This window comes from Trichosurus vulpecula, chromosome 2 (assembly GCF_011100635.1).
Source record: "Trichosurus vulpecula isolate mTriVul1 chromosome 2, mTriVul1.pri, whole genome shotgun sequence".
NCBI classification, from domain to species: Eukaryota; Metazoa; Chordata; class Mammalia; order Diprotodontia; family Phalangeridae; genus Trichosurus; species Trichosurus vulpecula.
Window position 1 is genome coordinate 44,499,442 of NC_050574.1, and position 141,038 is coordinate 44,640,479.

Sequence of the window (141,038 nt, forward strand, 5' to 3'; positions counted from 1 at the left end):
AAGCCATTTCTCATTCATCATATAAAAAAGACTTGGGGAGGTGGAGTAACAAAGGGATTTAAGTAGCCTGCTATGTGCATGGAGGGAGAAGAAAAAAATGGGAGTCAGGATAGGCAAGCAGAAGGGGAAAAACTGGCTTTGACTGAGCTGAGGCTTCATTCAGACTGTGGAGAAAAGGGCAGCAGAGTGGAGGAGGAAAAAGGCTAAGAGGAGGCAGAAAAGGAAGAGAAAGGGAAGAGAAAGGAGAAGAAAGAAAGGAGGAAAAATAATAGGAAAGATAGAGTGCAGAAGGGAAAGGAAGAGAGAGGAGGAGGGAAATATAAGACAAGGAGGAGGTAGGAGGATGCTAGACTAGTTTGTGGATTCTCTCGCTCTCCTGGATCTTGGGAAGAAGGTAGGGTTGGCCCTCTAACTCCAGGAAGGGAAGCGCCAAGCGGGAACCCCAAGGAGAGCGATGAGTCCGGACTCCATCTGTCCTGCTAGCCCAAGCAGAGCTTGAGAGTGGACTGGGCCCATTCATGGGCTCCTGGGCTTTGCGAGTTTTCTCGTTATCTGAAGAGGGAGATGAGCAGGGGCGAGTGAGGGCGGGAGCAGACAGAGTCGGGAGGGGCGGGGGACCTACTGTGCTCTCTTAGATTCTGAAGCTCCCTCAGCCGCGGACTCCAGAGATTGTGAAGGTACTCCAAGTCAGCACCTGAGCGCCAGATCCGGCCTCTCACTTACCCTGCGCAGAGATCACAACCACCGTCCTGGTCCTGCCACCCCGTCGGTTTCTGACAGCTCTGCAACGAGCCCAGCTTGGTTCTTGGGGACCAGGATGAGGATCCGAGCTCAGGAGCCACTCCTGCTCCCCTGCCAGTCAGGGTCATAGGGTCCGGTCAAGCTCGGCTGCCGGATCAGAAGCTACTGCTACTCACAAAACCTTTCCTGTCGCCTGTCTCCGTCTACAAGCCCCGGGAGGCAAAGACTCTGGGGTTTGGGGTTGCAGCCCCTTTGCAGTCAAGAAAATTAGGCTCAGCTGGAGAAGGAAGAGAGACCCTGGCTTGCAAGGAAATAGCAAAGCCCAGCTTCCACCCCAACATCCTGATCCCGAAGGATCTGGAATGCACTGTCCTGAGAGCGGGACTCTGGAGGTGGAGGGGGGGGGAGGGGGCGGAATGGTAGTGTGCTACGGGATGTCCATGGCAACTAGGGAGGGGGGTGGTGGAGCTTGAGTGAAGAAACTCTCCAAAGTTACCCTGGCGAAGCAGGGTCATGGAGAGCCTGGACTGGTTGTTGGACCGCTTGGATCGGAATGTAGACAGCCCTAGATGGCCAATGGGTTTACTGGGGCGAGTTGGAGGGATTGGGGAAAGAAGGCGTCGGCCTTGTCCATGGTGCTGAACACCAACCAAACTCAGCCAGGTGCAGCTAGCTAATCTGGCTCAGGGCTCCTTAACTGCTCTAGGACTCAGTTTCCTCTTCTGTAAAATGAAGCTGCTAAGCTGGCTTCTATGTATCTTTCTAGCTCTTCCATTTTATCCCAAATTCTCTTCCCGATATACTTTTCCATTCTGTAAGGTCTCTCCCAGCTCTGAGTTCCGAAGCTCTTCTAGTTAATAATCTATGTCCTAAAGGTTCTTGCTCTAAAAATTCTCTATTCTATTAAAAGCCTTTTTAATTGTGACATTTTTGAGCCACCGCACCTAACTTGTCCTGGGCAAGTAAATGGAGAAGTGGATAGAGCACAGGCCTGGAGTCAGGAAGAGCTGAGTTCAAATGTAGCCTCAGACACTTACCAGTTGTGTGACCCTGGCAAGTCACTTAACCCTGTTTGCCTCAGTTTCCTCATCTCTAAAATGAGAAGGAGAAGGAAAAGGCAAACAATTCCAGTATCTATTCCAAAAAACACCCTAAATGGGGTTACTATGAGTCAGATATGTCTGCAAATATTGAACAACAACAAAAAAAACAAACCCTAACTTGTTCTAGGAGATGGACTCCCTTTCCCTGACTCTCTTTGTTCTATCACTGAATGATTAGGGTCTTCGATGCTAGCTCAAAGGCAGATTCCCCAGCTGGATCAGAGCCTGCTCTTCCCTACATAGAGCCCAATCCTGTCATTTTACAAAAGAAGGAACCAAGACTCAGAGAGAGAGAATTACTTGTTCTAGGTTACACAATGAATTACTGGCTAAACTGGAACTAGAAATCAGGATTAGGAAAGTCTAAATCCCCTTCTCAGAATGTAAATAGAACACTGGGAAGAGGAGAAATGCATCCTGGAGGATTTAATGAATCAGAGTGGTTATTAAACACATATTATAGACCAGCACTGTGCTAAGAGCTGGGGATAGATACAAAGAAAGGTAAAAACAATTCCTGCCCTCAAGGAGCTCACAATCTAATGCAGGAGACATGTTAATATCCAGGTACACACTTAATTATCAATGGCAGTTTCCATTCCTAGCTTTCTGAGCACTGTCCTCTCCACCCCCCAGGAAGCATTTCTATTCCTCTTCAGACCATAGAGGATTCCAATTATTTAATTCAGCAAGTAGTAAATGCCTGTTTAAATGTCTTTGTTCCTCTCCAGCTACAGGCTTGCCATCTCTCCAGGACTTTCTCTAGCATGCCATAGAATCCTATTAGTACCCAAAGCTCACTCTGCCTCTGGACTACTTTTCCCATTTGGAAAGACCCTCTGCCCCTGAAGCCTCTCCCTCCCATTGGCTGGTTCCCTAGACTTTAATTTAAGAAGGAGGCCCAGGCCAACCATGTCTTCATGGTTTTTATTTCTTCTGATCTGAATCATGGCAATAGCATCTTCATTGGTGTCTCTGCATCCAAACTCTTCTCTCTCCATTCTCCACACTTTCAAGCTGACATTTCTAAAGCCACCTCTGACCTTGCCACCATACTGCTCAGGAACCATTTATGACTCCCTATTGACTGTAGGATAAAATGCAGATTTCTCTGTTTTTCTTATTTTTCCAGACTGCACTCCTGACTCTCTGCATTTTTTTGCCACCATGGCTGGGTACCTTCATTTCCACCTTCCCTCTTTTCATCTCCCTTTTATGTGTTGTCTTCTCCCATGAGAATGTAAGCTCAAGGACAGGGAGTCTTTCTTCCTGCTTGTATTTACCATGCTAGCATTTAGCAGAGCGCCTGGAACATAGTAGGTGCTTAAAAATGCTTTACTTTGCACTATGCACTGTGTGAAGCAATGGGTATATTAAGAGAAAAATGAAATACTCCCTCCCCTCAAGGAGCTTACATCCTACTGAGGGTGGGGAACAGCATGTGAACAGACAAGTGGATGGCAAATGTATATAAAGAAATATCATGGAACGCTAACACATGAGGAAATCAGGAAAGGCTTCTTTTAGAGAGTGGCCCTTGAGCTGAGTCTTTCCTGAAGAGAACTAGAAATTCCAAGAGGCAGAGGGGTGGAGGGAAGATAGCATTTTAGGCTTGGGAGAAACCTGTGTCAAGGCACAGAAATTAAAGGTAGGCCACTTTGGCTCTAGAGTTAGTGAAAGGGAGTAATATGTAATCATATACTAGCTATATGACTCTGGGCAAGTAATTTTACTCCTCCTAGACTCAGTTCCCTCATCTGTAAAAATGAGGATAATAATAGCTCTTACTTCACAGGATTATTATGAGGATTAAATAGGATAGATGGGCAGCTAGGTGGTGCCATAGCACATAGAGCACTAGTCCTAGAGTCAAGAAGACTCTTCTCCCTGAGTTAAAATCTGACCTCAGACACTTACTAGATGTGTGATGCTGGGCAAGTTACTTAACCCTGTTTGCCTCAGTTTCCTTATCTGTAAAAATGGGTATAATAATAGCATTTATCTCACAGGACTGTTATGAGGATCAAATGAGATAACATGTAGAGGAGGAGGAGGAGGAGGAGGAGGAGGAAGAGAAGAATTGGAATAATAAGCAGTGTTTTACAGTGGAAAAGCACCAGTTCTGAAGTCAAAGGAACCAGGATTCAAACCCTGCCTTTGATGTGTACTACCTGTGTGACCTTGGACAAATCACTTAAGTTGGGCCTCAATTTCCTCATTTGTAAGATGAAGGAACTGAACTAAGTAGCCTCTTAGGTCCCTTCTAGCACTAGACTGATGATTCTATATGACATTCAACTGGAATAATTAAAATCCCTACCAATTCAAACAAGTCATTTATAAAGAAAAATGATTGATGAATCACAGTAGGAAGACATCAACACCTATCATAATAATTTCAGACTAAAGTTTAACCAATACAAATTGGTTGCCATTAAAAGGAGACCAAAGGATAAAAAACATGTTAGTCAGCAATCATTTCATTTAGTTATCTATAGGAAAGAGATGGTAGCCAAAGGCAACTCCAATTCAAAACATAAACTTATTTGTAAAAACTTAAGAAAAAATGATAGAAGATTATAACTGATATTACCTTATAGATCCGAGAGGAGGCTAAAGACAATTTGAGGAAAACTTGATGAATAATCATAATTCTCATAAAAGAACCCAACTAAGCAAAGTTATCCAGAAGATATTTAAGGACAAAAGTGGAATAACAACAACAAACAAAAAAAAATAAAAATGGAAAAGATCTGCATGGATTTCTCCCCCTAAAGAGAACAGAGCCACCACATCTGGACCTTAATATCACATCTTTGTATATACTTGTAGAGGAGGTAAAAAAGCCATTAAACAGAAAAAAGATGGGAGAAACAATCAGGTAAGAACAAGTATACATAGAAGAGGGACAGCTAGATGGCAAAGTAGATAGAACACTCCAATATCTCTACCAAGAAAACCCCAAATGGGGTCACGAAGTCAGATAGGACTGAAACAAATGAAAAACAACATATAGAAGAGATCTATCTTGGAGGTGACACAATTGTGAGGGCAGTGAGGGATTAACATTAAGGTGCTTTAAAAAGGAGAAGACTCAAAGTTATGAAAAAAATCTTAGCCCTTTTTAATTTTTTAAAGTGACTGAGAGAATATAAAAAACTACTGACCTATTTGCCTATTTTCCCATCTATACAAAATTTTTATGAAAACCACTACGCTTCCATCAAGGACATCCTCAGTGAGGGCATTATTAGGGAACAGGCAGGTTTTCCCCCAAAAAATTTCACAGTAGGCCACATCTCTCTACTATCATATAGTTGACTGAAATTTATAGAGAATATAAGAACCCACTGGGCTTATTGTTAATTGATTATAAAATAACAAACATTTGATTCAGTAGAGCAAAATGTTGCCTTAAAGGCTCTCTTCCAAAAAAAGGTTTTGTTATCCATCTATTAAAAGCATCCAAGATTCCTTGAAAGATACAACGATGTTCAATAACCTTATTAAATGACTTCTGATTGAATAGCAAAAGGCTTTAATAAAACTAGCGATAATGTGTAGCTCGGAGAAAATACAGCAACAGGAGAGAAATGGCGATTGTCTTTAATTATTTGAAGGCATGTAATCCAGAGCAGAGATTAGCTTTTTACTACTCGACCCTAGTGGTTGAAACAACAAGCAAATGGCGGAAGTTTCCAAGAAGTAAAATGAGACTTGATACAAGGAAAATTTCTTAATTGTCAGAGATAATCAAAAGTGAAAATGGGCTACTTTGTCAGTTAGTAGGTTCCCTTCAATGGATGTCTTCAAGAAACAGCTCAATAATCACTTGTCAGGTGTATTGTAGAGGGTATGTTTGTTCCCTTTTGGGTAGGATTAATGACATCTGAGATTCCCTCCAATCCTAACAATGTATGATTCTTTCTATGTGATAATTAATAATTATTATAAAACTAGGAATAATTTTAATAAAACAAAAATACAATAATAAAAAATGACTTCTGATCATAAATATCAGCTATGGCATAAAACAAGATGTATGCTGACCAGAGGCGTTCACCACTGTGATGGAGGAGATTCGAGGCAGAGTCTAAGTTAAAGAGAGATTTTCTATGGATGGTGAGGCACACCTGATGCTGCAGTTTGCAGATGATATCATGCTGGTTGCAACAGATCCTCAGACCCTGAAGAGCCTTGTGGAAGAAATCCATCCAAGTGTTTGGTCTGATCATCCACACAGAGAAGACTAAGTGGCTGAAGAATGTCTGTTGTTCAGATCTGGACATGCAGCTACTGGGACATATGACCATGTCCAATCTCTATGTGTATCTAGAACAGATGCTACAAACGGACAAGTGTATCCAGAATTAAAAGGGGAGAAAAGCAGGTAAGATTGCCTTTGGAGATCACAAAGCTGCTATAATGACTCCAAACTTCTCCCAAAAATCTATGACAATTTTTTTAGCTGGAGCATACTACTGATGATAATGTGGGCAAGAAATTTTGACAAAGATATCTCTAATCAGAAAAAAGGTTGGGTCTATTGTATAGTGAGAACAGAGTGGTCTACATCTCATCTTTTGCCAGTGTCTTTGTTCCCTCTTCCCGCCATGCCCTGCCTTCTCATCTCTCCCTCATGGGGTTGTTGGCCCCTTCTAAGGCTCATCTCCAATGCCACTTCCTATATAAAGCTTTTCATGATCTCTACAGTTGCTAGGGGCCTTCCTTTACCCCCCAAAATACTTATTCATTACTTTGCATTGACTTGGCTTGGAAAGGCCGTTTGCTACTGCTATGAGTCTCTAAATCTTAAAAGCTGAAGAAAAGATGAATCTGAATCCTTGTCAGATCATTTCAGTCTCTAGTTGGAAGATTATTCAAAAGGTCAAGTTTGCTTTTCCATGTAATGGGCACATTTTTAACATTGAATATGATTCTCCTAACGTGTAGTAGTAGCTTTTGTCAACTGAGATAATGTAGGTAATAATATCATATCATAATATAATTATGTAATATACAATACAATTATAATATAACAAGAGATAATATAAGTAAAGCACTTTGAAAACCTTTATGTGTCCAGTTGTCATTGTCGTCTATATGTTGCACCCTCTCCCCTAGAATACAAATCCCTTGAGGGAGAAGCTGTTTGATTTTTCCTCCTCCTATCCCCAAAGATGCAGTCTGATTTAGGGGACTGAGAGGGCACCTAGAGCCAAGAAGGCCTGGGTTCGGGTCCTGCCTTCTGACACACACTGGATATGTGACCCTGGACTAGTCACTGCTTAACCTCTCTAGGCCCCAGGCATGTCCCTATGCTTCAGAACAAGTTGGGGGTGTTCTTTCTTTCTGAGGAGCTCTCAATGGAAAGAAGTCCAGATGAAAATACAAAATTTTAATAAAAATTAAAATCCAAGATGCCTTGCAGAGTAAGTAGCACATGAAATGAAATGAAATACAGCAAACAAATGGGGAATATCCAAAAACCCAGACTGGGAAGGCTGCTTCCAGCTTTAGATGCAATTTGGAGGCTTTATGGAGAGTCCCAGGGTGAGGGGGAAGATCCAACAGCACTTTGAGATTTCTGGGCTTCCCCGAGGCTTGGAGGCCCAGATTGCTGCTGCCTGTTCCTCCAGCCCTGAAGCAGCAGCCTCTAGCCCCAAAGCAGCAGCAGCAGAAGCAGAAGCAGCAGCAGCTGCTTTCAGCCCGGGTGTTGGCTTGTCAGGTGCCCTGCCCTAGAGGCAACAGCTGGTGGAGACACCTGGGCCACATAGCACAGATGTTAGTCACTGCCTAGGCGAGGCTCGTGTTTTATGGCTCTCGGCTCATGTCCAGCCTGGGCACCTTTGCCCAGAGGTAATTTGTGTGGAATTTTATAAATCAGTAGAGGAGAAAACCAGGGAGGAGGAGATGATGAGGAGCCTTCTCTGGGCTTCAGTATTCTCATTTATGAAGTGAGGAGTTGGATTAAATGATTTCTAAGCCCCCTTCCACTTTTGCATGCTAATGGGATTCTATGAATAAAAAGATAAAGAGGGAAGAGAAACAGGAAGAGGAGGAGGAAGAGGAAAAACATGACCATTCTTAATAGCAACATTCTCCCAGTGTTGTTATATGGCTGTGAGAAATAGCATTCAGTTAGGAAACAAACGTTTACTACTGCTTACTAAGTACCAGGCACTATGCTAAATGCTGGGGGTGCAAAGAGAGGCGAAAACAGTCCCAGACCTCAAGGAGCTGACATTGTAATGGGAGAAATAATGTGCAAACAACTTTATACATTAAAGATCTATACAGAAAAGAGGTAAGGTAATCTCAGAAGGAAGATCCTAGTGGGAGGGGAGGCCGCGCTGGGGAGGGGATCCAGAAAGGCCTCTTGCAGAAGATCGGCTGTAAGCTGAACCTTCAAGGAAGCTAGAGATACCAGGAGGTGGATAGGATATAAGAGAAGATTGTAGGCATTGGGGACAGACAGCTAAAAGGTTCAAAAACAAGAGATAGAGTAACATGTGTAAGGAATAGTAAGAAGGCCAGTGTCATGAGGTCATAGGGTAGATATATAAAAGGGAGTAACAAACAAGAAGGGCAGCTAGGTGGCGCCATAGCACATAGAGTGCCAGGTCTGGAGTCAGAAAGACTCATGCATGTGTGATCAAATCTGGCCTCAGACACTTACTAGCTGTGTGACCCTGGGCAAGTCACTTTACCCTGTTTGCCTCAGTTTCTTCACCTGTAAAATGAGCTGGAGAAGGAAATGGCAAACCGCTCCAGTATCTTTGCCAAGAAAATTCCAAATTGGGTCACAAAGAGTCCAACAGAACTGAAATGAAGACTAAGAGGACTAGAAGAGTAGAAACCAGCCAGGATGCAAAGAGACAAAACATAAATAGCTAGGTACATATACAAAGGACTGATCATAGAGGTGATAGGGAGCCATTGGAGATTGTTGAGCTGGGGTGGCATCGCCAGAACTGTCCTTTAGGACAGTTGAGTGGGGAGATTGGAGTGGGGAGATCAACCAGAAGGTTATTTCCATAATCCAAGTGCAGGTTGCTGAGAGCCTGTACCAGGTGGTGGTTATACAAGAGATGCTGCAAAGGTAGAAATAACACGATTTGTCAATGGATCAGATATGTGAGGGAAATTCAAGAAAGGGGTTGATGATGACATGTAGAATGTGTGCCTGGGTGAATGGAAAGAGGGCAGGACCCTCAGCAATTATAGGGAAGTTTGGAAAAGAGGAAGAATTTTTTGGATAAAATAATGATCTCTATTTTGAAAATATTTGAGATGCCTATGGGATATACAGTACAAGATGTCCAAAAGGTAGGAACACAACAGTCTCCAAAAACTCAAAATTAATATTATACACAGAGCAGTGGCAAAGATATGGTAGGTAGGAACAGGTTACAACAGATGACAGATAAGGAATAGAGGATATCATCATGGAAATATACAATCAAAAAAGAGGCTGGGCTGGATACTCAGTAAAAGGGAGATACGCAGCCCAAGTTCTCCATGGGCATCAGGAGATAATGAAGAAGGCCTCTGTCAGTGGGCGGTTCTTGGAATGGATTCATGGGAGGATGTTGTCAAAAATGAGCAGAGCAGGCAGCCATGGATGGGTTGGAATCAGAATCATTGGAGGGAATGTCCAACTAGATGCCATCCCAGATCCATTTGAGTATTGGAGTTTGTATTGCATATATTTAATATTAATTATCTGGATATATTGTGTTGTTTCTCCCCAGTAGAATGTAAGCTCCTTGAGAGACTGTTTTTATCATTGTATCTCCAGTGCCTAGCACAGGGTCGATGTTCTGTAAAATGCGACACAGAGAACTTTACATTCTCTGATTTTCCCAACAACCCAGTGAGGCAGGTCTTACAAGTATCATTAGCATAATTTTACAGATAAGAATCCAAAGCTCAATGAGATAAAGCTATAGCCCTGGTGAAAGTGGGTAACCTGGAACCTCTTGGAGGAACAGAGTACAAAGGAAGGTCCCAGCTTGGGAGTGGGTGGGGCAGAGCAGAGAGGCATTCTGACAATGAAGGGTAGGACAAACCGTATTCCAATCCAGTCCTATCTGGGAATCTAGTAAGTGCCAGGAACTGTTACAGGTGCTGGACATAGAAAAATAAAACCAAAAAGTCCAGTCAGAAAGGCCTAAGTTCAAATCTAGCTTCAGGTGCTTACTAGCAGTGTGACCCTGGGCAAGTCACTTAACTTCTGTTTGCCTTAGTTTCCTCAACTTTAAAATAGGAATAATAACATTACTTACTTTGTAGGGTTGTTATAAGGAAAAAATGAGATAATATTTGTAAAGCATTTAACACAGTGGCTGGCACATAGTAGGTCCTAGCTATCGTCATCATTATTATTGATAAATACACAGGGTGTTCCTAAGGTCTGGACAAATAGGCAAAATATATTTTCAAGAAATGAAATGATTAAAATTTTCAACAACTTTTTATTTAATTGGAATATTAACCAATAACATCTTCAACTTCAAATAACATCACATGATTTCATTTTCATATTCTAAGAGTGAATGTGCTAAAAGTAACGGCAATGTGGAGTTACTGAGTTATTGCATCAAGTTCACGTGAATCTTGCAAAGTGCAGCAACCTTTGCATCACAAATGATGGAAATCATATTGAAGATGTTATTGGTTAATATTCCAATTAAATAAAATGCTGTTGAAAATTTCATTTCTTGAAAATATGCATTTCTGCCTATGCGTCCAGGCTTTAGGAATGCCCTGTAGTATGTATTTTTTCTGACTATCCATTTAAATAGTCTCTGCCTTCATTCATTTTTAAAATTATCCTATTTTTTATTTATGCCATTTGTTTTTACATCACATTTATTTACAAATATATATCTCCTTGTGTTATTAAAGTTGCCCTTCCTTCACAGCTGAAGGTCATTTTTTGGCCTACTTGATCAATTTGTTGTTTGTCACAGACGTTAAATGTAACCACTTCATGTCAGAGTTTGAAGTGTGGAGTTTTCTTCTGGTGGCGATCCGGGAATTCTCTCGGCTGATGTTTTGTCGTCTATAGCCTAAAGTTCTGGACAGGTTTTGGTTTGTTTGTTTGTTTGGGAGGTTTTTTTGTGTGTTTTTACGGCATTCAGGCTTTTTGGTTTGTCAGGTTCTTCTGTGAGATTTGTGATCCATACTTTAATTCTGAATGTCTTGCATTCACAGTTAGCACTCAGGTTTATATAAAATTAATACGTTCCTTTAACGTTTTACCTCTTGCTTCTCTTCTGCCTTGCATTCACAGTTAGCACTCAGGTTTATATAGAATTGATATGTTCCTTTAACATTTTACCTCTTGCTTCTCTTCTGCCACATGTTTCTCCACTTCCATATTTTTGAGTTCCAAATCTGTTGTTCTCCCTCACATGGCTTCTAACCTTGTCGAAGAAAGTCTCCGTTGCATATTCATTGTTTTCTACTCTGCTAATTTTTTTAAAGTTCTGCAGTAAAAGCTCCAATTTCTGCATTGAGTTCCAATTTCTGACCTAAATTCATTTCCCACTTCTTCTTTTATGAATTTTACATTTTTTTCCTTAACCATTCTGTAATTTCTTACTGCTGTTACATGATCTCTCTTAGAATAGGATTTTTTTCTCTTCTCACAATACAAAATGTTTCTATTGTGAAAGAAAAATATCAGTCCCCTGCCTTTGGGACTCAAGCCTGTGCTAAAGTATGTTAAGGGTCGCCTGAATTTGTCTTTTTAAGTTGCTATATTTTCCAGAAACACTGGACTCAAGAGTATGCAGGAGGCCCTGAATGTGTGAAAGAGGAAGCCCTAAGGTCAATTGTATTAATTAAATTATTCTAGCTTATCTAAAGGGCAGTTAGGTGGGCCTAGACCTGGAATCAGGAAGACCTGAGCTCAAATCTAGCCTCAGATACTCACTAGCCATGTGAAACTGGACAAGTCACTTAACCCTATTTGCCTCAGCTTGCTCATCTACGAAATGAGCTGAGAAGGACATGGCAAACCTACTCCGGCATCTTTGCCAAGAAAACTCCAAATGGGGTCACAGGGAGCTAGACACAATTGAAATGACTTAACAACAACAAAGCTTATCTAAGCATCTCTGCTTAGAAAGAAAAAATCCAAAATGACAAAAACCCATCCTACCTTGGACAATCTTTCTCTGACACAAGCCATTGGCACTCACAATCTATAGTGTTTCCAAGAAAGACAAAATTCCATGATAAGATAAATCATAGTTATGGAGTTCAGGTGAAAGTTCAGTTAACGGTTTTGTTTCATCAAACAGAGCAAAAGTCACTTAAATTTTTGACACAATTGGAGAATCATTTTCCTAAAGTCATTCAATTCTTTTTTGACCACTCTAAGGATTCTCCTTTCCATTTGGTCAAAGGTGATCTTGAGAGATACTTCTATTAACTGAATTAACAAAAAACTTCCTACTTCTCTTAGTTTTATCATTATTACCTTAATTATTTCAGGCCTCTCTATTTACAAACTGATAGTTAAAGTTGGACAGATAAGGGTTTCTCATTCAGATCAGACCAAGGACTAACTCTGTTTCAATGTGCACCCACACACACTCACACACACTAAAATACTGCGCTAATATTATTGTGTAATAAGTAGCCTAAATACAGAAGGGAGGAGGGTGCAGTTAAGTAAGCTTCCACACTTTCAACATGTAATATTGGTTCACTTTTTTCCTATTATTTGTTTAAAGTGTTTGGGATTCTTTTGGGGGGTTTATTTATTTGTCCTTAAGATCTCCTCTTTTGGTTTTTTTCTTACATGCTAGGCTTTTGTTGAAGCTTTGCTCTTGCTGGTTTTGGTGTGTTTGGGCCTTTTTCTTATATCCCTCCTTCACTCATTCTTTGTCTTGTTTCCCTTCCATTTGGTCTTATTTTCCTTCCCTGGTGCATAGACTGTCTGGGCTGGGTTCCTGGGCACCTTCAGTGTCTTCACATTTGGAGATATGAAGGTCACTAGGTTAGATACCTGCCTTGAGTAATTTCTAAGAGGAAAGGACTTGTCCCATGATACTGGTCACCTCTAGCCCAGCCACATTCAACATAATGTTTTCAGTCTGTCTCAGTCCTCTTTTCCTTCGTGGGTCTGGTCAGAAGCAGCATCTGCTACTTATGTACAGCTACAGGGGGCTCTATGACTGGACACCCAGCCACGAACCCAAGACTGAGTGTGTGTGTGTGTGTGTGTGTGCGTGTGTGTGTGTGTGTGTGTGTGTGCTCACTGAAACAGAGAATCAACTGGGGAAGGAGTATTGAGTTAGAGGTAGACAAGAGACAAAGAGAAAGAAAATGAGGAAGAGACAGAGAGAGGTGCAGAGAGACTGAATGCAACAAAGAGAGTGAGAGACAGAGACAGAGAGACAGAAAATGAGAAATAAACAGAGAGATGCAGAGAGACAGAGATATATGGAGAGAAACAGAAACGGAGAAGGGAGGAGAGACAGAGACAGAGAAAGAGGTTTTACAACTATAATGTAAAAATTCATTAGAAAAAGTCCTAGCTGGAACTGAACAACAGAGAGCTACTGACTCATATTTTGTAACTTCCCAGTACGGTTTGTTTTTTTAATGGACTCAGATCACTTCTAGGCAAACAAGTTTAGCAATCTGGGGGGACCTAGGTGAGTTGGAGCTGTTATTGAAGTGGTGCCTTGGACACGTCCCCTTCCCATCGTTTTCTTCCTTCACCGGTTTGAAAGGAAAACCAAGTCCAGCCCAAGGGGTGGAGCTGAGGGAATTGACTAGAAACAAAATCACACCTGAGGGAAGGGCTTAGGAAAGACAGTGGTACCGCTACTGATGGGGTGCCAGAGTCAGGGGAGATAACTAGCTCTCTCTTCTCCTCCCCAACACCAGAGCATCCGATGTGCACAACTGCTCTACAGGAAATTTCAAATGAGGCAATTTAGGAGCAGGCAACTTGGGACTCTGAGGGCTTGTCATGAGGCTCTTGGAGGCACCACAGAATCAGGTAAAAATCTAGGGAGATTAGCCCCTTTAGCAGCAAACACCGAAGTCGAAGTCCTAGCCATACACATCACTGGGAGTCCTCTCGTCTTCTCTCCCCCAGCACCTGTTTTAGATCCTGACTGTAGGACCCTATTAGCATGAGGCCCTCTGGGGACAGCTAGGTGGTGGTGAGTAGAGCACTGGCCCTGGAGTCAGGAGGGCCTGAGTTCAAATGTGGCCTCAGACACTTGATACATATACTAGCTGTGTGACCTTGGGCAAGTCACATAACCCCAATTGCCCTGCCAAACCACGCCCCCTCCCCACCGCAAATGAGGTCCTCTGGACCTTCTCTCTATTTGGACTTTTTCTACACAGAATGCCCTGCTTAGTGTATAAATTTCATAAGAGATCCCATCCTGTTTACTATATTTATACATATCTAAAAATAGACTCTTTTCTCCAAAAACCATAGGATAGCATAGCCCTTGAGAAACTCAATATTTTTAAAGGATGTGGACAAGCAGACTATAGGACATGCCCGTGGGTATATGTAACCTGCCACTAACAATGTGGCACTCAGCTAATTGATTAACTTTTCCTACCTCAGTTTCCATATCTGTAAAATAATAGTTTTCATTGATCTCACTTATGCAAAAGCTTTTTAACCTTACATAGTCTCCTACTGTACAAATAAAATCAATGAAGACAGAATCAGAAGAGAAATCGTAGGGGGGGAGTTTTTCTTTATGGGTTTCATGTGGTTTTAGTGACAGGACCCTCTCTCACTGCTCAGTCATTGCTTTCTCATTTCAGTAGAAACTGAATGAGTAAGAGAAAGAAATTAATTACTCAGTCATTTTAGTTTCTGCATCTATTTACACCAATTTAAAACAAGAAAGTCAATTTGGTTGGGTCCAACTCAAGACAGCCCACCTGATGACAGCTATTCTAAAATCCCTACCTTCCTGACCCCCACTTTCTGGTTGCAAACTGAAAATTGCTGGCTTTTTTGCATGGCCCACACTAGAAAATGGAGCTAAAAATCCAAGTGAGTATATTTCCATCAAAGTTTTCTAAGCAGAGACACGTTACACAGACTGGTAATTGCCATTATGATCACTTCCAGATTTGGGGCCTCAGGAAAACAGGTCCGAAAGGCAGTGATTACATCAGCCGGTATCAAGCTAGCACTCCCTGGGGCTTAGGAAATTCCTTTCCCCACCTCTAGGTTTTTATTCTCTCTTGCACTTGTACAACTGCTCTTCCTCGGCTTTTTGCTGTTCTGTCTTTCGACAAAGTGAGGGCTGTTGACTGGTGAGGCAGGTCTAATGCTCCAGGACTATATGAGAACTCCCAGTGGCTGCAAAGGCATTCCATCAACCTATCTCTCATATGGATACCATCAAGAATTTATTAAGCACTTCTCTTCCAAGCATTGGGCTACCTGCTTAGGTATACAAAGACAAAAATGGAACCATCCCTGCCTCAAAGAGTTTACATTCTTTTGGGGGAGACAAATGTACACATGCATACATATATGGACATATAAAATACACAAAATAGGAAGGAAGAAAGAAAGGCACCAAGTAGCTGAGGAAAACAGGAAGGTCTTCCATAGAAAATGGCACTTGAGCGGAGCATTGAAGGAAGTAAGGGATTCTACAGCAGTCATTTTTAATTCTTTTTCTCATAGTAACTTTTTTCTCATAGGTCATTGATTAGAATCAATAGGTATTCCTAAAGACAGGCTCTTCTTTGTCAGGTCTTGTGATGTGACTGAATCACAGATACTTCAGGATAACAGTTTCTAGGAGGGATCTTTACTTTCCATCCATAGTTAAAAGTTGCTAAGTAAAAATTTGGAAGTAAATGAATGACAGTATCATTAAAAATCTGATATCCAAAAATATACAGATAATGTATTATAAAAGGAAGAACCATTCTTTAATGGCTAACCATAGGAGATAGCCCTAAGTAGAAGGGGCTGCCTTGCCTTGGGAGATGGAAGTCTCCTCATCATTGGAGGTCTTCATGAAAAGGCTAGATGATCACATGTCCAGTATTTTATGGAGGAGACTCCTGGATTAGATGCTGGCTGGGTTGGAATGGATGACCACCAAGGTCTCTTCTGAGATTCTGTGATTCTGATTTTTTTTTTACTTCCCCAAGGTTATAAAGCAGGAGACCTGGGACTAGGCCCCAGGTCTCCTGCTCTTCCCACAATGTTCATCCTCTGAATAGCCTCATGAGGTAGAATCCAGGCCTTCAGGGCAGGGCTAAATCATTCTGCTAAACCAAACAGGTAAACAGACTCCAAACAGGCAAAGAAGAGAAATTCAACTTATCGAAACATAGACTCGGACCTCAAAATTAGAGTAGTGAACATAAAAACAGGTCAGAGTCATTATTATCTCCATTTGGCAGATAAGTAAACTGAGGCAACAAGAGATTAAAAGACTTTCACAAGTTCTATGTCCCTTTCTAGCATTACACATCTAAAAGTTTCTCCCAGATCTAAAATCCTATCTTCTTTCATTAAGTATTTTCCCAAGGCCCCTCTCAGATCTAGCATTCTGTGTTCTAACACCTTCTCCCAGCTCTGGCATCCTATGTTCTAATGCTCTTTCCATCTCTGAGAACATTCTATGTTCTAAGGACCATTCCCAGCACTCCGTAAGCCTATGAATTCCTAGATTGCTTCTCCCTCAAGAAGGGGGAAAAAAATCTCTAAATTTCTCAAAAATTAACCTTCAGTTTTGGCTTTTGGGCCCCGTGGTTAGAGTTTAGGGAGTAGTAGAAGCTGCCTGAGTATTACATATTTTCCACAAGTCTCTGCTGCTGCAGAAAACCACCTAACAAAAGCCTCTTTGTTCTGCCTAAACAAGAGAAAACGGGAGAGGAAAAAAGCTCTCTCAGATCTAACTTTTTTTTTCTAAGATTCTATGTTCTAAGGTCACTCCTGCTCTGACATTCTGTGTTGTGAGGGTGATATGTGATACCTGCAGGGTATCAAGAGCTCCATCTGATGCCCTATGATGAGAGTTGAAAGGCACCTCCCAGGTCTTCTCTCCCACTCCCACCCCAAATTTAGATGCTTCAGATTTAGGATTTCACAGCTGTTTCTACACTTCGAGAATTAAAGGTCCCTTAAAGGTCCAAAGTCTAGGATTCTAGGATAGGACTTTCTGATGAGGTCAATGAGAGCTTTGTTTTTCAAGTCTGGCTTGAAGAACACACCTGTCACATTAGATCCAGGATTCATGGCTGACAAGGTGTCAGAAATAAGTGACCTAATTCTTTGGGGAAAGAAAGTTTTTACTTAGAAAATTTCATAGTCTAAGAGCTAGAAGGGACCTTTGATAAAGGATATCAGAGCTGGGAAGGACCTTAGAACATGGAATATCAGAGCTGGAAAGAATGGAACCTTAGAACACAGAACGTCAGCGATGAGGACCTTGGAACACAGAATGTCAGAGTTGAGAATGACCTTTAAACAAAGAATATCAGTTATTAGGCCCCTTAAAACAAGGGATTTTAGAGCTACAAGGGTTGAACAGAGAATACTGAAAGCTAGGAAATGTCTTAATATTAGTACCAGAAAAAGTTAGGGCTAGAAGGAACCTAAGTTAGAGCTGGAAGGGACCCCAGTTGTCGCTGAGTCCAATCTCCTCCTTTGACAGATTTAATTCAATAAATGCTGTCTGTCATTCAACAAACATTTATTAAGAACTTTGGTATCAGTTGTGAGACACGGGAGATGCTGGCACAGGACCCCCCAGCATGGTGTGCCCACATCAAAGAAAGTGCTATGCTCTATGAGCAAAGCAGAACTGAAGTAGCTCAAAGGAAGCACAAGATGTGCAGATTTAGAGAATCCACCCCAAACGTTCATGTGGACTATTTGTGCCCGACCTGCGGTAGAGCCTTCTGAGCTTATATTGGTCTGATTTGCCACAGTCGGACACACTGTACTTTGACTCCAACATAGTGATTCATTTTGGCCCTCCTTGAGACGAAAGGACAACCAACCAATCAACCATTAAGTACATAGATGTCAAGTGCTGTGCTAGATCTGGGGACTATAAAGATAAAAATTAGTCTTTGCCCTCAAGGTGCTGCATTCCATCGGAGGAGACATGTCCATATAAAAGTATATCTAAAATAAATATGTGATTGGGAGGAGGAGGCACTGGTAGCTGGCGGTGGGAGTGAAGGGCAGAATATGCAAGGTACTGGAGATAGGAAGCAAAACAACCCTGCCTTCAAGAAGCTTCAAATTGAGTAGGGGGTTCATGGGGGGGGGTGTAAAAGAAATGCAAAATAATTTAAATGGAAGCATATAACTTATATTCTATATGTGTGTGGGAATACACACACACACACACACACACACACACACACACACACACGTTTATGTATGTATGTCCAGAGTTGCAGGATTTATTCAGGAGGGGACAGAGCACTTCTAACGCAGGCATAGGGGTGGGAGAAGTCATGGAAGGTTTCATGGATGAATTGGCATCTGAGCCATCTTAAAGTTTTCTCAAAGTTATTAAAGGAAAGTAATTCGACAAGCAGAGATGGTGGTAGTTCTAGAAATGGGATAGCACATGGGAACACAGATTTAATGATTGAAAGAAACTTTAGATGTCACCTAATTCAACCCCCTCATTTTATGGATGAGGAAACTCAAGCCTAGAGAACTGAACTGACTTGTTAATAAGTAGCAGAACCAAGCTTCAGATGCAGGCCATTCAGTGCCCATTCTGGCAGTCTTTCCACTGCGTTATGCTTCATGCAGGGGTAGGAAAGCAGAGCAAAAAAGGGGGAATGGCAAGTCCACAGGTTTGACTAGAACCTAATATGAAGGGGGTGTAAGACTGGAATGGAAAAGTTGGACTGAATTATGGAGTCTTAAATACTGGGGCAAATTTGCATTTTCTTCACTAAGCAACTAGATCTACTGACGGTTTTTCCAGAAGGAAAGTAATGTGATCAGAGCTGTGCTTTTGGAAGATTACTCTGACAGATGTGCAGAAGCATGAGTTTGAGAGAAGAGACTAAAAGCAGTTGGGAGGCTCCTGCCCCAGTCCAAGTGAGAGGTGATGATAATTTGAATTAGGACAAAAATAATGAGAATGGAAGCTGGGGACCAGAAAGGGTACATGACTTACACTGCCATCCATTTAAAACTGAGAAGGATTTGCAGATGAGGATATTGAGGCCTGGAGAAGTAAACCAACTTGTCTAAGGCCATAAAAAGAGCAAGCGGTTTTGATACCCCATTTTTCCTCCTTCTGAGGAAGATCCCACAGGGTTATAGTATAGTGACTTAGGGAGGCAGTGTGAAACAGTGGGGAAACCACTGGATGTAGTCAGAGGTCCTAGGCTCAAACCCTTGTCCTGTTTCCCACTACTTGTGTGACGACGGGCAGGCTACTTTATCCCTCTGAGCCTCTGTTCCTCATCTGCCAAACCAGCAAACTGGATTAGATCCAAATATCAAAGGTCCTCTACAGCTCAGATATCTGACCCTATGGAAACTTGGAAATATTCAAGTTTACTGTAATTTTATTCATTCAGCATATATCCAGTGGGAACTCCTGTGCCCAAGACCTGGGAGGATGTAGAAAGGGTTCCTATCCTTGAAAATTTTCCAAACTAGTTGGAGCAACAGAAGGCACAACAAATGACCAAACTAGAGGTCTGGATTTGAACCCTACTTCAGCTGCTTGCGTGTACAAATCACTTAACCAGCCTACATCTGTTTTCTCCTATTAAATGCAGGTGTTACAACCGTATTATCAAAGATCTAGAACTAGAAGGGACCTCAGAGGCCATCTAGTCCTATTCCTCATTTACAGACAGGGAAACTGAGGCACAGGGAGGGTAAATGAGCCATGTGAGATCACACAGGAAATAAGCATCATTGGACAAGACTTTGTTAAACTCTTACTAGGAGCCAGGCACTGTGACTTCAAGACATGCTGGCTCTAAATCAATTTCTAAGCAATCTCCAAATTTCTTACAGTCCAGACCCTCAGTCTCCTCCAAATGAAACCTGTTAAGTCACCTTAAATTAGAAGCCTATCTGGGAATGGAGAAGAAACAGAGAAGAGTGATCATTTCCCAGGGCACTTCAGGTGTGAGGGAAGTGACTCAAATCCCATCTCTGAGGACCTCTGAATTTGGGGTCACTGAAAAGACCCCTGTGCTCTCTAACACACATGCAGAGACAGCCTGTGTGACACAGTGGACAGGTTACTGCAAGGGCAGGCTGGGTTCAAATCCTTCTTCAGAGACTTGCTAGTTGTGACCCTGGACAAATCATGAACCCCTGGGCCTGATTCCTCCACAGTAAAATGGGAATGACACCACGCATCTTATAGGTCGATTGTGTGGACTGAGTGAGATGATGTAGGTAAAGTGCTTTGCAAACATGTATCAAATGTGTGCTTTTATTATCAGAATGATGGTCACTTGAAAAGGACAATGGGTGCTATCTCCTTACCCCCATTCTGACACCAGTAAAATCTCCCTGGGAAGAGAGAATTCAGCTCCACCCAGAAGCCACAGAACTTGTTTGTTTCTGCCAGCTCCAATGACCTGCACCCAGAGCCCCATTCAGCGAGGCTAACCAGCAAACACAAAAAAATCAAAGAGCTCAGCAGGGCTGACCCACCTCAATCAAGTGACCTAACTACGATTAGGAAGGTGCCTGGCCCACTTAGAAAGGAACTGAGACTAGCCTAACCACTTGTTGGAAGATGTCTTTCATAGACTGTACTTCAGAAGACAGGGGCTGTCCACACAAATACATGACACCGTACATATTTGAAAGGTATTTATTTAAAAACAAAACAAAAAAGCTTTGGTATTTGAAAACTCAACAATCATCGGTCACTAGAAAGCCCATTGCTCCCCCCACCCAAGCCCATCCCCAAACAGCCAGAAAATATAAAAACACACAAATCTCTGTAGGCTAAGAAACAGTTAGCACTTCCAAACCTAACCCAATAATGCTACATCTTCTGATTAGGCTGTGTGTGTGCATCCTTCTGCCCTCGTGGGGGGTCCCTCTGACTGAGCCCCTAATGAACCACTCCAGCAACACACAGCCGAGCTCCCCAATGGCCAAACAGCTCCAAAATCATTTCAGTGATCTGCTATCTAAAGTGGAGGCTGAAACCATCCAAAATTCCCCAAGCAAAAATAAATTAAAAATTCATTCAAGGAAGAAATTAAATTAAGAAAGAGGAGTTTTTCTAGTTGAGATTTCCAAAAAGGAGAATGGGGTGGGGGACGAGAAGGACAGGAAGGAGGTCCCTTCCTGGAAGACAGAAAGGGGGAAAGCTAAAGGAGTAAGGTCAATTTCAAGTAATTTCCAAATAGGTTCACTTTATTAAGGTGGAAGTTTACAAAAGATCAACACGGCCTCTCTCCCTCCCTCATTCCCAAAGTGACACTCATTCATTCCAATGTAAAACTCCTGAACAGCCACAAACACTTCCGAGTCACTGGTTTTCCCCAACAAGGCACAATAGGGTTGTTGCTTTCAAAAGGTCCCTTGTTCGCAGCAGCAGGACTTTTCGAGTGCTGGGTGTCTTGTGCAAATGGAGGCTGAAAGCGGTACTGTTAATTCACTCAGACACTGGGATCTTCCTGTTCAATTAATAAAACAAGGTGTTACTGTTCGCCGCCAATTCTTGCTCACAGCTACAGAACTATTTAAGAAAGGCAGGCTACTCATCAGAACTCTGAGCAGCACCCAACCCTGGCTCAGATTCAACCCTGCAAATAGCTACCAGCCTAAGGCAGCAGTGCCAGAGGAATGACAAAATGGAGCATTCCCAGCCACCAGCTGTGAACTGAGGAATGCAGATCAACAGGGTATTTTGGTGGGTTGGAAAATAGTCACCTGAAAGGTTGGGCAAACAGAGGTTAAAAAAAATCAGTAACTCAACCCAGTGACTTAAGGCAGGGACATTCAGCAGGAGCTGAGCCTGGCTTGGCTATTCCTTAGGAAGAATTCAGAGGTGGGGAAAAAAATCAATGGTGAGAGCTTAAGCTTGAGCACGTGCCCCTGGATGTAGATGTGCCCCTAGGAGTGGAGGCAAAGGCCAAGAAGGCTCCCCAACCAGCAGGGAGAGCAGCCCAGGCTGGTTTAGGGAGGGCTGACCCCATGCAATGCACACAGGGCACCTGCCTTGACAACCGGAGGAGGCCATCTGCACATTTCTCTTCAATCTGGTCTCCTACCATGAGACACAGAGACTAGTTTCCAAGTAGCTGGCACCACCTCTTCCATTTTAGTAAAGGAGCTATTTCTTTCTCCGCCCTCATACTGGGGTTGGCCATCAAGCAAGTGGCTTTTTAGAGGCTACAATGACACTTTCCCTTTTTCTAGCACTGTTAATCAAGACCAGCTGAGGCTTTTCTAGGTCCCCTAAGGCTTCCCCTTTATTACTGGAGGAACAAGTAAATATGGAAAAATTTGTATTGCAGCTTCATCCAAAAGAATAGCTAGTTCTGTAGTGTATTCTTCCTTTCCAACAAGAGGGGTCAGACACTCTTCTTCTCTGCCACCAAGGTTGCATGAGGGCAGAACAGAGGAAGCACTTTGTACCTCAGGCCCAACATTCAATCCTCTATACACTATACTCCTCAATACGCTAATCTCTTAGGCCCATCTCAGCCCTTTAGTAGCCCAAGGTAAAATCTGTTTCTTAGAGGCCCTGAAGCTACAGGGTAACACCCCAACACACCCAGGAGAAGGGGACCATTTTATGGGACAGCCGTCAGGGAACAATGGAGCTTAATGCACTGGACAGTCCACACTATGACAGGACCTGATGCTCACAGGTGGTCAAGGACTAACCCTGATAGGCAACAAAGGAAGTGTCACCCTCATTTTGACCATGGGCATCACCGATCTGGGGGCTGGGTGTTTAGGCTGGATATTGATGCTGCCATCAAATAAAAACCAAGAGAAGGTGACATCCAGCTGCTGGGAAGCCAGAAGACTCCAACGTTCACTGCTATCCTAATTAACCGGCACCTAGAAGCTGGACAGCCATATCTTTGCCCTTCCCACTAGCTGTTTAGAGCCCTTTTTGGTCTGCAGCAAGTGAGGAAGCAATCACTGCCATTTCCTTTAGCATTCCCTGTATAGGAAGCACAAGGACTGAAAGACAGCTTGAAGAAATAAAGTACCATCACTCTTCAGGATATGCCCCACCCTCAGAGCTGGGACCATCCTGGGCACAGAACATGAGCCAGGGGACTTGGGTTGCCCAAAGCCAAGATAATAGCTAGAGGTAATAGCTTTATACCTTACTCCTGAAGAGCGACTTGGCTCCAGGCCCACAGTATTCATTGTAGATGAGTTTGAACAGAAAGAGGTGGAACAATGTGATGAGGGAGGCCACACTGAACCAGAAGAGGAAGGGCAGGCCGGGGTACTGTTTGGCCATGTGCTCCTCGTGGGCCAGAATTGCTTTCAGGTGCAGAGTGTGCCTCAGGTCTTGCAAGTGCAATAGATCTGTGGAGATGTAGAGGAGGGGGGTGATGGGCTGGGTCACCATGACAGGGAAAGTGTGACCTTGGGGCTCTGAGGTCAGTTCCACAGGCTCGTTCAGGCACCCAGCCTCACAGGCATAGATCTTGACAGGTGGGCTGTGGGGCTTGACGGACACATGCAAGAAAGGTTTCCCCTCGCCATCCAGAAGGACAGCCAAGTTGATATGATCAGTCTTGTAGTGGATCCCATGTAAGATGTAGCTGTTGTGGAGCACATCAGGATCTGCCTGGAACTGAAGATGGTTTTCCGTGAACTGCAGACCCCCAAAGCTGAGCACCATTCCTTGCATAATCCCAGGGGCCCCCACCTTCACCAGTCCCTTGCACCCTCTTTTCTGGAGTGTTAATTTCCACACATCAGAGAGCTGCAGGATCTGGAGAACGTTGGACAACCTTCCTGGCCAAAGGTTCTCTGCATGCATGGTTGCGTGACCGCTGAAACAGTGGTCTTCATAATTCAGAGTTGCCTCCATCTGGTCTCGTTCCCAGCGGCTCAGGGTAGGACTCAGCAGAGGGGCTGGTGAGCAGGATAGCATGTAGTACAGCGTCAAGTTGACGGTCAGGCTAGATGGTGTGTGAGCATCATTGATCTTCTTCATTTCAACCCCTGTAACAATAAAATGATGAGCTATGAATGGAGGGACAAGCAGGTGTCCACTTGGGGATAGGAATGACACAATCACCAAATCTTAAAAGTTGAAAGAAACCTCAATGGCCACCTAACTGGATCAATAGACAAGAATCTTCTCTATTACATCCATGCTGTCAAGTGGTCATTCAACCTTTATGGCACTGCCTCCCAGTGATGGGGAACTTGCTACATTCAGTCACTTCCAATTCTGAAGAGCTGTCACTGTTAGGAAGTTTTCCTTTACATTGAACCTAAGTCTGCTGCTTCTATCCATTGCTCCTGAATCTGTCCTCTAGGCCCAAGCAGAGAAATCCCTCTCCCACGTGAGAGTTCTTCAAATACCTGAAAATAGTTAGGATTTTGCTAAATCATCTCTTCTCCCCACAAAGCATTCACCGTTCCTTTAACTGATCCTTGTATGACATTCACCCTGGATGCCCTCCACATCTTTTCAATGTTCTTCCTAAAACGCAGAGTCTAGAGCCAAACAAAATACTCCAGATAAGGCCTGACCTGAACAGAGTAGACGTATTACTTCCCATATTCTAAACACTGGTTCTCTTAATGCAGCCTAAAATCATGTTAGCTTTCTGGGCCACCACACCATAGTCCTGACTCCTACTGAACTTTCAATCTATTAAAAGCCCCAGATTTTCTCTCAAGAGCATCAGACATTTAGCCTAATCCACCCAGTAATAGAAGCAACCCTTCTATGTCTCCTCCAAAGCCAGAAGAAGCCTTTTAAAAACTGCTTCAGAGCAGATCCACACTCCTTGCTATCCCGATTACGCACCCCACCCCCCAAAAGACTGAAATTCATTCCAAATATCCCATTTCACAAAAAATCTCAAATGACTGGTCCCCTACACCACCGTAACTCTGTTCCCTTCAATGTTAGGGAGTACCAAGTCTTATCTTAAAGCATCCAAATAAAGCAATTTACAGAGGTGTATAGAATGAAGTAAAAATCCACTCTTTGTCTATGATTTGCAATCATTTTTTGGGACAGTGAAATGGAGAAATCTGTTCCCATGTGGTGGCAGTGATCCAGGCTATCAGAGAGTAACGGTCATAGTCCTTGCACTAGTGAGGGCAAAATCCTGACACTTAATCTAGATATAACTTGGAGACTTCTATACTCAGGGCCAGGGTCAAAAGCGCTGAAGAAGAGACCGCACCAATAATTACAAATAATTACAAAGACCTGGCTCCTGACTTGCTCGCTCCCTTCACCCTGATGCTTTACTCACCTGGCAGACCCCGCCCATTCCTCACTCCACTTCGGGGGATTCACAAGAGGCCACCCTCCCCCACCCCCACGCAATTACCTGAGGCGAAGAGCTGGGCCCAGAGCTGCTGGTGGTCCAGGAGGAGCTCGGCAACGGGTATCTCCATTAGCTCCAAGATCTCCTTCCGGGCCAGGTCCTGCAGGGCCTTCAGTTCCTTCATCTCCTTGGCTCCCTTGGCCTTCAGGGCCCGAAGGTCTACGGGCTCCGATATGTAGACCACCCACAGCACGGCCTCGTCCAGCAGCGACTTGGGGGCCACCTGGAGCAGATCCACCAGCTTCTTGGCGGCCACCACCACCAGGTTGACCTTGCCGTTGGGCAGCGGGGGCGAGTGACCCGAGTGCAGCAGGAACTGGTGGTCGCCGGCCTTCTCCAGGGTGCTGCTGAAGGCCTTGAGGGGCGGCCGGGGAGTGGGACCCACGGTCCAGAGCGCTGCCACGCGTTCCGTGGGGTTGTGGATGTGGATGCGCTGCACGTAGAGGTGGGGCCGCGCGCGGTGCGCCAGGAAGTCCTCCTGCAGCAGCACGCACTGCGCCCCGGCCCCCGCGGACGCCGCCTGCCCCGCGGCCCCCGCCGCCCCTCCAGCCCCGGGCGGCGGCTCGGGCGGCTGCAGGCAGCGCACGCGCCGCACCAGGCCCTGGCGCAGCAGCAGCGCGGCGGCGCCCGCCTCGGCCTGCGCGCTCAGAGGCCGCAGCTGCACGAAGGGCGCCAGCTCCGGGGCCACGGGCGGCTGCCGCTCACCGGGCATCACCCACAGCCGGTTGTGGCTCACGTCCAGGGCCAAGAAGCCGTTGCCCACCAGGGCGGGCGGCGCGGCTGGGGCGGACTCCGGGTCCGCAGCGCCGTCGGGGACCCGGGTGCCCAGCGGCACCGCCTCGCCGCGCTCCTGCAGCACCCGCCACGCGCGGGTGGCCGCCTCCACGCAGGCCTGCGGCTCTGCGGCGCGGGGCTCGCCGGGGCCCGAGCTCCAGGGCAGCAGGTGCAGGCCTGGCCCGGCCCCCGTCCGCCTCGCCCGCCCGCCCACGTACCACAACAGCAGCAGCACGAAACCTAGCAGCCCTAGCACGCGGCGGGCCCAGCTACTGGACAGCAGCCCCGGCAGCCCCTTGAGCCGCTGCTGCAGCCACATCGGGCCGCCGCCGGGCCGCTCCCGGCCACAGCCACAGCCGCCGCAGTCCGCAGCTTCCGCCCGCCTCTCTGCGCAGACGCCGCCGACGCCTTCAGCTTCCGCCTACTGCTCTGCGCAGACGCCGCCGACGCCTTCAGCTTCCGCCTACCGCTCGGCGCAGCCGCAGCCATCCCCTTCAGCTTCCGCCCGACGCTCTGCGCAGACGCCGTCGATGCCTTCAGCTTCCGCTTGACTCTAATGCGCAGGCGCCGGCGCCGCCAGCTGGCCCGCGAAGGCTTCGGTCCGACCAGGCCCGCCTCCGGCCGAAAAGCGCCGCCGGAAGGCGTCCTGAAGCCAAGGGTTTTGCGACGGGTTGGGAAAGCTTGAGGGCAAAGGTGGGAGGGGTCAGGGAAAGTAGATGGATCGGGAAAGCGGGAGGAAGGGGAGGAGCCAGAGAAAAGAAAGAGGAGATGCCCGAGAGGAGCAGAGGAGCCAAACAAGAGAGGGGCGGTAGTCAGAAGATGGAGGGAGGAGCCAGAAAAAAGAAAGGGAGGGACCAGAGTAAGGGGTGCTAAGAGGGAGGAGCTAGAAAGGAGGCAGAGGAGCCGGAGAAGGGAAGGAGGGGCAGAGAGGAGAAAGGGAGGGGCCAGAGAGACAGGAAGAAGGGGCAGAGAGGAGGCGGGGCTAGAGGGGAGGGAGGAGGGGCCAGAGAGGAAGGAAGGCGGGGCCATAAAGGAGGAGAAGGAGCCTTAGAGGAGGAATGGAGGGGCAGAGAGGAAAAAGGGAAGGGACAAAGAGGAGGGAGGCGGGGCCGGAGGGGAGAAAGGGAGGGGCTGAAGAGGGTGCAGCCAGAGAGGAGGGGGCAGAAAGGGCCTTAGGGTTGAGAGAAAAGAGATCAGAAAGGAGGGAAGGGAAGCTTTAGGTAGGATGGAGGAGATAGGTAAAAGTAGCGGGCAAGGAAAAAAAGAGGAAGAACCAGGGAGGAGAGGGATGGGGGGGGGGAGGACTGGAGACCAAGGAGGGGAGGGCTAAGGAAAATGAGGCTTTTGATAAGTGAGTAGAAGAGAAAGAGTCATGAGACATGGAAGAGTAATTCATTTTGCAGTTTGACAGTAGGAAGAAACAGAGAAGACCAAGCACTCCAGCCCCTTTCTGAAGAGAACTCCTCTTACAAATCCAGCCCCTGTTAGAAAACCTCCAGTGTTAGAAAGCTCCCTACCTTACAAGACAGACCAATCCACCTCTGGATATTGTTAGGAATGTTTTCCGCCTTCCCCCACCTGCAACCCCCATTGTTCTAAGATCTGCCCTCTGAGCCCATGCAGATCTTGGCTAATTCCTCTCCGGTCTGACAGCCCTTACAAGACTTTGAAGTCTGCTAGCTAGTTCCTGTTCCTGATCAGTCTTCTCTTCTGCAGGCTAGACAGCCCTAATTCTTTCAATTTTTTTTCTAGTATGTTGTAATGGCAAGCCAAGTGGGACTTTTTGCTGTTTTTTCTTTTAGAGTGCTTCTCAGCACTTAAGACAATTAAGTGCCTTTGATTGAGTCTTGCCTTTGTTTGAATAGAGTCTTTGATGATCTGCTTAAGTCACAAGAAAGTCTAAGTCACATGGTTGTGACACCCTCTGTAGGCTGACCCTGAAGAAATTTATATATACTCAGAGGTTAGCATTTTGCTTTGGGGCTTACTCATTGGAAGAATGTTTGTGGGATTTGGCCAGATGAGACTCTGGATAGTCGTTAAGGAGCCCTCCTTGAAAACCCAAATATTGGTGCTTCTCTCTCTGGTAACTATGTATTGCTATGGACAGACAGAAGCCCTGTCTGCTGATCTATGTTATTTGCTCTGTTTATATAATTTCTGCTTGTGTTTTCTCTGAAGTTCAGGGTGCTGACTTTTTCTTCTGAACTAAGTAAATGTTTAATGAAAGTGAGATTGTAAACTCCTTGAAGTTGCTTTCCTTAAAAAAGCAGATCAAAGAACCCGTGCCAGGAGCCCTCCTGTGTGCTGGTGTTATTGGCCTTACACCTCCACAGCAGCTGCAAGCAACATGGTTGTTACATATGTCTTGGTTTTTAATTCCCTCATTATGGTGGTCATCCTTCTTTTTGTGTCTCCTGTGCTTAGCCCAGACCTTGGCACATAGTAGGCACTTAATAAATGTTGACTGATTGGCCCTTCTTTGAATAATCGCCAGCTTGTCAATGGGCTCCCTAGAATGTTGTTCCCAATACTGAACACAGTGTTCTGGATGTGGTCGAAGAGGACTGTCATCTCTACTACACTCCCCACTCTACCCCACAATTGCTGTCACCCTAGGACAGGCCTTCTTGTCAGGATTGTAGTAATCTCTCAACTGGTCTTTCTGTCTCTATCTAATGTATCACTCTTCAGTACTTTCCTCAAAGAGCAAGAAATGTCATAGAATCCCCGGTTGGAAGGGATCTGTGTGATCATCTAATCTAGGTGGCATAGTGCATAGAACTGTAGACATGGAATCAGGAAGACCTGAGTTCAAATCCTACCTCAAACATTTACTAGCTGTATGACCACTCTATTCCTGAGTCGTCATCCAACTCCTTCAGGAAGGAAGAAGGTAAAGATGAGAAAACTAAAGAGGAAGAAGAAATGGAAGGAGATAATAGGGTTTCAAACAATCTACCAGCTCCTTCAAATACGCTCAGATGTTTCTGTTAACCTTCAAATCAAACGACATCCCCTCCCACAAAGGGGCTTTTGCTTTGGACTCTGGGGTTCAGTCCCAGAGGACTCTAATCCCAAAGAGAAGAAATGAGATACTTCTCAAACTCTGGTTCATTATGTCCCTATTTAGGAATTCACAGGAAAATGTCTACAGCAGAGCTTAACTATGGCTCATGTCTTCGGTCTGTGTTAAAAAGAGTCCCTTCTAGAAAAGATACTCGATGTACAACATATATAATAGGTATAGGACAGCTATTACTCAATTGGAAAAGAAGTACTTAAAATACAAGACTCATAATTGTTCATTAACAAATAACTGAAAATAATAATAACCCATTAGAATACTTTGGAGGATAGCTTTGTGCTAAACAGCACACCTTGTATCTGTACAGTATGAGCAAAATCCAGATCTAGCTAGCCAGAAGTGATGGGTTCTCTTAGTCTTTTTAGCCCCAGCATCCTCTTGGAGTGGTCATCTCCTCTAGGAAGTGGTATAGTTTCAAGTAATACCAGTTATGAGGCAACTACAACCAACCTGGGAACACTCAGACTCATGAAATGGCCACTAAGCCTGGAAACATCCATCTCTTACGATGTCACTGTTCAATGACTGAGGCTCATGGATAGAAACACAAAGCAGATCAGGCTGTCAGAGACTTGAGGTCCAGGCTTAGGCTAGCCAAAGTTAGCACATGTTCTCAAAGGAAATCCTTCCTTCTCCCCTTCCCCCTTGGAAATCCAAAGGAGAGGTTACCTCAATCCCAAGAAACGTGCTCAAAATAGGAAGACAACTTAGGTACCAGTCATCTTCAACACAGCACCCTAGTCATGGAGACCAAGGGCTCAACCAGGAGCTTCTGGTCAGGAAGGACCTTTAGCAAGGCACCCAAGCACATTTCCCACCAAAAGGACCAGAGCAAACACCCAAATCCTTGGGAAGGGCTTCAGTATACCCCTCCTACTACATCTTTTTTCTTTTCAAATAGTATTTTATTTTTTCCAATTATATGTAAAGACAATTTTTAATATTCGTTTAAAAAAATTTGAGTTCCAAATTTTCTCCCTCTGTCCTTCACCTCCTCCCTGCTTAAGATAGTAAGCAATTTAAATGGATAATTTTGATTATGCTGAAGTGAAAAGTTTTTGTATAAACAAAGCCAATGCAACAAAGATTAGGAGAGAAGAAGAAAATTGGGAGAAAATATTTACAACCAATGTCTCTGATAAAGGCCTTATATCTAAAATATACAGGGAACCGAGCCAAATTTATGGGAATAAAAGTCATTCCCCAATTGAGAAATGGTCAAAGGATATGAACAGACAGTTTTCAGAGGAAGAAATTAAAGATATCTATAGGCATATGAAAAAATGCTTTAAAGCACTATTGATTAGAGAAATGCAAATCAAAACAACTCTTAGGTACCATATATCTCCTGTCAGATTGGCTAACATGACAGAACAGGAAAATGGGGGGCACAGAGCTAAGATAGTGGCTGGAAAGAAGGGACTTGCATGAGCTCCCTGCCAGATCCCTCCAAAAACCTATAAAAAGTGGCTCTGAACAAATTCTAGAACTGCAGAACCCACAAAATAGCAGAGGGAAGCAGGGATCCAGCCCAGAACAGCCTGGATGGTCTATCTCACAAGGAGCTGGGAGCGGAGGGGAGTGGAACCCAGCGTGGGTGGCGGCAGGACCAACCAGACCAGGAGCTGGGCGGAACAGGCACTAGCGCCCTGAATCAGTGAGCTGTGGCAACTACCAGACTTCTCAACCCACAAACACCAAAGACAACAGAGAAGATTAGTGGGAAAAGCTGCGGGGGACAGAATGGAAGGAGTTCACAGTTCGGCCACCACCCCAGGGACAGTGGGGGTGGTGCAGCTACAGAACTACAGCTACAGTTGCTTCCAGCCCCAGGCCCACTTGGTGGGGAGAATTAAGTGGCTGATCAGAGCAGGAGTGCACAGCCTGCTTAAGATCTGAGTCAGGTCCTGGTTGGTGGTTCTTGGGGAAGGAGGAGTGCTGCTGTGGCAGAGCTGGCTGTATAGAAATAGCTCTGAAAACAATAGTGCATCCCCTCAAGCTTGGAACAAAGTACTCTTTACTCTACAAGCAGTCATACCCTGACAAAAAACTCAAGGGTCAAGTAAGTTGGCTGGGAACACGGCCAGGCAGCAAAAATGCACTCAGATTCAGTCTCAGACTTTGGAATCTTTCTTTGGTGACAAAGAAGACCAAAATATAGAGCCAGAAAGAAGTCAACAAAGTCAAAGAGCCTACATCAAAAGCCTCTAAGAAAAACATCAACTGGTCTCAGGCCATGGAAGAGCTCAAAAAGGATTTGGAAAAGCAAGTTAGAGAAGTAGAGGAAAAATTGGGAAGAGAAATGAGAATGATGCGAGAAAACCATGAAAAACAAGTCAATGACTTGCTAAAGGAGAACCAAAAAAATACTGAAAAAAATACTGAAGAAAACGCCTTAAAAAATAGAATAACTCAAATGGCAAAAGAGCTCCAAAAAGCCAATGAGGAGAAGAATTCCTTGAAAGGCAGAATTGCCCGAATGGAAAAGGAGGTCCAAAAGACCACTGAAGAAAATACTACCTTAAAAATTAGATTGGAGCAAGTGGAAGCTAGTGACTTTATGAGAAATCAAGATATTATAAAACAGAAACAAAGGAAGGAAAAACTGGAAGACAATGTGAAATATCTCATTGGAAAAACCACTGACCTGGAAAATAGATCCAGGAGAGATAATTTAAAAATTATTGGACTACCCAAAAGCCATAATCAAAAAAAACAGCCTAGATATCATCTTTCAAGAAATTATCAAGGAGAACTGCCCTGATATTCTAGAGCCACAGGGCAAAATAGAAATTGAAAGAATCCACAGATCACATCCTCAAAAAGATCCCAAAAAGAAAACTCCTAGGAATATTGTTGCCAAATTCCAGAGCTCCCAGATCAAGGAGAAAATAGTGCAAGCAGCCAGAAAGAAACAATTTGAGTATTGTGAAAACACAATCAGAATAACACAAGATCTAGCAGCTTCTACATTAAGAGATCGAAGGGCTTGGAATACGATATTCCAGGGGTCAATAGAGCTAGGATTAAAACCAAGAATCACCTACCCAGCAAAACTGAGTATCATGCTCCAAGGCAAAATATGTATTTTCAATAAAATAGAGGACTTTCAAGCTTTCTCAGTGAAAAGACCAGAGCTAAATAGAAAATTTGACTTTCAAACACAAGAATCAAGAGAAGGATGAAAAGGTAAACAAGAAAGAGAAATCACAAGGGACTTACTAAAGTTGAACTGTTTTGTTTACATTCCTACTTGGAAAGATGATGTGTATGATTCATGAGACCTCAGTATTAGGGTAGCTGAAGAGAATATGCGTGTGTGTGTGTGTGTGTGTGTGTGTGTGTGTGTGTGTGTGTGTGTGTGTATATACAGACAGAGGGCACAGGGTGAGTTAAATATGAAGGGATGATATCTAAAAAAATAAAATCAAATTAAGGGATGAGAGAGGAATATATTGAGAGAGGGAGAAAGGGAGAGATAGAATGGGGTAAATTATCTTGCATAAAAGTGGCAAGAAAAAGCAGTTCTGTAGGAAGGGAAGAGGGGGCACATGAGGGGGAATGAGCAAATCTTGCTCTCTTCGGATTTGACCTGAGGAAGGAATACCATACACACTCAATTGGATATCTTACCCCACAGGAAAGAAGGAGGAAGAAGATAAAAAAGGAGGGATGATAGAAGGGAGGGCAGATAAGGGGAGGAGGTAATCAAAAACAAACCCTTTTGAAAAGGGACAGGGTCAAGGGAGAAATTTCAATAAAGGGAAATAGGTTAGGAAGGAGCAAAATATAGTTAATCTTTCACAACATGAGTATTGTGGAAGGGTTTTACATAATTATACACATGTGGCCTATGTTGAATTGCTTGCCTTCTTAGGGAGGGTGGGTGGAGAGGGAAGAGGGGAGAGAATTTGGAACTCAAAGTTTTAAAAACAGATGTTCAAAAACAACAAAAAAAAAGTTTTTGTATGTAACTAGGAAACAAGATACACAGGCAATGGGGCATAGAAATTTATCTCGCCCTACAAGAAAGGAAGGGAAAAGGGGATGGGAGGGGAGTGTGGTGACAGAAGGGAGGGCTGACTGGAGAACGGGGCAACCAGAATATACGCCATCGTGTAGTGGGCAGGAGGGTAGAAATGGGGAGAAAATTCGTAATTCAAACTCTTGTGAAAATCAATGCTGAAAACTAAATATATTAAATAAATTAAAGAAAAAAGAAAACAAACGGGAAAATGATAATTGCTGGAGAGGATGTGGCAAAATTGGAACATTACTACATTGTTGGTAGAGTTGTGAACAGATCCAGCCATTTTGAAGAGCAATTTGGAGCTACGCCCAAAGGGCTATAAAAATGGGCATACCGTTTGACCCAGCAATACCACTCCTAGGGCTATATCCCAAAGAGATCACACAAGTGGGAAAGGGACCTGTATGTACAAAAATATTTATAGTTGTTCTTTTTGTGGTGGCAAAGAACTGGAAATCAAGGGGATGCCCATCAATTGGGGAATGGCTGAACAAGTTGTGGTATATGAATGTAATGGAATACTATTGTGCTATGAGAAATGGGGAAGATTCAGACTTCATAATAACCCTGAAAGACCTACGTGATCTGATGCTGAGTGAGAGGAGCAGAACCAGGGGAACTTTATACACAACCACAGACATTGATTCTGTGATGACTAACTTTGATAGACTTGGCTCTCCTCAGCAATGCAGGGCTCAAAGACAGCTCCAAAGGACTACATCCATAGAAAGAACTGTGCAGTCTGAATGCAGATTGATGCAAACTATCTGTTCTCTCTCTCTCTCTCTTTTTTTTTTTGGTTTTGTTTCTTCTCTCTCATGATTCATTCCATTGGTCATAATTCTTCTTTGCAACTTGACTATTGTGTAAATAAGCTTAATGCGAAGGTTTATGTAGAATCTGTATTGGACTGCATGTTGTCTTGGGGGGCAGGGAGGAGGGGAGGGAAGGGAAGAAAATTTGAAACTCAAGAATATATAAAACTAAGCGTTCATAAACTAAAAATAAAAAATGTAATTAAAAAAAACAAAACAAGAAAGAAAATGTATCCAAGTGCTACAAGCTATTTTTGGACTCTTAAAAAAAAGATAGTAAGCAATTTGATATAGGTTATATATGTGCAGTTGTGTAAAACATAATTCAATATTAGTCATGTGAAAGAAGAAATAGATGAAAAGGAAAAAAAACAAAAAAAGAAAGTGAAAATAGTATGCTTTGATCTGCATTCAAACACCATCTTTCTCTGGATGTAGATAGCACTTTTCCATCATGAGTCCTTTGGAATTGTCTTGAATCACTGTATTGCTAAGAAAAGCTAAGTCTATCAAAGTTGGTCATTGCACAATGTTGCTGTTATTGTGTACAATGTTCTCCTGGTTCTGCTCACTTCATTCAGCATCAGTTCATGTAAGTCTTTCCAGGTTTTTCTGAAATCTGCCTGCTCATCTTTACTTGTAGCACAATAGTATTCTATCGCAATCACCTACCACAACTTGTTCAGCCATTCCCCAGTTGATGGGCATCCCCTCAATTTCCAATTCTTTGCCACCACAAAAAGAGCTGCTATAAATATTTTTGCACATGTGGATCCTTTTCCCTTTTTCTGATTTCTTTGGGATACAGACCTTAGTCGTCCCACTACACTTTAAAAACCTTCACTTGAGCCAGCTGTATCCATTATAGCTACCATCCCATAACTCTCCTCCCTTTCAGAGTTAATCTCCTAGAAAAAGTCATGTAAACCCCTTGCCTCTGGATGCTCAATAAACCAACTCATTCTCTCTCTCTCTCTCTCTCTCTCTCTCTCTCTCTCTCTCTCTCTCTCCATCTTTCCATTCAGTGGCAACTTCCCTGTGTCATCTGGTTTTGTTTGTAGCACTGAAGAACTCCATCCGACTTTTAGATAGGATCTCTCACTATTATGAGTCTGACTGTGTCCCTTATGCCTGGAATTCTCTGCCCCATCACCTCAGCCTCTTATGATTCTGCTCAAATTCATCCAGGCACATAGTAAGCACTTAACAAATCCTGGCTGACTGACTTTGGACAATGTTTGACAGATTCCATCTTGGAATTTGCCCTTCCCCAGGTTGCCAGTAAAAAGAGTCAATATAAGGAAAGGAGGAATGCAGGTTTAGCACACTTCAGGATGAGTTCTGTCCATCAAGCCAGCCTCAACCCCCTTTTGAAATCCCAAGAAAGCCAGTGCCTGTGCCTTTAAATTGCTGGCAAGCTTGAGCACAGAAGGAGCACGTGTTGCACGTACTGGTAGTAACATCTGGGTTGGCAGCAGCCGCTTCTTAAAAAGGCAGACCTTGAGTCTGAATGAAGTTTGGGTGAGGTCCAGGCTTCAGGGCTTTGGAGAAGGCAGGAACAGGAAAGCCTGGCCGGGGGGGGGGGGGGGGGGGGAGGGAAGGGGGGAGATGGGAGGGAGAGCTGTAGTGAGGAGAAGCGCCGAGGTCCCTGAAATTGTCCTGGAGACAAACCAACTGGACCGGACCAAAAAACGAAACCAAACAAAAACACCAGCTAGATTCCCAGGATGAATCAATTCTTTGCTGGTCAGTGCCTCAGTGGCTACTATCCCCATAGGGCCACTTTCCTGAGAAGATTTTGTACTATCTTCCCTGGAGTTTCTAAAATTTGATATATCCTGCCCCCTGCATTTCCTCCCTACTAAATCTGGCATCCTGTTCTGGCTCCTTCCTGCTGTGTGAGCTGTATTCAGAATGTCCTGGCCCAGACCTCTTCCTCAAGTATAATTAGGAATAATGCTAATAACTCAGGAGTTTGTAAAGAGAGTTAACTTGGGTTCAAGCTTTACCTCTGACACATACTGGCTTGGTGAACCTATTCTGTCACGGCAGGGATTTGGGGTCAGGAACTAGTTGGGCTGTAGCTGCTGAGGTTGCTTCCAACTTGGAGATTCTGTGATTCCAAAAGAATCAAATGAGACTATGCCATAAGGTCTTGGTGTAGTGGAAAGAACAGTGGTCTGGGAATCAGGAGATCTGGATTCGAGTCCTACTTCATGTTGTGGTCTTGTACAAGTCATTTCTCTGAGCCTCACTTTATAATCACTCCATCTTGGGGCTGTGCTGAGGATTAAACGGTACTTAGAGGTAGGAGGGAAAGAACGTTATTATACTGATCTGGATACCTGCTTGTACCTCCCCCACCAACCCCCAGTTACTTTATATCTGTTTTGTATGTATTCTGTAGATATTTTATGTGTGTGCATGTTGTCTCCCTCATTAGAATGTAAGCCCCTAGAGGGCAGGCACTGTTTCAATATTTTTTTCTTTGTATCTCTAGCACCTAGCCCACTGTCTGGTATATAGTAGGCACATAGTGCTTGGTGCTTGTTTGATTAATTTCAACCCCATCCTTAAAAGATTGTAAATCTCTTGAGGGAGGACCTGGACTTTTTTTGTCTTTGAATCCCTAGGGGCAGCTGCAGTGCATAGAGTGCTGGGTCTGGAATCAGAAAGACTCATCTTCCTGAATTCAAATATGACCTCAGACACTTACTAGCTGTATGACCTTGGGCGAGTCACTTAACCCTGTTTACCTGTTTCTTCATCTGTAAAATGAGCTGGAAAAGGAAATGGCAAACCATTCCAAGGCACACCCCAAATGGGGTCTTGAAGAGTCAGGCAGGACTTAACAACAACAATCCCAAGCCCCTAGCACAATGCTTTGAATGCAGTGAAATCAGAGCCTCTGGTTTCCCTGGTACAGGGAATTCCCTCTGTGAAAAGGACCAGCCCTGTATTGACTATGCCTTTACTGCCTCTCACCTTGATAGAAGATGGGCTTCATGAATGTTTGTTAAGTTGAATGAACTTTAAGACACTGAGAAAGATAGGAAAGATTTCCTGGAGATGGAGGGAGATGTTGGTCAATCCCAGTTAGGCAACAAGGTTCCTTCTTTCCTTCTTGCCTTCCTTTCTTCCTCCCTCCCTCCCTTCCTTCCTTCTCTTCTCTCCTTCCTATCCCTCTGTCCACACAGGGAATCATACCCTTAACTGCGGGTGCTCTGTCCAAAGGAATACAAACTTTGATCGCTGAAACCTAGCAAGATATCTTGGGGATTATGGGCTAGATTTCTTTTTTACGGACCATGCCTTAAACCCAAAGCACTCTGGCTCTAATTGATTGGTCCAGCCCAATGGGTCCAGGCCCAAGCATCACTTGGTTGTTGCTTGGACCCTGTTGGTTCAAAGTGAGTGTAAATAGCAAACGTTTCTGTTTTGGCCAGAAACTTTGAGGATCTTTCCCTCCCAGATTGATTTTATTTATTTTTTGACTAGGTAAAAGAGGCCACTCTTTGCCTCATTTTTTACCTAATTTTAATCACTGAATGGGTGTTGCCTCAGACAAACTGAGACCTGAGAAAGCTCTTAGCTCAAGAGGGCTAAGCCCTCTCACTGCATCAGGGCCATCTGCAGCCATCCTGATCTATATCTGGCCACTGTACCCAGATGGCCTTGGAGGACAGAGTGAGGCTGGTGATTTTGCACAGCCCTCCCTCACTTAAATCCAATTCATTTGCAAGTCATGACAATTCCATACTGATGTCATGGTCCTCTTTGAGAATGAAGACGAAACACAAGTGACTATTCTGTGCAGAAGGAATGAAAAACCATTAATTAAGTTGCTTACTATGAGCCTGGCACTTGGCTAACACAAATGCTGGGGAGGCCAGGGAGAGATGTTTTGGCTAGAGAGGTTCAAGGAATAACAAGTGTCACCCTTAGGACAATGAATTGGCCCTTCCTTTTCCAGAAGGACGGTGTTGATTTTATTCCTGTAGCAGAGACAAGGGTCAGGGATGGGGTCAGATCTCTAGAGTACTCAAAATTAGGGAAATTAGAATACTCAAAATTAGGGAAATGCCTTATTGTGGGAGAACTGCCCACAGCTGATTTCAAGGAAAAAGAACACGATTTAGAGTCAGAGGACGAGAGTTTGACTCTTAGTAGCAGTATGACCTTGGGCAAATCATTTCACCTCCTCTGGAGCCTCAGTTTCCTCATCTGTAAAATGGAAGGGTTTGGCCAGAATGACCACTCAGGTACCTTCCAGCTCTCAATCAGCGGACCTGCCAAAGTGCTAATGTTGTCAGCTGAGTAGGAAAGGGGAAGCGGAGGGGGCGATTGAGGCTCTTTGGCCATCCGGGCCCCTCCTGCAGTACCCCAGTTCCCTCTCCACGCCCCCAGCCCTTCCCCAGGCTCTTTCGGGGCGGGGCGGGGCGGGGCGGAGCGGGCTGGTTCCTTGCGTGGCAGGCCGAGGCTCCCGAAGTTTCCAGTATTCCCTGCAGCTATCCCTCCTAGCTTTGTCCCCGACAGCCAGCGGTTCGGGCTCCCTGGTGAGCGAGCCCCCAAGCAGCCATCCCGGCCGCCTGTCTACCTGAGCTGGGAGCCCTCCGACCGCCAGGATGCGGCCCCTGCTGCTGGGGCCGCTGCTGGCCCCGCTCTGCTGGCTCATCCTGGCCGAAGCCAAGAGCGATCTGAAGCCAGAGGGTAAGGAGGGCTGGGGGTGTATGTCGTGTGCGTGTGATCGAGGGACAGTGGGGCCCGGGCAGCCCCAGCCTTCCCAGCCTGAGGACCGCGCTGGGGCACTGGGGGGATTTGGAGGTGGGGAGCGGAGAACCGGGGCGAGGGAGAGGGGGAAATACCGGCTACCCTAGTGGCCTTAGGGAATGGAGCTGTGGACTCTGGCCCCTACGCCCGTTAGGCAACAGGCCCCGGCATGGCAAGGGTTGCCCGGTGGTGCCCAGCCCTGTGACAGCATGTGGAAACGACCCTGCTCTTCCCATTCTCGGCCCTGCTCACATGCTCAGTCGCTGGGTGAACTTGGGCCAGGCAGTCACTTCCCCTCTCTGGGCCCAGGTCGCCTCATTTCTCAAATGAGGAGTTGGGAGTCTAGGCAGCCTCCGGGAGGCCCCTTGCAGCCCCAGAATTCTCCTGTGTGAATCCCGAGCCTCCGGTAACCCATTTCCACTCCACCTCCTGGGAGAGGCGGAGCTACCTCTGTCCTAGCTTTGAGACACTTTACAAAGTGCCCAAAAACGTACAGCCAGAGGCCAGCTCCGTGGCCGCAAGCTCCAGCAGGTCCCAGCAGGCGGTCCTCCCTCTATCTCTTTGAACCATCCTTGGTATCTGCTTGAGATTACGGCCACCAAGTTGGGGGTTGAGAAAGGAAAAAGAAACATTCCAGCCAGTCCAAATGGCTTTCAAGAAACTAGGGGTTGGAGTTCTTACTCTTCAAATCTGGGCCAGAACTAGCAACCACCCCATCAATTAACAGGCAGGTATTTAGCACATTCTGTGTGTCGGGGTGTTGAAGTGGTGTGCAAAGGGAAAGGAGAGAGAGAAAGAGGAGGAAGGGAGAGAGAAAAAGAGAGGGGGAAGGGGGAGGGGAGAAGAGAAGAGGAAGAGAGAGGGGATAGAAAAGGGGGAAAAGAGAGGGGGGGAAGGCAGAGAGAGAAAAGAAGAGAGAAGAGAAGGGGAGAGGAGAGAAGAGAAAGAGAGGGGATAGAAAAGGGGGGAAGAGAGGGAGGGAGGGGAGAAAGGGGGAGAGAGAAAAGGGGGAGAGGGGAGAAAAGAAGGGGAGAGAAAAGGAAGAGAGAGGAGACAGAAAGGGGGAAGAGAGGGAGGGAGGAGAAAAAGGGGGAGAGAGGAGAAGGGGAGAGAAGAGGAAAGAGGAGATAGAAAGGGGGGAAGAGAGGGAAAGAGGGAGGGGAGAAAGGGGACAGAGCAAAGAGAGGGAGAAACCACTGCAAAGGTACAGATGGGAGGTGGAACAGAATGTAGATGGGGAGAATGTGGGACCTCCAGGCTTTGCACTCACCCCATTGGCACCAATAGGAGCTGCCAGGCTGGCACCCTTCCTTTCTCTCCTGCTTCCAGGTTGCCCAGATCTCTGTAAATTGGGAGGAGCAGGTTAAAACTCACCTACATTCTCCATCTGCTTGGCTTTCTGTAATTTTCTATTGTGGTTCACTGCACCAATGGCTAGATTCAAAGCTGGGGGACCTGAGTTTCAATCCTAGCTGGGTCATCTGAGTGATTTGGGGGAAATTATTTTGCCACTCAAGGCTTCAGTTTCTCTATCTAGAAAATGAGCCAGTTGGTCTAGATGACCCACCAGGCCCCTTCCATCTCTAAGTCAGTGATGCCAGATCTCTTGCTTTTACGTTCCTTCCATTTTCAGGTACTCATCTCAAGCTCAGTTTCTCCCCAAAGACGCCCACCACATCTTTAGCCTGCTCTCCAAGGGCTGGCTGCTCCTGCTCTCTCACCCCGTGCACACAGAGTCAGGAAGTAGGCATTGTCTCTCTTTCCCACCACCACTGGCAGATTCTCTCTTCTATCCCTGCTCCCCACCCCTCTCTACCTTAAACTTCTTTCCATCCTGACCAGATGCCTGCTGCTGTCATCTGCTCACCTGCAGCCCACTCTGTCTTTTCCAGTAAGTTCAGGACAGGGCTCACAATCTTTTCTAGCCCAACCCTGGTTGTCCTGTTCCTTAACCTTCTCAACCCCAATGGCCATTGTCTCCAGTCCACCTCCATTACACAGAGCATCATGGGATGCTAGATTTGCAGCTAGAAGGGACTCCAGAGGTCATCTAGAGCAGCCCCTTCATTTTACAGTTGAGAAAACTGAGTCTTAGAGAGGTTGAGTGACTTGCCCAGGGTCACATGGGGGGCTCAATATTTAAACCTGTTTTCTGACTTCAAATCCAGCTCTCTCGCTAGAGTTCTGTCCTGAGCCTTTACCATCTCCCCAGACAGTCAATCAGCAATCAGTTGTGCACACTCGCACACACACAAGCCTTCACACATACACACCTCTCCTCGAGTGCCAGCATGACAACTTTGCTGAAAATAACTTGCTACGTGACCTTCAACAAGTTATTTTCTCTTTTCTGATGGACTAGACAGGGCCCTCCCACAGCCCTGACATTTTGGGTTCTAAGGGCCCTCCTAGCTCTGACATCCTGGGTTCTAAGGCCCTCCCAGCTCTGACATCCTGGGTTCTAAGGGCCCTCCTAGCTCTGACATCCTGGGTTCTAAGGTCCTCCTAGCTCTGACATCCTGGGTTCTAAGGGCCCTCCTAGCTCTGACATCCTGGGTTCTAAGGGCCCTCCTAGCTCTGACATCCTGGGTTCTAAGGTCCCTCCCAGCTCTGACATCCTGTGTTCTAAGGGCCCTCCTAGCTCTGACATCCTGGGTTCTAAGGTCCCTCTCAAGCTCTTGACATCCTGTGTTCTAAGGGCCCTCCCAGCTCTGATATCCTGGGTTCTAAGAGCCCTCCCAGCTCTGATATCCTGTGTTCTAAGAGCCCTCCTAGCTCTGATATTCTGAGATTCTTCCCATTCACTGTTCTGAGCTCTCCTATTTCTGTATTCTAAAAGCCTTGCTAGGTGTGACATTATATGTTCTCAAGTCTTTGGTAGCTCTGACATTCTCTGTTCTAAGTAAGGCCCCTCCCAGTCCTAATGTTCTCTGCTTGAATTGGTTGTATAGATGGGATCCCTTAGCCTCTGTGCCCAAACCACCCCCTTGGATTAGTAGCTTCCCTGGCTTCTCATTCAGCTCAGATCTCCCCTCTGCAGGAGGCCTTTCCTGATCCCTGTAGTTGTTAGGACTTTGCTCTTTCACATTGTCTTCCATCCACCCTGCATTTATCTTGTCTGTGCCCAGTTATTTACATGTTGTTTCCTCCATTAGAATGTAGGCTTCTGGAGGGCAAGGGCTGCTTCTTTCTTCCTTTATATCCCCCAGTACCGAGCACAACATCTAGCACACTTAACAGCTGCTTCTTGACTGACAGCCGTACTCCACATAGATTTTCATCAAAGACCCTGCGATGGAACAACCATTTCTCACTCATTTGAATCCTAGAGTTGCCTAATGAATAGCTCCTTGTATTTCTTAAGTCATCCAACTTACTTTTAAACTCGCCCCTCACCTCCTCCTACATACCCCTACCCCTCTATTCCCCCACCCCCTACCCCACCCCCAACAACATGGTCTCATTCATCTTCAGACTGTCCTTAGAGACAGGGCGGAAGGAAAGGGAAGGGACAGACATTGACCACCAGTTACTGAGTCACAGAAGAGTTCAGTGACTAATCCCATATTGGAGCCTAAACATTCATCCATCCATCCATCCATCCATCCATGGAATATCACAATGCTAATGAAATCACAGACCCAGACCAGACTAGCTCTATTTTAAAGACGGGCAAACCGAAGCCTAGAAAGGCAGCTTAGCTTATGTTGCCCCAACTCACTCAGCTGGTCGGTGATGGAGCTAGGACTCAAGTCCAGGTCTCCGTCTCTACCACCCTGAAGCCTTGCCCTGAGCTTTCCGGGCCAAGGCCCATTTGCCTGACCAGCTGGGCTCAGAGAGGTCCTTTGTCTGCCTTTGGTAAAAGAAGCTGGATTATCTGGCACCTGGGGCCCATGGTCTATGGGAGAAGCAGGCTTGGTGTCTGCAGTGCTCATCTGGGAATCCACAGCTTCCTTCCTCTGGCTCCACTCCCCTAAGGGTCATTCCAGGATTCTGCTTCTCTCTCATTCCAGAGGTCCCGTCTCCTGATCTTTCCTCCTCTTCAGGAGTCCCCAGCGGGACCGAGGCCAGCTTTGTCTCAGCACTTAGCCGCAGGTCCGCCGCTGATTCCCCTCCCTCCTGCTGGCCCAGACAAGGCCCCTTCAGTGCTACCATGTCTAGCTGGAAATGAGTTTCATGAGGCCGAATGTACAATGTAATGGGCCCACCTCTGACATAGGAGACATAGGCCCTGCCCTCATGGAGGCACCCTGCCCCCACCCCAGCCTGAAGTCTTGGGAGACAGGACAAAAAAGCTGACTTAAGCAAACAGTCCTTCTTTCACATCCGCCCTGTGAGGTAGTTATAGTCAATATTATTGCCCTCATTTTACAAATGAAGAAACTGAGGCCCAGAGAAAGGAAGAGACTTGCCAGGGGTCCCCCAGTAACTGGCAAGACTCAAACCCCGTCTCTTGCCCCCAAGCTGTTGTTTTTTCTGTTACATCACAAGATTCCCTATGGGGTGCCTCGACAGTAACATTAAGTGCCTTCTATGTACACATTAGCATAGTCTGGTTCTTTTAAGGTTCCTCGCATGGAGTCAGATGAAGGGACCACTTGAGGGTGCTAAGGCCACCCAGAGCACAGGCCAAGAGCCACTGGCTCACGACTTTGTTCTGATTGTTACTTCTTTAATTACGGTTGGTATCGTAGATTTAAGACTAGAAAGAAGCCTTCTTTCGGCCGCATGTTTGACACCTCTGATTCTGTCCAAAACCTTCCTTTTACAGACCAGAGGAAGGGAAGGGACTTCCCCAAAGTCACACAGCCAGTGAGGATCAAAGCTGGGATTAGAACCCAGGGCTTCTGATTGGAAATGCTACATTTCGCCCCCTTATGCTAGGCTTTTTCCTACAGCAAAGTGAAGTCTAGATTGGGTGCCAACCAAACATTAGACATCCTGACCTGAGTGAGGCATTTAACTGTGTTAAATGTTGTGGCCAGATATGGGTCGAGGAGACCGCAGGTGGTGCCTTCTCCATGGGGCATAGCAGCTCCCATTGTGAAATGCTGGGCTCTGCCCCCTTCAGAAGGCATCGATTGCCACAGCCAGCTAGGAGAGAGAAGAGAGATTGGATTCGGCCAGACTAGCCTGAGGGTGAGGCCAAGTCTTGGAAGGATAAAGGTGATGAGATGGCTAGAAGGGCCAGGCTGGCTTTGGAAACGGAATTCTCTTCCATGGTTGCAAATGCATTGCACAGACCCAGAAGGCACATTCCTCACCTTGCTGGGATGGGACAGCCCAGAAGGAAGGAGAGAAGATACTCGATTTAGAAAGATTACCGACCTGGTTTAGGCCCAAGGAACGGAGGGGAAGGGCAGTACAGTGGTTAGAGTAGCGACCTGAAATTTAGAAAGTATGTATGCTTGGGAAAAATGCAGGTCTTGAATGTTTGGTATATGCTATGTAAATCTTAACATACTATATAAAGGCTCTTCATGTGCCAGGCAATGTGGGAAGTGCTGTACAAATATTATCTCATTTAATCTTCACAACAACCCTAGGAGGGAGGGTGCTATTATCATCCCCACTTAACACGTGATGAAACTGAGGAAGACAACGGTTAAGTGACTTACCCAGGGTCACACAGCCATTACGTGTCTGAGTCCAGATTTGAACTCGGGTCTTCCTGACTCCTTCCTGGTTCTATCTGTTCTAATACTTAGCCACTTTCATAATAAGGGGAGTGTAATAAATAATGCAGGCGCCAGAAGGAAAGATGAGAAAACTCTCTCTGTGAAGGTTTCCAGGCCAAGGCCCAAAAAAGGGAGCCCTGTCTTTTCGATGCTGGCCTCTCACTGACCAGCCCAAGGAGAATATTTCCCAGACAAATGACACAGGGGCAGGGAGGGAGTGGGGAAGGGGAGGGGCGAGGCAGGGAGTCAGGGGCCTTTTCTTCACAGGTTAAGGTGCTGCTTTGAGAAGAATGGCTGTTTATTCTTTCCATTTAACCAGCGAAGCATGAACCCAGGAGAGGAGCTGTGTGGCTTCCTGGCCCAGCTCTGGACTCTCAAGTTCCCGTGTGCAGACACAAACACCCTCTCTGTGTCCTTTTCCATCTCAGAAACCTGATACTCCTTTCTGCGCTCCCCAGGGTCCCTGTCCCGCCAGAGGGGCCCCAAGCCTGGGGCAGCCTGCAGCAGCCTGCTAGATTCCCTTAGGCTGGGAGAATCTGATCTGTCCCATTCTGTCCAGAGTGTGCCTTCTCTCCACTGATCCCCAAGGAGGAGTACACTGTCTCCCTGCCTAGCCCCCAGGCTCCTGTGGGCACAATGATGCCCAAGCTGTCTTCCCCACCCTCACTCTACTGACTACTCGACTATTCGCCCAGAGCCCCAAGGGCTCGGCCAGAGCTTCCTCTTCCTGTGAAGCATCTGGGTTGGCTTACCGCTCCAACCTCTTCAGATCCAACAGACGGCAGCCATCTGCTAAGTAGCTCCCAGCCAGCTTGGCAGCCCCTGTTCCCTGAGCCCACTCCAGCCCCTATCTCTGGACTTTTCTTTCCACCCCTTTTACCAGCACAGTGACTGTTGTTAACAGAGTTGGGGGTGGGGCGTGGATAGAGCCGTGGATTTGGAGCTAGGAAGAGCCGGCTTCAAGTTCTGCCTTAGACCCTGGCTGTGTGACTCTGGGCAAGTGGCTTAACCCATCTGAGCCTCGATTTCCTCATCTGTAGGGTCGTTGTGAGACTCGGATGAGATCCTGGATATAAAGCGCTAAGGTACCATACCCACAAAACCGGCTATCTGCTATTACTATTACAATATTATATTGTTTTATTAGCTATTATCATAGTTATATTATTATATTGTTTGATTATATTATTAGGTTATTTAATATATATTATTATTGTTAATCTTCTCTTATATTGTTTAATTATATATCATATTATTATTATTATTAAACTTCCTTTATTGTTCAGTCATGTCTGACTCTTCATGACCCCATGTGGGGTTTTCTTGACAGAGATACTGGAGTGATTTGCCATTTCCTTCTCCAGCTCATTTGACAGATGAGGAAACTGAGGCAACTAGGCTTAAGTGACTTACCCAGGGTCACACAGCTAGTAACTGTCCAAGGCCAGATTCGAACTCACGAAGATGAGTCTTCCTGACTTCAGGCCTGGCATTCTGTGCACTATGGTGCCACCTAGCTGCCCCTGTGGGTTACTCCATGGCCAGTTTTTACACAGAGATGGTCCCAGTATTCGGCTTCTATTTCCCTATAGCTCTCATATCCATCCCCTTCATCAGGCCCTCATCATCACTCACCTAGAGGACTGCAGTGACCTCCCTGCCTCCAGGCCCCACACACCTGCCAGAGTGATTTCTAAAATGCAGGTCTGGCCTTGTGACGCCCCAGTGGTTCCTTCTTACCACCCGGATCAAACGCAAACTCTTTTCTTTGGCTTTTAAACCCTCTATAACCTGGCCCCAACCTACCTTTCCAGGTACACTATGCACACACTATGGGCTTTGTTGTTCCTAATACACACATGGTGCTAAGTCTCTGCTTTCCTTGCCTTTGCACAGGCTGTGACCCCTCCCTGGAATGCACTCTCTCTTTCACTTCTGCCTCTTACAATTTGCTTAAACTCCACCCTTCCTGGTCCCGTCATCTGCTGAACCTTTATCCCCAAATCATCCTTTAAGAGAAAGCCATGGGGCGCAGTGCTCGCCTGGAGTCAGAAAGACCTGGGTTCAAATCCTGTCTCTCACACTTACTAACTGTGTGACCCTGGGCAAGTCACTTAACCTCTGCCTGCTTCAGTTTCCTGGGGTAATGGGGGTGTTAAGAGCACCTACCTCCCGGGGTAATGAGGTAACATTTGTGAAGTGCTTAGCAAACCATAACACATTATATACTGCTTGGTGATGATTTTGTCTATGTCAGCGTTATCTCCTCCAGCTAGACCATCAGCTCCACAAGAGAAGGGACTTGTTACTTTTTTGTTTTTGTGTCCCTAGCACTCAGCACAGTGCCTGGCCCATAGTAGGTGCTTCATCAATACACGTCACCTGATTCCAACTCTGGAATTCTGTGATACGGTTACATTATTCTTCACTTGGATGGGATCCCAGATGGCACAGGAAGTGATATGGTTATATTTATCTCTGGATCCTTCCTCTCTCCCCTCCTCTCTCCTTTCCACTTACCCTTCTCACACACACACCCTTCCACCCCTTTCCCACCATTCCCACCCGTCTATCTCCCAGACAATCTATTGGTTCTCACGGTGGCCACCAAGGAGACGGAGGGATTCCGGCGCTTCAAGAGGTCAGCCCAGTTCTTCAACTACAAAGTCCAGGTGAGAGGTCTTCCACCACAGCCAACTAGAATAAGGGGAGTTGAGTGGGCAGGGACAGGAGGAGGGATGAGCTCAGACCTACTTCTCCCTCAAAAATTGGTCCAACCAAGGTGGGTCGGGATGGTGGTGGGCAGTGGGGGAAGGAGGGAATCTTGACTCAGAGAAACCCCAGAACAGAATTAATTGCTGGTGGGAGGAACAGAAAGGGGGCCAAGTGGAAATTCCTGGTTTTGCTCCCTGACCATCTGCCATACCTGGCAGCTGAGGCAATTGTGTAATTAGCATTCCATCATCTCCAAGTTCCAAAAGATTCCTCTCTTTCTCCCTCTTGCCCTGCCCCCCCCCCAGTGTCTACCCAAATGTGTAGAACCAGGCCCTGGGGTATTTACTTTCCCTCTTCATCCACCCCTGCAGAGAAAAGCTGAAGAAACATGTCCAACTGTCTAGTTAGCCAGGAAAATGTATTGCACATTCTATGTGTGCAGAACACTGTACTAGATACTATGGGGGGATGAAAAAGCAATAGGAGTCCCTACCCTTGGCCCCTGAAGAAACTCATTAGGTTTGCAAGGTGATTTATCTGTGATCTCTCCAATTTATCCTGCCTATAGCTTGTTCGTACTGAGAGAAATGATTATTTCTCAATTATTATTGAATCAGGACCAAGGTTCTTCTCCTCTTCTACTTCCTCATCCAGAAACCAACTAGCGTGGGAAGTCTTGCTCAAAGACTTACCCAGGCTAAAATCTAGGTTCTTATTTATTGCTGCTGTTTGTCCTTCTTCTTGAAGAGGACCATGACACCAGGAAGGTGACGCCATGACTTACAAGTGAATTGGATTTATATATCTATATCTCACTGTCAGCAGATGTTTTGTTCTTTTCATAAAATCCTTGGAATGACAAATAGAGGCCTGTCCACTATTGAAGGAGGCATCTGGGGAGCTCAGAGTGCTCATTAGCCCTTGACACAACTAACTCCATCTTGGCCTGCATTCGCTATTTTTTGCTATTTAAGTCTCGGCAGGCTGTCTCCATCTAGGTTTCCTTCCTAATCACTTTATGATTATAAATGTGGCCTCTGGGGTTGAAATAGTTCTAGAAACTTCACTTTTCTTTATCTGATAAAGCACTTAGTAGGTGTTTCACAAATGCCAGTTGACTAACACCTAACTGCCTTTGGTCTACCGTGAGTGGCTATCTTATCAAGGCCACTTTATTTCCTTTGTAACAAGTGACAAGCCTTCACTTTTGTTGTAATAAGGTGTTCTGGGATGTCTAGCGCCTCTGGTATGAAGGCTAGCCTGCCCTGCTCAGCCAGCTTTGGTGTCTACTCGATTCACCCAACCCCCACCTGTGGCTCCTAGAAGCTGTAGCAAGCACAGTGGCCACAACCAAGTAAACCATCTGGGCTAAACCAAGCTGAGGATAACCCAGGGGTCTCAAGCCCATCAGTGAGTTAGGGGGGTGTCCACCCCAAGCATTGAAGACTTTTTCTGTTGGAATGGATGGATGAGAACAATTTATTCCAATGGCCATGAGGGCGATGGAAGCAGGCGCTGTGGAGTGCTTATAGCTTGGTCAGATATCAAAGACGCCAAAGAAGCCAAACAAAGGACTTTGCATTTAATCCTGGAAGTACGAGGGAGCCACTAAGGTTTATTGAGTAGGAGAGTGATATGGTCATTCAGACCTGTGCTTTGAGAAGATTACTTTGGCAGTTGAGTGGAGGATGAATTGAGACAGGGAGAAGTTAGGAGATTATTGTAACAGTCCTGGAATAAGATGATGAAGACCTGGATGGTCCTGGTGGCTGTTTAAGTGGAGAGAATGGGACAGATTTGAGAAATTTTTGTAGAGATAAAAACAGTAAGATTTGACAACTGACTGGCTATGTGGGATGAGTAGAGAGTGAAGCTGAGGGTGACACAGGTCTCACAAACTGAGGATACTGGCATGATTTCTCAATAGAGATAGGTTAGTGAATAACAGGGCGTGGGTGAAAAGATAATGATTCCTCTTTGGACATGTTGAGTTTTCTATGGGATATCTAGTTTCAGATGTCCAAAAGGCAATTGGTGATGTGGGCCTAGTGCTCAGGAGAGAGACCATAGAGATAATAATTGAATCCAAGGGACCCATAGAGGTTACCTAATGATCTTAAGGTATAGAGAGAAAAGAGAAGAGGGACGAAGACAGGGCCTGGGGCGGGGGAACACCCACAGTTAGTGGTGGTAAAATGGTTGGCTGTCTTAGAAAGGAGACTGAGAAGGAGCAGTCTGATGGAGAACTAAGAGAAATCAATATCCAGAAATTTGGAGAAGAGAGACTATCCAGGAGAGAAGGAGAAAGACAGAAAGAGAGAGGGAGGGGGAGAGAGAGACAGAGGGACACAGAGAGAGAGAAGACTGAGAAAAGGCCATTAGACTGAAGAATTTTAATATATTTATTGCTTGCCTTGCCTGCCTCACAGGGTTTTGCTGAGACAAAAACACTTGGTTTATTAATAAAGGGCTATAAAAATCCAGGTTGTGTTTACATGCCCCAGGAATGTTGGTTCTTGCTGAGTTGTCTCCATTCCTTCTGGGAGAAATGGGGACTGCTCCATCTCTGAATTGAAATTCCTTAGCAAATTCTTCTTAGCAAAGAGCATAAGATTTAAAGGTATTGGAAATCATCTGCTTCAACTCCCTCATTTTATGGAGCAGAAAACAGACCTAGAGAGATGAAGTGACCAGAGAGTGCCCTTCTGCACCGCCTTCCCCCTCCCCCAATAGAATGCAGCAGAGAGCCAGGTTCCAGCCCAGAGCCTCTGAGCCCAGATCTCCTGGTCTTCCCACTACGTCACCAATCATCTCTGCACTTGTGGCTTCTCTCCCTAGCTCTAATCAGGGGCTAGATCAGGGATTCTAAACCTGTGAACTTATTTTATTAATATTTCAATAATTATATTCTAATGTAATTGATTTACTCTGTCATCCTCTTAATTTTATTTTATGCATTGAAAAACACAATTCTGGGGAGGAGGCCCTTAGGCTTCCCCAGGCTGTCCAAGGGGTCCAGGACCTAAAAAAGGATCCCTAGAAATAGAGGAGTCAGGTCGGAGGCTGGGCCAATAAACTTCCTTTCTTGTTTTTTAAATTTGTTTTTATCTCCAAGTCTATGCTAAAGGCACCTTTCTTTGGCAGGTACTTGGCCTTGGGGAGGACTGGCAAGGTGGAGAGAAGGAGACAACCTTGGGAGGTGGGCAGAAAGTCCGGCTCCTGAAGGCTGCTTTGGAGAAGTATGCAGACAAGGAGGACCAGGTCATCCTCTTCACAGACAGGTGAGATGGTCCCAGGTGACTTGGCCTGTCATGCAAGAGTTGAAGGCCTCAGCCTTCCCTAGGGGAAAGTGAATGCTCAGGAGCCTTCCAATGGTGCCCAGGTGGGGCTGAGCTGACTATGAAGAGTTTTATTTTTATTTTCTTTGAGATCTTTCATTTTTCTATCATTTCCATTTCCAGAAGTAACCTTTCCCCTTCTCTCAGCCTTGAGTATCCCTTGTAACAAAGAACAAAAGCAAGGAAGGAAGGAAGGAAGGAAGGAAGGAAGGGATGAAGGAAGGAAGGAGGGAAGGAAGGGAGGAAGGAAGGGAGGAAGGAAGGAAAGGAGGGAGGAAGGGAGGGAGGAAGGAAGGAAGGAAGGAAGGAAGGAAGGAAGGAAGGAAGGAAGGGAGGGAGGGAGGGAGGGAGGGAGGAAGGAAGGAAGGAAGGAAGGAAGGAAGGAAGGAAGGGAGGGAGGAAGGAAGGAAGGGAGGAAGGAAAGGAAGGAAGGAAGGGAAGGAGGAAGGAAAGGAAGGAAGGAAGGGAAGGAGGAAGGAAAGGAAGGAAGGAAGGGAGGGAGGAAGGAAAGAAGGGAGGGAGGAAGGAAGGGAGGGTGGAAGGAAGGAAGGAAGGAAGGAAGGAAGGAAGGAAGGAAGGGAGGGAGGGAGGGAGGAATGAAGGAAGGGAGGGAGGGAGGAATGAAGGAAGGGAGGGAGGGAGGGAGGAAGGGAGGAAGGAAGGGAGGGAGGAAGGGAGGGAGAGAGGGAGGGAGGGAGGAAGGAAGGGAGGGAGGGAGGAAGGAAGGAAGGGAGGAAGGAAGGAAGGAAGAAAGGAAGGAAGGAAGAAAGGAAAGAAAGGAGGGAGGGAGGAAGGAAGGGAGGAAGGATGGAAGGAAGGAAGGAAGAAAGGAAAGATGGAAGGAAGAGAGGGAGGAAGGAAGGAAGGGAGGAAGGGAGGGAGGAGGGAAGGAAGAAAGGAAGGAAGAAGGGAGGAAGGAAGGGAGGAAGGAAGGGAGGGAGGAAGGGAGGGAGGAAGGAAGGAAGGAAGGAAGGGAGGAAGGAAGGAAGGAAGGAAGGAAGGAAGGAAGGAAGGAAGGAAGGAAGGAAGGAAGGAAGGAAGGAAGGAAGGAAGGAAAGATGAAAGGAAGGAAGGAAGGGAGGGAAGAAGGAAGGGAGGAAGGGAGGGAGGGAAGGAGGAAGGGAGGGAGAAAGGAAGGAACAAAGATCAGTTCTGTAGAACCAACCAACACATCACAAATATTCCAAATATCCCACCCCTATAGATCCCCACCCCTGCAGAAAAAGGGAGGGTGGTAGATTTTCTTAGTTTTCATCTAGGTTGATAATTATTCAGGGTCATTATAATATCATATCATATTATTTATATTATGTATAAATTATATTATATTGTATTATATTTATATTATACTATGTCGTATCATATTAGTATTATATTATTATTCTTGGCTTGCTTTTGGTTCTGTTTCCGTGGTTATAGTCTTTGTGTCTAGTGTGTTTCTGTTTCTGTTTTCTGAATCATGAATTTACTTTTTCTAGGGAAGGCCCACCCATACCCTGGTTTTGAGTTAAGGGGTATCAGAGAATGGTAGGGTAGGAAGGAAATCTAGGCAAGACCACGTCTAAGCAGATCTGCATTAAGGCACAGTGAATAGAGTGCTGGGCCTGGAGTCAAGAAGATCTGAGTTCAAATCTGACCTCAGACACTCACTAGCTGTGTAACCTTGGGCAAGTCACTTAAGTTCCACTCGCCTTAGTTTCTTCATTTGTAAAATGAGGATAATGATAGCGCCTACCTAACCCATTTGGGGGTCAAATGAGGTAATAATTGCAAAGCACTTGGCACAGTGCCCAGCCCGTAGTAAGCGCTGTGTAACTATCGGCTCTTACTATTAAGTATGGCCCTTATTGGCGAGGACTTCAGGGCCATCCAAGAGACGCCCATGACACGGCTTGGCCCAGGGCGTCTGCATCTTATGCCCGGCTGAGATGGCTGCCAGGTCATCATAGATAGTAAAATACCTCCAGGCACGAAGGTCCTCGAGGTCATGCCGTGAGAACTGACGGAAGGAGTGGGAGATGAGAAGGCTCAGGAGAGGGAACGTGACAAGTATCTTCAAATATCTGAAGAGTTAAGTGGCGCAGTGGGTAGAGAGCCAGGAAGACCACAGTTCAAATTTAGCCTCAGATTCTCCCTAGCTGTATGATCCTGGGTGGGTCACTTAACTGCTGTTCGCCTCAGCTTCCTCAGCTGTGATATGGGGCCATTAATGGCACCTAACACCCAGAGTTATGAGGAGCAAAGGAGGTAATATTTGTAAAGGGTTTAGCATAGTTCCTGGCATGTTGTTGTTATTCAGTCGTGTCCAGTCCTTCATGACCCCGTTTGGGGTTTTCTTGGCAGAGATACTGGAGCGGTTGGCCATTTCCTTCTCCAGCTCATGTTACGGATGAGGAAACTGAGGCAAACAGGGTATAGTGACTTGCCCAGGGTCACACAGCTAGGAAGTGTCTGAGGCTGGATTTGAACTCAGGTCTTCCTTACTCCACCCCCAGTGGTCTATCCACTGATCCACCTGCTGCCTCTAACACATAGTAGATGCTATATAAATGCCAATCCTCTCTTTCCACTTGTTCCATTTGTCCCTAGGAGTCAGGACCAGGGACAGTGGGTGGGGGCTACAGAAGTACAAATTTAGGCATCTTACTGGGAAAACCTTAGGAAGCATTGTAGCTGTCTGTAAATGCCCCGGGCTGCCTCAGAACGAGGTGGGCTATCCCCTGCTCAGCCGCGGTCTTCTAGCACAGGCCGGATGACCACCTGTTAGACTCAGCTGGTTGGCCTAGCTGAAATGAATTAGGAAGAAGTTGTCCAGTCAATTTCCCCCATGGGCCAGTTAGTTCCATATAAAGGAAAACTTGAGCTCCATAGAAAGGAGCATGGTGGCCTTGTGCATAGAGCCTTGGATTTGGATTCAGGCAAGCCTGGGTTGGAATCCCTTCTTTAACGTTATCCTGCGGAGTGGGAAGTTCTAAGCCTCAGTTTCCCTATCTGTGGAATGGGGATAATGATACCTATAATAGTAACCTCTTAGGGTTGTTGTGAAGCTTACAAGGTAGGATGTGGAAAGAAAGCTCTCTGGAAACCTGAAGGCGCCAGATGTTTGGCCATCATCATCATCATTATTATATTGTCATTGTCACTAAAGGTATAGCCCTAACTGGTCAGACCTCCCAGAGGTGTGGGCTCTGGGACAGGGGCCATCATCAGGGAGAGGGTGGACGCCTCGGCATGGCTTCTACTCACTAAAGGCAGAACGAAGGCCCCATCAGTACCATGGAAGCAGCCCTGGCTCTGAAGGTGGAGGCTCTGGGTACAGCTCCTGTCTCCGTCGCTGCATGACCTCAGACAAGCCATTTAGCCTCTGTATGTGGGCCTCAGGTCTCTCATCTGTAACATTGAGGAGGTCTCTTAGGTCCCTTCCGACTCTAGAGCTATCCTATAATACTATAAGACACTTTAACCTTCCTGGGCCTCTATTTCCTCATCTGTATTAATAAGAGCTAGGACTTAGATGGCCCTTTAGGGTTTATAAAGCACTTTACAAATGGTCTCTCATTTGATCCTCACAGTAACCCTTGAATGTAGGTGCTGTTATTATCCCATTCTACAGATGAGAAAACCAAGGCTGAGAGCCATTAAATAAGGACCAGATGGCTTCTGACATCCCTTTCAGCTCCAAATCTATGATCTTATGACCCTCCAGGTCACTTTGCCTCTCTGGGCCTCAGTTTCCCCATCAGGAGGCGGCCAACCTGCTCATGCCCTTGTTGCTTCTTTCCTTCCCCCCACAGCTATGACGTGGTGTTTGCATCTGGCCCCAAAGAGCTCTTGAAGAAGTTCCGGCAAGCCAAGAGCCGGGTGGTCTTCTCAGCTGAGGAGCTCATCTATCCTGACCGCAGGCTGGAGGTCAAGTATCCCCAGGTCCATGATGGGAAGAGGTTCCTAGGCTCTGGAGGTAAGGGACAGTGGAGTCTGCTGAGCACAGAGGAAAGGCTTGTGGAAACCACAAACTGGGCCATGCCCTAACAGCTCATGGCATTGTGGTACACCGGACAGAACCCTGAATTGGGAATCTGGAAGCCCTGCCTCTGATACTATGACCCTAGGCTTTCTGCAGGCCTCAGTTTCCCTATCTGTAAAATGAGAAGTTGGTGTCTTCTAAGACACTTTCTAGGCCTGGATCTAGGATCTTAGGGGGTGGCCCCCACTCAGACTATGTCTAAGGCCATTTTAGGGCACATTAAGAGTGCTCAGAATGCCCAGGACTAGAGCAGTAACAGGCTCACCATGCTGTACTCCAGGCAGATGACATTTTAAGGACATTGATAAGTCTGACTTTCTGCAGGAGAGCCTCTGGGACAGGAATGGGCCTTGAGTCCTTGTCCCATGAGGATCCATCGAAAGAACTAGGAATGTTCAGGTTGGAGAAGAAAGGCTTAGTGTAGATACTGGTGTCCTCAAGTATTAAATAGAAAGGGGATTGCACTTGTCCTGCTTGGCCCCAGGGGTTGGAAGTTGCAAAGGGGCAGATCTAGGTATGTCAAGAAACACTGCCTAACAGAGAATTTTCCCAGAGGGGCACAAGCTGCCCCGAAGAGGTGGTGGGCTCTCCATCACTGGAGGGCTCCAAGCAGAGACTGCAGGACCATTTGTTGGGGATGCTGCAGATGGCACTGGTTGGACTCGATAGCCCCTGAGGTTGCTGCCAACTCTGGGGCTCTCTGAGGGTTTCTGGAACCAAGTGGACTCTTTGGGAAATTTGGAAAGAAGGAATGTTAGTGGACATGTACCATTCCTAGACAAGGACAGCTGGCCAGGGAGGAAAGAGGTTGGATCTCCATGCACACCCTTTCCCCCTTGTCTCCCTCCCAGGCTTCATTGGCTATGCCCCAAACTTAAGCAAGATGGTGGCCAGCTGGCAAGGCCAGGACAGTGACAGCGACCAGCTCTTTTATACCAAGATCTTCTTAGACCCGGAGCAGAGGGTAAGAGAACCTTAGGGAAGGAGCTGTGAACCTGAGGGAGTCCAGTTCTTACTGGATTCTCAGTGGGCAGGCTGCCTTGGGTCAGCACCCTGGATGCCTGGATCTCATTCTGGGACTGCCACCTGGAGCAGCCCCGAATCAGCCACTTCCTCAGTGGGGAGGGCCAGAGGAGAAGGGTGCAGGCACTGGGCCAGAGGGGGAGGGTGGAGGCATTGGGTTAGGGAGAGGGTAGAGGCACCGGGCCAGGGGGAGGGGAGGCCCGGGCTGCTGCCAGCTTGGTTTTGCCTCTTCTGAAGGAGAAGATCAACATTACCCTGGACCATCGCTGCCGAATCTTCCAGAACCTGGATGGAGCCTTAGGTGAGTGGTGGCATCAGTGAGGAGGGTGATCATGCAGGACTCCGGGAGGGAAGGAAATAAGGAGAAAAACCACATATACACCCGGGCCACACAAAGCATCCCTGGGCTCCTGGAAGTCTTCTCAACAGGGAGAAAGACCCAGAGCCAAGGAGACCTGAGTCCACATCTTGGCTTAGATACTGAGTAGCTGAGTGAGTCAGCAGATCGTTTAACCTCTCCGAGCCTCGGTTTCCTCGTCTGTAAAACGGGACAAAAATAACACCTACCTCACAGTGTGGTTGTGAGGGTTCAACGAGGTCCTGGATATAGATCACTTTGTAACCTTAAAGCACTGTGTACATGCCAGCCATTATCATAATTATTATTATCACTGACACTATCATCCTTATTAAGAAGGATAAGAAAGATTAAGAAGGATTAAGAAAGACCCAAGTTGGAGTTCCAGCTGTACTATTTTATTAACTGTGTGACCTTGAGCAAGTCATGTCACTGCTCTGTGCCTCAGTTTCTTCATTTGTTAAAAAAGGGTAATATTAAAGGGTTTTTGTGAGAATCAGGTGAGATTTTATACACACAAGTATATATATGTACATACACACAATTTGCAAGCCTTAATGAACTTAATGAATGTGGCCTTGGTCAAGTCACATCCTGGCTCTGAGACTCAGTTTTCTGTTTATATAAAGTGCATTTCAAACTTGAAAGCATTACATAAACACTAAGGGACTGGACCTCCCTCCACTAAGGCAGATTGGTGGTTTCCCTGTAACTCGTAGTCTTAGAGTTGCCTAGAGCGGTGATTTGCCCAGGGTCACACAGCCAGGGTGGGTCGCAGGCAGGACCGGAACCCAGATCTTCCTGCCTCTGAGGCTGACCCTACATGCACTAAACCCCCCTGCCTTTCCTATAAATGCCAGAAATCATCATCATCATCATCTCCATAAAGTGGAGCTCGGCAGCTTGGCTGGCTGGGTAGGGAGCTGGCATCGTACCAGTTTAATCACAGGTCCATTTCCTATCGCAGTCCTAAAATAGAAGTAGTAATAACTTCAGCTTGTGCAATCCCATGAGGTTTACGAGGGCCTCTCCTCACAACAGCTCAGTGACATAGGGAGCAATAGAGTTATCATCCCCGATTTACAGATGGACAGACTGAGACCCGGGTCAAATGACTGGTGCGTGATCACTTCGTTACCAAGTGTCAGAGGTAGGATTTGAACCCAGGGCTCCCAACTTACGTCAGGCTCTCTTTCTAGTACAAAATGGGGTCCTTAGTAATATTTATTATTGAGAGGAAAATACTTTGTCGCCTTGAAAGTGCTGTTTAAATGTAGGTTATTATTATTATTATTATTATTGTTATTATTATTATTATTATTATAACAGAGAGGTAGGTCCTGGGGCACAGACTAGAATCCTTTGCATGTGTAGAGCATGTTTTGAAAGTGTGTTTACATACTCCAGTTCTCTGAATCTCCACACCAGCCCTTTGAGGTGGCAGTGAAGGTTATATTACTCCCGTTTTATAGATGAGGAAATTGAGACTCAGAAAAGCAACATGATCGCCCAGGGTCGCACAGTGAGTGTCAGGACATGAACTAGGACACAAATATACTGGCTCATATTCACCTATACCAGGGATGAGGAACTTGCGTCCTCGAGGCCACATGTGGCCCTCTAGGTCTTCAAGTGCGGCCCTTTGAATCCAAACTTTACAGAAATCAGATTTGGTCATAGGGCCGCACTTGAGGACCTCGAGGCCACAGGTTTCCCCACCCCTGAGCTGCCCTGTGAACAGAGGACTCTTAGCGGGCTGAGTCAGTATACAATTCCTGCCCTCTGGGAGCTTCCACTCAGACTTCCTGAGAAGATCTGGAAGCCCCCAAGGCTTTCCCCAGAGCCATGAGCAGGCGATAACCTGTTCTGTAATTTCTAGATGAAGTGGTACTCAAGTTTGAGACAGCTCAAGTCCGAGCGAGGAACCTGGAGTACGACACCCTGCCCGTCCTGATTCACGGCAACGGGCCCACCAAGGTAGGATGTCCCCTGGCTCTCGTGGAGGAGGAGGAGGCTGCCTGAGCCTCTTCAGTTCCCAGCCAGCTGGGCCTGGGCCAGACCAAGGTTCTGCCCTTCCACGAACCTTGGGGCTATCTCTCCCATTCATCCTGTGTTTGAAGCTACCTTGCCATGCTTACTCTGGCTTTGCTGTCCTTTGCACGTGTCATCTTCTGTATCTGTGGCCCCCATCCTAGCCTTGGCTTGGAAAATGAACCTTACTGAGGATGGGTAAGTCACATCCCATCTGCACATTAAGGACATCTCAGACACAAAGCAGTTGAGCCCAGGCTCTGGGCTGTTTCTCCAGCATCTGGGATAGCCTGCATGGCACGATTCCCATATACAGTGCTTGGCACACAGTAAGCGCTTAATAAATGCTTGTTGACTTCTTAACTGTATTCTTTCATCCACTGACTTGCACCTGAGACATCCTATATGTGTTGCCTCTATCTGAATTAAAATGTAAACTCCTGGAGGGCAGAGGCCATCTTCCTTTTCTGTTTCCGCTCTCATAAGAGTGCTTTGTGCGTATTAAGTGCTTATTAATCCACCCATCCATCCATCCATCCATCCACCCATCCACCCCTCCATCTATCTACCCACCCATCCATCCACTCACCCATCCACCCATCCATCTGTCCACTCACCCATCCACCCATCCATCTATCCATCCATCCATTCATTCTCTGCCTCCATCAAACAAAGGCATTCTAGGATAAAGAGGCTTGCAGGGGTTTGGCGGTATAGGAGCATCTGGGAAAAAGCAAATCTAAGTGACCCACAGTAGAATGGAGCCCTTCTGAGAGCTGTGTGCAGACTCACCGAGCAGAGATCCCCAGCTGTGGTTCAGCCCATGCCCACTTTGGGGATCTCCATTTATCTCAGAGGGTGGAGTCAGATTTTGCCAGAAACCCCACAAACAGCATTAATTTGAGGGGTAGAAGGACAGAAGGAAAATAACTCCACCATACAATACTAGAGCAATATGACTCCTAGATACGGACTTTTTAAACAAAATTATTTCATTTTCATTGATGTCTTTTTTTATCGAGGGCAGTTGGATGGCACAGTGGATAATGTACTGGGTCTGGAGTCAGGAAGACCTAAGTTCAAATCCAGTCTTCCTGGCTGTGTGACCTTGGGCAAGTCACTTAACCACTATTTGCCTCAGTTTCTTCAACTGTAAAATGAGGATCATAATAGTATGTTCTTTATGTTGCTATGAGGAACAAACAAGATGGTATTTATAAAGCTTTTAGAGAAGTGCTTGACACATAGTAGGTGCTTTATAATGCCTGGTTACACACACACACACACACACATACACACACACACACACACACTTTTAATTTTTTCATTTTTGAATATATCCCTCGCCTTTCCCAGACACAATGAGCCATCCTTTGTAACAAAGAATAAAAAAGAAAAAAAAATAATTGAGCCAAACCAGTGAGTGTATTGGCATGTATTTGTTTATGAAGGCTTTGTGAAGGTGGGGGTGAAGGGAGAGGGAGAGGGCTGGAGGAGGGGGATGAAAAGGTTTATCTCTCCTCTCCTGAGCCCCTTTCCTCTGCTTCGTAGCTCCAGTTGAATTACCTGGGGAACTACATCCCTCGATTTTGGACTTTCGAGACGGGCTGCACCGTGTGTGATGAGGGCCTGAGGAGCCTGAAGGGCATTGGGGTAAGGCCTAGGCACCGGGTGAAGGGGGGAGGCCAAAGCTAGGGGCTCCCTCTGGGTTAGGAGGGCCAGTAAGCAGATCTGGGCCTGAAGCCATAGGAAGTAAGAAGGTATCCTTGGTGCTTAGGGCAACTAAGTATAGGTCAGGCAGGTGTTTAGGACACCAGACAGAGAAGAGAGTCTCTAAAGAGACACCAGTCACCAGGATATTATGAAGCTGAGCATGATTAGAGCGAAGTCCTGGCTTGTGCAGAGGCTTATAGAGCTCAAGCTTGAAGGAACCCCAGAGACTGACTAGTCCATCCCCCCTTCCTTTTACAGACAGAGAAACAAAGGCCCAGGGAGGTGTAAGGATACTCAGTCTAGAACTGAAAGGGAACTCAGAGGCCAACTAGTCTGACCCTCTTATTCTGCAGGTGGGGAAACAGACCCATTTCTATAAAGAAATGACTTACCCAAGGTCTCACAGGGCCTCTGACTCCAAAATCAGAGATTTTTCCACAGTTGGTTGGCCAAAGGCCTCTTAAGTACTTCCGGCCAGCATGGCTGGAGACTTTAAAAGGTAGATTTGGGCTCAGTCTAAAGAATTCCCTGACTCTCAGAGCTGCCCAGCACCCCCGGGTGGTCACAGAGCTGCCGTAGGAGATGGAGGTGGGATCCCTGATGACCACTTTCTGGAGGTCTTAGAGAGGGCATTCTGGGACGGGTCTGGGTTGGGCTACATGGCCACAGGGGCCCCTTTCAAGTGCTAGTGTCTGGCACTGAGCCAGACTTCACTTCACAAAGTGACTTCACTTTCCCCCTCTGTAAAATGGGCAGATTGGACAAGATGCCCCTGAGGTCCTTCTCGGCATCTGATCTATGATCCGTTGTAATCTGTGATCCTTTGTGATCTGTGATCTTTTATGATATGTGATCCTTTATGATCTGTGATCCTAAGTCATCTAGCCTCCCTGGACTTCAGTTTCGTCCTCTGATAAACAAAAGCTTTTGACTAGGTGACCTTTAAAGCTCCTTCCAGATCTAGTATCAAAGATCCATTAACTTCCCTGGGCCTCAGTTTCCCTAGCTGTAAAATAAAAGTGTTTGGCATGGTTTGAGTCAAAGACCTCTTCCAGCTCTCTCTTTGTTGCCTTCTGTGAACAGGCCAGAGGACCGGCGGGTGGTCCCAGTGAATCACTTCTCTGAGTCCCTAGGTACTAGGTACTAGCCTAGGCTTCCCTGTGAGCTGAGGCTCCTGGGTTCTGGCTCTAGCTCCACCCCTGCCCCCTCTGGCCTTTGGGGCTTGGGGCCCCCCACCCCCACTGCATGATGGTCTCCCTCTCCCTGCACAGATCGGAGGACTCTGGAAATGAGGGGAGGGGGATTCCCTGGACCTGCCTCATCCTGGGGCCTGCACCCTCCTCTTCCCCTACAGGATGAGGCTCTGCCCTCGGTCCTCATCGGGATTTTCATAGAACAGCCCACTCCGTTCCTCTCCCTGTTCTTCAAGCGGCTCCTGAGCCTCCGGTACCCCCGGAAACAGCTTCGACTCTTCATACACAATCACGTGAGTAATGGGCTCCAAGTGGTGTCTTCCAGGGAGGGCCTCCAGGCATCACGTGCCCTAAGCTGGACTCCTAGCTGGCCTTGGCATACAATAGCAAAGGATTTATAAATGCACCTCGGTGGCTGGATTTGGAGTCAGGAAGGCGAGTTCAAATCCTGCTCTAGGCCCTTACATAGTCACGTGACTCTAGCAAAACCACTGACCCTCTCAGCCTCAGTTTCTTCATTTATAAAATGGGGATGATGGTAGCAGCAACCTCACAGAGTTATTGTGAGGATTAAATGAGGTTCCGCATAAAGCACTTTGCATACCTTAAAACATTGCATCAATGCTACCTGTTTTGATAAAGGCCGGGGGCATGCGGCAGTAACCCAGGTAATCCAAAGCAGCAGGGCATCCAAAACTCCCTCCCATCTGCCTCTGGTGGGCCTGTGAATGAGATGATGAGAGGCCAGCCCTGTCTGGAGTGGAGGATGCTGAGCTCATGCTGTTTCCTGAGTCAGACTGGAAATCCTGCCTCAGGCTTCATGCCCAGATGCCCAGGGCTGGGCTCACTGAGTGCTCAGTGGGTCTCTTCCCTTCTCATTTGTCACTGTCTTCTACCCTCCAGCCTCCTTCCTTTTGGCCTTGGGGGTGGGGAGATTGAACCCACCTCTCCCCTGCCCCCCTCTCCAATCCCTCCCTCTTCCCTCCCAGGAGGAACACCATGAAGATCAGGTGGAGCAGTTCATAGAAGACCATGGCAGCGAGTACCACACAGTCAGCCTCGTGGGCCCGGAGCAGCGGATGAAGAGTGCCGATGCCAGGAACATGGGCGCGTGAGTCTGGGGCCAAGCAAGTGCAGAAGGGAGGCTGGGTGGGGCGGCAGCGGTGGATAAAGCACCCGATTTGGAGTCAAAGGACCTGGGTTCAAATCCTTGCTTTGCCACTTACTCCTTGTCTGCCTTTTCCCCCTGGGCCTCAGGCTCCCACCTAGAAAATGGGCCTAATAATCCCTGACCTGCTCCCCCACAGGAGTATCATGAGATGACTTGAAAAAGCATAGAATGACTTGTGGATGCCGGAAAGTATTATTCATTAGGAGTTGGTGGCCTTGCTGAGCCCGGCAGATACCTGGGAAGGCCAAGCGGGGGAGAAGGAGTACAAAGTTGTTGGTAAATTTGGCGCAATGAAGGAACCACATGGGCCACCTCAGAGAGGGAGACGCTTTCTTCACTATATTCATGCGTCCGAACGCAGTCAATGTTCATGGTATCACAGGAGGTAGAAGGCACCTCAGAGGCCATCAAGGGAACTCCCTCATTTTACAAATGAGGAAACTGAGGCCCAGCGGGAGAAAGTGACTCACCCAGAATCACCCAGACAGCAAGTGTCTGAAGTGGGATTTGAACCCGGATCTCCCTGATCCAATTGGACAATGGACATAGTGTCAAAAGATGTAGGTCTGTGTGGGAGCTGAAATGTGACTTGTTGACTAATGTCTTGACTGAAGAACAGGTCACAGGAATAACATTGGATGTCTTTAAAGATAATGACACTAGAAATAACTATCTAGCAAAAGCGGTCAAATAGTCGTCATAGCTAAGACAGGGAAGCGAGTTTATATTTCTGACACAAGGAAGAGAAAGACATTCAGAAGAAGAAAGGAAGGAAAGGGAGTAGGGAAGAAGAGAGGGAAGAGATGTGAGAAAAAAGGAATTTAAAATCAGAAGGGACATAGGAGGCTATATAGTCCAATACCCTCATTTTACAGAGGAGGAAACTGAGGCCCAGAGAAGTTGTGACTTACCCAAGGTCAAACAGCTAGTAGGTAGCATAGCAAGGGAGTGTAAGGGAGAAAGTAGAAGAAAGGAAAGGAAAAAGATAAAAGTAGAGAAGACAGAAGAAAGGAAAGAAAAAAGATATGCTAACAGGAGGGCACCCACAGCAGCCCCTCCTGGCCAACAGGGCTGCGTTGGATGAATGGGGTTGGGGCGGGGGGCACTGGGACACCGAGGACGGTGACTCGGTGGCAAGTTGTGGCCTCTCTGGTGAGGGTTGGAAGGGAGGGGGTCTTGGTCTTTCTCTTCTAGGTCTTCCCCTCCCTGACCCTTGCCTTCTCTCTCCCCATAGGGACATGTGTCGCCAGGACCGAGGCTGTACCTATTACTTGAGCATGGATGCTGAGGTGGCCTTGACCAACCCAGATACCCTCCGGCTTCTGATAGAGCAGAACAAGTGAGACACAGCTTCCCACCCCCAGCCCCTGCCCCACACAGGAGCAGAGAGAGAGAGAGCAGAACTATCTGAGCCAGCATCCTCTGGAATGTGGCCCTCCCTCTCTACTCCCCAGGTGCCTACCTCCCAGTCTCCTCTGCCTCCCAAGGTCCTGACCTGTACCAATGAAATCACAGGACCATCTCTAGCCTTTATATTTTAATTTATGTACATGTATTTCCCCCATCAGAATGTAAGCTTCTTGTTTCATTTACATCTTTGCGTCCCCATCACCTAGCCTGGTAGGTGCTTAATAAATGCTTATTGATCATTTGGTAAGCATTTATTAAATACCTACTTTGTGACAGTCATTGTATAAAGTAATCTTCAGAGGGAGCTAACTCACATCTGGGAATATCAGAGAAGCCTTCCTGAAGAAGGTGGCTTTGAAGCTGAGCTTTGTAGATTAGAAAGCAGGTTGAGAGTAGTCTAGGCTAATCGGGTCAGGTGTCCACACTAAATTCGGCATTGTTATGATGAATCCCCCAGGAACAGGGAAGGGGGGAAGGCCACCAGGTCGCCTGAAGAGGGTGAACCAGCTGTGTTAGAAATGGAGCAGATTAAGGTTCTCATGATGATAGGAGTGGCATCAGACCTGTGAATAGCCCCAGCCCTGGGTGAAATATAGACCTAAGCTTTGGAGAAAAAAAATTTGTCTGGAGGCCTGGGAGATTAAGCAACTCTGGAGGGATCGCGTTTCATGTCATATAGCAATATAAAATATTAATGTTCATATGGGAATATAACACTGTAGGGGAGCTGCCTCTCCTATAAATAATACCATGCTACCAGATAAGTGAATAAACCTACGGTCATTAGTATCAGCATTGTATTGTAGAAGAGGGATACATTTGCCAAATGTCTGTATTGATATTTGACACTCCATGGCTCATCTTGACATCACCACCCCATTCAGAGCTCAGCCTGTGACAAAAACATTTCTGCTTCCTGGCCTAAATTATGGCGTGCCCAAAGCATTTTGGTATTATGGTGCTTAGAGATCCCTCAGTGGGAAAGAGCCCAAGGGGTCCCTTGCCATTGGCTCTGCAGGAGCCCTTAGTCATTACAGTGCTGGTGGGTTGAGCCTGGGAGCCCCCTCACCCTTTTCTCTCTTGGAAGGTTGGTTCTGCGTCCCCCGCAGATGGAGTGGGTTACTCTGTGTTGTACATCTGCTGACTTCTTTCCCCTTTCCCCCCTGCCTAGAGCTGTCATCGCCCCCTTGGTGATCCGTGCAGGGAGGCTGTGGTCCAATTTCTGGGGGGCCCTGAGTGCTGATGGTTACTATGCCCGCTCTGAAGACTATGTGGACATCGTCCAAGGGCGACGTGTGTAAGTGTCTGCCTTCTGAGCTGTTCTCTCATTGAGAAAGGGTAGTTTTTTTTTATTTGAGGGGCTAAGAGAGTGTGGCCACTGAACTACCCTAAGTCTCCACAAACCTTGTTGTATTTAGCAATGCTTTGGCAAGAGAGAATTCAGCCTAGTAGTAGAGCAGAAAATGCACTGGGTTTGGAAGCAGAACATCTCTGTGCCCCCAGGCATGTCATTCCCTTGCTCTTAGCCTCAGTTTCTTCATCTGTAAAATAAGGGGGTTGGACTACCATGGAGAGCACTAAACCCAGGAAGAGGCTTCCAAGGCAGGATGTGGCCTTTCCATGTAGGGAGATCCCCAGAAGCAGAATTAGGAGACCATGCGGTATGATAGCATGAGCAGCTAGGTGGAACAGTAGATAGAGTGCTCGGTCTGGAATCAGGAGGACTCCTCCTCCTTAGTTCAAATCTGGCCTCAGACATTTACTAGCTGTGTGACCCTAGGCAAGTCATTTAACCCTGTTTGCCTCGGTTTCCTCATCTGTAAAATGATCTAGAGAGGGAAATGGCAAACCACTCCAGTATCTCTGCCAAGGAAACTCCAAATGGGGTCACAGAGTCTAAAAACAACAGAAAATGACTCAACAACAACGCAGTATGATGGAAATAGCCCTGGCCTCCCAGTCTTGGGTTCAAATTCCACCTCTGAATCTTACTAGGTATGTGAATCTTGGGCAAAGCATTCTGCTCTCTGGACTTCAGCTTCCTCACCTGAAACTGATCCAGTGGGTCTGGATGGCTTGGAGGTCCATTCCGGCTCTAAATCTAGGATGCTCGAACCCAGGCTTGAGTCCCAGGAGTTCATTTACTATCTTGGGACAAGTCACTCAAACTTGGGAAGGAATCTTAGCTCTAACCCTGTCATCTCACAGATGAGGAAAGTGGCCCCCAGAGGGGGAGCTGAGTTGTCCGAGGTCACCTAGACAGCAAGCAGCCAAGCGGCTCCTCCAGCTCCAAACTGAGTGCGCTACCGTATGCCCATCTCTCAGCTGTAGTTTTACAAGCTGTGAAATGGGGCTAAGGACAGCTGGACCATCCTCTACTTACAGGGCTGCTGTGAGGAGCATGTTTTGTAAACCTTGAGATCCTTACATAAACATGGGGTTTTCATCGTTGTCGATCATTGTCACAGCTCTGGAGCTGGAAGGGCCCTCAGAGGCTGTTCAGTCCAGCCCTTTCATTTTACAAATGAGGAAAGTGAAGCCCAGTAATGTGATGTCAGAGATTTAGAGGGAGGTGGGACCTTGGGGACCGTATAGTCCGGTCCCCTCCTTCTACAAATGAGGAAACAGATGCCCAGAAAATGAAGTGAACTGTCCAAGGTCACATAAGGGCATGAATGTCCAAGTGGGATTTGAACCCAAATCCTCTGATTCCATATCCGGCATGCCTGTTGTACCACTCTCTTCCATGCATACTTCAGCTGAACCTTGGAGAAAGAAAAGGATTATGGGAGGTAGAGATGGAGGAAGAAAAAGATTAGGGAAGGCAGAGATGGAGGAAGAAGAGGATTAGGGGAGGCAGAGATGAAGAGACAGCACATCCCGGGCATGGGGGATGGGTTGTGTAAAATGAATTCAGCCAGGACATGGAATGGAGAGTTTGGAGTATACCGCGTAGTACAATGTGGCTGGAATGTAGAGTACATAGTAGTAGTAGTGGTGGTGGTGGTGGTAGTAGTAAGAGTAGTTACTCCTAACAATAGCGAGTATTTATATAGCATTCTCAGGCTTGCAAATGCTTTATATGTGTCATATCATTTGATGCAATGACCCTGTGAAGTATCTTATTCCCATCTTACAGTGAGAAAACTGAGGCTGAGAGATTAAGTCACCAGGGTCACGCCACTAGTTAAAATCTGAGGGAGAATTTGAACTCAGGTCTTCCTGACTCCACGTCCAATCGTCCACCCCCTGTAGGCTAGGAAGGTAGGTTAGAGTCAGATTGTGGAGAGCCTTAAGCTAGGTCTGGAGGTCACTAGATTTTTAGTGGGTTTCAGAGGAGGGGAGTGAAGTAGTCAGAATGGAAACAGGGAACCCCTTGATGGTCTTTGGGGGTCATGGCCCAAGATTGGAAATTGCGGTACGGTGAGTCATTCCCTCCCCCACCTCTGCCTCTCCTGTCCCCAACTTTGACTGGTCTGTTTTGTCTCCTAGTGGTGTCTGGAATGTTCCCTACATTTCCAGCGTCTACCTGATCAAAGGCAGCACCCTGCGGGGCGACCTGCGACAGAAGGACCTGTTTCACAGCAGCAGGCTGGACGCTGATATGGCTTTCTGCTCCAATGTCCGTGAACAGGTCAGTCTCAGGCCTAGGAGGAAGCTAGTGGGAGGCCTGCACAGCCTTGGGTCTAACTCTCTGAGGCCAAGCAGAGTCAGGCATCAACCTGGGCCAGTGTCCAGGCTGGCTGCAAATGTCAGTGCCTTAGAGGATCTGGAAGAGCTTCTGTAGGACTCCCAGGATGACCACAGTCACAGTCATACTCTTCATGTCCATGAACCCTGCTGCTTATCAGAGAAGACTCAGGAGGGGCATGTTTGCATGCAAGTATCTGAAGGGCTGGGACAAGGTAGAGGGATCAGCCTCATTCTCCTTGGCCCCAGGAAGGCAGGACCAGGACTAGTCGGGGGAAGTTACAAGTGGCCAATATCAGCTTGATGGAAGGAAGCTCTTCTGAACCATTAGACTAGTGGGAAGCAAAATGGGCTGCCTTGGGAGGAGGTGGGCTCCCCCTCACCAGAGGGGAGACTCCCAGACCACTGGGCAGGGAGAGTGGAGACCGAATTCTTGTTGGGTTTGAGACCGATCATGCCTGAGGGCTCTTTCTTCCATAGAGGAGATCCTGAGCAGTATCAGCTTGTGCTCTAGTTGGAAGGTTAGCCCAGAAGACCCCTGCACTCCCTTCCAACTGCATCAAGTTAGAAAGAGCCCCAGGGACTTGGAGTCAGGAGCTCTGAGCTATATCCTGGCTCTGCTCAGCTCTTCTGAACCTCAGACTGCTCACTTTTAAAATGGAGACAGGAAAAGTTGTCTGGTCTCGTTCATGGTGTAGTGGATAGAATGCTGGGCTCGGACTTAGAAAAACCTGGATATGGATCCTGTCTCTGACACTTAATAACCGTGTGGCTCCAGCAAGTCTCTCCAAGGCTCAGTTTCCTCATTTGTTAAAAAGGAATAATCATAGCACCTGCCTTACAGGGCTGTTGTGAGGATCCAATTCAATAAACATTTATTAAGTGCCTTCTATGTTCTAGGAACTGCACTAAGCGCTGGGGGGATTAATAAAAAGAAAAGAGAGTCCCTGATCTCCAGGAGCTTACAATCTAAAGGGGGAGATAACAGAAAAAAAGAGGCAGGAAAGCAGAGTGGTGGGGGAGAGGTAGGGAAACCAGAGGTACCCAGCAAGGCGGCAACTTGTCTGTGGAGTTGAAGCCCGGCAGAGCCACAGGTGCAAAGTAGAGTGATCTGACAGTCTAGTTTCTGTCACATATAAAGGAAGGCATTGGGAGGAGTTTGGTACTGAGCCCTCCAAACAGAGAGAAGGGGAGGGGAGAAGAGGTGGAGGTGGGATCAATCAAGGCTTGAGTCAGCTGCTTGGTGGTGATGGGATGAGCCCATCCTGGGAGGGCCATCTTGTTTCTTGGAGCCGAAACCAGGCAGGGCAGCAGATGCAAAGTGAAGAGAGAATCAGATGGGATAATATCGGTAAAGTACTTTGCAAACAAGGAACTTTTCAAATATCCTAGAACTGGCTGTGGGACCCTGGCCAAGTTATTTAGCTAGATTCTCAAACAATAGAGACAGTTGCAGAGAAGGTGCCTTCCTGTATCGACAACGGGAATTTCTTCATTCACAAGTTCTTTATACCAGTCAAATTACAGGTCCCGGCCCCATCCTCATATAAATATAAGTGGTTTTTGTTATTATTATTATTATTAAAGGGCTGTTAGGGTCCAACATATAAACAACATGTAAAGCCCTCCTACAGAAATGTATGTTATAATTGCGACTGTTCGTGAATCTTAGGGTCTAGGATTCTAAAGTCAACCTCGTAACTCACATTTATATGGTGCTTTGAGGTTTGCAAAGTGCTTTTGACAGATTAACCTGTTGGATCCTCACAACAACCCTTTGGAGCAGGTGCTAAGGGATAGATAAAGCGTTTATTAAGTGTTCACTCTATGCCAGGCACTGTGCTAGTGCTGGGGACACAATACAAGTAATCCAGATGGTTTCCACCTTCAGGAAGCTTACATTCCAATAGGGAAGGGGATCCAGGAAGGGAGTGGTATGTGAGTTGTGGGTACAGAAAGTGGCATGGAGGCCTGCTTCCAAGCAAGGTAAGGTGAAAGTCTGCCTGTCAGAAGCTGGGGCTAAGTCTAGTGGCATGGAGGGCTGGGAGGATGAGAACCATGGCTGGAGGATAAGTATCATGAGGAGAAGATGCCTGCCAAGGGCTTTAGAATTCACACCAACTATGGATACCTATGGTGCGGCTAGGGGGCGCCATAGTGCCTAGAGTGCTGGGCCTGGAGTCAGGAAGCCTCATCTTCCTGAGTTCGAATCCAGCCTCAGATCCGTACTGGCTGTGTGGCCCTGGGCAAGTCACTTCACCCTGTTTGCCTCAGTTTCCTCATCTGTAAAATGAGCTGGAGAAGGTAATGGCAAACCACCCCAGGATCTTTGCCAAGAAAAACACAAATGGGGTCACGAAGAGTTAGATGCGACTGAAATGACCGAACAACTACAGGGGACACCTGTGGTCATTTTGGGGGCAAAGAGCCTACTTTGTCCTTTTCTGTCCTGCAGAAAGTCTTCCTGTTTGTGACCAACCGGCGTTCCTTTGGCCGCCTGCTGTCTGTGGACAATTACCAAACAACTCACCTGCACAATGACCTCTGGGAGATCTTCAACAACCCAGAGGTAGGAAAAGGATCAGAGCAGGACCAAAAAGAGGGATGCCATGGATTGGACCCTTGCCCCTTACACACACACACACACACACACACACACACACACACACACACACGCATGCACACATGCTGTCTGTCTCACACACACACACACACACACACACCCCAACTCAATCTCCCCAGGGCCCACTTTCCTCATCTGTAAAAATGAAAGGTTGATCCTGGATAACCTGATTTTCCTTCTAGCTTTCACGAGCCTAGGAGCTATGGGAGGGAAACAGAGGCAGAGAGAAGGAGGTTATCAGCTTGCTGGTTGGGGAGACAGCCTGCTCAGCTTCTGAGGAACAGCCAGTGTTAGAGTCTTACTTTGTTTCTCCTGGGAGGTACCCACCTCTGCCAGTCAGATAGTCAACAAATATTTATTCAGCACATACTCTGTGCCAGGCACTGTGCTAAGTGCTAGGGATACAAAAAGAGGCAAAAGACAGTCCCTGCCCTCAAGGAGCTCACAATCTAATGGTATAGGCAACAAGCAAGCAAATATGTACAAACAAGCTATATACAGGATAATTAGGAAATCATTACAAGCGGAAAGACACTAGAATTAGGAGGGATGGCGAAAGGCTTCCAATAGAAGACGAGATTTTAGTTGGAACTTGCAGGAAGCCAGGGAAACTAGGAGGCAGAGATGTGGAGGGAGGGCGTCCGGAGTGGCGGACAGCCAGAGAAAATGCCTGGGGCCGAGAGATGGAGTGTCTTGTTCATGAAACAGCCACGAGGCCAGTGCACTGGATCAAAGAGCACATGGTAGGGTTAGAGGTTTAAATAGACCAGGAAGGTGGTAGGAGGAGGCTAAGTGATAAAGGGCTTTGAATGTCATGGAGAGGATTTTATATTTGCTCCTGGAGGTGATGGGACCCCACTGGAGTTTATTGGTTAGGGAGGTGACATGGTCAGCCCTACATTTTAGGAAAATCACTTTGGTGACTGAACGGAGGATGGATTGGAGTGGGGAGAGACTTGGGGCAGGCAGACCAAACAGAATTCCAGGTGAGAGGTTCTGAGGGCCCAAACTAAGGGTCACTGAGGAGTGAGAAGGGGAAGGATGGGAGAGATGTTGTGGACTCAGAAATGATAAAGTTTGACAACTGATAAGAAATATGGGGTGAGGGAGAGTGAAGAGTCTAGGATAATGCTTTAACCTTGGTGCCTTTCCATTTGTTGATTATCTCCAGTTCATCCCATGTGTGTCTTGTCCTTTTATGTCTTATATGTATCTTACTGCTTCAAGCCCCAAGGATAAAAATGTGGCACTAAGAACCAAAGCTTTCCAGGGATGAGTTATGCCCCCACTCCTGGGCCTTGACCTAAGAATGAGCCCCGTGGCCCATGATCCCTGGTCCTTAACCCAGACTTTTCAGAAGCTTTTTAAAGTGTCCCAAACAAGGCAGATTGACCTGGCACTTAGGAGCCTTTGGTATTGTCCATACATGGTGGTGCCTTTGGGCTGTGAGTTACTGCTATGGATAGGAACAGAAGCATGCCCATCTGAGGAGGACGGGAAGGCTGCTTTTCCTTGGGGGTAGGATTCTGAGAAAAATCAGTGGCTGCTGAAGTTGGTTTGGGGAAGAGTTTCCTGCCCCATCTACCTTCTGTAGGTGGCAATGTCCCACTGTCTGATCAGTCCCCCTCCCCTGGCCGGGAGGATTCATGGATTTTTATTTTTCGGTATGAAGTCTCTTTAGACATTTGTAGAGATGTATGAAGTGGGACTTGGATTCCCCTTGGCCTGCTTCTAGGATTTTGGGGGCCAGTGTTGTCCACAGATATGCTGCCTATCAGACTAAACAAGAAATCAAGGCATTTTTGCTAATTTGCTGTTAATCATTTATTGTTAATAATTGTATGTGCCATTATTATATATTATGGATTATAGGATAATCTCGAATAAATTATTTTTAGCAGCCAAAACAAAACATAGTTGCTTGTATGTTGGCTCCTCCATTAGCCTGTGAGCTCCTTAAGGGCAGGAACTGTCTTTTTGCCTTTCTTTGTATCCCCAGTTCTTAGCACAGTGCCCGATGCATGGTACGAGCTTAATAATAAGTCAACTGACTGACTGACTAATGCCAAAGTTATAGACTTTGGAAGAAGAATGGACATAAGTTGGGCTAGATCTCCATTAGGTACCTTCCAATCCTGAAATTCTGTGATGCTGGGAAAGTGCTCAGAGATCTTAAAAAATGGGTTCTCTCACCACAGGACTGGAAGGAGAAATACATCCATGAGAACTACACAGAGGCCCTCAAGGGGAAGCTGGTGGAGACGGTAAGAAAGCCCTAGAATGTGGGAGGGAGCAGCTGTGCAGGGGGAGGGGGAAGGGAGCGGTTACTGGGGAGATAGTTTGGACTCTCAGCCTGCACAGATGTGCCTTCCTGTTTTGTCCTGGCTGGGAGCCAACCTCTGGGGATGAGGGAGTTCCTGGGGTCAGAAGAGCAGCAGGATCCTGTCATGAGGGTGGTTGTCACCAGGGATGGCCCAGTCAATGGGGCTGGGATAAAATAGGCCAAGTTTCTGTGTCTGTAGGAATTCAGCCCAGTTCCTCTTTCTACCCCGCTCACTCCCAGCTAGATAGAGTTCACTCCACTCTGGAGGCATGTCCCCATCACAGCACCAGGAGGCTTCCTGGACATGGATTCTGAGCAGAGTCATGGAGGCAGAATGGATGCCGTGGCATGGTTTGGGGAACAAGTGGGAAGAGGGCATTCCAGCCAGGTGTTCATTGGGAAGGAACTGGATGGGCCTCCGAAAAGGGTCACCCTTGCCACAGCATCATGGGAAGCTTGAGGCTTAGTAAAGCTATGTTCTAAGGCAGGGGGAAGGAGAGTGACTGGCAGGCCTGTGCCCAGAGCAGGGGCCCTGGCAGGTTAGACACAGGCAGTGGGGCAGCGGGGATAGGGATGAGCAACAAAGATTGGAAAAATGGAAGAAAGCAAATCTATCAATCTCTGCCTCAGTTATCCCTTTCCTCCTGTTCCTTTCACCCATCCTGATATTCCGCTCCCATAACTTCTTGCTCTCCCTCTCTCTCCCTCCCCTCCTCTGTCCCTGTCTCCTTTTCTGTTTGCCTCCATCACTCTCTGTCTTCCCTCATTCCTGTCTTTCTCTCTTTTTTGCTTCTCCCTCCCTCTGTCCCTCTCTTCTTTTCTCTCTTTCCCTCCATCTCTCTCTCTCTCTCTCTCTCTCTCTCTCTCTCTCTCTCTCTCATCTTCTCTCTTTTTCTCTTCCTCTTCTTCCCTCTCTCTTTCTCTCTCCCTCTGTCCTTCTCTACTTCTCTCTCTTTCCCTCCATATCTATCTCCCTCTCTCCTGTCTTCCCCACTCTTTCTTTTTCTCTTCTTCTACCTCCCTCTTTCTCTCTTCCTCCCTCTATTCCTCTCTACTTCTCTCTTTCCCTCCATATCTATCTCCCTCTCTCCTGTGTTCCCCTCTCTTTCTTTTTCTCTTCTTCTCCCTCTCTTCCCCAGGCCTCAGGCTCTGCCCCTGCTCATAGATCTAGTCATATCACCTCCCTTGCCCAAAATCCTCAGTGGCTCCCTAAATCTTACTGTGTAAAGTTCAGCTTCTTCTGCCTAACATTCAAGGCCTTCTGTGATCTGGCACCACCCTACCTTCTTGTTAATTCACCTCTGATCATGCTCCAACCCAGTCAGTAGATGATCCCCCTGTCTCCTGAACGCATTCTGTATTCTGCCTTCATGCCACAGCTGGGCCAGTCTCCTGTGCCTAGAAAGTCCTTGCTCCTTTCCTTCCCTTATTGCTCTCCTACCTAGGGCTCATGCCAAATGCCCCCCGCCTAATCTAGTAGCCCTTCCCGGACCTTTCTGCCAGGGCCACACACAGCACTCTATTGGTTTCTCTCTGATGCTCTTAGAATAAATGACCTGTGTCTAGCATTGATGTGTATACCCTATCCATTACTGGACCATGAGTTCCCAGAGATCAGGATCAGTATCTGAACTAAACTTTGTACGTCCCCGAGAGCCTAGCACAGTGCTCTGTACACAGCAGGTGCTTGATAAATGTTTATGGTCGCTATTCGGTCCTGTCTCCCCAGCCCTGTCCGGATGTGTACTGGTTTCCCATCTTCACGGAAACGGCCTGCGATGAGCTCGTGGAGGAGATGGAGCACTTTGGCCAGTGGTCAGCTGGTGATAACAAGGTGAGGGGCATCTGTTTTCTCTTTCCAGGGGAACTCTTCTGCCAGTCCAACTCACTAAGTCAGCATAGGTACCAGGAGGGCAGGCATGGGGTCTGAGCAAGGGGCAGATGTCTAGGGATGCTGACAGCAGAGAGAAAGAGGGTTGGGCCTGGCAGGGAGGGAGGGAGGTGGGGCAGGTCTCCAGCATCCTGCCAGCTGCCTTATTGTTTTCACAGCAAATTACACCCACTCCCCCTAGCTCTGGGAGCAGCCTTCTTTAAAAAAACAAAACAAAACAACACAAACCTATTGATACTTTTGCTTTTACATCAGCTTCATTTCCAAATATAAACTTTTCTCTCCATCGAGCCCCCTCCCTCCCAGCCTGCTTTAAATGCAGATGACCGCTATAGGTTTTTAGAAGGACAGTTCCCTCTGTTTGGGGTGGAAGACTCATAATATGCAGGCCTGGATTTCTTTTCCAATCATGCTAGTGACTGACAGAGTTGCTTAAATCTTTTTAAGTGATCACATGTTAGCACATAGTACATAGAATGTTAATACTAGATGGAAATGTGAGTTGTCAGAGCTAAGAGAGTCCACTTGTTATTCAGTCATTTTTCAGTCGTGTCCGACTCTTCTTGACCCTATTTGGGGTTTTCTTGGCAAAGATACTGGAGCGGTTTGCCATTTCCTTCTCCAGCTCATTTTACAGATGGGGAAACTGAGACCAACAGGGTGAAGTGACTTGCCCAAGGTCACACAACTAATAGGTGTCTGAGGCCAGATTCGCATTTAGAAACATGAGTCTTCCTGACCCCAGGCCTGGAACTCTACCACTGTACCACCTACCTGCTCCAGGAGAAAGTCCTCAAAAACAAAAAAATCAGAATTAGAAGGAACGAGCGTAAAATGTTAGATCTCGAAGGAATCTTAAAATATGGACTGTCAGAGCTAGAAGGAAGATTAGAACATGGAATGTCAGAAATGAGGACTTTAGAAAGCAAAATTTGGGACTTTACAATATGGAATGTCAGAGCTAGAAAGGATCTTAAAACATCCAAAATCAGAGTTGGGGATGCACCTTAGACTACAGAGTGTTAGATCTAGGAGGTCCTTTAAAACATGGAATTAGAAGGACCCTTCTAAGAAATAAACCTAACCCTATCATCTTATTTTATTCTTTTCCAAACAAAATTGCTTTATTGAAAAGGTCATGAATCTGATTCAGAGGAACGTGGGTCAGGAGAAGCAGCTAAGCGACGGCAAATGCAATATTCAGGGTTAAGGCCGGGGTTCTTAATCTGGGGTTGGTGAGCTTTCTTTTTTAAAAAATATTTTGATACCTGAATTTCAACAGCTGGTTTCCTTTGTAATGCTATGTATTTCATTCATTTAAAAACATTATTTTGAAAAGGGGTCAGTAGGCTTCACTGGACATTGCCGGAGGGGGCCATGGCACCAAAAAAAAAAAAAGATTCAGATCCCCTGTTTTAGATTTAAACATCCTTAGATTTGGAGTCTGAGAATCCAGGTTCAAGTTCAGACTTTGCCATTTAGTTCCTGTGTGACCTTAGGTAAGTCATTTCACCTCTGTTGGCCTCAATTCCCTTCCAGTTCTTCATCTATGATCCTACTTAAAAATCTGATTGCTTCTGCTCTGAAAGATTTTCAATTGAGTAAACAGATTGGGGTATAATAATTAATAATAATAGCTAGCATTTCTATAGCAATTTAAGGTTTGCAGAGTCCTTTTACTTGCTCTCATTGGCTCCAACCCAGGGAGGTAAGAGCTATTATTATCCCCATTTTACAGATAAAGAAATTGCTCTGAGATATTCGGCTAGTGAGTGTCTGAGGCAGGATTTGAACTCAGGTCTTCCTGGTTCCAGATCCAGGGCTCTATCCACTGCATCACCTAGTTATCTATAGCTAGGTATGATGGAACCTCACCGCAACATAGACACTTAGTCAGAAAAGGCCAAACTGAGCGCTCAGGGCTCTGAGGATAGTTCTTAAAAAAAAAAAAAAACAACTTTTTTATTACTCTTTTTTTAACATCACCATAGTTCAGCCACCCCCGCCCCCAGCATCCCTCCCTCTACTCTCCCCAGAGAGCCATCTTATATAACAAATAGTATATTTTAAGACAAAAAGAAAGAAAAAGACATTTTTATCTTCTCTCTCTTCTTTCAAGCCAGGCTCATTCTTGATAATTTTGCAACATTTACTTTTGGTTATTTTTTTTTGTATGTGGTTCTCTCTGTCTTCATTCTTGCAGTCATTTTATCTGTTATCTTCCTGGCTTTGTACTATGTAACTTTCCATGCTTCTCTGTATTCATCACATACGTTATTTGTTAGAGCACTGGGATTAATACTCCATTACGTTTGTGTGCCACAATTCGTCTGGCCTTTCTCCAATCGGTGGGCCTCTACTTTGTTTCCAGGTTTTTGCTGTCACAAAAAAAGTGCTGCTATAAATATTTTGGTGCAGTATAAGGGGACTTTCTTATCGATGGCCTCCTTGGAGAGGATATGTCATTATGGAAGTCCACAGTATGCCTCATTCTAAGTGACTTTCGTCTCCAAGGAGGGACCACACATGAGGAAATGTATCATAGTGAAGCCTCTCTATCCATGATGATGCAAATGCAACCAATTCCCATCAATTGTAATTCAGTGAAACCAAAAGCTCAAATAGCCAGCCGTGTTTACAGGCAGCTTTTTGGCGTATTGGGTAGAGCATTAGAACTTGGAGTCAGGATAGACGAGTTCAAATCCACCCTAAGAGTCTTCCTAGCCTGGCTTAATTTCTCCAATTTCCTCATCTGTAAAATAGGATGATAATACCACCTATCTCACAGGGTTGTTATGAAGATCGAATGAGATAATATTTGTAAAGCACTTTGTAACCCTTAAAGTGCTATATAAATGGTGGCTATTATGATTTCTGCTCTCTCAGCCTTTAAGAGGAAGAAACACATGACAAGTCAGCAAAGATACTATCAAGAATTATTACAAAACAAATCGGGGGAAAACCCAGTGACTCCCCAAACATCTTGTAGGGTTTATCAGGGTCAGAATTTCTTTTCTTTTTTATAAATTTAAAGACTGAGTCCTCCTATCTTGCCCAGACTAGAAGTTCAGCAGCCACTCATGAAGCCAATTGCTAATCAGCCCTAGAGCTTTGCCTTGCTCCGTTTCCGATATCCATCTTTAGGCAACCTGGTCACCCCCTGCTCCCTGGAGGCTGCCATATTGCTTAGTGTGGACACTTGATTGGCTTAGCTCACCACGGCTCAGAACTTTTGAGTTGAGCTCAAGATATCTGCCATCCATGGCCTTCCCAAGAAGCAGAAATTATAGGCCTGTGCCACAAGGCCTGGTCTTTTTTTTTTCCCCTCCTGACTTCCAAGACAGGACTCTTTCCATTCCTTCCTCCCATTCAAATGCGGAGGAATTATATCAGACATGTAGGTCTCCTGACTATCAAATTTGACCTCTGTATACTACTCTAGTCCATTTTGAGATCATTGAACCTAGCCAAATCTCAATTGCCATTAGTAATTGTTAGATGCTTTTAGATCTGTGGAAAGTCTAGACATGTAGGTATTGGTTTGGTTACTGAGCAAAAAACACAGGTACTGCTCTAAAAGCACAAGGAGTGTTGGGGTCTATTTTAATTGGGCTAACTGGTATCCTCTGGTAACTGAATTCCAGGACAGCCGAATTCAAGGTGGCTATGAAAATGTCCCAACGATTGACATCCACATGAACCAGATCAAGTTTGAGAGAGAATGGCACAAGTTCCTGGTGGAATACATCGCACCCATGACTGAGAAACTCTACCCAGGATACTATACCAGGGTAAGAACACCTGTCAGGCCCTGACCAAGAAGGATGGCCCCACGTGGGGCCTGAGAACCTGCTAAGCTAATGCCCTAGGGAACGCTCAAGGGGATTTGGGGAGAGGGCTGGGTGTCGGCTACCAGGTTGGAATTCCCTCAGTCTCCAACCCAGGCCAGGCAATGAAAAGGGATGTTCCCCCCTTCGAGGAAAGCAAAAGCAAATTGGTTCTTTTCAGTACTCCACTGACTGTCCACACACCCAAGTACTTCGGGGGACGCCTCTAGAGGATAACAAACTTGCCTAAGTTTCCCCTTCTGGATGGGGATGCCCAGCAACTGACTCAGCATTGAGTCTGAGAACAATTTCCTTGGTCTTATCTGCTATTTGAAAAACTTCGCCAATGCCATTGAATTTACCCATCTTTAATGAAAGTGGCTCTAAAATCAATCTGAGAATCTTCTCAACCAGATTATTAATATTAATTAATTAATTAATAATTAAAATTTTCCCCTTTTAAAAAATGTTTTCTTAATGCCTTTCTAAACTAATGATTTCATGATATAAACTTTCCACCACCCAGTCATTCCTTATAACAAAAAACATATCCAAAGAAAACCAGCCAGGAACAGACACTATTCCTGGTGGTGTATGCATCATTTTTTTACCTGTAGTCTACCACCTGTCTACTTGAGAGGAGGGAGAACACACCAATATTTTTATTCATTCATTTCTTTACTGAGTACACCTATCGGGTGTCCAGTCCTGGCCAAATATTCCAGCAAATATCATGATCCAGAAGATGTGCTCCCGAGGATTTTACAGCATCATTGAGACAAGACATAAATAGTTGAATACATGAATGAATAATGTCAGTAGTGGATCAGCAACTTAGGACATTACAAGGCCATCTGTGCTAAGTGCCAAATAAGTGGCTTAAACAAGTACCATAAATTTGAAAAAAGAGGGATTTTTTTCATCCCATCCCTACTCCCACCTCCCCCCCCCGGGCCATATAGAGAACTGACTAATCAAAGGCTTTTTTATTTTGGGCACAGTGCCCTGCATATGGAAGGTGCTCAATAAGTGTGGTTCTTCTCTAAAAGGAGGGGGATGGTTTGGATGACCTCAAAGGTCCAGCTCTCAATCGTCCTGGGAACTGAATGGGCTTGAATCGAATTTTCCATTTGCATGACCCCATCTCTTGGGCTAGTGCCTATTCGCAAGGCTGAGAGATTGTCTGCACTGCCTCAGGAAGGAGAGCATGACACCCTCCTACAGAGAATGATGCTGCAGTCTTAGCCACCCAGTACCTGTGTGAAGAGACGATGTGGAGAAGAATCAAACTTCCTTGTTAGAATGGCATCACATGCCAGGAGGTCAGCAAGGCCTGGGAGGATTAAGCAAACCAGCCTCTCTGCAACTCAATTCAATTTGGCAACTGGTTATTTTTTAAAACATCACCTGAATTTTCCTCAGGATCTGTCTCCTTCCCTTGTTCAGTGAGCCATCTCATATGACAATATTTTTAAAGAAAAAAATTAGCAAAGTATATCAATACATCAAAAAAAAAAATCTGACAATCTCTACAGTGCTCCACACCCATGGACGTTCCACCTCTTATCTTTCTTTGGGGCCACGTTCAGCAATCTTTAAGCGCTGCCTATGTGCCAGGCATGGTGTGCTAGGAGCTGGGGATCCAAAGAAAACAAGAGTGTCACTCTACTGGGCTATGCTACATAGACACAGATAAACAATGCCAAAAAGAGAGTACTAAGAAGTGGGGGGATCAGGGAAGGCTTCATGGAAGAGGTGGCACCTGAACTGAACCTTGAGTCAGGAAGAGGAGGAGCCTGGCAGCCAGCAAGTCCTGTCTGTGATACATAGTAGGGCACACAAATATACATATATAATATGTGATCATACATAGTCTGTGATACATACTAGAGGCAGGTCACTGTCGGGGAAGGGCCAAGCTACCCATGAGTGCTGGCCTTTGTGAGTCCAGCAAGGAAAATGGGGGTGGGGTTGGGGTGACGACTGACAGCATTTTTGCTGTACCATAGAATTCACAGAGGAGAAGCTAGGCAGTGCAGTGGATAGAGCACAAAGCCTGGAGTCAGGAAGATCTGAGTTCAAATCTCACCTCAGAAACTTATTAGCTATGTGACCTTGGACAAAATCACTTAACCCCTATTTGCCTCAGTTTCCTTGTCTGCAAAATGGGGACACACCAGAGAAGGAAATGGCAAACGACTCCAGAAAACCCCATGGACATAGAGTCGGACATGACTGAACAACAAGAAGAATTCACCAAAGGCAGCAATAGGAAATCACTCCAGAGGGGCAGGCTGCCACCAGCTCAGGTCCTTATGTGCCAGGCTGAGGAGCCAAAGGGACTCTTCTGACTCCTGTGCAAAAGGCCAGCATGGGGCTGCCCTACCCCAGTTCCTTTGTGGCAGCAAGTGGCTTAGTCATTCTCCTCAGCTCTGACCATCTGAGCTTCCTCTGGGAAATGGTGGTTTTATCTAAACCTTCTTGGGTCTGTTTCTGTCCTCAAAGTCATGCCACCTGTCAGAGCCGTGAGGCCTAGGGCTCATTCTCCTTTGAGAGAAGCGTGAATTCTTTGTCTTTGAGAGCTCCTTCTTTTCAGTAGCCAGGGGTTTCCTGGAGGCTGGGATTTGGAGCGCCCCTCTGCAGCGTATGGCCACTAGGCACTGGCGTTCTGAGCCCTGACTCTGGGCTTCCCAAAGCTCAGCCCTTACTTTATCTCTCCAGATAGAAGGTCCCTCCTGGAAGAGACAGACTGATTTTTTTCCTCTCCAGTACTTTGAGAATAATAGGTGTTTAATAAATGTTTGCTGATTTATTGGTTATTGCAAGGATCTGTACAGACGATACAGAGGCCTCTGTGGTCATTGACACTCTGCCCTGCTTTCTCCCCCACCTCCTACAGAGCTCCCACTAGAAATGTGTCTTGACTGAAGTAGGACGCGTTCACCCCCCACAAAAGTCAACATGTGATCAAGGGGGCCGTGAGAGAACTGTGCTTCGTACTGGGTTAGTGAGCAGTACTTTCTCTTTTGCCCCCACCCCCAGGCCCAGTTTGATCTGGCCTTCGTGGTTCGCTACAAGCCAGATGAGCAGCCCTCCCTGATGCCACACCATGATGCATCCACCTTCACCATCAACATCGCCCTCAATAGAGTGGGCGTGGATTATGAGGTGAGAGCTTCCTGCAGTCATAGCCCCTGATGGGAGGGTAGTAGTGTTAGAGGTGCATCAGAATATAGCTTTGGACACAGCGTATATGGGCAAGAGATACTTGGAGAGCTGTGCCAGATAATAGCGGAGAAATCCAAAGCAAACTGGGTGCAGAAGGGCTGTGCGTGATGACCTTGAGTGGGATCAACCAGGAGGGAAAAGGTAAAATGTCAGAGTGGATGGAGGTGCCAACCATGAAGCAGCACATCCTGTCCATGATCCATACTAACTGTGTGACCCTGGCAGATCACTGAGGACAGCTGGGTGACACAGTAGATACAGCCTGTGATGTGGAGTCATGAAGACCTAAATTCAAATCCTTGGGCAAATCCCTTAATTTCTCCGTGCTTTATCTGTGAAATGTGCTTAATAACAGTACCTACTTTCCCGAATGGTTGTGAGGACCAAGTAAATTAACATGGTAAATAAACAAGTTCTTCGCACACTTTAAAGTGCTATCTAAACTCGAGTTATTATTATTATCATTTAATTACTAGTACTGCTTAATCTCTTAGTGCCCTTGGCAGTTCTCTTAAAACTAAATTATAGGTGAGTTGTCCATCTGCCCCCACTGGGAGTTCCCTACACCAGTGGAATTGCAGGTCAGGAAGCACCCCCCCCCAAAAAAAACATCAGGGTTTTCTAGAAGGAGGAAGGTAAAGGTGGGGTTTGGAGGGAGAGAGCTGGAAAGTTGGGGAGACGTGGGTGATGAGCTGATGGGTCAGAGTTGGTAGAGGAGCCTTGGGTCCCAGAATAAAGAGTCTGAGTTCCCTGTGCTTCTGAATATTCCTTGAGTGGTCTCTTGCGGTAACTAGTCACACTGGTTAGTATGTGAAGGTATAACCAAAGGCTATGGGATTGCAGAGGAGGGAGGGATCACTGAGGCCTGTGATGGATGGTCAGGACCACAGCATTCTTGGAGGTGGGAGGGGGGGGACTTGAGATAAACCTTGAAGGAGGGTTAGGATTGGAACTTCTTTCCCCATTGATCCCCATCTTGTGTATCCTAGGGTGGAGGCTGCCGGTTCATCCGCTACAACTGTTCTGTTAGAGCCCCCCGAAAAGGATGGACCCTCATGCATCCGGGCCGACTCACCCATTACCATGAAGGGCTCCCAACGACCAAAGGAACTCGATACATCGCCGTCTCTTTTGTTGACCCTTAAGAGCCCAGACTTTGTCACCGTGGACATTTCCCCTTTTCTGATCAGGCCAGGGGTCCTCCATGACTGACCCCTGGCTAACTTTGGCTGAGCCTCAGGGCTCTTCTCGTCCTTCTTTGAGACTAAAAGCCCAGGATGGGAATTGGAATGGATTGCCTCCCACTCGGTGCCCACATCATTTTCCACAATGCTGTGGCCTGTTGGCTCTGGGAGATACCCTTTGCCTTAAAGACTGCCCTTTCCCGTCATTGTTTTCCTGAGATGCTTTCCTACTGCTCCTTAGGAACTGAGTATCCCCCAAATTCTGCTGGGGACGCCGTGGAGCTGAGTAGGTTCCAAGAAGCGCTGAGCTAAGGCCAAAAAGGGAGACTGAACCTTGGAGTGCCCCCGGCACAGGACCCCCACTCCTGGGCACCACTATCCTCTTCACGTCCTCCCGCCCAGCTCAGTTAGCCCGCTCCTCAGACTTCCTGCTTCTCATCACAGACCAAATCTGATGGGTAGCATCAAACCCATCTCTAATCCTCTTGCCAAGGATGGGCCCAAGTGTTCACCCCCATATCAGCCCTTGCCAGGATCAAGGAGACAGGCAAGGGATCTATTTATGTTTCAGATCAGTCCCTGCATTGGCTGGTCATCCTCTGAAGAATGGGGGACCAGGGCTGGTATACACACACACACACAGAGCTGCATTTTCATTCATTCATTCACTGGCTGGCTCTTTGGCTGACATGGACAGTTCAAAACAACAGTCTTTAACATTAAAACTTAACAAAACCAATGATGAGATCTTCCGAGAATGCATATATATATGTGTGTGTTGGGTGCATTACTTTTAAAGGGCCCTAGCTAGGCAGTTTAAAAAGCAGTGGTTGCTATGCTGGGGAGTTAGGGATATTCAGAGGAAGTCTTTAATCCCACAAGGCTGACCTCAGGGAACGCAGCCATCCCCAGAACAATCCTTGGCACTGATGTCAGAGACAGGATGTTATTGCTCTAACCGAATAATTAAATTCAACTAACACTGAGGCACCATCTGCTAGTAAGTGGGGGAGGGGTAGACCAGGTGGTCCTAAGGGTCCCTCCCAGCTTTTATTCTATGATGATGTAAATCATGTCAGTGCCCTGGGCCTCAGTTTCCTCATCTGTAAAATATAATAATAATAGTGTTTATATAGCAGCGTCTACTTTGTGCCAGGCACTACGTTAAGCGCTTTATGAATATTCTCTCATTTGATCCTCACAGCCACCATTGGAGGGAGGTGCTGTTATGATCCCCATTTTAAAGTTGAGGAAAATGAGGCAAGCAGAGGTAAAGTTACTTGCCCAAGGTGACACAGCTATTAAGTAACTGAGGCTGAATTTGAACTCAGGTCTTCCTGACTCTAGGCCCTGTGCTCTAAGGTCCCTTACAGCTTTAGCCCCTATGATGCTATGTCACTTATCTTCCCTGTAACTCAGTTTCCTCACTTGTAAAATGAGGGAATCGGACCAGATGGTCTGAGGCCCCTTCTGCTCTATGCTGTGTGCCTAGGTGCCTAGCACTGTGCTGGATGCCATGGAGGGAATCCAAGATCTCAAGGTGGAAAGGGACCTCAGGGGCCATAGAGTTTAACCTGTCCCTGACCAAGAATCCCTTCTCCACATCCCTGACAAGCAGTCAGACTTCCAGTCCTCTACTGAGGGTAGTCCATGTCACTTCCCGATAGCTTGGATTATCTTCCCGACTTCAAACCAAAATCTGTCTCTCCGATTTCCACTCGTTGTTCCTGCTTCTGGCATCTGGGGCCTGTTTCCCCATGATGGCCCTCCAGATACTCAAAATCAGTGCTCAAAGTTGTTTATACGTAGAAATCTAAAGCAACCCCCTCCCCAAGTTCCACACCATCTTGTTAGGGGAGGGGAGAAGGGGGTGACTGGAACTGGTGTCCTTCCTTCTCCCAGGCCTCTCACAGCCTGAGCCCTAGCTCCTTCCACCAGGTCTCACTTTCTGCTAGTAAACAACAGGTGAGCGGGAAATTCCCTTTGATGGGGCACTTTAGAGGTGGCAGGTCTCTGTGTCTGTCCGTAAGCTTTATCAGTAGTTAGCTGAGTAACGACTTAACCTCTTTGGTATTTAATAATTTTATCTGTAAAATGGGGATAATAATCTCGGATCTGCCTGAAGGCTGGAGCCTGAGTCAGATGGTCTTTTTGCGTCTCTTCTGAAATGAGAGAGAGTTTGGGGGTAGAGCAGGTGGTGAGCTGGCTATTGAGGCTGGTCACCTGAGACCATGGGGTCATCATCCTCAGCTCTGCAGAATCTGCTTTTTTATTCTACTCAGAAGTGCTTTGGGCTCGGGGAGCTGATTCATACTGAGCAAACTCACAAGGTCCTGATTTCTAACCCAGGATGCCAGGTTATGAATTTATAGTGGAAGCTATGTCTAGTAACATGACCGCAGACAGCAGGAGACCACAGCAAAGGTCAGAAAGTTGCTAGTAAGATTATAGAATAAAGGAAATGAGGTATTTCCATGGAGCTCCAGTAACCGCCTCATCTTCATTTCAAAAAGGTTTGTTGATACTCCTTTTAAAATGTACATCCCTGTGGCTTTCCAATGACTCACCTAGAAACCTCCCTCATAACAAGGAAATCAAACAAAACCCACACATTGGCTGTGTCTGAAAATGCATGCCTCATTCCACAACAGCGGTCCACCACCTCTTTCGAAAGCATCACCAACTGATGTGCTTCTTTTCTGTGGAATCACAGGGCTTGGAACTTGAAGGGAGACTTTTTACAGATGGAGAAACTGAGACTCAGAAGGCAGACCTTCTTTTCCCAGCTCGTATAGCTAGTAAGTAGCAGAACCAGGTTTCTCATCCTGGTCTTCTGGCTCTAAACCTTTCTACCATGTGCGTCCTGACAATAAGAAATAAGCAACAGTTCTAGAGCACCCCAGGGAGCTCTGCAGACAGCTTTGTGCCGTGATCTCATTTGATCATGATTCCCAAACATTAAGTGTATAGATCACATACAGAATACAGTAGATATACTACGTTATGTAGTATGTACAAAATATATGCCAGGGCTGTCCAAAATGCGGCCCGCAGTGCGATTTATGTGGCCCGCCTGCCAGCATAGAAATTTACATAAATGCTTTAGTAAATAAAGCCCAGCTATCGCACAGCTCTCACTAAAATGGCAAATCAAAGTATGTTGTCTAGTGTTTCAATAAAAACCTAAGGTTGGACAGCCCCAATAAATGCTATAGGGTATCTAGGTGGCACCGTAGTACATAGAGCACCAGACCTGGACTTGGGAAGGAAGACTCATCTTCTGAGTTCGAATCTGGCCTCAGACACGTATTGGCTGTGCGACCCTGGGCAAGTCACTTTGCTCTGTTTGCCTCAGTTTCCTCATCTGTAAAATGAGCTGGAGATGAAAATGGCAAACCACTCCAACATCTTTGCCAAAAATCCCCAAATGAGATCACAAAAAGCTGGACACACCTGCAATGACTGAACAATATAACATATAGCTTTTATTATAAACTATACTATATAGTATACATATATATATAGAATAGCATATATATGTATATATATATAAGTATAGTGTATATATGTATATATAAATTATATTTGTAGCAAATACCCATTGGTATTTGCTACAAATATTATTATCCCCATTTCACAGCTAATGTATCTGAGGTTCTGAGGCTCAGTGGTCAAAGTCACTCAGGCTGGTGGCCAGGTACAGAGTCAGGATTTGAACTTGGGTTCTCCAACTGTTTTAGTCTAGGGGTACTGGACCCCCAAATCCAAGAGTACAGGGCAAGAACTCAACCACTCAGACCTTCTTTCAGTCCAAGTAGCTAGTTTATTGTTAACACCAGTAGAAGCAGGTCACACTCCTAGTGAGTCTGGGGTATTTGTGTTGCCGATACAAGTGAGCCAGATTTCAAGAATCTGTGTCTTTGAGGAGGATTAGATGAATGTTTTTATACAGAAGGACTGTGGGAAGATAGGGATGGGATCTAGGCCTGGCAGGTAGCCTCGGGTGGCCAGGAGCTAACAGAGAAAGGGGTTTACATAGAATTAAGGAGTGTTAAGGAAGCTAATTAAGTAATCTAGGTGGGCCGGGGTGGGCCAGATGCCTTGGGCAGAAGCACCTGAGATCTGGGCTACCGAAATGTGTGGGAAAATGCAAGGGCTTTTACTTTTTGGGGTCCAGATCCTCCCTTTTAGGGGTTCAGCTCCCATCCCCTTCACAATTGTGCATATTTGCATAAACTCTGTGTCACACACTTAATAAGCGTGTTTTGATTTGCACTAAGCCTCCCCCTTCCTGGGTGGGTGCTCAGGGGCAGTGGGGGCCTGGAAGCCTGTCGTGCTCAGGCTGGGCCTGGTTTCCTTCCAGGGCTGCCTCGCCCTTGACAGTCCCTGCGCAGCCCCGGCCCCGCCCCTCCAGGAGGGGGCTCTCTACTCCGGTTCAGAACTACGACTCCCAAGATGCGCGTCGAGTCACACCCAGTGACGTCACCGACCAGCGCCCAGCGGAGCCGCAGGGCCTGGACGAGAGGCTGCTCCCCACACGCGCTGGGGTAGCTCTGGACCCTCTCGGAGCTAGTGAAGATCTTCGGGTCAGGTCTGGAGGCTGACTCCGGAGCGGGAAGTCGGGGCGTGTGTGTGGTGGGGGCGGGGAGCGGACGACGCGCCCTTCCTCTCCACGGGCTGACGCGGCCTGATGATGTCACGGCGCATCATGGCGGCGGCGGCAGCTCAGAGAAGGTGAAGGTGAGTGAGCGCGGACGGCGGCGGCGCTGCGGGGGAAGGCCGCGGGGACCGGCAGGCGCTGGCGGGCGAAGAGCCGGGGCTGAGCCCCCAGGCCTCTGCTCGCCTCTCCCAGCCCCAGCGTCACGCCCCTCCCCCAGCCAGGCCCGCGACCCCTCTTCCCCAGTCCTGGACCCTCCCCACCCTCCCCTGTCTCCGTTCCCTCCACTCCTATGCCAGGCTCCCTCCCCCATGTCAGGCTTCCTCTCCACCCCACCCCGTGTCAGGCCCCTTCCTCTCCATACCAGGGCCCTTCTCCCCCTCGCCAAGCTCTCCTCCCCCCATTCCAGGCTCCCCTCCTCTCCATATAAGTGCCCTTCTGTGCTAGGCCCCCTCTCCTGTGTATCAGTGTCTTTTCTTCGTGACAGGTCCCCTCCCCCATGCCAGCTCCCTTTCCCTCCACGCCAGGCCCCTTCTTCTCCATACCAGTCTCCCTCTCCCCTCATGCCGGTGCCCGTGCCAGCTGCCTCTGCCAGTTCTCCCCCCATGCCAGCCCCCCCTCCTTTGTTTTTCCTTGAGCACATGGCATGCACATGTGCCCAGCCCCATGCCCAGGTGTGTTGTGATGCCCCGGGGTTAGTGAGCTCCTCCAGTCAGTGGCTGCCCTTGCTCTCCACCCCAGCTTGCTGGCATGTGCCCTTGCAAGAGGCCTGTCTGAGCCCGGAGGTGGTGTTTGTTCATAGATTAGAGGAGCCCCGAAGATGCCCAAGCCTCCCAATGACTGCTCCCCCTTTCCTTCCCACAGTTTTGGGGCCCGGGTGGATTCAATGCAGCAGCAGCCTGTGAAAGTGAGAAATGCCCGGATCCTTCCCTTCTTTTCCAGGCCAGCACAGTTCATGATGTCAGCCTTGTGAAAACAATCCATCTCTGGAAAAGTGAGTCTTGGCCTCTCTGGGCCTTGGTGCCTTAAGCTGTGGGGGAACTCGAGGCTGCAGGGGCGACCCTGGGCTGGAAGTAAACACAATTAGGAGGATATCGGAGATCCAGTGAGGGGTCCTTGGAATTGAGTCTTGGCACAGTGAGATTTCACACTTGAATCCTTTCTGTCTTTGTGAGAGAAAACCAAGTTGGGTCAAACCTTTTGTCCCATGACTTAAGTCTGGTTCTGGTATTTGGGGCATCCGCCGAATGTTAGTTCACTCTGCCCAAATGGAACTGATTTAGTGTGTTGTGAAATAAGGAAAGTAGCATCTGAATCTAAAATACATGCTCTGGCAAATGTCTCTTTCCTGGTCTCTCCCTTCTCTCCAGTGCTGGGATTCTTCATCTTCTCCATATTGTTCATTTCCTGACTTTGGCTGGAAAAACTCTCCTTCATCTCCATTCTTTTCATTTTTTTTTCCGTTTTAATTTCTCAGCTTCTCCTTCTCTGTATCAGTTACATTGGTGGACGGTCCTGTGGATCCCTTTTTTCCCTTTTCCTGCTAGAAGTTGCTCTGCACAAAATTGGGTAAGAAAATGGTGTGAATTCAGGCATTGCATTTCATACCCAAAGCCACATGAGAGATTTTTGTTTCATTCTCCCTCCTACATCCCCCAGATACCTAACTGATCTCAATTAAACTCAGGTATGAGCTAGCCTGATGATTACCTGGGAGTACATCATGCTGATGGCAATTGAGATGTAGAATTGGGTTGGTTTGTGGGCTCCACCATAGCAAGACCAAGTTCTGATGAAGCCTTCTTAAAGTGAAGTTGAAATGGCTATGAATCAGGTAGGGTTTCGGACTTCAGCATAACTTTATCATCTAAGCAGTGAGACAGCCCTTGGTCTGTAGTTATATGTAGAAATAGTGATTCCCTAGCATTATGAACAGATCTGACCCATCTATGACTTAGCAGGTATTCCCTAGAGAGGGGCCTGATGCACATAGACCTTAAATGATTTGCTCAGGGCCACACAGTTAAGTTCCAGTGGTAGAATTTGAATTCAGGTCTTTCTGACTCCAAACCCAGCATATTATCTACTGCCCCCAGGCTTTCTCTGCCTCCTGAAGTTATAAGACTGTTATCTGCTCTGAGCCCAAGGGAAGGGCCCCATTGCCTACCACCTTTCTGGAAATAGGAAGTTCTGAGGACCTCCCAGAATTGTTGAAGGGGTGCTGTGGAAGGAAGACAGGGTGGGGAGTTCCAGAGCTAGGGAAGGAAGCTTTGTGTACTTTTGTTTATCCTTCCACACTCTCCATTTCCTTTTGTGGAATTAATTCATGCTTGAGATCTTGAGTCCCAAATGTTAGGTGATGCGTTAAGGTTAGGCTAAGAGTTCATTGTTAAGTTCAGAAAAGGGGTCATATCTGCCAGGAAGGATAACTTACTAGGCTATTAACTCTGACTACAATTTCCTTTTGTGTTACTGTCCCCATCCCTCCCACCCCCAGCCCTACTTATTGTTAAGCCCCTTAAGGGCAGAGACTGGCTTTTTCTTATCTATATCTCCAGTACCAAGTGCACTGACTGGAACCTAGTAGGTGCTTCATAAGTGTTGTGTGAGGGCTTACAAATCCCAGAGGGCAAGCAGCTGAATGAAGTGGAGCCAGTTAGAGTTCATGGGAGTTGGGGAGCTGAGGAAGTCAACATTTCTCCTGATTTAGGAGAATAAATTTGTGGCAGATCAGGGGCTGGATTGGGTTGGCTAGGATAGCTAAGGGAATAGGAAGACACTTCCTATCCCAGGCGTTTCCAAGACTAATTGAGGGCAGCAACTAGGAGCACCTTGAGGACATTCACTGCTGAGGAGTGAAAACTCTGAGAAGTTCTAAGTTTTTTTTAATCACTCCCTTTACATCTAAGAATTTTACATTTTCATTGAGCTGCTTTCATTTCATTTCCTTGGATAACTCATCTGCCTTTTACTTTTCACTTGCCACATACTAATGCTTCTGGTTTCAAGTCCTTAAGTCTCACAAATAATCACCAAAACTAAAAAGCACCTCATTAAAAATGCTGACTAGTTTTCAGGTAACCCACTTCTAGAAGTAGTTTGTCTTCTGGGCAAATAAGTATTTAGTTCCTATAGGGAACTATATACTATATAGTATATATTTATACTATATACTATAAAGCTATAGTTCCTATAGCTTTTCCCTATAGGGAAAGCTGGCTTATTGTACAAGACTCTCTGACTTTAGGGATTTGTCTCAAGGCCAAGTGTTGGGTTGACGGAGATGGGGAGGGAAATAGGTTTTAATACTCTGGAATTTGGGAGGTAAATAAACTTGGGAAGGGAACCAGAACCCTTTAGCATTGTTTACATGTGCCTGGTTGCTTCCTCAGTTGGGTGGCTTTTTGCCCTGTTGGCCAGATTTTTCCTAAAGTGTGGGTGTGGTCTGCCCAGCCCTTGCATAGCTGTGAATACGGCTCCATTCTGGAGTCTGATCACACAGCAGGCCTTTGGCCTCTGTGAAGTGGAAGAGTGTGGCATTGATTTGTTTCCAGTTTTTTCAGTTCAGCATGTAGCTGGTTTTCTCCTTGTTCATCCTCCCCTGGGTGACTTCAAGGAAAAGAAAGTAGCTCCATAGCCCTAGGAGACCCCTCGGAAAGAAACGGTAGTGGTGAGTGAAGTGCAATCAATTGAATCCCCTCCAGGAGTCCTGTCTACTGCCTTGCTCCTCTCCTCAGCTCAGGCTTTTCCTCATCTCTTCACAAGGCTTTGCTCTTTCTGTCTGTTCCTTCAAATTGATTTTGGCAGTCTCTTGTCATCTACTCTTCCTAGATGTTCTTTCTGCTTCTGAGAGAATTTCTTACAGATGCTAGTGAGCTCCTCTGATGCTTTTGATACTACAGTCACAGCTGTGACCCGCCCCCCCCCCCCAACTTGGATGTGGCTTCATACTGTATTTCCCTATCCCCTGCAAAGCTGAGAGCAGGATTGGGGAAGTAGAGCAGCTGGCAGACACTGGATTGGCAGAGGCTGGAGAACCTTGGTAAGAGGGGCATTCACCTGGGTATCAGAGGTAAAAGGGTATGCTGTCTGAAGATGTCTTCAGTGGTTATCATAGGTCCTCTCCCCGGTCACCCCCTGTTCTGAGTTCTGATTGGGCCTTGAGGGTTCTTGCCATGGTATCTGATCTATCTTTTCTTTTTCCATCAGGCATCATTTGGGTAGTCAGCAATGTAACTTCTGGGGCCAAAGCTGAATCATAATAGTGCCTTTATAAAGAGATTCAGTTCAATAGGCATTTATTGCCCTGTGCCACAGATAAATACTGCTCAGATGACAGGGAAACAGGCAAATTGGAGAGCTCCCACTTTCAGCAACTTAGTTATGCTGGGGGAGCACCGCATGTACGAGGAAATACAAGGTAGCTTAAAGGTGGAAAAAGTGATTAAAAACTGAGAGATTAGGAAAGGATGATGCTTGAATGAACCTTGGTGGCATCAGGAATTCTTAAGATGAAGAGATGAGGAGACAGTGAATTGTTCCAGTCACTGGGGGCAGCGATGAAATTGTGAGTTCACGAAGCATCCGTTAGGAGTCTGCAACTGTCAGATTGGAGTCAGATAGCACACTGGCCAGAGATAACTATCACTTCCTAGACTCTGGTAGAATCTTAGAGCTGGATCAGGCCTCAAAGGTCACCTGGCCCATCCCGTACCTGCATCAGGAATCCCTGCATTACATGCCCAGCTATGGGTCCTCCAGGGATGGGTAAATCCATCTCCTGAGCGACTCTCCCCCTTTTGGATGGCTCCAGTAGTTAGGAAGCTTTCTTTTTGTCCGGCTGAAGTCCACCTTCCTGTTGCTTCCATCCATTGTCCTTTGTCTACTTCAGTTTCCTCATGATGAGGCCTCTCAGTGTCAAAAGATAGTAATTGAGTCTCCTGTAAATCTCCTTTTTAGGCTAAACACTCTTGGTTCTTCTAGTTAATCTCCACCTGGCATGCTTTTGAGTCTTCTCATCATGTCGGTGGTGGTCACTGTCGCATGCTCAGAACCGGCATTTCCCAAAGTACTTCAGATAGGGTCTGACCAGGGTTTGGAATGCAGTGTGATTGACTTCTCTCTCATTCTCGGCACTAGATTTCTTTTAAGGCAATCTGGAATCAAACTGGGTTTGATGTTCTAGCAAGGGAGACATCTCTCCATTTTGTACTTGTATGGTGTTTTCTTTGGAACCCAAGCACAAGATTTACATTTAGGCCCCTTCAGTTCCATGTTTTTGGATGTAGCCCGTCGTTCTTATCTCTTGATCTGTTTTTGGTTCCTGCCGCTGATGTGCGGCATATTAGCTAGCTTTATGTCATGTGCTGGAGGCGTATCCTATCCTATCCTCTCTGTCACGAGCACAAGTACTGAACAGAACAGCCTCTAAGGTGTATTACGTGTCCCTGGGAGACTGAACAGGCCTGGCTAAGCGGGGTGCACGGCAAAGCTCTGACTCCTTCACCCTGGCTGCCAGGAGCAGTGTAGCCCTCTGTCCAGAGGTCACATGTCTTCTTTCCAGATCACCTCTGTGCAGATTAGAGAAGGCAGCTATTCTCTTTCTCATTTGACAGAACCTCTCCTGGAAGCTTGGGGAGTTTATGATTTGCTCAGAATGCCCCCTACAAAATTCTGACAGCCGAGTCAGGAGGCTGTGGGTCTTGACTCCAGTGTCTGATCCTGCACATTACTTTCAGTTCTCCTGTGGAAGATTTGATCATCTCCACGGGCCTTTCCTCAGATCTCAGCTATGATCCTCCAATCTTACCTTTCCCATGTTCTTTTCACAGTGTTCTCTGTCATTGGAATGATGGCTAAGATCAAGCAATTGGAGACTAATTTTGCTCTCTGCTTTATGTAAAAGGATCAAAGAGGAGTCTAACCTCTGGAAATAGTTATTTAGGTCTCCTTCCTCCAATCCAGAAAAAAACCCACCTAAAGCTATTTGATGTAGAGTGTGGTGCACTGAAAAGAGGACTGAACTTGGGAGTCTCGGGGTGTGAGTTCAAATCCTGTCACCACTTACCACTTGGGGGACCTCGTACAATTCACTTCACATCTTGGGTCCCAGGTTCCCCTCCTGAAAAACAATGGGGTTGGACTAGATGGCCTCTGCGACCCCATCCAGGAGTGTGGGGACACGTGGCATGCTGGCCTCACAGACTGTGCTTTTCTCCACAGCGCAATGTCCCTGATCTTCTCTCACTCCAGCCCCATTGTTTCAATCAAGAAGGACAAAAGGCACATGGCCGAGGTGAACGCGTCTCCGCTCAAGCACTTTGTCACCGCCAAGAAGAAGATCAATGGCATTTTCGAGCAGCTGGGGGCATATATTCAGGAGAGCGCTACGTTCCTAGAGGGTAAGTTGGGTCTCTGACTTAGCCAGTTGTAATGATAGAGTCCTGAGCATTTTATTTAGCCCCCACAGGATGTTTGGTGCCGTGGTTAGTTACCAGCCCCTTATGGATTCATCCCCAAACTCAATGTCAGGATTAAGAAGGTTCTAGGCCATGGGAGAGCGCCGTGAGGGTGGGGGCTGCTGCTTCTGTCACTGACTCCCGGATTCTATAGGAAACAACTACCAGGGAACCCAGAGGATCATAGGATTAAGAACTGGGGCAGGTGGAAACACCTAGCCCACTCCTACATTTGACAGATGACAAAGTTAAAGGCCAGAGAAACTTGCTCAAGGCCACACAATTCAAACCAGGTCATCCGACTCTAGATCCAGTGTTATGCTTGACCAATGAATGAGCTTCTTCTAAGAGGCTAACTTCTAATTTGGGGACAATTTCTGGTCCCAGACTGATGGGAAGAGGGAGTAGCTGCCTCTGGGCCTGCCCTTAGCCCTTTTGCGCTTCTCTCGCCTCCCCCCACTCTCCCTGTTCTGGCTGTACCTGCTGTTAAGCAGGATCATCAGCTTGAGCTGAAAGGGACCCTGGGGGTTCTAGAATCGAGCCCTTCTTACACAGGAGGACCCAGGGGTGCAGAGAGGTGATCTTACCTGATCAGGGTCACACAGGTGGTAACTAACAAAGCCAGGCTTTGAAGCCAGGTCCAAGCTCAGGGTTCTGCCACCTCCTAGCGTGTACACAACAGAATGAGGTTTAAACATGCCTCTGTTTCTCTCAGTGGATCCTGTCTCATTAGCATGGGCTCACTTTGCAAAGTCTGATCTGTTCTCAGCTGCCTTTCCTGTAAAGTGAGAGGGCTGGGCTAGACTGGACAGGCAGGCAACAGGCATTCATCAAGCACGTACTGTGTGCCAGGCACTGTGCTAAGCGCTTGGAGATAGACAGCCAAGCATAAAGACATTGCCTGCCCAACGTTCAAAGGAGGGCAGACAACATACAAAAGAGCTGGAAAACGGCCCGGGGGAGGTGGGGCATGGAGACAAAATTAGAGGCAGGTCGAGATGGGCAGTGGAGGCTGGCCAGCCCAGGAGGAGCTCACCAGCAGGAGAAGGGGCAGGGGGCGTTCTAGGAAAGGCAGCTGAGGCATGATGGCAAGGCTCAGGATCTCCGGGGGCATTTTCAGCCTTGCCATTCTATGATTCCATTGGATGACAGAGCAGACCAAGGGCTAAATTTAGAGCCAGAGGACTCAGAGTCCAGGCCCACTGCTGTTTACAACCTTTGTGACCTTTCGTCTCTCTGGTCTTCACTTCCTCATTTCTAAAGAGAGGAAGGCGGGGCTGGAAGGGTGACCTCTGAGCTCCCTTTGGCTCTCAGCAGGTACTCTGGGCTGTCGCCCACACGTTGTCAGGAGATCCCGATGCCACCCGTGGGGTGCTTCAGTCCAGCTCACAAGCCAGCAGTGAGTGTTCCACAGGGGAGCTGTCTTACACAATGGAAGCCTTTCTCTCATTATTCTGATTTCTTGTGAATTCTAGGTAGCCCCCAGGCTCTCCTCCTCTTCACTCTCACTGCGTGACTGGTCTGTCCCACTTCTTCTGGTCAGTTTGAAGTTTTGTCCAGGCCTCATTGGTGTAAGAAACTTCCAGGGCAGGGAAAGTCCTTCCACTCGTGCAGAGAGGCCACTCCTTTGTACCTTATAGTCTTAAGAGGTGCTCAGGCTGCTGAGCAAGAGGCTAAAAGTCTTTGCTGTGGTTACCCAGCCAGCATGAGTCCTGAGCCTGTGAGTCAGGAAAACCTTGGGTCTCATCCCCGATCCTTTTTAGACATGTTACCTTGAAAAAGGCCCGTCCCTCTGAGCTTCAGGTTCCTCATCTGTAAAATGGACTCAGTCCTATCACAAGCACCTACTTCACATGAGACAGTGTTCAGACAGGGCTCCTAAGCTTGGAAGTGTTCTGTGGCTCCAGAAGGATGTCTCTTTTTTAAAACTTTTTAAAAAATTATTTATTTATTTTTAGTTTTCAACATTTATTTCCACAAGATTTTAAGTTCCAAATTTTCTTCCCATCTCTCCCCTACCCCCCATCCCAAGATGGCATGCACTCTGATTGCTCCTTTCCCCAGTCTGCCCTCCCTTCTATCACTGCCCCCCCCCTTCTCTTATCTCCTTCCTTTCTATTTTCCTGTAGGGCAAGATAGATTTCTATGCCCCATTGCCTGTATATCTTATTTCCCCATTGCATGTAAAAACAGTTTTTAACATCTGTTTTTAAAAATTTAAGTTCCAAGTCCTCTCCCTTCTTCAGAGGGATGTCTCTTATAAAAAGCTGCTCTGTGAATGTAAGTTGTTGGGCATGTGCTACAGCCAACTCACATCCACTCCGGTTTTCTGTTGCTTTTTGGATCACCTGAATTTTGATTCTTAAATCCTCTTTTTCCATGATTCATAGCCATGGAGCATCCCAGGGGGAATATTGGTCTTCAAAAGGTGGGGTCTTGTGGCAGAGAAAAGTTTGGCATTATTGAAAACACTGTGTGATTTGCCAAGAATTATCCGGCCTGTTGTTCAGCTATTCACTTCTGGGTCCAGCTTGTCATAAACTACTGTGGGATTGAGGAAGGCTTCCGGATCGTGCCTCCAGGGACAGGGCCTTCCAAGTGTTTGTCTTATTGGACAGTACCAGACCTTCTCAGTGGGAGGGGCTGGCAGGAAGAGCAGAGCCTGCCAGACCCCCGGGTGCGCTCAGGATTATCCTGGATTAATATCGGGATGGGGGACACGTGATAGTGTCGGACCTTGATTTTGTGAGTTTGTTTTTAGTGCAGCACCTAGTGTCCAGCCAGGAGGGCTCCCGCTCATCAGTTAGACATTCCAGAGGCTCCAGTCACTGCTGTCACATCAAGCACATGGCTATAAAAGGGAGAAGTGTGTGACCTTGGGCGCATGGGCTGGGAGAGGGTGTTGGCTTTTTGGCTTCTGACGTTGCCTACTTAGCATTAGCAATGAGTCAAGTGTGCCAGGGCCGCCTGCTTCATGTGTGCCAATCAGCATGTTTCAGATGCTTTAGGAGTGTGCAGAAAATCTGGTGTGTCAGAGTGTGTGAAGGAGCTCAGAACGTTACCGACCTCTCCTCCCTTAGCACAGCTAACTGGGAGTTGCGTTCCACACTCTGCTAAGAATGAGACAAGCCTCAGTTCTTCTCCCATCTCTGCTGCTGCCTCAGTTTCTCTGTCTAGAAAGTTAGGCTCATCCTCACTGTCTCTCCTCCTTCTGTACTTCTGAGGAATAATGAGATAGTAAAGGTGTAGATGCTTATATCTCTTCTCAAGGGTGCCTCCTAGCTTCAGGGTTCCATTAATGTTTTTCTTCTGGAATTGTCTTGACTACCTGACCCTTTGTTTCATTTATTAATAAAAACCTCCTGTCAAACTTGAACTTCACAGATGAGGCCCAGAGCTAGAAGGAATGTCCACGGCCATTTGGTCTTCTTTGGCAGAAGCTTACCTTGGGGCCCAGGGAAGTTAGGTGATTTGTCCAAAGGCTCACGGGTGGTTTTTTTTTTGCTTGTTTTTTTATAAATAGTATTTTATTTTTTCCAATTACATGTAAAGATAGCTTTCAACATTCATTTTTATATGATTTTGACTTCTAAGTTTTTCTTCCTCTCCCCCTCCCCAAGACGGCAAGCAATCTGATATAGGCTAGACACATGCAGTCATATTAAACATACTTCCACATCAGTCATGTTGTGAAAGAAGAAACAGAACAAAAGGGAAAAACCACAAGAAAGAAAAAAAGAGAAAATAGTATACTTCTAATCTGCATTCAGACTCCATGGTTCTTTCTCTGGGTGTGGATGGCATTTTCCATCATGAGTCTTTTGAAATTATCTTGGATCATTGTTAATACTGAGAAGACCAAAGGCTCCCATTCATAAAGGTCAGAGGCAGAATTTGAACCCAGCTCCTCTGACTCCTTATGCCATGGTGCCTCTCCTGCATGTCTGACTCTGCCTTCATTTTGTTCCCACAGACACGCATAGAAATGTCGAACTCGATCCAGTCACCACGGAAGAGCAGGTGCTGGAGGTGAAAGCCTACCTGTCCAAAGTGAAGGGCATCAGTGAGGTCCTGGCCCGACGGCACATGAAGGTGGCCTTTTTTGGCAGGTGAGGCCTCGCCACCCTCAGCCCTTTTCCTTGGTTTACCTGCTGGTCCACACTGGAATAGAATTCTGAGAGTCCCCTTGGGACATACCCTCAAGGCCCCCTGGGTGGTCTCATTCACTCTGCTTTGGAGTCCAGAGAGCCCCTTTGAAAATCAAAGAGGATAAGGCGGAGCCAGGCTTCGTCAGCAGACTGAGCACATGTGGGCAGTCTGGGAACCATGCGTTGGAATGTCAGGGAGCAGCAGGGAATGAGTAATTTAGCTGCTCAGCCCCTCAGTTTGCTTCATTCTTGCCATAAGAGGTTGATAGTACTGGATCTTTTTGGATATTTGACTCTATTCCCTAAATGTTTATTAAGTATCTGCTTTGTACAGAGCCCAGGTGCTTGAAGGAGATAGAAGGTGTAAAGGAGACACAATCCCTGCTCTCAGGGAGCTGACAGTCCAGGTGGGAGAATAAGAACCCAACACATAACAGTGCACAGTATTACCTGATAAATGCACGAAGCACGCACAGTAAAACAAGACATTGTGATGTCACCAAAGTAAAGAGGTTGTTGTGAAATGCTGTGAAAATGAGAGCGGAGCAGTAGAGAAGCTTCCGGTGTGGGCTGGGGACAGATATGTCACGCACAGAGAGGTGGAAGGAGGTGGACGCCATGGCTGATGAGTCAGCAAGAGGAGCTATTTTTAAAAGGACTTAATATCCTGGGGTGTCCCAGTGGCGGGGGGAGTGCCTCACTGGGCTGTTGTGAGGAAAGTGCTTTGTGAGCCCCCAAGCATGTGGAAAACACACACACCTCACGGTAGGCTGTAGCAGAACTCTTCATCCTCCCCTGCGTGCTCTGCACGAATTGTCACCTGTGTGTGGCAGGAGGCTCTGCGTTTTTAAAGGGGTCAGAGTTAGAGAACAGCATTGGAAACTGAAAGAAATAAATGGGTGCAGGTTTAGTTTTTAATCATTAAAATTTTTAGGCCACCCCCCCTTAATAAAACTAGAAAGAATTTAGGATTATTGAGCCTGAAAAAGAGAAGAAACTGGGGGCCCCCAAAGAGCCCTTTCAGATCTGGAAGCATCCTTTGGGGGCTCCCCTTGCAGCAGTGCACAAACTTCTAGACAGCTCAGTCTCGTGCTGAGTGGCTGCTGATGGCCTTCGATCTTTTCCAGGACAAGCAATGGGAAGAGCACCGTGATCAACGCCATGCTCTGGGACAAAGTCCTCCCCTCCGGGATCGGCCACACCACCAACTGTTTCCTGCGGGTGGAGGGCACAGATGGCCAAGAGGCCTTCCTGCTCACCGAGGGCTCTGAGGAGAAGAAGAGCGTCAAGGTAGTGAGGGCCTGAGGGAGCCCTGACACCCCGTGGGCCTCCTGGGGGACTGGTCACTACTGGCACATTCATTCTGATGGTGGGCAGACCTGGAGAAGGGCCCCCCAGACCTCAGGAGGCATCCTTCCCTGCCTTCTTCCCACCCTCCAGGGAAGAACACGTGAAAACCTAGTTCAGACATTTGTCTCCAGAATGTGAAAGGGCTTTTGGACCGTAGGGAATCTAGACACCCACTCTTGATTCCTTGTGTGGTCATGGACATGTCATTTGATCTACTTTACATGAAGGACAAGTATATGTCGTTTCAGATGGTTACACTTACAACGTTCATTAAGATCTTTTTCTCCCGTCATGGGTTGGAGTTGTCCCGGAATGCTTGTAAACATTTGTGTAGGAGTTTGCACTTTGATTTTCTTCAGGGAGGGAGTAACAGCAACCCATATCTTCAGACTTGCCTGGTAGCTCAGCATCTTGGAGAGTTTCCAGTCTGTTCATTTGTGAGGTGTTACAGGATTGGAGAAGGACTCAATGTCCTAATTTTCAGAAAAGGGAAGAGAATGGTGTCTGCAAACTGTAGGCCCCAGGGAGCTTGACTTCAGTGCCTACAACAGTTGTAGAATGTATCACTGAAGGGCTGCTACATGAGCATCTCTGCAAGGAAGGAGGGAGCCAAGGGTGCATTAAGAGGCACAGAGGGTCAGTACAGGGGAGCTGACGGTCCTGTTGTAGTTGGTCCTGGCCAGACTGGATTGTGTCCAGCTCTGAGTGCCACATTTTAGAAAGGATATTGACAAACTTGGACAGTGTCCAGAAGGGGCACCCAGAATGGCACAAGCTGCCATGTCCATTTTGTGCAGGAGGATCAGCTGAAGACATTGGCATGAGAAGGGACACACATGCCAGCTCTCTGTAAAAATGTGGAGCCCTGTGTTGCTGTCCCTGCACCGTGACATCAGTGGGCACACAATGCAGATAGGCATGGTTAGGCTTGAGATCAGGAGACACTTCTTCACAGTTGGAACTGCCTTAGGAGGTGGGATGTTCCCGATCACTGGAGGCCTTGCATCTTCAGCTGGTTTAGGTGGCCTCTTAGGCCCATTATGCCCCAGACTCTATGCCTAGGACTCTGGGATCTCACTCTGCACTGCAGCTGGTTGATCACTTAGGAGGCAGCTCCTGAATCTTCCCTCATCTTCCTTTCCCTTCTCCCAACAGACGGTAAACCAGCTGGCCCACGCCCTTCACCAGGATGAGCTCCTAAATGCTGGCAGCCTGGTGAGTGTGATGTGGCCCAATTCCAAGTGTTCTCTTCTGAAAGATGACTTGGTGCTGATGGACAGGTGAGCGAGAACGCAAGGGTTGTGGTGCCTAGGGGCGCGGGGTCCCGGGGGTGAGGAGAAGACCAGAGACACAAAGCAGTGTCGATAGCTTAGGGTGGACCAGCCAAGTCCAGGCCCCTCCTTCCCCTTAGAATAGCACTTGAAACAGTTTTCCAAATGACTTGCCAGAATCCATCTGCCTGCCAGATTGTCCTCAGTGTTGCCACACCTCTACACTTGTTAGTAGTCAGTGGTAATGAGGTGCAGTGGTTGGAATTGAACATTTCCTAAGGGTGATTTTTCACTTGCAGCCTTTTAATCATCCTAAAGGCCAAGCCTGACTTTGCTGTGCTCTGGAGGTTCATGCTCCATATGGAGGGATGATTTAGGGTCTTCTAATTCTTCCTCTTTCCACAGGGGAAGAAATGATTCTCCCCTTTGCTCTCTTTGCACAGTGATGACATGCCTTTTTTCCTTTTGTGACCTTTAGCCCTGGGATTGATGTCACTACAGAACTGGACAGCTGGATTGACAAATTCTGCCTTGATGCAGATGTATTTGTATTGGTGGCCAATTCAGAGTCCACACTGATGCAGACGGTAATCCCTCCCTGCCTTCTCCTCCCTGTCCTCCTCCCTCCTCTCCCCCACCCCCACTCAGGGGCCAGCCATGTTAGTGGACCCCTCTGAGCTAGGGTTTCCTCGTTTTCAGGAAAAGCAGTTCTTCCACAAGGTGAGCGAACGCCTTTCTCGCCCCAACATCTTCATCCTCAACAACCGATGGGACGCCTCTGCCTCAGAGCCAGAGTACATGGAAGAGGTGTGTGGTGCCCTGCCTAGTGCTGCCTGGCATGAGCTTGTCACTTTCCAGAAGAGGTTCACAGTGCTTTCAGATTGCCTTGGTATTCAAGGAATGAATCCAGCCAATGCAAGGAAGACACTGGGTTCAAGACAGCTTCCCAATCCATTCCCTCCCCCAGATGGTCTACACTGGCATCCTAGCATGTCAGAGCAGATTGCATGTAGAGATAGGGACCGTAGGTCATCTCATCCAACTCTGCCATTGTACAGAGAAAGAAGCTGAGGGACATGTCCAAGATCGCCCTAGTAGTGAGGGTAGACGAGGGGTGCTGCCTTTGGCCCTCTGACTCTCTTCATTACCTGGCATGTCTTCCCAAGGGTTCTGTGGTTATATACAGCATGCCATTTTTATGGGGATGGCAGGCACAGTTAGAATTTGGGCATGCTTTTCCACTATTGAGGAATAATACCCACTATTGGTGCCTACATGGCACCAAAGAGATTTATTTGCTTACTGCAGGTCACCACCGAGGAATGAATTATTGAGGAAGGGGGAGAGAAAGAACAATGTTAGATAGCAATGATTTGCTTTCTGGCTTTTGGCAAGCTTACAAAGCCCCTCTTGTTTTCCTTGGGCATAGAAATACCAGAAAAGGTGGCAGACTTGTAGTTTCCATACTCTGTATTTACCCCGCCCTCCTGGGGGTAGTATCTGCCCAGTGCTGGTGCCAGCAAGGGCCGGGTTGGTTTGCTGGGTGAGAAGAGAGGGGCCTCACTTTTCTCGGGCTTGGGCACCTTCCAGGTCCGGAGGCAGCACATGGAGCGCTGCACCAGCTTCCTGGTGGATGAACTGGGCGTGGTGGATCGGGCCCAAGCTGGGGACCGCATCTTCTTTGTGTCTGCCAAGGAGGTGGTCAATGCTAGGATCCAGAAAGCTCAAGGGATGCCAGAAGGAGGTAGTGGCAGCCAAGAAATCTAGCCAGGCTTGTTTAGTCTGGTAATGGGGAAGGGTGGTTTTCTTTCTTTCCCCATTCCCCATGAACAACATGAATGATTGGCAAGGGGGGCTGGGGGTGTGTGCCTGACTTGTACCTTCTGCTCAATAATTGTCCTGCTAATACTGAGCAATTCTCCCTAGGAGGCGCCCTGGCTGAAGGGTTTCAAGTGAGAATGTTTGAGTTTCAGAACTTTGAGCGGAGGTTTGAGGTAAGCCCTCCCTGTCCTGCCCTGCCCTCCCCCGCCTCGCCAGCAGCATATGACTCAAGGGCTCTTCTCTCGCAGGAGTGCATATCACAGTCAGCCGTGAAGACCAAGTTTGAGCAGCACACTGTCCGAGCCAAGCAGATGGTGGAGGATGCGCGCCTCATCATGGATTCTCTGCATGTGGCCGCGCAGGAACAGCGGTGAGGGCAGGGAGGAAATCTGAAGCCTGCTTGCCCGGGGGTGGAGATGGACCTATCATCATCTGAGATTGGTCATTACAGTTCTTGGGTTCAGCTGCCCTTGTCTCCGTTACTGTGGTGTCTGTGCTCATCATTCTCCTGGGTCAGCTTACCCAGCTCTGTGTTGGTTCATCTGCATCTAACCGGGCCTCTGAATGCTGTTCATTCTCCATTTCTTAAAGCATAATGAATGATATTCCGTGGCACATCTGTTCAGCTGCTACCTACTTAATGGACAGCTTTGTTTCTAGGTTTTTTCATACCGTATACATTATTGCTGGGAATGTTTAGGTGTATATCAGGACTTTGTCTCAGATACACTTGAGGGTGTGTGCCCATGGGTGAGAATGCGGAGTCAAGACTGCCAACAGTTTATTCAGTTTTCTTGCATTATTCTAAATTGTTTTCCAGACTAGGTGGACAAATTCACAGATCCACCGATGGCATGTTAGTGGGCCTGCTTTCCCACAAACTCTCCAGCATGGACCATTTCATCATTTTATTATTTTTGTCAATTGAATAATAGAATTTTAGAGATGCAGTTCTCTTACACAGTTAATGAGCACCTACTGCATGTACGACATTGTAGAACAGACTCCAGTGATCATCAGATCTATCTACCTTATTTTATAGGGAACAGGCCCCTGGAGCGAGTGACTTGCCTAAGGTCACTAGTTATTTTGAGAGTTGAGACTCTGCTGACTCTCGTGAGCCCGATTCCATTGCTCTTTGACTAGACCATATCAAGCCTTGTCTTGAAATTCCTGTAGAGCGTTAATTTATGGGTTTGGAACTCATTCCTGCTGGCCTCAGCAGTTGTAAGGTGGTCCGTTTTAAAAACACGCCTCACAAAGTCAGCCAAGCCCTGATTGAGCATCTGCTGCATGGCCAGCACACGGTGTGTGTGTGGGGGGGGGGCGGGTAAGAATGTCCCCTGTGAACAGATCTCTTTTACGACCCTCACTGTCTCTTTGGCGCCATGTAGGCACTAACAGTGGGCATGCTTTTCAACTATTGAGGAAGCTTGTGGAGGTAGATAGAATGCTGGGCTAGGGGCAGGAAGATGTGAGTTCAAATCTGGCCTCGGGTTCTTACTTGCTGTGTGACCCTGGGGAAGTCACATTCGCTTCGCTTTCCTCAGCGGTAACACGGGGATGATAACAGCATCTCCCTCCCAGGGTGGTTGTGAGGATCAGATGAGACAAGTTTTCTAAAGGTCTTAACATAGTGCCCGGCACATAGTAGGTGCTTAATAAATTCATCTTCCCTTCCTTATCTTTATACGTGTGATGGTAGGATTTGAGAGCCCCGTAGGCTGACATATCTCATAGGATTAAATCTCATAAATTCTAAAAAGACTTGCTTGTCTGTTCTTCATAATGAATACAGCAGTGAACTGTAAGAACTCCCAAATTCCTGATATTCCTGTTCCACTTCGACCAGCTCATGGAAGTCGGTTTTTTAATAGATGCCTTCTTTCTCCAGAGTTTACTGCCAGGAGACACGAGAAGAGAGGCAGGACAGGCTGGGATTCATTGACAAGCAATTAGAACTCCTAACTCAGGACTACAGGATTCGAATTAAGCAAATCACAGAGGAGGTGGAGCGACAGGTGAGCACTGACTGTGTCTCAGAACAGTGGGGTCAGTAATGCACACAAGGCCCCCTGGCTGCCATATATTAACTTGGCTTTAACATGTGTCGATGTTTTGTGGTATTTTATTTAATTATAGATTTCCCAGTTACATTTTAGTTTGACATGGGTGTTAGGGACTCTGGGGTGTTTTGGCCCATGTTGGTGGGGAGAGGACAGTGCCCCAAGAATAGTGATGAGGCTGAGGCCGGGGCAGCTCATCACTTAGCCAGGTTCTGCCATCACTCTCTTGGGTCTGGGTTCTGGCTCCAAGGTTCATTGGTCCTGTGACCTCAGCCAAGTCATTTCTCCTCATCTGCAAACCGAGAGGTGGATGGACCAGAGGCTCTCCAGAGCCCTTCTTCCGTCCCTCGCACTTTAGAACCCTCAGGTTGAGTTGTGAGCTGGTTGCAGGTGGGTCCAGCTTGGCCAGCCTCAGGAGCTCCCCTAGGGCTGCGGCATCAGCAGACGTTTGGTTTGGCTTTGTTTCCTGTAGGTGTCTAATGCAATGGCTGAAGAGATCAGGCGCCTCTCCGTGCTGGTAGATGAATACCAAATGGACTTTCACCCCTCTCCAGTGGTTCTCAAGGTTTATAAGAATGTGAGTCATTAAGCAGTGGACAGTTTCCCACCCTCCTGACCAGCTCGTCGTGGCCAGCACATGGAGTCCTTGTTACCGACCACTGACTCAGCCCTCAGCTGCTGGGGTGGCTCCTTAGGCCCTTAGTCCAATGCTGTGTCAGTTTCTTAAGTAGTCCATATGCTAGGAGGGTGGTATGCCTGCAGCAAATTCCAAGGAACACAGCTTCCCAGAGGTGGCTTTTCTAAACTCCAGGCATGTTTGTATTTGACTAAGAAACTCTTTCCTTAGGGAGGCCTTTGTCAGTAATGGTAATAATAGCTAGCATTTGTAGGTGCTTCAAAGGTTGCCAAGCGCTTGATGTACGTTAACTTGTGTGACCCTCACAATGACCCTTCATCTTCCCCTTTAGGAGTTACATCGCCATATTGAGGAGGGGTTGGGCCGTAACCTGTCTGACCGCTGCTCCAATGCCATCACTGGGGCCCTGCAGACCATGCAGCAGGACATGATAGGTTGGTATCCCCCCCTGGGGGCTTGGCCCAGCAGCCCAGTGGAGAAGGGAAGTCAGGCTGCCCTCAGGCTCCAGTCAAAGGGCATGTTGTGACTCTGGGCCCATTTTCACCTTTGCTGCCTTCCTTGTGACCCTCCGAGGGATCCACATGTTACAGATAGAAAGTTTGGCTTAACTTGGACCAATGAGAGCCTGGGGCTGACACCGTCTGTTAACACCTTGGGCCTCTTTAAGGCTGGCTCTTTGGCCTCCACTAACAAAGTCACCTCACGTGAAAAGGCTTCATAGAATGGTAGAAGGAGGGCTCAACTTGAAACCAGGCAACCTTGAGTTTATATCCAGCTCTAGATACATCAGTCACCATGGAAACAAGTTGAGTTATATAAACACGGGCAAGTCGTTTGCACTTTGCCCCCTCTGCCAGAAGAGTGCTGTTTGTACTATCTCCCACCAGCATGGGTGTAGATTCTAACATTTCTCCTTGGTCTTTGAGTTGCTACACCAAAAAAAATTTACCTCCTGGTAATGATCTTCTCTGTACTTAGCTCATCTGGTCCACAAGTGAGGCAGACAGACAGGGTCCCTGCTAGGGTCCGTCACCAGGCCCATATAGAACTCCCCTGGCCTAGCACGTCCATACCGCTGTGAGGGGATGGATGAGGGTTTCGGTGGAGGGCAGTGACACATGGGCCAGTAGGGTGACCATGAAGGTGATGGGAGTAGAATATACCTCTGCAAAGGACAAAAACATCTTTTGAGCGAGAAAGTGGAATAGAAATAATATGACAAACATACCTGGATGTATATCTCTCTCACTCTAAGGTTTAGAGGGTACTCTGTGTTATCCCATTTGACCATCACGACAGAACTGGAATGTAGGTGCTATTAACTGCTGCTGAGAGATGTTGAGTGATTTACCCAGGTCTCACCTACCTAATGGCTGAGGCAGGATTTGAACTCAGGACGTCTTGTTTCCAAGTCCAACGTTCCATCCACTGGGCCCCCTAGTTCCCTCATAGTAATGGAAGTCTTAGGTGAATTTAAGCAGCATCCAACTGTCCTTAAAATAATCTAATACAGAATCTAGTGTCAAATCATGTCTGCCTTCGGATTGGCTCAGAAGTCCATTTGGCTCATGGCGCCAGCAGAATTTCAGATTTTCTTTCCATAGCTAGTTGAAATTGTTATGGCGGGTGCCACCCATTAGCATCAGTTTCAGAGGGTTCTAATTGGGTGTATACTGACTCTTCTTCCTGTTTCTGATTTGTACCAGATGGCCTGAGACCTCTCCTCCCCGTAGCCCTGAGGAGTCAGATAGATATGCTGGTCCCACGACAGTGCTTCTCACTTAGCTATGACCTGAACTGTGACAAGCTCTGTGCCGACTTTCAGGAAGACATTGAGTTCCACTTTTCTCTTGGATGGACTATGCTTGTGAATAGGTTTCTGGGACCAAAGAACAGTCGCCGGGCCTTGATGGGCTATAATGACCAGGTAAGAAACCTCCCTGCCGGCAGAGAGAGACCCCTCGGTTGGGAAGGGGAGTGTGAGGATGCTGCTTAGCTTACAGAACCTCAGAGCAAGGAAGGCTCTCAGTGGATGTGATGGTCAGCTCGGCTCTGGCCAGGCAGGATAATCTCCTCTGCAGCTTGTCCGGCGAGTGTTCTGCGGCCTCCCTCGGGCCCCTCTGCGGAGGAAGAGCCCTCCTGCCCCACTTTGGCACATGCAGACACTGCCTGCGCTGCTCGTCCTGAAGCGTCCTGCTCCCTGGCCTTCAGCCTCTTCCTCCAGTTGTCCGGCTCACATTCTTCCTGCTCGTTTTAAGCCTCTTCTCTTGCCCTGTCTGTGTGGTTGAACTCACGCTCACCCCATCCTTCCTCCAGTGTCAGGAAGTCTATTCTGGAGTTAAGAGGGATTTCTCTGAGGCATGGACACTGGGGTCAGAGGTCACTTTGCCCTTCTTTCTTTCTCTCTGTCTAGATTCAGCGTCCCATACCTTTAACTCCAGCAAACCCTAGCATGCCTCCCTTGCCTCAGAACTCTCTCTCCCAGGAAGAGCTCATGGTTTCCATGGTCACTGGCTTGGCCTCCCTGACCTCCAGGACCTCTATGGGGATCCTCGTTGTTGGAGGAGTGGTGAGTAGGGGAGCATGTGGGGCGGAGGGGAGCGGGAGATGGTGCTCTTGGGCCACTACTGCTGACTGACTGTATGTCATAACCAGTTACAGAGGAGGTCTCCAGGTGCCACTGTTTGGCTCCCAAACTGCCCCTTGTGGTGGAATTCTTTGATAGTGAATCCCTGCCAGAAATCAGTCCCTCAGAGATGCATTGGGGCCGTTGAGGCCCATCTTCTCTGGCTGACAAGCAGAAGTGAAGCAGCCCCAGCGGGAAAAGAGGCAGGCGTGATGAATGCCAGGCTCAGCCTGGTCCTCCTCTCCCTTCACGCCTGTGGCTGCAGCAGCTGATTGGGCAAAGGCAAGGCCGGCAGGAGGAGCTTAACCACAGACACAGGCCAGGCCCTGCCTCCAGCTTCAGCTCACTGTGCATTGGGCTTTTCTTCATCACAACCCCAGGCTCTTTGCTCTTGTTTCTGCGTTTTCCTCCCAGTCCAATCAGTACTTCCACAGCCCCTCGCCCACATGGCCCTCTCTCAGGCCACAGGTCTGCCCTCTTCTGTCCTCTCACAGCCACGCCCTGGGCCAGGCCCACTTTGCCTCTTTCCTAGACTACACTATAGACCATAGAAAATGTTTATTAATAGATTCCTTTTGTTTTTATGTCATATAACTCTCTCCGGGTATCCCTCCCATCTCTTGCCAAGGAGCCATCCCATAAAGCAAAGAATATCTTTTAAAAGAAAATGAGGAAGACAGAAACCCCAATAAATGGATCATGACATCAAAGCAGACTGAAAAGCTATGCAGTGTTCCATTGTTGCAGAGAGGCGGGAGTTGGGAGTGTGGAAGTGTCCTCTTCTTTCTCCTTTGCTCCATGGTGGTTCCGTGTTCCCCTGCAGTGCGCTCTCTGTTCAGTGGTGCTGGTTCTGGACGCCGGGGTACTTACCATGTAGATTGTTTCCTTGGCTCTGCTTACTTCCCTTACTTCAGTCTGTGTCAGTCTGTCCAGGCTTCTCTGCATCACCCATGTCATGTCTGAGAGCACAGCCATCTTCCATCACATTCATGGACCACGGTGTGGTCAGCCTTTCCCCAGGAGGTGGGCAGTTGCTTGGTTTTTAGGTCTCTTCTACCACACCAGGTGCTGCTATAAATATGCTGGTGTATTTGGGGACTTTCTTGTCGATGACTTCTTGTGCCTGGTGCTGGAATCTGGGTCCAAGGGTGTGGATGTTTGAGGCACTTCATTTGTGTAATTCCACATCGCTGTTCAGAACGGCTGTTCCGTGTCATGGCTCCGCCCTTAGTGTGCCAAGGTGCTTGTCTTTCCATAGCCTTTCAGTATCAACTAGCCCTATCTTTGGGCATCTTTGCCACCCAGTGGAGTGTGAGGTGAAACCTCAGGGTGGTTTTATTTGCGCACAATAGCCTCTTTTTAAAAAACAAAATTGTGGTTTATTTTTCGCATTCTTCTTAGTTGGTCTATGTGCTTTCAGCCTCTCCCTTCTCTGATCCACCGCTCCCTGAATGGCTACCAAAATAATTTTTTTAAAGCTTGGATCTGACCAAAGTCTTCAGTGGTTGTTTCTTGCCTCTAGGACAAAATAAATGCAGATTCCTTGGTTTGGTGTTTCAAGCCTGCATGTTTCTGGTGCTGGCTGACCCTTCTACCCTTCCTTCATGTACATGGCTCAGTCAAACCGTCCCACCTGCTCTTCCCTGAAGCTGATGGCCATCTTCTTTCTCTAGGCCTTTGCTCATGTACCTAGAAAGTGCTCCCTTCTCCCTTCCACCTCTTGGCAGCATCCTTTGCTTCCTTCGCTGCTCAGTCTGCCGCCTCCTACACAAGGCATTTCCCTGATGTCCTTGGCTCAGTATTTTCTCCTTCTCTCAGATTGCCTTGTACCAAATTTAACCCCTCGAAGGGCAGAGAAGATTCATTTTCACTTTCTATGTTCAGGTCATTCCATTTCAGTACTGGGCACCTAGGAAGTGTTTGCCAAATTGCTTGATTGAGACCTGGGAGGCAGGCAGTCTTGTTAGTCTCCTCCTCTTATAGACAAGGGCAGCATGAGAAGTAAACTGCCCATGCAGGTCACGTAGCCAGCGAGAAGGTAGGTCAGGCAGGAACTTGAAGCCTCTTTCTCGATTCCAAACCCAGTGCTCTTTGGACCATACCAGGCCACCTGTGTCCGTCTAGGCAGAAGCCCTTCCCTGTGCCTGCTCCGGTGTCTGGCCCCATCCCTGCTGTCTATGAGCTGGCATTCTGAGGGTTCAGACTAGTCTCAGGGAATTGGTAAAGGAGCTGTCCTTTTCCCTCTAATACCTTATAGATGAGGCCCAGCCAGGGCCCTTCCCACATGGGGAATGGATGACTGTACTTGGACGGGGCAGGTCACCCTGGCCAGATTCCTTCACCTCTCTGGGTCTCAGCTCCTTTTCTGTAGAACAAGGCCTGGGGCAGGAGAGGCTCAAAACTGCCTCCAGCCCCAGGTCCGTTGTTGAGGCTCTTACTGCTCTTTAGGATCCACTTTAACAAAACAACCCATCAGCTGGGTCTTGTGGCACAGAGCTGTTTGTTGTAGCAGTGTCCTCTAAGTAGGACTTCACACATATTCATTCCTGCCACGCATGGTGCCCTTATTTTTTGAGGTTCCCAACAGAACCATGTTCTTGGCTGTCTGGTCAAACCTTATCATGTCCTCTAAGAAGACTTGAAGTTGTGTAAGGTTGTCACTGAAACCCAGGAATCCCCTCTTTTATCTGAAAGTGCCAGGGATGAGGGAGGGGCACCAGTAGCTCCATTTCTGGCTGCCCTCTGTCAGCTCCCAAGGCAGCCCTCTTCTGTCCTTGTCATCAGCAGACACGTTAAACGCTCAGGATGGGTGAGGCAGAGATGAAGACGATATTGCTCTCTCTCGTGGGAAGTCTTCACCCTAGTAACCCCTTTCCCTTCCCCAGACAAACAGAGAGGTTTGGCTCTATGACCCCTCCTCAGTAAGTCAGTCTGCAGATGCTGTGCATAGAGCGCTGGGCTTGGCCTCATGAAGAGCTGAGTTTGAATGTGACCTCTCAGTCTCCATATCCTCATCTCTAAAGTGAAGAGGCCTCTAAGGTCCCTTCTGGCTGTATTTCTGTCGCCCTGTAGATCCTTGAATCTAATAATAATAATGGTAATACTTTGCCAAGCACTGTACTAAGCCCTTTAGGTTTGTTATCTTGTTTGATCGTCACAAAATCCCTGGGAGGTGGGTGCTGTTATCATCCACTTTGTGCACTTCAGGAAACTGAAGCAAACAGAGGTTGATTGACTTGCCTTAAGTATCTGAGGCAGGATTTGAACTCTGGTCTTTTGACCCCAGCCGTCTAGAAATCTAGAAACAAGCAAAAGCTGCCTTAAGACAACAAAAGCCTTCCTGTCCTTGTTTAACATGGCATTCGACCAAGCTTGGTCACCTGGTTTCCCACTCCACAGGCTGTTAGCAGCAGCCTAATGGCAGAGTGGCCTTGCCTGGCCTGACTCACTGGCAGGAGTCCAGTTTAGAAACAGGTACTGACTGGTGTCATCACCTCAGTTGGTGGTCATAGTGACCCAGGGATGTGGAGGAAGATGTAAGGGGTAGGTGTGGTACATTCCAAGAAAATCCCAGCAAACATTATTAAGTATGTGTTTAGTGTGAGACACTGGACTCTGTTGGGGATAAAAGCATTCCATCAACGGCTCAGAGGTGTGGTCGATGGGTGGGGCGTGAGGGGTACACAAGTGACTGGTCAAAGTTAGAAAATTGTGTGGCAGCTGAAGAAAGGTTCTGTGCCGTAGCCTGCAAGGTTCCCGGGAGTGCCAGGCGAGGGGCCTGGTGAAAGGGAGGAGTCAGCACAGGTGTGCAGAAAGCAGGGTCCTTTGGAGTTCCCAGCCTGCCCTTTCTCCTCTCCCCAGTTGGCATTTCCTCCCTCTCTGCCATACGTGTTTATGTAGGACTTGTTCGTTCCTTCATTCCTTCCCTGTTCAGGGCGCTGCACCATGGGAAGAGTAGTTAGAGAGGACATCTTGGGAGGGGGCATTCACATTTCAGAGGTTGTATGGACTGTGGGTATGTTTGAGGTGTATAGTCAAGCTCAGGATGAGGAATCCAGCAGTCAGTTCTAGTATGGACCTCCAGGAAATTGCCAAGACCTCAAGCATGTCATGTTAATAGCGTGTTGCCTCAGTTTCCTTATTTGTAAAAATGTTAGGGTTGGACTGGGTGACTGCTAAGGTCCCTTCCAGCTCTTACCATCCTGTGATCTCTGGGACAGGCACCTTATTGGAGAGTGATCACAATACCTGCCCTACTTGTGAGCTTAGCATGGTTGTGAGGCTGTAGTGTGCAGACCCTTTGGAAACAATTGGGACTGATAGTGTGGCATTAAGTGCTCTGTAGAGCTGCCCCCTGCCTTCCTTTCAAGAACGTGGTCTTTGGGGGAGGCCTTTCGGAGAGCAGGGCCACAGACGGCAGCGCATGGTAGGCTGTGCCACCGGCCTGTGGGGAGCCTCCGGTGGAGCCTGCAGCCCACTCTTTGGCTCATGGCCAGAGCTGGGGCCTGAGGGGAGCACTGGAGCGCAGCACACGGTGCATGCTGGCTACAGTTGGTTTTTCCTTTTTTCCCAGTGGATGGAATTGGGTAGAGAAAATGATTTTGTTCATTGAAAAGAATTAAATCTTCAAAACTGATGCCTGACCATTCTGGGATGCTTCCTACTCTACAAAGTCCTTGTACTCCCTCGAACCTTCTCCAACAATGTTATGGTCAGTTATCTTAATTTTGTAGGTGAAACCGGCTCAGCCAAGTGATTTACACAAGGTCACACAGACAGTAAATGGCAAAGTCAGGGCTCGAGTCCTCAGACATCAAGTTCAGGGCTTCTCTTTAAAAAAAAAAAGTTTGTTTTTGTTTTACAGCACCCAGATTCTCGCAGTATTGCTCCCCTCCCACACTCATTCAGTATGAGAATGAATTGCTTAAAGAGGAAGGGGACACAAAATGAACCAGAGCAAATGGCATTAACAAGTCTGAGGAACCATGCAGGGCACGGGGCCTCTTCCACCCTCCGAGGTGGGCCAGAGCTGCTGTCCTCTCCCTCCTTGAGGCCAGGCTTCTAACAGTCCCTTTGGACGATGTTAGGTAGTTCTCTGCATTCCCACTCTGGTGGTCGGGGATTTTGTATTCCTGGATCTGCATTAGTTCCCACAGATGGGTCTCTGCTTTTCCAGGTCATCACACACATCCTTTCTTTTAGCCCATTCCTATTGCCCTGTCTAACCTCCCTCCATTCACTGGGCATTTGCTGTGTTTCCATGTCTTTGTTACCCCAAAAGGTGCCATTCAGTGCTTCTCCGCTACCCCCACATCGCAGCTGCCTGCCAGCCATTGCTGGCATGCCTGGCCTCTGGTTCTGGCTGCTGACTGGTCTGCCTTTGCAGGTCTGGAAGGCAGTGGGCTGGAGGCTGATCGCTCTTTCTTTGGGACTCTATGGCCTTCTCTACGTCTATGAGCGCGTGACGTGGACCACCAGAGCCAAGGAGAGGGCCTTCAAGCGCCAGTTTGTGGAGTATGCCAGTGAGAAGCTGCAGCTCATCATCAGCTACACTGGCTCCAACTGTAGCCACCAGGTCCAGCAGTAAGTGGCTCTCACATCCCCTTTAATCCCGAGGCCAGGGTTCCTGGGCCCTTCAGTCCTTGCTCCAAGGCAGGCCAGCCTGGACAGTCCTCCCTCTTAGCACCCCGACCCTGGTGACTCTAGGTGATGTTGCGTATACCCTCCGATGAACTCCTTCTGACTCAGAGGAGCAGAGCCAGTGAGAGGGACACCACCACCCAAGGGCACAGGGGCAGGGGAAGGGGTGAGCCTGCTGGTTGCTTCCCCAAACTTTTCACTGATTTTTGAGCACCATGGCTTCTAATCAGATCAGTCAGTGGCTAAGGTTTCTCTGGACCTGAGCAAAATTAGGGAAAGCTATCTCTTTCAGAGTTCTCCAGCTTTGAAGAATAGGGCATAAAAATTTACTGATGACTTTTCCCATGGCAGGAAAATTAAATGGGAAAGATTCTTTTAAATTAGATCTGACATCAGCAGTGCAGTTAGACGTTGTGTGAGATGCTGAAGACCCAGAGCATGTGGCGTGTGTCAGTTCTGGCCGCACTGGTGTTGGGGACTTGGAGGTGCTCAGGTCCTCTGCTGTCTGTCTTTCCCCTTTGCTGCTCACCATCGCTCAGCTCTGATGTGTGTGCCTCTCCCTCCAGGGAGCTGTCTGGGACCTTTGCTCACCTGTGTCAACAAGTGGACGTGACCCGGGAGACTCTGGAACAGGAGATTGCTGCCCTGAATAAAAAAATTGAGGTTCTTGATTCATTGCAGAGCAAAGCCAAGCTCCTCAGGTAAGTGTGCTGGGGGCGGAAGGATGGGCTCTTCCAGAGCAGCTGCATCCAGCCCACTCACAAGTCACCTTCGGGGGAGCTAGGGAAGGCCAGGGGTCAGCCCAGAGTGCTTCTCAGTGTGGATGGAGTACGGGATGCGGGTCCAGGAAGCCCAAGTTCTAGCTGTAGCTCTGGCTAATTAGCGAGTACCACACTGCTGTGTGCCTTGGCTTCTTCATTTGTACAGTGGGATAATAATACCCACCCAGCCCTTCTCACAGGGGGCTTGTGAAGATCCAGTTAGATGCATTTGAGTGTGTTTGGGGGAAAAAAGAAATAAGAACAATATCTTTGAGAATTAGGATCTTTCTGCCTTAGTGTCCTTATCTGGAGTACAGGCGTAGGATCAAATAAGATGATCCACATATTGCAGACCTCCATGCACTATATAAATGCCAGGTATTATGATGGTCACAGGATTTAGAGCCGGCAAGTACCTCGGAAGAAACTCAGCACAGATATTGGGAAACAGAGGCCCACAGAGGGCCGAGGACTTGCCTGAAGTGATTGTGTAGGATTGCTGGGATTTGTACTTTGGCTTTCTGACTCCCAAGTTCAGCCCTCTTTCCACCACTCCACTGGTTCCCCTTCTGGAGTTTCATCAGACAGACTTTCCATTTCTCTGGCTTTGCCAAAGTGCCATCCTTTCCCTTTAGCCAGTAGTGGCCAACATGGAGTGGACAAATGACAGTCTCACAAGGGACTCATTTCAGCTAATGTTCTTGTCTCCTGAGCTGGGGGTCACCCGGGTCCTGCAGGGCTGGAGATCTGCCATCTCGGCTCATTCCTACGCAACGTTCATGAGCTCTAGCTACATGGGACTGCTTGATGTTCCCTGACCTTCCTACTGCTCTTCTCATCTCTAGAGGCACCAGCATACAAGTGGGCACCAATGCTGCAATACTCCCTTATTTCTGCCCTTTACAATCCTTAACTTCCTGAAAAACACGGCTTGGCTAGGGGCCATATCTTCTGAGAAAACTTCCCGGGCTTCTGCACGCACGCAAATGTACACACATGCGCGCATGCACACACACACACACCTGTGCCAAATCGGGATCTCCCCTGCTGCTTCAGATAACCTTCGAGTACTGATCCATTTCCTCCCTTGCCCTTCACTCCCCGCCTTGTAGTTACCACATGGATGCAGAAAAATCTGTCTCTACAGTAGAACATAATTCCTTGAGAACAAGAACTGTTTTACATCTTCAGTCTTTGTAGCTCCCCTGTGTATCTAGTAGGTACTTTGTGTCTGTTCACACTGAATCCACATGATGATTATTTCTCTTTTCAGGAATAAGGCAGGTTGGCTGGACAGCGAACTCAACATGTTCACCCATCAGTACTTGCAGCCAAGCAGATAGTGTGGAAAGCTGGGAGCTCCAGGAGGTGTGAAGAGTGGACGTTGGGGCCCAGACTGAGGCGAACAGTGGGAGGGGCCTCAGGCCAAGACACAAGCCAATCCTTGTGGGTAGCAGCCACGTAAATGATAGCACCCCAATTTCTGATATGGCGTTGAACCTTTAAACGCTAGTTATTTATTACCCTTCCTTTGCCTGCTCCTGAGATTAGATGGCTTGCAAGAAGAATGTCTGTCTCCATATGCTTAAAGAAGAGTTTTTCTTGTAAAGATAGCTGCAGATGGTACTGAGGTTTCTTTAAATTTTGTTATTTCTAAACTTTTATCAAGTTCTAATTGATTCAGTCTTTTGGTTATTTGGTAAATGATTTGTTACAATGATTCATTTGATCTCAGAGTTGGCCAAAGCCTATGTTAAGAGTATTGGAGAAACTTAGTGCTCAAGCAGAGTCCCCCCTTCCCCTCCCTCCCTCCCGCCCGCCCTCTGTGGCATTCACACTACCCTGCGTAGAGCCACCATCCTCCACTCTTCTTCAGCTGAAATACAACAGTAGAGAACAGCAACTCTTGTGAGCACTTGCATTCGCCCCTCAGCTACAAATGTTCATTTGAAATAGCTACAGAGAAGTTGAGAGTCACAGCCAGATCCAGCCCAGGAAGAAGTCTTACTTGGGTTCCTTGGGCTTGATCAGTGTGGATCCTCTTTGCCCTTTGCAGTGCTTTCCATCAGTCTTGCTGACAGCACGTTGTCAGGGGTGTTTGATAAACCCAATGGCTGGGCCAACAAGGCTTAGCCAACTGAGAGCTGTTTGGGATTTGAAGAATTGCTGCAAATGGAACAGTAGGTGATGAAAATTGCTGAGAACACTTAGCAGTCCATCAGTACATGAGGATTGAAGTGCATGGATGTGGTGTTCACTTTCAAGATGGTGGCACTTTCCGACATTCTCTTCCCCAGTGTGTGTCTGGTTCAGGTCCTTGGTTTCTGTGGTGTATCTGTGTGAGGTCTCCCTCTATGAAAGATAAGTAGGTTTAAAGAAAGGAAGGAAGATGAGGCAGAAGTGGCTTGGGAAATTGAGATAGGAGGCATGGGCAGCAAGCATAGGATTATGGCGCCTTCCTGCAGGACATCTTTTAGCATCAGATCAAATGATGGTTGTCAAGCTAGCCTTTGTACTTGAAGAAGGCCCTCTTACCCGTAAGCCCAGCTTAGGTTTGCCATCCTTTGCATCTTCCCCTGACTAGCAGCCTGCATGTGTGTCTAAAAGAATCTGTTCCATGTTACTGCAGCTGTTTCTGGCTCAGCATTCAGTGCCAGTGACTCCTTGGAATCATTTGACAGAGAATTTGGAAAAACTCAAACCTCCCCCATCTATCTCCCACCATCCATCCCCATAAGTTTCAGTCTGACACACATCTTGGTCATGTGAGTGCACTGAAGACTGTTTGCTGTCATTAAGTTTGGAGATGACTCCTCATTGAAGGTGGACGAGCCCCTGCCCTCAGAATGTCGGCTTCTTCTCTGGTCCCAGGCAGAGCCTGGGAAAAGCAGCGTCCATCCTGCAGAGTCTTGAAGCCCTGGAGAATGGGACAGTGACTGTCCATGGGGAGATGGTATTGCCCTAAAGGAAATGGCTCACCTGGGAGACAGAGACCCCCTTCTTTCCCTCGAGAATGCCGTGTATTCACTCCAGCTCCCTCCTTGCTTCTGCATCTTGCTGCCATTGCATCGTCCTGGGCTTGGCTGTTCATATATCTTGTGCAACATATGTTTCAGTCTCCATTCACAACCCAGTAAGCAGGCAGGAGTGTTGGAAAACGATTTGAGTGCAGACTGAGCCCTGTGTAGTTCAGGTCCCACTACTGAGTCTAGCTGTAGCCATGGGAGGGGTGAAGGGAGCCCCCTTGTGATAGTGCTGTTGGGCAGGGACTTGGATAGCATTCATGCACCTGCCTGTCCCCGGATCCCAGTGGCACAAAAACAGAAGGGTATGTGGTAGGTCTTTGTCAGCGTAGGAACATGGCAAGAGGATATTTTTAAATGTTTTGCCAGGATTGACCGGTGGTAGCCTCAAAGATTGATTTAAAAATCACTGTAACAGCACAGTCGCCAATGAATTCTGTCGTATTTGTGGGTTTTTTTTTAATCTAAATTTAAAAAAGAAAACATCTTGAATGTAACGCTGGGGAGTAAATGGGAATTTTGAGGTTCTTATGTGATATATGGGCAAAATTTAATTTGTGACAATGAGGAAAGACCCTTTACTAAAAGAAGTTTGGCAAAAAGCACTTTATTTTAATGCTGCTAACTTTTTTCCCTTTCTTGTATTGTTGGGTTACCAAGACCTAAGCTTGATAATGAGTTCTCTCTGTTGTATTTAAGGTGATAGATTTTCCTGAATTAGCCCTATATCATTGCCGAGAATATTGGAAACTGAAATAAAAAGCTGTTGGGAAACACTTTGGGCTTGAATCTCATCTGTTTAAAGTCATTGTGAAATGTTGAGAATCACTGATTAGAAGTATAGCTGAGCACACAGACTATCCCATTGTGTATCAGGGCAAAACTTCTTAATAGGCCTAGTAGAGGCCCAGGCATGCTAGATTGGGCTTTGGGGTGTCTCAGATCAGAAACATTGAACCTTAAGTAACCAACAAGCCTGAATTTTTCTGTAACCTAAACCTTGGAATTTCTTAAAGGTAGAGGAATTCAAACCTGATCTAACCCTTCTGAGAGTTTACTGTTTTGATTTTTTTCAAAGGAAATGGAGTTCTCAGGAAATGGCTTACCATGATTACCATGTAACACAGACCCATGCGGCTGTTGCCTTAACGGGCCCAAACGCAGTGTATGCTGTGTATGCATTCCTGCAGTTTAGTCCTAAGTTCCCTCATGCACACAGTATAAGCGGAATGGAAGTTGGAGTCCTAGTATCATAGGCTGAGCAGAAAGGGGGCCTTAAAGGCTGCCTATCCCAATATCATTTTATAGATGAGGAGCTAAAGTGACTTTGCTGAGTTCACTAAGGTTAGGGAAGTGAGTGACAGAGCCAGACTTAGAGAACCAAAGCCACCTCACTTACGCACTCTAAGGCCCTTTGCAGTCTGGGCCTGAGCTGCTTCCTCTGTTAGGGAGTTGGGAGATGATTTCTGATGCCCCTCCCTGCTCTGAGTTCTCTGACCCTACCCTATGTGGTCATGTAATAATTAGTCATATAATAATTAGATAATTATGGTCATTAAGACCCATCTCTGGGTTATTTCCATCATAATGAATACTTGACTGTGTGTACTCTGTTCATTTCCAAATGATTGGAAACAAAACCAACCCAAGCCTGATCCTAGAGATGATAAAGCTCATGCTAAGTTCCTCCCATGATGAGGAAGGAGGCCATGAGATTTCTGGCTGGATGCTGATTCCACTCAGGGTCATTTTCCTGTGAAGGTAATTTTTGATAAGCTATACTTTATCCTTTGAAAACTGCTTGTAAGCTTTAAAATACTTTACAAATGAGAAATGGGTGAGTCATTTAACTTCTGGGTCTCCTCTATAAAATGGGGGTGATGATACCAATGGAGTAACTCCTTCACAGATGAAAGCAAGGATCACAGAGTTAGAGCTGAAAGAACCTTGAGAGCCATTGAGTCTATCCGCCTCATTTTACAGAGGAGGAAGCTGACCTCAGAAAGGTAATTTGTCCAGTTACACAGATGTAAGTTTGTGAGGCAGGTTTGGAACTTGAGTCTTCCCAACCCAGTGCAGTGCTCTATCTACCATGACATCTAGCTGCCTCTATCAAAGGAGATTGTACATAAAGCACTTTGTAACCCTAATTAAACCTGAACGAATACAATTTTATTATGCTGTGAGTCATGTCTAGGAATTCTTAACTTACGAGTTCTTATAAGTCCCTTAGATTACATTTTTGCAATGAGGCTAATTGGGAAAAACAAATGACTCATTTCCAGGCATTTGAAGGATTATCATGTCAAAGAGATTTGTTTTGCTTGGACCCCAAAGGAAGTGCTAGGAGGAAAAAGTAGAATTTATAGGGGCAGATTTAAATTCCCTGCAAACAAAACTTCCTGACCAGAGCTGGCCCAAAGCAGGGAGGGAGTGGGTTCCCCTCTTGCTAGACATTTTCAGGCCAATGAGGCCCCACCCTGCCAATCTCTTAGCATTAAGGACTAATTACTAATTTATGTCCTGAGCCCTGTTACTGCTCTACATCTCCCCCTTCTCATCTATCCTACACAAGAAGTTTCCACAACTACATTTGCTTAACTTCCTATGATCCCCATCTCGACTTCTAAAATGCACTGCCAGACTATGCTGTCCTCCTGAACCACTGGGACTCCCTGCCCTCTGGGCCCCAGCTCTAATATCAGTGAGGTAGGTAGGCATCTAACCCAGCTATTCTTACTGCTGGTTCAGGTAATCAAGGTAGAGTTTGAGCTGGGTTTTGGAGAAAGTGTAGTATTTGGACAAGAAAAAAAACAATGCAGTGTTTTTGGAGTGCCTGGCACTTAATAAATGTTGATTGGATTGGTTCATCTGACTGCAGTATGCAAGATAAGGATAGGAGGAATCAAAGTAAGGTTATTTTAAGAGGTTATTTTATAGAATTGAGACAATAAAATTCAATTGGAGGAGAAAAAGGTAAAGAACTTCAAGACAAATTTTTTTTTAAAAAAGGAATTATGAAGAACCAAAACGATCTGATTTGACTATAAAGTAGGAGTTATCAAAGCCAGTATATAGTATCATTTGAAAGATAGAACCGTGGATCAACTGTGAAAGACTTGGCTACCCTGATCAAGACAGTGACCCAAGACAGTTCTAAAGGACTCATGAAAAATGCTATCCACCTTGAGGGAGAACTGATAAACCTTGAGTGCATATTTTTTAAACGATTTTTGTTTTATTTTGTTTGTGTTTTCTTTTGCAACATGGCTAATATGGAAATATGTTTTGCAAGACTTCACGTGTATAATATCAAATTGCCTTCTCAAGGAGTGGGGAGGGGCAGGAGAGGGAGAAAATTTGGAACTCAAAATTTTTTTTAAGTGTTAAAAATTGTTAAAATAATTCTGAAAAGAAAAGTAGATCCATATGTGTGGGACAACAGACCACTGACTCAAATAAAAAAAACAGAGGTGACTCGGCTTTCTCAAGGTAGAAACAAAACAGAAGCTTTATTTGAGCAAGTCTCGTGAGAATTGGGCATCTCCCACTACCAGGGCAGAGAAGGTGGTGAAGAGAGGCAAGGGGGAGAGGGCAGGCAAAGGGATATATAACCTTGTACAAACAATTCTAAGAAATCCCACCCCCAGAGGCTGGACCCCTGTCCCTATTTGCGGGGACAGGTGGCCTCACAATCTAACCCAGAATAAGTTACCCAATACCAGCACAGAAACTACAGAATTACCTTATAGGGAAATTTTAATGTTAAGATGGTGGTTTGTGAGTAGGCTAGGGGAGGGGGAGAGGGGGAGACCACCTGATTTCCCCGAAATCATATGATTTACAGGAAAATGAAACTTAGGCCTAGTGAGGTCTACATCCTAACTAAATTTGTACTATTTGAGTATTACCTTGCCTGATTTATTCATAGGGAAGCTTTCACAATCTTGTATCCCACACACATAGAATAGACTAAATAGCTGCACCTAGAAGCAAATGAACACAGTAATGCCATGTTCAGTAAACCCAAGAATACAGACTACTAGAGTAAAGGTGATCCTCCTGAACAAGAACTGTCAGGAAAATTAAGAGGCAGTTTGGTGGAAAACCAGTTGAGACCAGCATTTTCTACCACATACCACTGAAATATGCTCCACCAATGAAGAGGAAATTAAGACAATTGTTAGGAGCTGTTTTGCCCAATTATTTGCCAATAAATTTGACAGTCTAAATGAATTGGATGAATATCTGCAAAAATATAAATTACCTAGATTAACAGAAGAAACAAAATGCTTAAATAACCCAGTCTTAGAAAAAGAAATTGAACAAGCCATCAATAAGTTCCTTAAGAAAAAATCCCCAGGGCCAGATGGATTCATAAGTGAATTCTACCAAACATTTAACCATCCCAATTCTATATAAACTATTTGAAAAGAAAATGCAGTCCTACCAAATTCCTTTAGCGATACAAATATGATGTTGATACCTAAACCAGGAAGAGCAAAAATAGAGGAAGAAAATTATGTTTAAATATGTTTATTGAATGTAACTGAGTATCTCCTATTTACAGGGAGCTTCTAGATTTTACAAAGCCAATTCACAGACAGGATTTCACTGCATCCCTGCCAATATCCCTGTGAGGTCTCTAGGTACTATTATTACCCTCATTTTTTACAGGTGAGGAAACTGAGACTCAGAGAGTTTGGGTTTTTTTTTGCCCGGGTCACAGTGTTAAAGGCCAGATTTGAACCCAGGCAGGTCTCCCTCGATTCATAACCCTGGGAGGTAGGGGCTATTATTATCCCTGTTTTACAGTTGAAGAAACTGAGGCAGAGAGGTTAAGCGACTTGCCCAAGATCACATAGCTAGTAAGGATCTAAGGTTGGATTTGAACCCAGATCTGACTCCAGGGCCCCGGCTCTATCCAATGTGCCCCTTAGCTGTCTGTGTGTGTACTATACATATATATGCACGTATATGTATATGTGTAGTGTTTATATGTGTATATATGTATAGTCTATACTACAAACCGAGACATATGCACATGCAAATGCCCACGAGTAATGCAATATACACGTACACAATTCAGTACAGTAGATAGTATTGTCTGCATGTGCATCTATAATACACATGCACAGACACACGCATACATGCATTACATATCTATATGTACACGCACATATATGTCCCTACACATGTGCATATATTGTGTGTGTACACACAAGCCTATTATTGTGCATACATATATATATGTGTTATGTGCATGTCTCTGTATACAGACACAGGGACATTTTGGTTTGTCTGACTCTTCGTGACCCCATTTGGGGTTTTCTTGGCAGAGATGCTGGAGTGGTTCGCCATTTCCTTCTCCAGCTCATTTTACAGATGAGGAAACCGAGGCAAACAGGGTGAAGTGACTTGCCAAGGGTCACCCAGCTAGTAAGTGTCTAAGGCCGGCTGCCCCCACCAAGCTGCACATGCACGGGCATACATACATATATTTCGGGTATGGGCATGTGTGCCTGCATTTGCATGCATGTGTAAGGCAGAGGACCGCGGGGTGGTCGCAGGGTTATGAACGTGGCACCAAAGTGGGCCTAAGTGCAGTCTTTCCGCGGGGAGAAGGGGGCAGGCGGGCGCAGGGTCTGGCCGGGGCCAGGTTGCCCAGCCGGCCTTGTGCCACATCTGCCCCGACTGTGACGCGCCAGGCGCGGGCGCTCGCCATCTAACGCTTGGGTGTTTAAACGTCGCGGGTGTTGGGGCGCCTAGCGGATTCATCGCGCTGTATACTCGGGCAACCGCCGAGGCCACGGGGGTGGGGTCTGCCGCAGCTGGGGAGGGGTCCGCAGGGGCAATGCCGAATAAACGCTTTTTGATGATGGGCCCCAGGCTGCCTCCCCGTTGTCAGGGGTTTCCAAGCCAGCCCAGGAGCGGAGGAGGGGCTTCAGAGTCACGTGACATCGACTGTGACACCACCCGCCCGGGATTAGTTAACCCGAGGCCTGCGGTGTGCCGGAAGGAGCCATTTGCAGCAAGCATAGAGCACGTGATCCCTGCCCTCCAGGCGCCTCCAGTTTAGCCGGGGAGACTTGGTAGGGGGCTGCTCGGAGTGGAAAGGGCTGTGGGTGGGGGGAGAGTGTATGGGGGGGGGGGGTCAGGCCTGGCTTCGCTGCGAGTTACATGCTTCCCGTCCCGCTTCCCTACTCAGGCCTCAGTTTCTCCAGGTGGGGGAGTCGGGCCTGGCTGGCCTTCCTAGAGGTCGCCCCCGGTCCTCCCCCTGGCCCCGGGAGGTGGGGGTCCGCTTCCGCCTCAATCCCGGGCCGTTTTCGCGGGTGTGGTTTTGTTGTTCCCTGACCCCTCAGTGCCGGAAGCCCCGCCCCTTCCTACCGGGACTCGCGCCCGGCCAATGGGACGCCGAGGCCGTGCCTAGCCCCGCCCCTTGCCCCTCCCTGAGGCGGCCTATCCCGGAGCTGGCGGCTGCCCCGCCTTTGTCCGGGGGAAGAGGGGTCTGGGGTGGGCGGTCGGAGGGGGCGGGGGATGGGCTTGTCAGGGGCCGAGAAGAGCAGGCGGGATGGGGGCCTTTACGTGTATGATTTCCGGGGCTGCACCATTCCCCCGCGGGTTGGTGAGTGGCACGGGCCCCCGGCCCACGTGCTTCCCCTCGCCCGGGGTTGGGGGTTCCCCGCCGGCACTTCTCTCCCTCCGGAGGGGAAGCCCTTAGGCTTCCACGTGACTCCAGCCTTCGGCTTCCACGTGACTCCAGCCTGCGCACCTGAGCGCTGCAGTTGGCTGGGGGTCCCATTTTACAGACGAGGAAACTGAGGCATAAAACAAAACTCACCCACCCAAGGGCGTGGAAGCCGGACCTCCCCACACCCAGCCCAGCCCGAGCTGGATTGTGGGAGCAAAGTGGGGAAGGGGTTCTCCCAACCTCCCTCCCACGAAGCTGAGACCGAAGGGCAGCAGGGCCAGCTCTGCTCCAGCCTTAGTCTGTGACCCTCCCCCCCACGACGTGTGGCCGGGTGAGGGGGAAGAGGACCCCTGAAAGGACTGGGGGATCCCATGTCTGGAGATGCCAACTATCTAGCTCACCATCTCCCCTCTCATTTTACAAATGAGGAAACTGAGGCCCAGAGAGCTAAAGTAGTCCTTGGACCAGAAGGTCATGCAGGGAGTAATTGGCAGACCCCAGGAGTGGGGGTGGGGGTGGGGGTGGGAATCTAAATCTAAATCTTCTGGTCCTATAGAATGAGTTAAAATGATCTTCCCCTCTGGGGGTGGGGGTCTGAGTGCTGGAGATGGGAGGTCAAGCTGGTGGGGGTGGGGCGAGGAGGACTGGAAGTAATAAGGGATGTCCCTTTCCCCAGAGCATCCTGCCTAGTCATGGGGACTTTATCGTTGTTGTGAGAATAATTAGCTTATAATTTTTACAGTGTGGCAAGGAGGAAAGAACATAGTTTGGAGTCAGAGGACCCACGTTCATTCAAATCCTGGCTCTTCCACTTACATCCTGTGTCCTTGGACCCATCATTTAAATATCTCTGCACCTCAGTTTCCAAATCTGTGAAGTGAGGAGTTTAGCTATTTCAGATCCCTCTCAGCCTTGTATTGTAATGGAATACTAATAATCCTGCAGTTTGCATCATGGAAGGGCCCTGGTTAATAATAATTCCCAGCTTAGGGACCATAGTCATACTCTGTTATTTCTGTTGTACGGAGGTACCCGGAGTGGATGGAAAGGCCCCAGAGCACTGACCAGGGGCCTCTCGTGGGTTAGTGGTAGTGTCCTGCCCAGAACCTTCAGCCTGCTCTTCTGCCTTCCTCCATGAGTTAGACAATACTCCAGTCCCCTCACTTCCCTTGTAGAAACTCCAGATAGCACCTTTGAGATGCCAGAGTCTGAGGACTTGACCCAGCTTCGGGAAATGAACCTAGAGCTCCTCCGGCAGTTGCGGGTGGGGCAGGAGGAGATCCGGAAGTCTGTGGCCTGGGCCAAGGGGGCAGCCCAGCTGTTCCCAAAGCTCAAGAATGAAGAGGTAGGTGTTTACTCCTGGGAGTTGTCCCAGTGCCCAGCCTGGAACAGCTCCTTAACCACTTTGGGGGGCTGGGGTCCTGGGGGAGAAAGAAGGTGAGAGAAATGGGGGGGGCATGGAAACTGGAGCAGAATTCCCTTCTCTGCTAGGGGAGCAGCCTCCAGTCACTGGAGGCCTGGTGCGGCCAAGATGAAGAGACCACGGTGTTCACTGAACACCTCAACCAGTTGAGCCCTTGCCCAGCCCCTAGTACCACTGCTGGGGACAGAGAAGCCTCAGAGCAGGAACAAAAGAGCAGGAGCCAAGAGCCAGCCCCGAAGAGCAGCCTGCCTAACAGCGAGACTGTGCACAGTGTGTCTCCCTTCGAGTCCCCTCCATCCAGCCAACCCCAGGGTCAGGAACCCAAGAACTATCGGAGGCCCAGTTCCAGACCCAGTTCAGCAAGCTTGCCGTCTTCCCCTGAGGCCTTAGACTTGGGGCCCATGATCAATCCCCTGATCTTTGGGGTCCAGAGGCCATTCTATGAGGCAAAAAGCCCGGGAGACCGAAGGTCCAACCTTACCATTAAGCATTGGCAGAACTTCAAGGTAAGAGAAAAGGGAGGAGAGCTGGAGGCGGGACAGCAGCCACCATCCAGTTCTGGGCCCTGGTAGAGGAGGAGGCCAGTTCTGTTCCTTCCCTCAGGCCCTTCCCCTGTCCCAGGATGCCCTCCCTCCTCTCTCCCATCCCTGCCCACTTCTCATCAGGACCCAGATCACATCTTCCGAAGCTGCTCGAGCCTCCCTTGTCCTCACAGCACATGCACATGTGGGCCCTCGACCCACTCATCCTGGTTGGCTGTTTGGAAGACTGAAGGAAGTGGGTGAGGCCATCCTGAAGTCCTCTGGCATTCTCCAGCAGCCATCAGAATTAGCCTGGGCTCCTCCAGTATCTAGGACCTCACCACCCTGCCCTTTGTCTGTCCAGGGAGAGATACCAGCTGTACAGTTCCGTGGTCTGTTCATCCTTGCGGTGATAACCCAGAGGGAGCATGGCCCTGTGAATATTTGTTGAGTGCTCGTTCTGTGCCAGGCCTTGGGTGTCCTACAGATCTGGATCAGCCATGGTCCGTGCCCTGGGTGCTTGTATTCTAGCAGAAGCAGGTTAACCATGCCATAAGGCAGGAGGTGACAGGTGGCCCTGTCCTCTCAGGCCTCTCAGATACCTCCCCGGTTGGATTCTCAGTCCATCAACCCACAGCTGCGTTGGCTCCCCACTTCTTCGACCCTGCCTGGTGGACAGTTGCCCTACTGGCTCCAACAGAAGAATTTTCTGATTCCTGATGAGAGCTGGCGCATGAAGCCTTATTTAGGTTATGATGTGATTGCAGGTGAGTTGTCATACACACACACACACACACATGCATGTACACACACGCATGCACATACATACATGTGCACTTTGATGGAGCAGCTTTGAGACAGTGCCTGGGTTTGAAATTAGGCCCAGGCCATGTCATAGGCACACAAGGGGAAGGGCCAGTGGGCCGGGGAAGGTCCTGGATAGGTCCTTGGGCAGAATGGGGCCTGGGCAAGACTTCCCTCAGCTCCATCCACAAGCATTTATTAAGCACCTTGTGTGTGCCAGGTGCTCTGTCAAGGGCTGGGAACCCAAAGACAAAATGAAGTAATTCCTGCCCTCTGCTGGGTTACATTTTCTAATTCAAGAATATAAAGTCATCATATAAACATATGGAAGGACAAAGTAATTTTAAGGGGAAGAATGTTCTTAATTGAGTTCTGCCAAGGGAAGGGTGGTGGGTCACAGATTTAGAGCTGGAAGGGACCTGAGAGGTGGGAAAAGTCTCATGTAAGAGGTGGCACCTACCTGAGCTGCATCGGAAGGGAGTTGGGGATTCTTGAGGGGTGGAAAGAGGAGGGAGAGCATTGCAGGCCGGGAGGCCCATGGGAGACAGAGCGTAATGTTGGGGAACGGAAGTCGGCCTGTTTGGCTGGAATGGAGAGTTTGGGAAAGGGAGTAATTTCCTGTCAGCGTGGCTGTACCTTTCCAAAGGTCTCTTGAGAAGAAGCTCCTAACTACAGGGGTGGGGAACCTGCGGCTTTGAAGCCACATGAGGCCTTCTAGATCCTTACGTGCAGTCTTTTGGATCTAGAAGGCACTTAAGGATCTAGAAGGCCCCATATGGCCTCAAGGCCGCAGATTCCCCCACCCCTGTAACATTTAGCCCCATGGCTCCAATATTTTACCCTAGGCCCCTTACTTCCTTTTCAATTCAGGCATTTATTAAGCACCTGCTGTATGCCAGGCACTAACCCCGGGATACAAGATTAAAGTGGAACACCGTCCCTGCCCTCAGCAAGTTTTCTTTCACTCAGCAAGCATTCAGTTCTGTTTACCAATGTGTGACAGACACAGCGACTTGTTTAAAGTTAGTAGAAAAAGGGAAGAAGCCCATCATGGAGTATAAAGCTGGAAGAGACCCCTTGGAGAGCGTCTAGTCTAGGCCCGCATGGGGGAAGTAACTTACCCAATGCAGCCCAGACAGGATTAGCACTCAGGGCCTCTAGCTCCAAAGCCTGTGCTTTCTGTGCCAAATGCTGAGGTGCCTCACGTTTCCCTGCCACTGTGGGGAGGGGACTTGCCTTTCTCCCTCAGAGTAGCCACCTTCAAGGCCCAAAGATGTCCAGCCATCTCCCAGCTGCAGAGCATGGACAGCTGGGAGGGTGAGCTTAGGGGCCATTGCATCTGAGCGGTGAGAAAACAGGCCCAGCGATGCTAAGGACAGGGGCTTGAACCTGCAGGTCCAGGCCCTCTGCCTCTTGTTGCCAGGCTCAGAGTGCTCTTGGCATGGGTGCTGTGCCCTCAGTCTCATCTCCTCATGACTCTCACTGTCTATCCCTGTCTCTTCTCTCCCACTCCAGGGTTGCTGGACACGGCATCTCCTATCACCCGTAAATCTGAAAGCTACTTCTCTGATCTTCAGGATTTTCGGAAGGCTAATAAGGAAGAATGTATTTCCAGATACCCAGAGTGAGCAGAGCAGGATGGGAGGACAGGATGTTGGGGTTGGGGCAGCACGAGAGCCCTGAGGAGGGGGACGCCTAGTCTTTCTCATCTCCTGTTTCCCTCTCTTGCCCATTCTCCCCTGCCCACAGGCTGGATTCTCTGGACTTGCCCTCTTCTACTAGAAACAAGAGAACCCCGGATTCCCATCAGTGTAAGTCACCCTCCCCCTCCAAACCCGAACCCCCAGCCATGGAGTGCTCTTCTCTTGCCTTCGTGTCTCAGAGCCCCAGGTCCAAAATGACTGCCTCCAGGATGCCCGGGGCAGGTGGTTCAGGCATCCAGAGGAGCCACTTAGCTGCCACCAGCCCCTGCACTGCTCTGTGGGAGACACTGCTCCTCTCTGGAGACACAGTGAGGAAAAAGGACTCATGGCTCCTTCCCTCTGGGAGCCTGCAGTCTGATGGGGCAAAGCGCGTGGACAGATACGACACTAAGTAAGGATGTGAGGGACAGAAGAGAGCCCAGCAGAGAGCTAGGAGAGAGCAGAGACAAGAGAGGCCATGTTCACGGCTATGTGTCTGGGCATCTGTGGTGGGAAGAGGGCATGGGGATGTGCTGGGACAGGCCAGCCTTCCCTGTTTGGTGGGGTGCAATGTTCCCTTTCTGGTGTGAGCCACCCGATCATCCCAGGCTGCCTACAGCATACCCCTGGTCTGGTGCTGTGCGGCCTATGGCATACCCCCATCCCCGTCTAGAGCTCTGCTGCCTTCGGCATACTCCCATCGCCCATCCTCACCTAGCTTTCTGCTGCCTCTTGTGTACCCCCATCCATGTCTAGAGCTCTGCTGCCTATGGCATACTCCCATCCCCATCTAGAGCTCTGCTGCCTTCAGCATACTCCCATCGCCCATCCTCACCTAGCCTTCTGCTGCCTCCTGTGTACCCCCATCTCCGTCTAGTGCTCTGCTGGCTGCCATGTACCCCACCCTAGTCTAGCATTCTGATGCCTTCTGCGTACTCTGATTTAGCACTCTGCTGCCCACCACGTACTCCTACTCCAATCTGATGCCCTTCAGGACTCGGCTCAGGTGCCCTGTCCTCCAAGAAGCCTCTCTCAGTTCCCTCGGCTGTTAGTGTCTCCCCGCCCCCCACCCCCATTCTCACATATTTCTTTGGTATATGTATTTTGTATTTACAAGGGATCATAGTATCCTAGACTTAGAGAGGGGAGGGGGCTCTGAGCCCTTTACTCCAATCCCCTCAGTTTACAGATGAAGAAACTGAGGCCTAGAAAAGTTAAGCCACTTGGAGGATCCCAGAGGTAGGGCTAGGAGACCCCAAAATTGTTGAGTCTGACCCAAGCAGAGAGATTCAAATGATTTAGGGCCTCAGAGGTCACTGCGTGCAGCCTCATTTTACAGACAAGGAAACAGGCCCCAGGAAGTTCAAAGACTTGTCCCTGGTCACACAGGCAGTCTGTGTCATTGTCAGGATTCAAACCCATGTCCTCTGACCCCAGAGCCAGCATTCTCACCTCGTCCATGCTGCCCCCATCGCCCTAGTTATACCAGTGGAATGGAAACTCCCTGAGGGCAGGGGCTGTTTTGTTTCTTCATATCCCCAGTGTAGGCACATAGGAGACATCGATCAGTGTTCGGGGATGATTTGAGTTCGAGGAGGTGGCATCCTTGCCATGCGTGAACAGAGGAAGGGATGGGAATGAGGGCGGGGCAGAGAGGGAGGACTCTGCTCTGACCACCACAAGGGTCTATGTGCGTTAGAGTACTGGGGGTGGGGTGAGGAAGGGCCAGGGCATTTAAAATGGGCATGAGCCTGAGCCCTGGCCAGTTGCTTCCTTCCTAATTGGGCATCTGAAGGCCAGCTCCACTCCTGGGTGGGGAGGAGGGAAGAGTAAGCCGAATGCCAGGGGCCAGGGTGAGGGGGCCACTGTAACAATTGAGAATATTCCTTTTCAGGTATACATTGTTACCGAGTCAACCAGCGTCTGTTTACAGTTCCCCTGGACTCGCTGGCCACCTGCCCTGTGTGCAAGACCTCCCGCAGCCAGATGGGCCTTGAAACCTTGGATCACCCTGCCCAAGTCAGGTGTCTGGAGGGCAGAGGGAGGGAAGGGGCGGCATCTCTCCTTGTTGCCCAGTGTGAACCCTTTAGCCAGGTGAGCAGGAGGTTGTTTGCGAAGCTCGGGCTTGGGGTTATCACAGCTAAAAGGACCTTAGAGTTTCTCCAGGCCAACCTCTCTGCCCCTTTTATTATACAGAGTTGGGGATGAAGACCCAGAGGTGATTGAAGAGATGTCAGTCATAGAATTCTCAATACTCTGAGTTGGAAGGGGCCTCAGGCCCTCTTGGCAGGACTCCCCCCACCCCTTACACCTTCACTGGAGACCTTTGAATGAGTGCCTGAGACAGCTCATTCCATGTTGGGGTGGTTTTTATCGTGAGGGGGCATCTCCATGGCCCTGGTTCTGCCCTTGAGCCGGGCTATTTGGGCTCAGCTGCTGTGTGTCTGTGGACTGGGCCTCTGAAGTCCCTTCTGGCACTACGGCTCATGACTCCCCAATTTTCTGGCATCCCAAGAGGAGATGGCCCAAGACCTTCACGTAGGGATGTGAAGTCAGCTTTCAGTTATCTGTACTAAGTCGGGGACCTTGTAGCTGTAGCACGGATAGGCCCCAAGGTGGGTTTGGCTGCCCCCCCATCGTCCACCTCACCGTGGCAGCTCTTAGATAGGCCTGTGGCCTCTGAGGGGACCAGAGTGTAGGCTGGAAGTATGGGGCTGATGGGCCTGCCACTTTGGGGCTGGATGTGGCCGCAATGACCCTCAGCCAATCCTAACAAGCCCCTCTGGGTTTCTTGGTTGGGAGGCCCCTTCGGCTCTCTCACCTTAGCTGACTTTCCAAGGCAAGCACCCTGACCCCCTTCCTTCTCTTCCTTCATACAGAGTGAGCGTACCGTTCTCAACCTTCCTGCCACCCCACCAGTACCCCATACATCGACGAAAAAGCTTCGATACCTCAGACACCATGGCCTTGCCCCGGGTGAGTGACCAGCTGCCAAGCCCCACCTCCCTGCCCTCTTGTTCTTCATCTCTTTATTCACCAGACCCACATGAAGCGTGTCCCTTGTGCACATGCCAAGGCCTGGGGGATTCTGGGGGAAGAAGATGAAGCTTAGCTAAGCCTCAGTCCTTGGTCCTTGAAGGACTGCGGAGTCCAGGGAGGAGGAGGAGGAGGGGGAGGACACGTGGCACTCTGATGTACCGTCTGGTGGTGGCCGAATAGGGCTTCCTGAAGGAGCTTCTTTAATCCTTTTCTGTATCCCCCTCCCCCCTTATAGCACTGCCTGATGGGCTGGGATGGTGTCCCCAGGCCATCAGCCAGCAGTTCTGCCCTTAGCAGCCTGGACCTCAGGACCTCCTTAGACCCCGGTTCTCAGCGGACAGAGCCCTTAGACCACTCCTGTTTGGTAAATCCACCTGGACCTGTTCTGGCCAGCAGAGGAGTAGAATGCCCTGGCTGTCCTTGAGGTGGCCTCAGTCACCTGAGGGTCCAGGCCGAGGGAGGGGGTGTTCTCTGGGGTGGGGGTGGGGTGGGGATTGAGGGCTGTGCTCCCCAGAGAAGGAGGGAGATGCTTTCCATCCTTGGCCTCTCCCACATTCAGTCCCTATATAAGCAGCATCAGGAGGGAGCCTGAGAAGAGAGGAAGGAAAGGAGGCCTGATTTCTGACTTGGGAGCAGGGGCCATGTTTTCTGTTCCACCTCCCTTCTCTGCCCCCCACCCCCTAGTCAGGGCACCGGAGGGCAGTGGGCTGCCTGGGCCCTGGCTGCTCCCCGGCCCTCTTTTCCTTTCCCAGTCCCCAATCCTAACCCTGACTATCACTTCAGTCATCCAGGACTTCAAACTGGAGCTGGTCAGACCCACTGCTCTCCATGTCTCGAGCCACACAATTTCAATTGAGCAGCGTTGCTGAGCACTATGGCTTGGGTGGCAGGCGCTTCCCCCGGCCATGAGGGCACATCCCAGCCCCAGCCCCGTCCTGTTGGTGAGAAGGGCCCTGGACTCCAGAGCTGGGAAGGCAGCTCCTTTGCCAAACTTCGAGGCTGGAATTGTTCTGCCCACCCTCGGCAAGAGGCATCTACACACCCGGGAAATCCACCATATCCACTGTCCCCTGCCCACCTGTGCCTCAGGGAATGTGCTGGGAGACTGTGGGCTGGACTTGTGCTCAGGCCCAGGTGTGCCCCTGAGCCACTGTGCTGTGATGACGATGAGGACAGAGGCAGCTACTTGTGCCTTTTTAAAAATAAAGCTCCGAGACCTCTCACAGCTTTGGTCTCTTTCCTTCCTGCAGAGAAGCCACAGGACTTGCCTTGGCTTGCACCATCAGTTCATTAGCACCAGGACCATCTGCTGGCCCCCACTCTAGAATGTTGTCCCAGCCTGGGCTGCCCCTCACAATTCTGGGCTGGCTTGGAGGGGCCAATGAAAGCAGGCGGTCTAAGGGCTTGGGGGCCCACAGGGGCCCCAGCCCATTGGGAGGACCCGCTGACTGCAGGAGCTCACTACAATGAACACAGTAGAACAGCAAAGAAACTCATTTATCCAGATTCTAAGCTGATTTAAACCAGGAAAAGGATGTATGTATGAGAGAGTATATAGCAGTCAGCCCAGAGTGAAGGAGCTCTCTTGGGAGGGCAGTGACTCGGGTTAGCCCAGAAAGAGGGCTGTGTTGGAGCTCACCACTCCCTGAAGTCTCCCTGAGATCCCCAAGCCGGAGCTGGGGACCTGATGGAGGCTGCCAGCTCTGCTCCATTCGTGTCGTTCCGGAGGCTGGGCTTGGCCTTGCCATCTTTTCTCTTGAGGCTAGAATATAGAAATGCCTGAAGGGACTGGACACTTGAAAAAGACTGCAAGTTTGGCCAGTCCCAAAGGGGACTTATCCTGAAGAATCCCAAAGGGGACAGGCTGAGAATGGAAGCTCTCTCGCCTCTCACCACCTCTGTCCAGCAGTTCATCTCCACCAATAAGGAGAGAGTCCTAGACCAGCTGGCTTTGGGAAAGGGGCTACATTTTGTACTGACTTCTCTATGGCTTTATTATCCACGTTCCTGATCCCTACCCCATTCTAATCTTGAGGTCAGGGACTGTTTCCTTTAGGCCTTTCTATGCCCAGTGACTGGTCCAATAGCCTCCTGAATTGAAGTGAGGGGATCACTCATACTCCTTCCCTCCACCCCCAACACACACACATTTTGGTTTTTTTTCCCTTTAATTGTTACTTAGATGGTTCCTCATTTTTTCTCAAAAACCCACCCTGGATTCTCTCTGCACCAAGAGAACCCCTAACCAATCCTAGTCAGGACCCGTGGGGTGCAAGCCAAGCAGAGGCAGAGAGGGAGTCACAAATCCCATTCAAAGATGGAAAATGGGAAGTTGGCTGGGATGAGATTTGAGGTTTATAAAAACCACAGAGCAGGATAGCAGTTGTGGGTAACCTCTGTGCCAGTCACTAGCTTAAAAGCACCCTGACTTTGAATGAAGGAAACCTGGAACCAGATGGAGTGGGGAGAGCAGTCAGAGATGAGTCACGGTCCACTGCAGCTTTAAATCTAATCCTGGGATCCTGAGATCCACCAGGCTGAAAGTGACCATGGTTTCCTAGGCAGCCAGAGGAAATAGGGTAGGGCAGCCCAGGGGGTGGGGGTTGGAATTTCTCCAGCAAGGCCCAGCTTTAGGGCTGCCAGCTCTCCCCCACCCGGCCCATACACTTGTCAGCAGCCCCTGTGCAGAGGGGACCAAGCTCCCACATGCCTGGGGCGGTGGGAGCCACAGCCTGTGAGCACAATATCCCAAAGCCCACCTCTTCTTTGCTTGGTTAGACTTACTCATGAACCCCTTGTAGGCTGCCTCTCCCATCTCCAGGTTTCTTTAGAAAATGTAGGAAAGCCAAGAATGAAAAGTATTCACAAAGGGCTTGGGGTCAAAGTATGGAATGGTTGAGGCAGAGATTGAACCTGTACTCAATGTAGAGGGACAAATAAAGAATTGTCAGAGGGGCCTTAGAACCCAGGATGTCAGCTGAGAGGGGCCTCAGAACATGGAATTTGAAGCATGTGTAGACGAATCTGTAACTGGTTCCTTACAATACTAATGAAGCCCTGTGCTGAGCCTTAGACCGAATTCCTATCCAGCTTCTTGATCTCCCCCTTCCTTTCCAGCCCTCTCCATGCCACAGGTAGCCTAGCATTGCCTCCCAGACTAATGTAAAGCATCTTTCTAAGAAGTCCTTCCTCTCTTTTCCCAACTTGGACCCAGACTTCTTTTATTAAAAGTTTTATTGATGCCTTTTTGTTTTTACATCACCTTTATTTCTAAATATACCTCACCTCTTTCCTCTTCCCCAGCAAGACATCTCTTGGATTCTTTCAAAAATTAAAATAATTTTTTTGAACTAATGAAAATCTATTTTCTCTCCCACCTTCCCCACTGCAATTAAAAAAATAGAAAAATAAACTGTCATAATTATGAATAGTCAAGTAAAACAGATTCCCATGTTGGCCACATCCAAAAAATGAACGTCTCATTTTGCATCCGGAGTCCATCCCTTTTCTGTCAGGAGATAAGTAACATGCTTCATCATGGGTCCTCTGGACTCATGGTTGGTCATCGACTCAACCGGACTTCTTAAGTCCTTTAAAGCTTCTGTCTTCACCATGTTGATATCATATAAATTGTTCTCCTGGTTGTGTTCACTTTGTCTGCATCAGTTCGTACAAATCTTCTCAAGTTTCTATGAAATTGTCCTCTTCATCATTTCTCAGAGCACAATAAGGTTCTGTTCCATGCACCTACCATAACTTGTTGAGCCCTCCCTTGCATTAAAAAAAAAATTATGTGGGGGTGGGGGAGAACAATTCAGGGAACCCAACCAAGCTATCAGATGTGTCTGCTGGGATGTGAAATTTTTTTTACAACCATAGTCCCCCACCTCTATAAAGAAAGTGGGGCAGCTCAACTCTTTCCTGAGGCCAAGCTTGGTCGTTAAAATTACATGGCACTCAGTCTGGGGTTTGTTTTTGTTCTATGTCATTTCCATCATTGTAGTCACCATGTATATTGTTTTCTTGGTTCTACTTATTTCACTCTGCATCACTTCAGGTCTTCTCACGGTTCTCCGAATCCTTCGTAAGCAACATTTCTTACAATACAGTAATGTTCGTTTTGTTCAGCTTATTTAGCCGTTCCCCAGCTGACAGGCACACTTTGCCGTATTTCTAGGATGTGTCATTCTCGAGGGCTTGGGAAGAAGTGAGGGGAGAGCTTATTAACGGTTAGTTGGGTATAAAAGATCTTCCCTTCTAGCTCCCGTGGCTCTAAGAGTTAAATGGAGATGGTGATAATACCCAGTAGGTGATATGAAAAAGAGGCAGCTAGGTGGCGCCATAGTGCATAGAGTGCTGGGCCTGGAGTCAAGAAGACTTATTTTCCTGAGTTCGGATCAGGCCAGTCACTTCACCCTGTTTGCCTCAGTTTCCTCATCTGTAAAATGAGCCATAGAAGGAAATGGCAAACCACTCCAGTATCTTTGCCAAGAAAACCCCAGATGGGGTCATGAAAAGTTGGACATGACTGAAAAGGACTGAACAACAAATGAAAAAGAAAGTAATGATGTTAATTAGCCACTGAGATTATTTTTTTTCCCATGGGAAAACTGGTCCCTAACCGTGGGTGATCAAGATACTTGTATAATGAAAGGGCTTTTGCGTGACCAGGAAGCTAGCCAAGGGGAAATCCAAGCTGGTGGAGAGCCGGGCACGTGACGCACACCTAAGACCTCACCCAGAGCCCCCGCGTGATCCAGGGACTGTTGGCTGCCTGCTCTGGGAAGCAATGGAGGGTGGCCTACAGAGGCACCCCTTGTTGCCGAGCCCCCTCACCCAATAGGCCTGATGAAAACAGTGTGTCCCCCCCCCCCCCCCAGCCTTATCTGATGTGGCAGCAACAGTTGTCGTCAGGCTGGCGGCTAGAGGGAACCTCTGGCTTCCCCCACCCCCTATATTCCTCACTATTTCTGAAGCCCGACAAGACCTCCATTGCCCAGCCCGGAGCCCACTGTTGGGTAAAGTACAGTAATAAAAACAGCAAGCATTTATATATCACTTTATAAATATCTAATTTTGTCCTCATAATAACTGTGAGAGTGACTTTGGGCAAGTCACCTAACCCCAATTGCCCTGCCTTTCCTCCTCCAAAAAAAATACAGAAAAAAAAAACTGTGAGAAGTAGGTGTTATTATCCTTATTTTACAGACGAGGAAACTGAGGCTGAGAAGCTAAGTGACTTGCCCAGGGGCACACAACTACCTAAGTGTCTGAGGCAGGATTTGAACTCAGGTATTCCTGGCTCTACATCCATCCCTCTATCTGCTGTGCTACCTTGCCACCTAGGAGACATGAATGGTCTTGACTTCTAGCTCCCAGTGCTGCAGAATCTACCCAAGCTTAGGGGGAGGAAATGTCCATTCTCAATTAGCCGCTGAAAGGAGATGGAAGGTTCTTAAGTTGTCTGCATCGTCTTCCAATTTCCCAGCCCAGGAGGGGTTCTTGGGAAATGCTCTTGAGAGCATTGTAGCTGGAAAACCCCAATGAAACCTAGCCTGGTGTCCAATTCTTGTGAAAAACGTAGCAATCTCCTTTAATGCTAGGGTCTTCCGCTCTGTTGATTATGGCCCATTTGTCCTACATGTAGCTTGTTTGGCATGTCCCCTTACCCATCAGGCTGTGAGCTCCTTGAGGGCAGAGACTGACTTTTGCCCTTTCCTTTGTATCCCCAACACTTAGCACAGTGTCTGGCACACAGTAGGTGCTTAATAAATGCTTATTGACTGACAAAAAGACTTAGGGTCACGAGATCATAGATCTAGATCTGAAAGGAACCTGAGAGGTCATGTGGTCCAACAGCCTCATTTCGCAGATAAGAAAATTGAGGCCCAGAGGTGGGGAGTGAGGCTGTACAAGACCACACAAGTAGTTACCAACAAAGCTGGAATTTGAAGCCAGGGCCTCCGACTCCCAATCCAGCAATTCTGCCACTGAACCAGAATCCTGGGTGGAACAAAATAGAGTCGTGAAAAATGTAATCCACATGTCTGTGCCCGTATCTGGAAAGGAATGAATGAAATCATGTTAAATGAAAACAGAATACGGACTCACAGAGATTGGGTTATTTTTTTTTCACGGTCTTTAATTCAAGCCATATATCTCTGAATCATGGTTATTTCTAGGGAAGTTCTCCTACACTCCAGACTGAACCTTCCCTTTGAAAAACAAAGACAATTAAATTAAAATATCCAGTACACTGACCGCACCTGAACACGTATGCAACATTCTGTCCTAGAGGTCCCTTGCCTCTTTGGTGTTGTTGTTCAGTCATGTCTGACTTTCCGTGATTCCATTTGGGGTTTTCTTGGCAAAGATGCTGGAGTGGTTTGCCATTTCCTTCTCCAGCTCATTTTATAAATGAGGAAACTGAGGCACATAGGGTGAAGTGACTTACCCAGGGTCACGCAGCTAGGAAGTATCTGAGGCCAAATTTGAACTCAGGTCTTCCTGACTTCAGGCCTGGTGCAGTATCAACTGTACCTTCTAGCAAAGAAAAAAAAAGCGAGGCGAAGCACTTTAAGGTTTGTAAAGTGCTTTACAAACATCTCATTTGCTCCTCGTAACAACCCCAACAAGTAGGTGTTATTATATCCCGATATTGCAGATGAGGCTGCAGGGGCAAGCAGAGGGTCAGCCAGCTAGGAAATTTCCAGACTCCAAGTCTTGCCTTCTATCCACTTTGACACCTAATTGCCTCTAACAGGAATATTTGTTTCATTATCTGTTCTCCAACACCTTCATTTTCCCCTTTACTCAGAATTTAACTTCCTTCTCATGCTCTTTTCATTTACATGGTTGTAGGAGTAGTGTTTATATTCTTTTGGTTCTGTAAATTTTGCTCTGAATCAGTTCATACCAATCTTCCTATGTTTCTCTAAATTCCTCATATTCATAGGGTCACAGGTCTAAAGCTGGAAGGGACCTCAGAGGCCATCAAGTACAACCCCCTCATTTTTATTCATCAACAAACATTCGTTAAAGTGCCTACTATGTGTCAGGTGCTGGGGATACAAAAACTACAAATGAAAGAATTCTTACTTTCCTGAAATTTACCTTTCATCAGAGGTGACAACAGGTACATATTTGTTATGTGTATATGTGTGTGTGTGTGTGTGTGTGTGTGTGTGTGTGTATTGTTGGTTGTCCTTCATTGTTGAAGAGGACCAAAATGACATCACTATGGTAGAGTCAAGTTTCGATGTGTCCAACTGCGGTTGATCAGACCAATATGAGCTCGGAATACTCTACCACAATTCAGGCACAAATAGTCCATGTGAACATCTAAACTTGCACATCTTGCGTTTTGAGCTATTTCAGTTTCGCACTGCTTATAGAGGACAGCACCTTCTTTGTGTTTTATATACATGCATACATACATACATACATACATGCACATGAAGAACTGAGACCTAGGGAGGTTAAGTGATGGTCACATGTAAGATTTGAATCCAGGCCCTCTCTAGTGCTTTTTCTACCACATCAGGTAGCCCCTCACTTCATCACTTCTTATTTCTCAGTAATGGGCCATTATGTCCACGTACCATAGTTCTTTTCATCCATCTCCCCAAATGAGGATCCATCGCTTTGTTTTCAGTTCCTAACATGGGTTCACTTCAAAGCTCTTCCAGTAACAAGCCACGTGGGCCTCAGTTTCCTTATCTCGATGACAGGGGACTTGAACTGGCTGATCTCTAAGGGCCTTTTCAGCTCTGATACTCTAATAGCTGTCTGGACACACTGATGAGCAGAACCATAATTATAACATCCAGGCCTGGAGCAGAACAAGGCCACCCAGGAGTTGGTCATTCTTAGGTACCAGTCTTGGAGGTCGAGGAGGTTTAGAAACTGGAAAACCAAGGTGTTTGAAGGGGTTGGGCTGATAGAGAAGACTGTGAACCAGGCCCTGTACTCACCGGAGAGGAGACAAAGTGACCATAGAGAGCAGCAGCGATCATCTGGCCTTTCTGTGGTAGCAAAGAACTGCAAACCAAGCAGATGCTCCACTGATTGATCAAGGAAGGGCCACAAATTGTGGTACATGAATGTAACTCAGTATTACTGGGCTGAAGGAAAAACAAAGAATAAGAAGACTACAGAGAAGCATAGGAAGACGTATAGACTGATACAGAGCGAAGTGAGCAGAACTAGGAAAGCAAGGAACACAGCAAGGACAACGATGGAAATGGAAAAGACATTAAGACAAAACCAAATGCTGCAATTAGAGTGAATCAAAAAGAGTTTATTAAACTTTTTTATTATGTGCCAAGCACTGTGATAACCACTGGGGATATAAATAGAAAATGACCAAGCTTGATCCCAGAGGGGAGTTGAGAAAATGTAACTTCCTTCCTTGAAGAAGTAGAGAACTATGGATGTGAAATATTGTCTGTACCGTCAGACTCTTTCTATGTTGTTTAGTCTTTCCTTCCTACTTTCCTTTCCTTCCTTCCTTCCTTCCTTCCTTCCTTCCTTCCTTCCTTCCTTCCTTCCTTCCTTCCTTCCTTCCTTCCTTCCTTCTTTCCTTCTTTCCCTCCTTCCTTCCTTCTTTTCCTTCCTTCCCTTCTTTCTTTTTTTCTTTTTATGAAAGATGGTTCACTGGATGGGGAAGAGGAAAGGTTATACTTGAAAGTGAAGGAAATATAAAAATAAAATAGATCAACAATTTTTTTTAAAAAAAGAATCTAGTCTGGACAGAGTGAATTTTAAAGGAGAAGAAGTGGCTACTGAGAGACGGTGGCAGAGAAAGGATCTGAAAGTGGCAGGTGGTGAGGTAGGCACATGCTAACTTCTCCTGGCCTTAGGTGTCAGGGAGATATCTGAGAGAAGGTGCAGGTGTCAAGAAATGTGGTTATCTTCAGGACAAAGCTAAGTTTCAAGAAGATGGGAGAGGGAAGAGATCTAGCAGAGTTAGCTAAGAATGTGGACCATTTCCCTTTGAATCAACAAATTTTTCTTCTAGGTACCCAAGGGAAGTCTGAGACAAAAGGGAAGGCTCTAAGTCTGCCAAAATAGTCTCTATATAACTTTTTTGGTGGCAGCAAAATAAGAAAATGGGTCCATTGACTGGGAAAGGTCAAATAAATGGGGCCATCTGAAAATAATGGAATGTAATTGTGTAGTAAGAAATATAGTTATAGGAGAGAGATGGAGCCGAGATGGTAAAGTAAAGGCAGAGACTCACCTGAGCTCTCCCAAATTCTCCTCTGAAAAACTTTAAAATAATGCCTCAAATTGAGTTCTGGAGCAGCAGAACCAACAAAAGGTCAGGGTGAAACAATTTTCCAGCTAAAGACAACTTAGGAGACATGCAGGAAATGTCTGTCTAAGGTGTGATGAACGGACCTGGATCCCAGGGCAAATAGTGCAGTGCCATGCCAGGGTGCCAACAGCAGGCCTTGGAGGCATTTCATCAGCCACAGCAGCAGTTTCTTAACCTAAAGATGCTAAGGGGGTTGGACAACTGGTCAGAAGGAGATTACTGGGGACCTTCTGCTGGCACTGGGTATAGGACCCTATTCCATTGCCCATACATGCAGTTCCCAGTTGCAGTCCCGGAACTAAGAGGAACACTAACTCACTAGTCCTTGTAGCTGCAGGGGTACAGAGGCTTTGGTCACAGTTCCAGGGTGGAGCAGAGAGTTTGTGGTCATTCACAGACCAGATCACAGGCCAGTAGAACAGTGACCATACTTCTCCTTAAATCATACCACCTTGAAAGCACCAAAGACTTACAGACTCCCCAAACTAGCTCTGAAAACAGCCACAAAAAGGGCCTGAAGTTTGGGACAGTGCCCTCTCCACCCTGCGAGCAGAGCTGAACAAAACATAAAGTTAGAAATAAGCTAGAAAAATGAGTAAGCAGGAAAAAAAAGAAAGAAAAAAGAAACTGACCATAAAAAGTTACTATGGTCACAGGAAAGATCAAGACACAAACTCAGAAGAATACAGTGAAATCAAAACAGCTACATGCAAAGCATCAAAGACAAATGTGAATTGGTCACAGCCTCTAAAAGAATTCCTAGAAGAGCTTGATAAGAATTTTAAAAATCAATTAAGAGAGGTAGAGGAAAAATTTGGA

At 47.4% G+C, this 141,038-nt stretch overlaps 4 protein-coding genes across 7 annotated transcripts; 3 read left to right on the forward strand and 1 right to left on the reverse strand.

Moving 5' to 3' along the window:
• Positions 1-20,686: 20,686 nt before the first annotated feature.
• KIAA2013 (KIAA2013 ortholog) lies at positions 20,687-26,507 on the reverse strand. The gene is made up of 3 exons (XM_036746798.1): positions 25,389-26,507; positions 23,183-24,036; positions 20,687-21,512 (listed from the first exon to the last, which is right to left on the reverse strand). Exons 1-3 carry the CDS (start codon positions 26,476-26,478, stop codon positions 21,495-21,497), a joined length of 1,962 nt encoding a protein of 653 aa, XP_036602693.1. The 5' UTR covers positions 26,479-26,507; the 3' UTR covers positions 20,687-21,494.
• An 11,965-nt stretch (positions 26,508-38,472) lies between these two features.
• Positions 38,473-83,034, forward strand: PLOD1 (procollagen-lysine,2-oxoglutarate 5-dioxygenase 1). The gene is made up of 19 exons (XM_036745941.1): positions 38,473-38,802; positions 47,121-47,212; positions 50,400-50,536; positions 54,388-54,551; positions 55,469-55,581; positions 55,878-55,941; positions 57,878-57,975; positions 59,581-59,682; positions 61,097-61,228; positions 61,925-62,046; positions 63,341-63,445; positions 64,688-64,813; positions 67,009-67,150; positions 69,662-69,775; positions 72,028-72,093; positions 73,882-73,986; positions 77,688-77,834; positions 80,913-81,038; positions 82,088-83,034. Exons 1-19 carry the CDS (start codon positions 38,718-38,720, stop codon positions 82,241-82,243), a joined length of 2,196 nt encoding a protein of 731 aa, XP_036601836.1. The 5' UTR covers positions 38,473-38,717; the 3' UTR covers positions 82,244-83,034.
• A 3,722-nt stretch (positions 83,035-86,756) lies between these two features.
• MFN2 (mitofusin 2) lies at positions 86,757-117,516 on the forward strand. 4 transcript variants are annotated; one of them, XM_036743455.1, is made up of 20 exons: positions 86,761-87,022; positions 87,804-87,933; positions 88,417-88,508; positions 93,162-93,340; positions 97,371-97,506; positions 98,673-98,835; positions 100,051-100,175; positions 100,645-100,753; positions 100,866-100,973; positions 101,757-101,910; positions 102,093-102,160; positions 102,236-102,357; positions 103,882-104,008; positions 104,526-104,630; positions 105,022-105,124; positions 106,397-106,617; positions 107,104-107,259; positions 112,703-112,899; positions 113,523-113,657; positions 114,991-117,516. In XM_036743455.1, the coding sequence occupies exons 4-20, from the start codon at positions 93,166-93,168 to the stop codon at positions 115,058-115,060; spliced, it is 2,274 nt and encodes a 757-aa protein (XP_036599350.1). In that variant the 5' UTR covers positions 86,761-87,022; positions 87,804-87,933; positions 88,417-88,508; positions 93,162-93,165; the 3' UTR covers positions 115,061-117,516. The 4 variants fall into 4 exon arrangements, with proteins under 4 accessions (XP_036599352.1, XP_036599350.1, XP_036599353.1 ...); XM_036743456.1 differs by lacking the exon at positions 86,761-87,022 and adding an exon at positions 87,593-87,613 and having other exon boundaries at positions 114,991-115,381; XM_036743457.1 differs by lacking the exon at positions 88,417-88,508 and having other exon boundaries at positions 86,757-87,022; positions 114,991-115,381.
• A 6,665-nt stretch (positions 117,517-124,181) lies between these two features.
• On the forward strand, positions 124,182-132,125 carry LOC118839169 (migration and invasion inhibitory protein). Its single transcript, XM_036746617.1, has 9 exons — positions 124,182-124,776; positions 124,923-125,360; positions 125,965-126,142; positions 127,695-127,803; positions 127,929-127,990; positions 129,756-129,885; positions 130,741-130,837; positions 131,136-131,264; positions 131,684-132,125. The coding sequence occupies exons 1-9, from the start codon at positions 124,630-124,632 to the stop codon at positions 131,807-131,809; spliced, it is 1,416 nt and encodes a 471-aa protein (XP_036602512.1). The 5' UTR covers positions 124,182-124,629; the 3' UTR covers positions 131,810-132,125.
• Positions 132,126-141,038: the final 8,913 nt, after the last annotated feature.

What these genes read in the sequence shown, in the direction of transcription:
- KIAA2013 (XM_036746798.1), bottom strand. Translation starts at nt 26,478, where the DNA reads ATGTGGCTGCAGCAGCGGCTCAAGGGGCTGCCGGGGCTGCTGTCCAGT. An exon ending in GGCCCAGCTCTTCGCCTCAG is followed by an intron (nt 24,037 to 25,388) that starts GTAATTGCGTGG and finishes TTATTGTTACAG; the next exon opens with GGGTTGAAATGAAGAAGATC.
- PLOD1 (XM_036745941.1), top strand. Translation starts at nt 38,718, where the DNA reads ATGCGGCCCCTGCTGCTGGGGCCGCTGCTGGCCCCGCTCTGCTGGCTC. An exon ending in GATGCCAGGAACATGGGCGC is followed by an intron (nt 62,047 to 63,340) that starts GTGAGTCTGGGG and finishes CTCTCCCCATAG; the next exon opens with GGACATGTGTCGCCAGGACC. An exon ending in GGTCAGCTGGTGATAACAAG is followed by an intron (nt 73,987 to 77,687) that starts GTGAGGGGCATC and finishes ACTGAATTCCAG; the next exon opens with GACAGCCGAATTCAAGGTGG.
- MFN2 (XM_036743457.1), top strand. Translation starts at nt 93,166, where the DNA reads ATGTCCCTGATCTTCTCTCACTCCAGCCCCATTGTTTCAATCAAGAAG. An exon ending in GACTTGGTGCTGATGGACAG is followed by an intron (nt 100,176 to 100,644) that starts GTGAGCGAGAAC and finishes TGTGACCTTTAG; the next exon opens with CCCTGGGATTGATGTCACTA. An exon ending in TTCTCAAGGTTTATAAGAAT is followed by an intron (nt 104,631 to 105,021) that starts GTGAGTCATTAA and finishes CTTCCCCTTTAG; the next exon opens with GAGTTACATCGCCATATTGA.
- LOC118839169 (XM_036746617.1), top strand. Translation starts at nt 124,630, where the DNA reads ATGCCAGAGTCTGAGGACTTGACCCAGCTTCGGGAAATGAACCTAGAG. An exon ending in AGCATTGGCAGAACTTCAAG is followed by an intron (nt 125,361 to 125,964) that starts GTAAGAGAAAAG and finishes CTGTCCTCTCAG; the next exon opens with GCCTCTCAGATACCTCCCCG. An exon ending in TGTATTTCCAGATACCCAGA is followed by an intron (nt 127,804 to 127,928) that starts GTGAGCAGAGCA and finishes CCCTGCCCACAG; the next exon opens with GCTGGATTCTCTGGACTTGC.